This window comes from Buteo buteo, chromosome Z (assembly GCF_964188355.1).
Source record: "Buteo buteo chromosome Z, bButBut1.hap1.1, whole genome shotgun sequence".
Taxonomy (NCBI): domain Eukaryota; kingdom Metazoa; phylum Chordata; class Aves; order Accipitriformes; family Accipitridae; genus Buteo; species Buteo buteo.
Genome location: NC_134204.1, coordinates 57688793 through 57815040, shown reverse-complemented (window position 1 = coordinate 57815040; position 126248 = coordinate 57688793). Strand labels below are relative to the sequence as shown.

The following is a 126248-nucleotide window of genomic DNA, read 5'->3' as shown; positions in this document are numbered from 1 at the left end:
GATGGAAAAACTTGACATGCAAGGCATTCTCAAAGGACAAGAAACTATGAAGTCAAACATACGTATGACTGCTTTATGGAATCAGGACTTCTGTGTTTTCTTTCACTAGTGAAGAATTCAAAAGGTTTTTCTGTGAACTTGAACTTTTTCTTGAAGATATGAAGAACAATTACTCTCTTCCAGTCTCAAGGAACTCTCCCAATTGCCATGACCCTTCAAAGATGATTGAGTGGCCTCAAAATGACGTCAGTCATCTTCCTTGCTAACAGGGCTGCCAGAGAAGAATAGGTTAAACAAATTTAATAGGTGAGGGATAAGGGGCTTCTTACAGGCTTCAGCTGTTCTACATGGTAAGACTTTTTTTCCTCCTGGTAATGAGCCTTGAACCTTGACACAGTTTAAGCCCAGTCGGTAACAAAGCACCATGAAGCCACTCGCTCACTCCTCCTCCCCAGCCCTGGTGGGATGAGGAGGAGAAAATATAAAGAAAAGCTTGTGGGTCGAGACAAGGACAGGGAGGGATCACTCACCACTTATGTTCATGGGCAAAAACCAGACTCAACTTGGGGAAAAAACAAAATCCATTTCATTTACTACCAAGCAAATCAAAACAAGGATAATGGGAAGTATACCCAAATGTTAAAACATCTTCCCTCCACCCCTCCCTCCTTCCCAGGCTCAACTCCACTCCTGCTTTTCTCCACCTCCTCCCCTTGCAGCGGTGCAGAGGGACAGGGAATGGGGGTTGGGGTCAGTTCATCACACATTGTCTCTGCTGCTCCTTCCTCCTCAGGGGAAGGACTCCTCACTCTTCCCTTGCTCCCACGGGAGACAGTCCTCCATGAACTTCTCCAACATTGGTGCTTTCCACAGGCTGCAGTTCTTCACAAACTGCTCCAGTGTTCTAGGGTTCTTTCTGTGGGCTGCAGTCCTTCAGGCACAGACTGCTCCAGTGCGGGCTTTCCCATGGAGTCACAGCCATCTTTGGGAGCAGCCACCTGCTCCAGCGTGGGCTCCTCCATGGGCTGCAGGTGGGCATCTGCTCCCCCACTCACCTCCATGGGCTAGGGGGGGACAGCCTGCTGTCTCACCATGGGCTGTAGGGGCATCCCCTCCTTCAGCACACCTCCTCCCTCTCCTTCTTCACTGACCTTGCTGTCTGCAGAGGGGTTTCTCTCACATCCCACTCCCCTCTCTGCTGCAAGTTCCCCTTCTTAAATCTGTTCTCCCAGAGGCGCTGCCACCGTCACTGATGGGCTCGACCTTGGCCAGAGGCGGGTCCAACTTGGAGCCAGCAAAGCTTCTGGCAGCTTCTCACAGCAGCCACCTGTGGAGCCCCTTCCCCGCTACCAAAACGCTGCCACGCAAAGCCAAAACAAACCTGAATCAGCTGACTTGCAAATGTGTTCCAGAAATAAGTAATTTTTTCTTCTGTCTCTACATATTGCTTCTTCTTCCTGATAATTAATGGGGTTTGTACCAAGAGCAAAAATAGACCCTTTAAGCACATTCTCTCTTGTTATTTATTTCATATAGCTCTCTAATAACAGCACAAAAATGTTGACCTTCACAATCTTTATGGAAATGGAACATGCTATAGGAGTAGCTTTTCTCTGTGCATTCCTCTGATTTTGCCTCTTCCTTTCAGAAAAACAGATGCTGTCAAGAAAACAAATAGTAATGGCATCAAAAAGCCAGTCCTAGTTTTCCTTGTGCTTCTAAGGAAATATGACCCATGGGGAGCCACATGCTATTGTTTCACTATCAGAAAGACACCTATTGCTATACTGAATTTGTATGTACCTAAATCAGACACTTCACCTCGCATTACAAATAAATTTGGAGCACCTTATTAGGTCTGCTGTAAGCAAATGATTGTACCCTTCAGGAATCCTAAGGCTCTGCAACCAAAAAAAAGTCTGGAGCAAGGAAGACTTACTCTGGGTGGAGGAAGACCAGTTAGAGAGCACTTAAACAAATGACATACATAAGTCCCTGGGTTGCACCCATGAGTGCTGAGAAAGCTGACTGATGTCATTGGGAGGCCACTCTTGATAATCTTTGAAAGGCCGTGGCAATTGGGAGTGTTCTTCAAGACTAGAAGAGAGCAAGTGTCACACCTATCTTCCAGGAAGGCAAAAAAGAAGATCAATGGAACAACAGGACAACCAGCTTCATGCGCATCCCTGGGAAGGCGATGAAGCAACTAATCCTGGACACGAATCTCAGGAAGGACAAGAAAATGATCAGGAGTAGTCAGAGTGGATTTACAAAGGGGAAGTCATGCTTAACCAACCTGATAACCTTCCACAGTGAGCTGGCCAGCTTATTGGATGAATGGAGAGGATGTTGTTTACCTTGGCTTTAGTAGGGCTTTTAACACTGTCTTCCACAACATCCTAATAGACAAGCTGACGAAGTATGGGTTAAATAAATGACACTGAGGTGAATTGAAAACTGGCTGAACAACCAGGCCCAGAGGTTATGATAAGTGGCACAAAGTCAAGTTGGAAGCAAGTCACTAGTGGTATACCTCAGGGACTGACACTGGGGCCAATACTGTTTAACTTCATTAATGACCTGGATGATGGGGCAGGTGCTGCTTCAGCAAGTTCACAGATGATACAAAACCAGGAAGAGTGGCTGTTACACCAGGGGGTTGTGCTGCCACTCAGAGAGGCCTTGGTAAGCTGGAGAATTGGGCAAAGAGGAATCTCATGAAGTTCAACAATGGGAAATGCAATCTTACACTGGGGTAAGAATAACTCCATTATGGTAAGAATAACTCTTCAGTACATGCTGGGGACTGAGAAGCTGGAGAGTAGCTCTGCAAAGAAGGACCTTGGGGTCCTTGGGAGCAAGAAGCTGACCATCCACCAGCAATATGCCCTCACAATGAAGAAGGCCAACAGCATCCTGGGCTGCATTAGGAAGACCATAGCTAGCATGTCAAGGAAAGTGATCCTTCCTCTGTACTCAGCACATCTGGAGTGCTGAATCCAGTTTTGGGCCCACAGAACAAGAAAGACATGGACATACTGGAGCAAGTCCAGGGCAGGACCACAAAGATGATTAAGGGACTGAAGCAAGCTTCATATGAGGAGAGGCAGAGAGCTGGGACTATTTAGCTTGGAGAAGTGATGGCTCAGGGGAATCTTATCAGTGTATATAAATACCTGATAGGAGAAAATGGAGAAGAGGGCAATAGTGTCCAGTGACAGGAGAGCAGCCAATGGACACAAATTAAAATTAAAAAAAAAATATATAAAATAGGACATTCAGTCTGAACACAAGAAAACCTTTTTTACTGTGAGGGTGGTCAAACACTGGAACAGGTTGTCCAGAGAGATTGTACAGTCTTCATCTGTGGAGAATACTTAAAACCAGACAGGTGACAGTCCTGGGAAGCCTGCTATTGCTGACCCTGCTTGAACAAGCAGGTTGGACTAATCAGCCTAAGCAATTCTGTGACTTACCTGCCACTTCTTTTGATAAAAAAATCCACCCTTAATGTCTAATTCCTTATAAAAAATCCTACATTGCGTTCTATTCTCTGGGTTCTTTAGCCTAACTCAATCCATTAAAAATATGGTTTCACAATCTCACGTTCCCAAGACCTTATCTTTATGGTATTGCTGCTTCTGTCATTCATATTATTTTAAGTATCTTGTCCCCATATTTGCAAGCCTGCCTCTTCATACCACTCCTCCCTGATCTCTTGTAATATTATTTCCTACTGTTCTGCTCTGACAGTCTGTCCCTCTGCTTTGTTCATCTTTGTGCAGCTCTCTGCTTCCCTTAGGCATGGGACAATGTCTATCCTCTGCTTATTCAGATTCTACTTGAATACCAGCACTGCTGTGATGATTAGAGATAAAGCCGTAACAGTGACAAGAAGTAGTAGGACTGCACCACATGTCTATTAGCTGTAAGTACATTTCTTACTTTACCTTCTACTTCTGGGTGTCCTTTGGAAAGCAGATGCACCTCCTACATTGGGACGTTTGTGTTTAAAATAGCAGACATTATCAGCAGTGTCTCCTCTTTACTCCATCCAGTTGAATTCTCATGGCAACTAATCAGCATGGTAAACTGAAAGCAGTGTTGGCTTGCTGTGATACTGGAGGCCTTGCAGCAGAAGACACATGTTTGTCAATATGCATATGAAGTAAGGGTGAGACCCTTCAAGCCCTCTCACCTAAGTGGTGAGTCAGTGCTACCCAAGGAGTCTCTGTCATGAAACAACTGCCTTCCTTCTGGAGGTGAGAATTACATATGTTTAAAGGCTAGCCTCTCTTGGGTGTTCTAGCAATAAACTTATGTCTGCAGTTTGATTGTCTGAATGTGTGAATTGCTCTCTGCTCTTCCAAAGTAAACAGAGTGGGCAGCTGGCTTATTCAAGCTGTTAATGTCAATATGAGTTATAGTCCCTGGCTTTGCTTTAATTCCAGCCCTGTCAAAAGAAGGTGAACAGCTGCAGGCATGCGTCTGTGGTGCAGATGGACTTAAATTGAAGAACAGTGGAGTGTAGGCATGTTTTCTTTGTGGGCTTTAGTCTTCATAAGCCTATTTAGTAGAACTGTTAATTGTAGCTGTAACTGCCCAAGTCAGTGTATGTGCAGTGATGTCTACAAATGCGCTTTGAGGGAGCATCCAGATTGATGTTAAGTGATGTGCAGGGTAGCTGCTGTGAAGCAGACAGAAGTTGTTAGCTTTACGTGCCTCTCAAACCAGTTCTTTCTAGCTCCTGTAACTTGCAGAGGAGTAGCAATTAAACAAAGTAGCTACAACCTTTCAGATATAGGAGTCTAGTTATAAAATATGAGGTTCTCATAACTGAAAAGCTAGTTTTTGCTAACTTCTGTCTATAGCTTGAAAGTCCCTAGCCATCAGCAGCTCGGGGGAACCTCTGAATTGATTTCAGTGGACCTGGACCAGACCCTAGTCATTATGTGCTATCGCCTTCTAATTGCTGTTAACTGTTGGCTTTTGTGCAATGAGGTTCTAGTCAGGGAGATTTCCTGAGATGTGGTTCATGTCCAGATGTCAGTTGTATAATGCCTTTCTCATCTGCATGCTTCCGGAGAGTTGGAAAGACTTGCATTTAAATTTTCTCCTCTGGAAACATCTGTTCTACTAAATATTTAATTTCTTAAATCAAAAACATTCTGAAGGAGTCAGTAAAAATCCCACTACTCTGTTGCAATGATTTCCCTAATGTTGGAAGTGCAGAACTGCAATCCCATATTTTTGTAAATGTTTGAAAACATCTTTTTAAACTACTTTTAAAACAGATCTCCATACATTTAGAAATTGGAATTATATGTCATCCTCTTTCAAAGAATGGAGAGAAACAGAACCACCCTGAAAGTCTCCTCTAGTCTGATTGCCCTTTAGTCTTTCCATGAAGGTTTATTCACGTAATATTCCTGTAATAAACTCTTCTCCTCAATGTGACACATCAACAAGCCACTGTATATGAATTATGAGGGCTACTACTCTTATGTTTTGTAGTGGTCTCTAAGCAGTGACATCTGCCTTTAGAAAAGGAGCACAGATGACTGTGGAGAGATGGAACACAGATGACAATTTTCTTGGGCCATTTGCAAGTTTGTAATTCTGCTTATATTTCATATGCCTTTGTCCCTATTCTGCAAGTTTAAGACATGCATTTAACCAGATTTGCTTTTCATTTTAAATCACAATATTCTATTTGTGTTTGTGGCATTAAGTCATCAGAAATCCCCCACAGGGCTGAGGCAGTAGAAGAGCAAAAGCGGAAGTTACTAGGTTGTCTTCCAAAATTCACTATTCACAGTTAAAGGGAAGCAGTGAGATACTCCACTTTTGTTTACATGAAGGAAAGAAGAGCGCTGAAAATGCACACAGGAGTTGTTAGAAGAAATTCTGGGACAAAGTCATTGAGTTTCTGTGAGAGCATGGCATACACTTCATGATAATGTTTCATTTTTATAGTCTCCTCTTGTGAATTATGGGTCTGCTTACTGCTGTTTTTCTTAATTCTTTAGTTTTCCTGTGGCTGCTGGAGTTTATCTAAAATAAATAACCTTGCTGTGTTTCTCCTAGAAGACAAAATTCAGGGAAGTCTAGCCTCCTGCTGTGCCAGATTCTGAGTTTTCACAGGAGAAACCAGGCACATGAGGTGAAGTCAGCTTTCTGTCACCTGTCATGAGTTTGCTTGCTCTTTTTTCCTTAGCAAATGATGTTAACAGTAGGGAAGAATGTGTAACTCACCATGTGTTTTATCTCGCACTATTAAATTCACATAGGGAACAACTGACTTGCAGAGTTACACTTTCCTCTGAATTTGGTCACCTTCTGAAAGAGGCTTGAAAGGATTATAAGGTAAGCCTGGATGGCATACCTCTAACATACCATGAAACATACACACAGACTTATAGGCAACATGTAAGTGGAGTTTAACAAGTACCTCCTGCAGCAACTGCGCTAACTTAAGAGCTGCTAGCATAATTTTTTCTTTTCTGCATCATTTTTCCCTCCCCTTACTCTCCACTGTGCCAATAAACGATTTGCAGCTCTGTATGATAAACCAGATGCAGAAACTGATGGAATAACTTTGTAAAAAAACCTGCATGTTATCAGAAGTCACTGCCCTTCAAATAAACTTTTGCCAATATATGGTACTTGAAATTACAGTAATTTAAGCTTCCCATTACCAGAGAGAAACCCCCCAAAATCGGAACAGAACACAGCTGAAGTTTTTACTGACTTATTCTGCAGGTTGAGATTTGCCTCCAAGAGGCCGATGGCGCAACGTTGGGCTGGCACTGCCCTTTACACCGGGTCAGTATCTCGTCTGCACTAGATTCAAGAGCCGTGCACGCCCTTTGGCAGGAAGCCAGCACGCCTTCACTTAACCGGGTGGCGACAGAAAGGCGACGGACAGTCAGTCCCTGCCGCTGGGCAAATGCTGCTCGCTGCCCGAGGCGGGAGCACGGGCCTGTCGGTACCGAACGGGCCCGCCGAGCCGACCGCTGCGTGCGCAAGAGGCGGGGGCCCAGGCCGGGCCCCACGGCGTGGTCGCCCACTGGCGCCCGCCGCCACCCAACTGCTCCACGCGCCAACGTCTGTGGGGACGTGAAAGGGGCTGGACTGCCGGCCCGCCGCCCCGCCCCGCCCCGCCGCCGGCGCCCCGCCTTCTCCCGCTCCCCACCGCGCTCTTGGCGCTGGTGGGCTCGAGGCCAAGGCATCACGCGGAGAGTCCCGTTAGCCCCGCCGCCGCTCGCTGAGTGGCTGTACGGCTGGGCGGTGCTCGACTCTCATTGGCATAGGCTGGGCGCCCTCCCCTTCCGCGCTGTTTTCTGGCGTAGGCGCAGGTGCGGAAGCTGCAGCTGCTCACGACCCGCCGCCTCCGCCGCCTCCGCCGCCTCCGCCGCCTCCGCCGCCTCCGCCGCCTCCGCCGCCTCCGCCGCCTCCGCCGCCTCCGCCGCCTCCGCCGCCTCCGCCGCCTCCCGTCCCTATGGCCGACCTGGAGCTCTTCGGTAGTCAGCAGCAGCCGATGGCGGCCGTCGATAACGGGGCGCTGGACGGCGCCGAGGAGGATCCTGCCGCCGCTTTCCTGGCGCAGCAGGAGAACGAGATCGCGGGCATCGAGAACGACGAGGGCTACAGTATCCTGGACAGCGGCGAGGTGCCGTCGGCGCTGCAGGCTCCGGAGGGCCCCGACTCGGGTACGCGCGGAGGGGTGGCGGGCCCCGCTCCGCCGTCCCTCCCCGGGCAGGGGGGCCCCGCGAGGGGAGGCGCGGCGCCCGGCGGGTGGGGCGGGGAGGAGAGCGGTCTCGGCCTGGCGGGGCTTCGCTGCTTCCCTTCTCCCTCGGAGGCCCCGTGACCGGGAGGTGGCAGTGCTGGCGGGGCCCCCGCCTCGGCTTTCTGTCCGGAGCACATGCTGCCTGTGAGCCGGGCCTGCCTGCCCGGGGATGGTCCCGGGGTCAGGTCCGGGCCGTGCAGGCATGCTGCCTAGGTCGTCCTGGGTGTGTTCTGCCTCGTGTAAGTTATCTCTCTGCTCCCTCAGATGGGGTGGTGTTTATATCTCCTAAAGACGCCTGGGTGCCCAGGCTTGCCGAAGCGTAGCCTGTCGAGAACACTGCTGAGGAACACTGATCCCTTTCTAATCCAGGAGCCAGCCTGAAACGAAGATCCACTGAAACCAGAATAAGTCAGTATGTTGTGTCCTGCCACTTGTGTTTCTGTCTTCAGTGGCAGCGATCCTAGTCTTAAAGTATGCTAGCAGTTGAGCTAATGTTTACTTTTACTAAGCCTCTAGCCTTTGTTCCTTGGTCACCTTTGTACTGAATGTGAGAAAACTGGCACTGCAGAACCCCGTTAGATTTAGAGGAGGGTGGCTATGTATGTTGGGAACTGGAGTTTAGTGTGTTTTCAGTTAGTCTAACAGTAGCTAAAGCAGCTCTGAATGAACGCTTCTGCTTACAAAAGGTTTAGGTTTTTTAGTGGAAGTCTAAGTGGAAAGGAGTTGTGAATGTAGGATGGTGCTGCACTTAACTGAAGTTTCAAAGCTCTTGGAAGACTTTACTTATACTTGTCACTGGGTCCATAGGAATATATTTGCTCTCATGTGACATTCCTTTGTCACTTCAGGAAGATGCCACTCTTCAGGCTAAGTTGAATAACTTTGCTCCCCAGTTCAGTCTTGGAACATCTTTAGAATTAAGTCTTCACCATGTAACCTGATTTCTGAAATTACTGGCATATCTTATGTATGAGTGTGCAGGATCATAGTATCTCTTGGAATAAAGCCAAACTAGATAAACTGAGTAATGGAGACCTGCTGCTTCCAATGCTTATTTAGTGGTAGTGCAGCCCTTAGAGTCAGCTCATTCATGAAGTTCAAAACATACAGACTACATACTTCCTGTAAAAATGGTGTTTACAGTGGAGTAACTTGCTCAGGCACTAGAAATGAGGCTAATCGTTATCAGAACACTATCCTGTTTTGATATCAGATGTAACTTGACTTCCGTATTCTATGTATAGTGCAGAAACAGACACAGTGGACACTTCCCCTCTTACTTTCTGAAGCCTCAGACAAGCATTATGCCTTATATGGTCTTTACATTCCAAACAGACTCTGGAACATTAAAGTAGCTCTTTGAGGACTAATTTCTTTGGAGAAAGTTCTGACATCAGCCTTTCTCACAAGGTGCTAGAACCAACTAGATCTGTACCATCTCTACATGCATGCAATGTGGCTGTTGCAGAGTGATTCCTTGTCAAAAAGTCAACTTGTTAAATACTTCTGGATTGGCTTGATATGTAAAAGTAGTTCTTCAGCTGCTTTTCAAGAGTTTTTTTTTCTCAAGACACGCAAGTTGACTTATGGAATGCAAGACTGTTATTGGAGAATTTTCTCTAGAAGGAAGGTCATAAAATAATGAATATGGTAATATGATTAAGGATCTGGGAAGTCTAGAAGTGATCTGTATGTCATCTGCCTTGCTTGTATGCACTGGGATTGCATTTATTCTCTGGCCTGTTAAATAGGCATAGCAGGTTGTGCTTGTGGACTTCTGGTAGTCCCATTTTTTAGCAGAACATCCATTTGTTGACTGTCAGAGCCTGTACTTGCTCCCTCCTTGTTAAAAAGTGCGGACTGCAATAGTGCAAAATGTAGTGGTTCAGGCATGATGACAAATGATCTAATGACTTCTGTTGCCATTTGTGTTTGAGATTTCTTATCTCATTGGTATCCTAACAAATAGCAGACAGCTCTAGTCCATATTAGTTCATTAAACTGTTATGTAATTATGTTAATTATGTAATTATGTTAAATAGGTGGATGCAAATTTATTCTTGAAATAATACAAATTCTTATGTAAATCTGTAAGCATTGTGATTAGGGATTTGTGGATTTACTTTTTTTAACTGTAACCTTTTTGAACTCCTTATTTACAGGTCTGTTGGATAAGTTTTCTTTCTAAAGACTGGGCCAAAAGTCATAACTCAGGTAGCTCTCAACTGAAGTTTGAGGATCTTAACTTCAAATATTGTGAGGAGGAGTCACCAAGTTCCTGAAATACATTTGTAAGAAACATGGTGTCTCACACAACAAACAGTTTTTAAATTGCAGCCTCTTAAAAAAAAGATTAGACAAATACATGGACAGTAGTGAACTCCATGAACTATTAATATCAATATCAAAAACCTGATATTAGTGTATATTTCTGTTAATTGTAGTCATGGTGGATACTGGGTGAGTGTGGGGGGAATGGTAGAATGTCATCAAGCTCATGTGTCTCACTCAGAAAACAGGAGGGACTGTATAAATCAAGTAATACAGTGCTGTTGCCTAGTTATTAGTAACTTGGTCTTTTATGAGATTTTGGTGATAAATCAATGCCTGCATTTGTTCACACTCAAAATTCTTCAATTCTCTCCAGTCTGACTGTACTAGGTCTTCAGGTTATAGCAGTTGACTTGCTATGTCCTCTGAGCAGGAGAGAGTGAATTCAGGTTGAAGTGTGTGGCTTCTAGAACCTCTATGTCAATACAAAAACCTTGTGACAGCTTGTCAGGTAGCTTCTTATGGAGAATTACATTCAAAGACAAGCAGTTTTATATGTTAACAATCATGGAAATACGCACAGATTTAATGTAGGCTGTCTAGTCTCAAACACTGCCTTCACAGTTTCAAGCTCTGTCATTTTTATATGAACTTGAATGAATGAGGTTTCTCCAACTTCTGAAGAGGCTCAGGAGCCTTTCTAGCAATTAAGAAACTTAACTGTGCTTGGTAGTTTGTCCATAAACCACATTTAATAGCCTTTCAGGGACTGATTATCAACTTACTTGAAAATTATTTAGGAAAGAATTGTTTTCTTCCTGTCTGCTCTAGTTAGCACCACAGACAAAAAGAGTTAACTTGTTTGTGACTATTGATATTTTTTCTTAATCATTTGAATGGCTATGGTTCTGGGTTTTGCTATGCAATCAGTATCTTGAGGCTTCAGAACACCATAAGGTAGGACTAAGAAAGGTATAATAAAGGGATGGTATCTATTTAACTTGTATGTGCTGTCTTGTGGTGGTATTGCATTATTATAAAGCTCATGGCAGAAAAAACTATTTTTCTGTTTACAAGAGAATACTATATCTATTGGGAAATTACAGAAGCTTTTATGGCACAGCATTATTGCAGAGAGAGGAAGATGTGCTCTAGTACTAGCCTATTTAATATATTAAAAATAAGGGAATTCTAATGAGTTTTGGTATGACAGCAGGTTAGAACTAAAACACAGGAAAGAAGCACTCTTCCTGACCTGCTTGCCTTTATTTTGCACACAGGTGTGAGAATGAGTTATAGCTAGAAACCTATTTCTGCCTCAGTTTCTTGCATAACTATCTAAACAAAAACTTTGGAGAAGATTTCTTCTTTCTCATCCTCTTGTGGATGAGACATAGGTGAAGTGGAAGCATGATCTGTGCCCAAGGGAAAAAGGATAGGAAACTAGGCCTTGAGTGATGAAGTTACTTAACCTTATGCCAGAATATATTAAACTTCGTTATGTTCTTCTGTTGCTTTAACTATTGCTACAGGTTCACTCAAAGTAGCAATGAAGAAGTAGAGTACTTATTGTTTAAAAGAGATGTTGAAAGTAGGTCATAAAAGTACTTTTATGAATGGTCATATTGAAGTTCATTTCTCCATTTCTCCTGCATAAGGATATTTTCCAAAGCATAGCTGGGTAGGAAGACCTGAGGAGAAACTAATCCATGTGTTAAACTGTTGGACTTGTGTTAGAAGAGCTACCTCTTCAAAAAGAGAGCTCCCTCTGACTGTTCTGATAGCTGTTGTCTTTTGCATTGAGGTAAGACTTTCAGAGAGGCTAGTGACCAAGGTTAAGCAAACTTCCTTTTATGCCAAGTAGTACTGAGTCTAGTATTAATGCAGGTAGTTGCCCTGAGAGTAGTTGATCATCATTGTGATATGCCTCTGAAGCTATATGTTGACTTGTAGGACTGAAGTGACAAAACTGTTGTATTTATCTTCAAGCTACCCAGCCCTTTCTTTTGTAAGCTGTAGTATATGTGGAGGGCACTGATTCTAGCTGTCTGTTTCTGCCAAGCTTGGCTGTTATTTCTCTCCTGTGAATGCAAGGTAGCTGATAGGGCTTATCTTCTCTGAACCCTTCCAGACTCTAAAAACTATATGGGTTGCTGGGTGGAAGTTCATTATTACTTATTGTCAGGTTGTGTTACAGAAATGTAGATGTTTGGATGTGTTCTTTCTAACAGTATCCTTAGAAATAAAGCTCTACCTTAAGTTCAGAAGCAAACACCAAGGAATATGGATCATTACTAACTAGAATCGTTCTAAGTGTGCAGTGTTAACTTCAGGACCTTCAAGGTGCAATACTGTGATAGAATTGGATGGATTCTGAAGCCAGTAGAGAGCTCTTATTGTTCATGGCCAATAAAAACATGATGATAGATAGCAGTAACAGTATTTAGGCTTTTTCTGTGGGAAGTTGGGCATTAAATTACATGTATCTGTGGACAAAGAAATCTGATACACAACTAGCATTGATTACTGATATGAAGGCTGGCAAGCAGATAGTTTTTCTAGACTTCATACTGAATTACACAAACACTGAGACTGGAGAGCTGAAATGAAAGAATGTTTGACTATTGGTCTTGTTCTGGTTAGCATACTTCCTTCCATATGACAGCATACTGGTACAGTGCCATTTCCTTTTCTACTTGCAATATGCTCAGTCAGCATGCTGACTGCATCTTAAACACAGTTCCAGGGAGCTCAAAACAGATGGGAAGTTTGTTTTAACATCTTTAATGCTTCTGATGTGGGTGCCCTCTGGAAACACCTATCTCTGTGCCAGTTAGTGGCTGTCTCTATGCAGAAGAAAAGCATCCCTAAGACAAACACATCTGTTTTATCTCGGCTGCAGCCCTCAGCAATGGTGGTGTTCCTTTTACCTCAGCAGACTACCAGCCTGAGTAGTGAAGACCTTAATGAATGTTTTTTGGTGTAACAAAAAAACTTAATCATATTATCACAGTTCTTGGAAGAATATTCAAGACTTACTAGCCCTCTCACCTAAGTGGTGAGTCAGTGCTACCCAAGGAGTCTCTGTCATGAAACAACTGCCTTCCTTCTGGAGGTGAGAATTACATATGTTTAAAGGCTAGCCTCTCTTGGGTGTTCTAGCAATAAACTTATGTCTGCAGTTTGATTGTCTGAATGTGTGAATTGCTCTCTGCTCTTCCAAAGTAAACAGAGTGGGCAGCTGGCTTATTCAAGCTGTTAATGTCAATATGAGTTATAGTCCCTGGCTTTGCTTTAATTCCAGCCCTGTCAAAAGAAGGTGAACAGCTGCAGGCATGCGTCTGTGGTGCAGATGGACTTAAATTGAAGAACAGTGGAGTGTAGGCATGTTTTCTTTGTGGGCTTTAGTCTTCATAAGCCTATTTAGTAGAACTGTTAATTGTAGCTGTAACTGCCCAAGTCAGTGTATGTGCAGTGATGTCTACAAATGCGCTTTGAGGGAGCATCCAGATTGATGTTAAGTGATGTGCAGGGTAGCTGCTGTGAAGCAGACAGAAGTTGTTAGCTTTACGTGCCTCTCAAACCAGTTCTTTCTAGCTCCTGTAACTTGCAGAGGAGTAGCAATTAAACAAAGTAGCTACAACCTTTCAGATATAGGAGTCTAGTTATAAAATATGAGGTTCTCATAACTGAAAAGCTAGTTTTTGTTAACTTGAGTCTTCCCCTACTGAAGTTAGTAACAATATTCTTGGAGACTAGTATCTTCCAACTTAACTACCACGTTTGAACTGATGACTTTACAGTCCTCTACCTAATACAGTTAATGATTGCTATTCAGAGCTCAGTGATACGGACTTAATACTTGCCTAGTTCCCTGATAAAGGAGTATGAAGAGCTTCCTGTGTGCCATTAACACTGCTTGTGTGAAACTGGGGCATACATAGCCACGAAGAAATAGCGGATACCACAGCACAGTGCTCTTGGTTTTAGGTGAATTATCTATCTTATTTAAGAAGGTGGTGCAAAATAACTTGATTTTCTGCTTACTATTGTGTGACTTTGGTACAGTATCTTCTTTCATTGAAGAGCATATTAACATGGTGGAAACACTTCTGTGTGATAAGTTTATCCATGGTGGCATTATGGGTGAGACAAAGGTAGTAACATGACTTGTTATATCACACAGGCAGATGTTACTTAGCACTGTTCCAGAGAGATGCCTTGCTGAGATTTAGAAGTTCTGGAAAATCTTTGTATGTTTTGCATAGTCTGGAGATCTAAATAGTTTCACAAACTCAAATGTTTGTCTCACAACTGACATATGTTCCCTATGGCTGTGTTTCAATAAGGTGAAATTTTAGGGTTCTGTGGCAAAGATTCCTAGATGATCCTGTTCCTGAGGCTCTATTGCCAGTGTCACTTCAGTGGGAGTAAGGCTGCAGCTGAAGTGGGAAGCTATCAAACATGTCATCACAGAAGGTAGCAGAAAGGTGACTTTGCTAGGAATGTTAGCTATATCTTTTGAGCTGATTAGGAATTAGGAGGTAACCAAACTAGGATAAGAATTACTAAGTGTTAGCTGCAGGATTGTTAATCTTTCAGGTAGAGACTAAAACTGTGAAAGTCATGCTTCTTAACTTCTGAACGGTTATTGAGTAGTCACCTTCTAAGACAGGGAGGAGAAAGTGGCAGTAACTTTAGAACACTGTCTGTAGCAGCTTCTCAGCAGTATCAGCTCTGCTGTTTGTGTAGTCTGAAGCATGATCTCAAGATGAAGAAATGAACTTATATTACTGGTTCTGCAGAATAATGGCTCACTTGCTTTCTTGTGCCTATCTGGTAAAGTGCAGACATAAGGAGGTGACCCTGCAGGGTATCAAGTAACACTCTTTGCATAACTCCACATTAGATACTCTAGTAAAGCTTTCCATACAATTTACTGAAATCAGTAAATCTGGCTGTTCTGTCTTTTCTCAAATGGCTAAACTACAGTCACTTCTTTACAGGTGCTGTTGGAGTGGTTAATGGAGACGTCTATCAGGTAAGACAGAAGTATTCCATACTTAGAATGTGCTGTTCTACTCTGAGAACTTTACCTTAATCTAGACTAATACTTCCCATTTCTTGTCTCTAATGTACTTTTATCTCACCTCTGAGGAGGAACTTCTATTCTGGTAGCTTATCTCATAAAGCTGTTAATGCTCTTAATATGCCCCTCCTCTGAACTTAGAGGCAGCTTAAAGCAGCAGTCCATTTTGAATTATGACTTAATAGGACATAACCACTGTAAGCAGACTGACAGGCTCTGTTGTATGACTTAGTGTTGACTTGCCACTGGCTAATAAGCTGAAAGCATCCTCTGACTACCTAGTTTAAAGCCAAGTTTTCTGAATTACTTATTCTTTAAGGATAATTCTTGCATCCTGGTTGTCTTACCAGGATTGGTCTTACAAGGAGCTGACTGAAAACATTATACACTACTTAGGGATATAAAAGTTGCATGAAATTAAGCTGCTGGCTAAATAGCTCGATCATAGTATGAAACCATGTTACGTCAGCCATGGTAATGAAGGAAGGAGGAGATACTTGCTTTATTAGTGTCAGAGAGGAATGAGGCATGAGGCAATCCCTGTGTTGTAACTGAATTTCACACCAGCTTGGTTAAGGCATTTGTCATGGCCTGGTATCATATTTGGCTGGATAGCCCTGATTAAATGAATGCTTGGGAACGGGGCAGCATATGAGCTACTTCTCCATAGAGTTTTAAGTGAACAGTGAGCTTTGTGGAGACACAAACAGCTTTCACTGCTGCTAAAATTTTTATATTCTCACCATTGCTGTGAGATTGATGGGAAAAGGTGTCTTACTGGCCCTTTTTCCTTCCTTATACAACAGAAGGTAGATGAAATATCTTGATTTTCTGTTTGCAATTCTAAGTGACCAGCTGCTTTGGTTGATAGAACCTCATCTTAATAAGGAAGAATAGACTGAATGGACTATATATAACTGTTGTTTTAGCTACCTGTAACTAGTTTGGCCCTGCAATTGGCCAATTCATTTTGGGTTCAATTGAAAGTGAAACCTGGTGCTGTTGCACCATCCTAGCTCCTTTTCTTTGCATTATTCCTTCATTGAGGGCTACAGGAGGTCCAAAGAGGGGCAAGATGCAGCTGAATCTGTTGTCAGCTGCAATCTATGTGGTACTGTCAGGAGTGGTATTTCTTAGGTCTGTTAATAGTAGGGTGAATCAATAAAAGTTGTTGGACTTGGAGTATCCTCTGTAGTAAATAGCACAATATTCATTAGCTTTGCGAATCTGGTGTATTGTCATAGCCTTTTTCATTGCAAGTCTTTAAGCTATTGTATAGTAAAAAGTATGCTAGTACTCACACTGTTTTGATGCTTAAATGGTGAAATACCCCTTGTGTTCTAAGCTGCACACAGCAACCCAAATTCTGTAATATCTTTAAAGGACATTGGCTTTTAGTATCAGTTCAGTTTGCAAATGTCTCTGAAGTAGACAAATAAGTTACAGAGAATGTTTTAAACTCCTATGCACGAAATGGTAAAAAAATAAAAATACTTTCACAGCAAATATTAAGGTGAAATTAACTGGATGTTCTCTAGGCCTACAACTGCATAGTGAGGTGCTAGGCATTGTCTTCTGCCTTCTTCAGGCATAGAGCTCTGGCACAGTTTGACTTCCCAGTCAGCTTGAATTTGTGTTTGATCATTGATTGCTAAGGCAGTCCTGAATTAATTTGCTTCAATCCTGCTGTAGTTTGGGGCAAGACGTTTTTCATGGTAATGGTGGAAGTGTGTTATGTGCTTAGTTCAAATAGTCTAATTTTATGTAGCTTGCAGGCAGTTATCTGAAATATTCAGTTGTCATGTATAAATGACATTACTGTTCCTTCCCTTTAAGGAGAGTAATGGTCCAATAGACTCCTATGCTGCCATATCCCAAGCAGATCGACTGCAGTCAGAACCGGAGAGTATTCGTAAGTGGAGAGAGGAACAAAAGGAGCGTCTGGAGCAACTTGGTAAGGGGGGGTGTTTGTTGCTGTAGTGTTCTTTCTTGTGAGTAACTTGGTGGCAGCTTCTTAAGCAGCAGAATTCTCAACCATGGCTTCTGGCTCTTGGGAATCTAACATGCTTCTTGAGTTTGAGCAGCAAGTCTGGATTAGTCTTCCAGTAAGCAGACTTAATACTGGTGTAGGAATTGGCAAGCAAGTGGCTTTCTGAACCTTAAGAGTATTCATATGGCCTGCCCTTTACTTGCAAATAAGCTGACAGAAAATGAACAGCTTTTATCAGTAGAAAAGAGTGAATAAATACCGTGGTCATCAGCACTTTTTTCAAAGGATAAAGATTGCTCATTTTGTAATTGCTGAGGCTGTCTGTCACATGGATCTTAATCTAATAGCTAAATTAAGTAATGTACTAGTAACTAAAATAAATACTGTTGTCAAATGCAGTGATGCCTACCTGTGGACAGCTTCTAAGAGCCTACAAACTGGTATGCTTTCCACTTACATTAGGGAGGAGGCTTTGCTTGAAACTGTTAGGACAGAATCTTCTGTACAATGTGAATCTGGATAGAGCTGAGCCTGTTGCTCCTCTTCTGGGCTAGTTACAGCAGATACATGTCGAGTACCAGGCTAACTTTGTCTAAGCACAGAGGCTTTACTGAGCTTTGTTCTAGCACTAGCATAGCAAGATGACTGTTTCTGTTTCTGAACAGTTTGCAGGCCAACCTACCCTAAACTGAAGTGGACTGTCCCAGTTATGCAGCACAGGCATTCTGTTTAGCTAATCCTCTGAATGTTCATGATATTTAAGAGTTCTCATGGCCTAAATCAGGAAAACTCCTAACCCTTACCTGAGTAGATCAAGCAACTGTCTTGTACTAGAGTGCACCCTGAGCCATCAGCTGAAATGTTAGCAAGATCCAGCTGCAACAAACATGACTGACAGATCAATTCTTAAATCTTCAGATGCCAACTCACGGAAGCAGGAAGCAGAATGGAAGGAGAAAGCAATAAAGGAGTTGGAGGAGTGGTATGCAAGGCAAGATGAAAAGCTCCAGAAAACAAAAGCCAGCAACAGGTAAGGTTTCTCCAAGCATCTGAAGAGTTGTGGTACTGGATATGAAAGTAATGGGGGAGGGAGGTTAGAATACTTCTAGTATGTCCTAAGGCACTAGTCCTTCAGATCATTAGAGTAACCTCTCCTACTAAGAAATGGGTCTCCAGTGGTAGACTATCTTTTTAAATTTTTTTAGAATCTAGATTAAATGTCCAAGAATAGCAACAGAAAGCATTAAGATAAGGAACCAGAATTGCTGAAGATTCCTTAAGACACAAAGTTTGAATGTGGCCAGAAAAAGTTTTAATCTACCCACTTGTTTGCATGCTTCTACTGCACAGGTCTTCAGTGACTGTAATTACCTACCTTGAGACTAGCAATCTTACTTGCTGTCTTTGGAACACATGGAAGTGGCCTTCTAGTTAGTCTTTGCTAAAAGTTATTTCATTAGATATCTTAAAAACTTTGGCTGCTGCTTTTGGAAGTGTTTGAGAAATAACCTGGCTCAGTTCTGCTAGAGAACTAAATGATGACTTGTGTCTATGTTGGGTTTGAATTCACTAATTATGGGCCCTGGGGCAGAAACTAATGACTAGGCTGCTGGTTTAGTAAGCTCTTACACTTTCTTAGAGGTTCCCTTTGGAATTTTGACTACAAGCTACATAAAGGTAAATGTGATAGTACTGACTTAATACTACTTAGATCTCTACTTCTGACCTAGGGTTGCCAGTGTAATTCTGTCCAGGTTATCGTCAGGGCTGCTTTATACTTTGGGAACCCACAGACTTTGAGATGAGTTGTTTTTTTGAAACACCAGTTTTCTTATCAAAATGGCCAGCAGGTTCGTCTTGAGTAAGTAGAGTCCTAGGTAGACTCTACTTCTTACTAAAGGAAGAAAGGAGCCTATACTTCCTACAGAATTACAGATTTGACACTTCCTTTACTGAGGTACAGTCTTTTGGTTGGGCCAAGAAAGGGAAACAGGATTGGCACTCTTCTAGTTGGGGGCCAGAGCTCATGATAAACCCCCTAGCTTTTTATTGTGGCCAGTGTTGGAGTGCAGGGTATGCATTCTGGAGCAGGGTGCATTTCACAACTGTTGTGCAGAAGGAGTGTTTGGCATTCTCATCAGCCTGGTGAGATCTCTCTCCTAATGGTAGTTTCTGTCCACTGGAAGTAGCCTAATGCTAACACTGGGAATCCAGTCCTAAACTAGCTGGTCCAAACTTCTAGGATGTAGCAGAGCTTTTGTGTTGCCCCTCTGAGGCAGTGGCTTAATTGATACATTCCATGTGGTAGCTGCTTTCCTGTTACAGTAAGCCTAGGTGATACAAGGCTAATGTGCTTGTTAAAACTGCCTTCAGCTGTGTTCCATACTTCTCATCCTTATCTCTTTTCTCCTGCCTGCTTGCCTGCCTGTTGGACTACTTGCTACCTAGGGTGGCAGATGAAGCTTTCTACAAACAACCCTTCGCTGATGTGATTGGTTATGTGTATGTTGCTTAACTACTAATTCTGTTTGCTAGTCACCTAGGTAATGAGGAGGATCAGAAATAGTGCTGAATGCCTGAAGGTAACTTCTGAATATTTCAGGGCAGTATAAGCTAATAAAAGTGAATAGCTTTTACTTTTTAGACTGACTCTGATCTGCAGTATTAAGTACAGTTTTCCTGTAAGGATCCCATACACTGCACAACGTCCAGCACTTTCAGATTAAGTCATGTAGTATACATCGCACTAGAATTTTGGTAATGACTTCAGTATCCTTTAGGTGTAGGGGTTTACAGTTGTTTTCAGGCCAGTGAACACTGCTTAGCAAGATGCTTTGCTGGGTATGGGGGTTAGCGTCTGCAGTCTCACATGGGTGCTGTATTTAGTCCTAGTCACTTCTACAGAGAAGCACAATGTCTAACTGTGCATTCTCTGTAGTATGCATTGAGCTCCTGATTGATGTTCATTTGCCTACATAATCAGAAAAATATTCAAGCAAAGCTTGCACATAAAGCTCCACAAGCCAAGGAAGGTAGAAGGGAATCACCTGCTATAAAACAGGGTAGAAGAGGTGTGTGCATATAGAATTAGGATGCTGTTAGAGAACAGATGAAAAGTACAAGAGGGTGGTATTGGAAAATCAGCATTAGCTGCTGGGAGAACATTTAGGAGGAGCTCTGTGTAGACATTTTGCCAGCCTAATAGATCAACGAGAATATAGCCATGACTTTCAAGCCCCAAAGAGTATGCTAGGTTCTGTGGGGTGGAAGGATTGCAGTGTTCATTGGCTTGTTCTTGTTTCTTAATTTCTTTCCTTAATTTGTAGACTTGAATTGAGTGTGGCCATGTCACATATTCTGAGGTGACACCTTTAGAAGGTGTATTGGTGAGCCATGGCGTGGCTTTGAGTGTATTAATATTGAAGGTCCAGTGTGGAATTTTACCTAACTGTAGATGGATGTAAACAAAGACTTGTGAAATGATGGATTTACAGGTGGTGGTTGACTTTTCTGAAGTCTTTTGGAGTTGATTTTGATAGATTTTTTTTTTTCAAATAAACCCCTTATTTTCATATATCCAATGCAAATGTGCAGTTTAAGTGCTGCAGAATGAAACTGGCAGCCTGTTTCCTGAATGTAGGCTAAGCTACTAGTGCATGCTCAGCTAGCTGATCATCTGCATTAAACTCATTCTCATTTTCTGTATCTGACTTAAACTTTCTCTCCTTGTTTCTTTTCTTCTCTTCACCTTTAAGCACAAACATAAATCATCCTTGCTACAGCCTAGAACAGTTAAGTAAAAAAATCTTCACTGCCCCTTAAAAGCGTCATGTTGCATAAAGTAGCAGTGTTGTAGTGACCCTTGTCTTCAGTGGTGTCTGTAACTTTACCATCCCTGTGAACAGTGCTGAACCCTCATGGGAGAGTCATCTTCACTGCTTTTTCTGTACTGCTTGTTGGAGTAGATGGATTTGGTTTGATCTCTTGATGCTTACTGCTCTTGCACTCAGGCGGCTCCCAAAGCCCCACAGTTCATGTAAACCAGATGCTGCAGTGTTATCCCTCTATTAAAGCAATGCTGTTGGCAGCATAGCAATGCCAAAATGATACAGCTGGGAAGCCACTGGCACTAACCTGTACATCATATACAAAGCCTCCTTAGAGTCTCCTCAGGGGAGAGCAGGGGAAATGTGTTTATCCTGTGAGCTGACCTCAAACAAGTCATCTCCTCTGCCAAGACATGCTTTAGTCTATAGCACCCACAAGCATGTGATTAATGACTTAAATTCCTTTTGATTCATGCTGCTTCACTACTGCATTGGGAATCATCAGCAGATAGTTTTATGATGGCCTGTAGGCCTTCGGGCTGATTTAAATCCTCAAATGGAATCTGTTTTAAGACATGCTTGCAGGGAGTTGTAAATTTCCAGTTGGCAAGTGTCCAACAGAAGCCATGAAGTGGCAGAGGCTAGTTAAGACTTGGGCATTTCTCCATAAATAAAATGCCTATGTAGGAGTATTTGACTTCCTAGAAGTTTGTGTGGTGACTCCTTAGGCAAAGACTCAATAACTATTCTTAAAACCAAACACCTGTATTCCAACATTTTACAGAGCAATCCTCTACACTGCTTGTGCATAGCATACTACTGCAACCTACTTTCATCTCCAGGGTTGGGGCAGTGGGAGCTTAAGTAGCCATAATGTTCACAAGCAGCTGTCAAGTCACATTTATGAAACATGCTGAAAGAAACTGCATCCTGTAAGAGGGAGGAAGTGCCTTATATGTTGGGCATTAACGCAAGGTGCATTGCATTGCTTTTAGGGCAGCTGAAGAAGCCTTTGTGAATGATGCAGAAGACATTTTTCCAGGCACTGAGTGGGAACGTGTGGCTCAGCTCTGTGACTTTAATCCCAAGTCTAGTAAGCAGGCAAAAGATGTGTCCCGCATGCGTTCAGTTCTCATCTCACTCAAGCAGGTTCCTCTGGTTCGCTGAAGGAGAGCGCAATGGAAACACTACAAATGCAATATCTTAACCTTACTCAGAGAAGCTATGTTTGCAGTAATTGGATTAATTGTTTCAATGTTTTTTTTTGGACCAAACCTCATGATGTATCTAGAGCTGATCATTGTTTGATTGCATGTTCTTCCTCATGTTTCCTTTCTGTGTCTGAAATGGGAGAACCTCCAAAACTGTAGTCTCTGTGCTATGTGCACTGAGATGTCACTTCCGACATTACTGATATTAAAGATCTGTTAAACAGAAAAATGTGTTGACTTTGGATTAATTAAGAAAGTCTCCTTCTCCCTTTTGACAAGGGGTGTTTGAATTCAGTGTGAGCAAACATTTCTCTTAATTGCTAATGATTTCACCTTGCTAGTGACTGACCAGCCAGCAATGTTCCTGGTCTCTTGAGAGGCTGTCCTGTTTGTCTCTATAAGCTCTTGAGACCTTTAGTTTCAAAACTGCTTCCCTATCCAATTTATCACACAAGATAGAAGCTCTAGGAAACTGGAACAGCAGGCTTAAGGAGCTTACCTCACTTCCAGTGGAACTGAGGACACTGCCTTCTGAAGGTAAGCAGTTCTCTGGTTTTCTGCTGTCACTCCAGCTGCAGATCTTAGGCTAGAAATACATTACAGGGCACTGAGTAGTTAAAGCCTTTGATATTCTGCTGCATATTCTATTTGCCATGTAGTCAACGCTGGCTTCATATGCAAAGTCCTGTTGTGCAGAGGCTTTCTGGGTGTGTTTGATCTGCATCCTTGTCCTTACTAAGTCTTGCAGATGCTTTCTTCCACCAGCGTGGTGGACTGGAGATTTGGAAAGAAGGGAAGACTTGCTCTTACTGCTGCTCATCTACTGGGTTGGAGCTCTGTCTGCCAAGGTGGTTGAATTTGAAACAAACTGATCCAGAAAATCTCTGTTCTGCTGCCTCCTTGGCTCTCTAATCTCACCCAGCATTCAAAGGGGCTGTATTCTAGCCTTGCTTTGGTAAGACTTACCTTAACTGTCTTTCTTGTAAGAATAGTCTGTTCAGTCTCATACATTATTTTACCATTTTATCAAAGATACAGTGGCTTAACTAGTGTGTAGCAGAATTGCTTTAATACCTTTTGTGTACAAGCTGGAAGGTTAGTCCAAGCAGCTTGAAGAGGGCTGCCGATGCAGATTAAAACTTACTAATGCTCATGAAGTTGTTGCATGGCAACTGTCTTACTAGCAGCTGTGTCCCATTGGTGAATAAGATATTGAACAAATGGTTGCCAGTTGGGCTTCAATAGTTAAGGTGTACTTTACTGTTGTCTGTAGTGATTGGAGCTATTCCCATGTTTGCAAGTGTATTCACAAGCTACTGATACATGGTGATGAAAATGAAAGTAGACTACAGGTCTGGAAGCTTAATTCCATGGAAGATTAAAGCAGGAAAATATTTTCTGAACTGCACAGGGATACCACAGGTGAGTTTAATAGGACTGAAGCACAAAGCAAGTCCATAGAATAGTGATACTCAATGGTAGCCTTGCCCAATTAGGCATGCACTTTGACTGGAAACTTCCTTTCTTCTAGTCATCCCAAAGCTCTGCAAACAAAGGCTTCTAAAATGGTTTGATAATTCAATAAAGAAAACTCCACTGCATTAAATACACAATGTTTAAAATGTTAATTTCAATTTTCTGGAATTTGAAAGATCAGATTAGAGGGGTTCCTGCACACTGAGTTATGGAACTGATTAATCAAGACACTGTCCTATCTCATAGGACATTTTATCTGTGCTAAGGGCATGGTTTTGAGCTGCAATCCAAGAAAATGGGCAAAGACTCTCAAATTCAAGGTGAAAGCAATGTTACAAAAGTTAAAGCAGTGTTTTATAAGCTGGGTTTGCAGGGGCTAACCGTGTGTCTCCAGTTCTCTTGTGTATACCATCTAGCTGGAACACTTAAGCAGCTCTTTGGGTTTTGGTTACCTCCTAGATCTTGTGCTGAGATTTTGTAGATTCTGTCTTCTGCCTTAATTTTATATTCAAGCATGCTAGCTCACTGGCTCCCTCCTACCTCCTGTATCAGTGCTGTTGCAGAATCACAGAAAGGCTGAGGTCGGAAGGGACCTCTGGAGGTCATCTGGTCCAATCACCCCTGCTCAAGCAGGGCCAATTAGAGCTGGTTTTCCAGGACCACATCCAGTCAGCTTTTGAATGTCTCCAAGGAGAGAGACTACCATCTCTTTGGGCAACCAGTGCCAGTGCTCAGTCACCTTCATGGTTAAGAAGTGTTTCCTGATGTTCGGGAGGAACCTCCTGTGTTTCAGTTTATGCCTGCTGCCTCTGGTCCTGTCACTGGGCACCACTTAATAGAGCCTGGCTCTGTCTTCTTTGCACCCTCCCTTCTATATACATTGATAAGATCCCTCTGAGCCTTTTCTTTTCCAGGCTGAACAATCCCAGCTCTCCCAGCCTGTCCTCATAGAAGAGATGCTCTAGTTGCTTAATGATCTTTGTGGCCCTTTGTTGGACTCTCTCCAGCATGTCCATGTCTTTCTTGTACTGGGGAGCCCAGAACTGAACCCAGCACTCCAGGTGTGGCCTCACTGGTGCTCAGACTTTGTGTCTGAGAATTATTTTAGATATTTAGACCTTGTGGCACTGAGCAAAAGAATCCTCAGCTTTATCTGGGCCAGTTGGAGCCCTTGTCTGTGCTTCTGAACACTGACTTGCTTCCTTCAGAGTCAGCATCTGTCAGTTTTGTGACTTCATGTGACAATTCTCTGCTTCTGGCCTAGTTGAGCATACTCATTCCTGTCTACTGGCCTTAACTTCCCACTGATGCTGCTTATCTCCATAACATGTAGCTGATGCAGAAAACTGAGTTAGTGCAATCTGGAAAAAACCCTGGACACTTCTTATCCTTCAAACAAAACTCCAGGTGCATATGCACAAAGATCTCATGCAGCATTGAGAGAAGCTGCAGACTCCTGCTGAATACATCCTGGTATAGAACTTAATTTGTTTAGCTTGTGATTAGGTGGCAGCCAGCACCCAGCCAGTCTGAAATGATAATAGTGTTGAGAAGGGGGGTGGAGAGAAGATCATGGGTTCCTTAGAAAATTACAGTGTTGCACCTTCATCCTCTAAGCCTGAGGAATGTGGGTAACAGTTTTAAGTAGCCATAAACCAACATGCTATGGCTTGCTTGTTTCTTGCTGATTTATTTTTTTCTGAGCAGCTGGTAAAGATGGAACATACAGTTTACTGGCTTGTGTTTTAGAATGGACAAGATGGGTGTCATCTTTGCCAGAAAAGAATTCCTCCAGCAGAAACTGTCATGTGGGCAAGCTTGTTCCTCTGCAGAACTGTTGTGCTGCAGCAGCATGCTGTGGCACTGGGTCATGGTGTGCCTGGGGCTGCAGGGTATCTGCAGGATCCTCAGATGTTACAAGGTTACTGACAACCCAGGCCTTTGTGGTCTGACTTTGTAGGGGATGGTCCATGTGGTATGTTCTGGTCCCACAAAGGGTGGGCTACTCAACACTGTTGAACTGGGGAGTGTTTAATTAGTCTTGCATCAGTAATGCAAGTTTCACTGACAATTATGTATGATTACAGTGTTGCAATGCCTTTGGCTACAGTCACAAGCACACATTTAATCTCTTGCTTCACCTGGCTGTTTACTGGTTGCAGCTGGTTACCATGTGTAGGAAATTTACCTGGCCTAAGACATAAGGTATGGATAAGGTAAAATCCTACTAGCTTTTTAAAAAGTGCTGTATCCATACTTATCACATGGTTGTGAAATTGAAATTAAAAATAAAGGAACCTTTGGAAAAAAATCAGGAGATTTCTTCAAAATTTCTCTTTCAATGCTGTCTTCATACACTTTAATTAAACACAAATTTGGCACTTTATTTGCATTTAGAATTTCTGTGTAATGTGCTTCATGCAAAAAAAGCTGGAAGTATTTGGAACACCTGCAGACACAGAGTTACAGCAATGGTGGTCTAATAGTACAAGCAAGGCAAAAGTGGTGTGGAGGTGTGTTCTCTTTTTGGACTAATGGAGAAAAATGTGTGCTTTCAAGCATGCAAAGCTTTTTTTGGCTAGCAGTAACAGCCTAATGGTAATTTGTGATTTGTTAAGGATATAATCGATGTCTGTTTGAGGTTAGAAGGACAGCTGTGAACCCAAAAGCTTCCCTCAGTTATGACAGAAGCTGTATTACTTGTCTTCTCATTGCTTTGCTCAATTTGAGAAAGCAGTTGTCTTTGATTTTATACCAAATTGCAATGTACAAGCAGTAGGTGGTTTGGGCACTGCAGCAGAGTATATGGTTTGATCTTGTTTTGTGTGAACTTACCAAATGAACCAACTGAGAAGTGCTACAACTGTATGTACAAACTTAAGCCAGGCTTAAGAAAAATTTGGCTGTCTCTGTCTTCTTCAGAATCTCACAGGCATTTTCAGTTGTTACTAAAATATATTATATGCCCACAGTGCAAAGCATCTGCCTTCAGCTTAAGCAAACAAACATAGCTTTGTGCCAGACTAAAACAAATGTACTAAATACATGGCTTTAGCACCTATACTTCAGCTGCCAAAGCACTAGTTCTAATATGCCTTTAGAAAATGGTTTATCAAACACAATTATCTGGAATAGTCCAAGGGCTGTACAGTCCAGGTGTTTTACCCTAATGCCTGTAAACTCTCCACACCATTTGAAAGGGACACAGTGATCAGATTTCACTGATGGAGATCAAATTATAAACTCTGTCTGCACCTTCCTGTCTGAGATGTGTTTCTGTGATAAAAACTTGACATTGCTTCCATTGGTGGTATGTCCAAGTTTCTGACGATTTTGATACACTTAAATGAAGGAAGGACAGGCCTGAGGCATTTTTAATTCTGAGCGTCTGGATGGCAGATCAAAGACTCAAAATAGTGAATAACTAAACTTGCTGCTCAGAAGACCAAAAAGAAATTCCAAACCTTGATGCTGTACCGATTAGCTATGTGGCTTGCAAAGCATCAGCAATGATCTGTAAAAAGATAGCTAGCAAAACTCAGCTGGCTGCCTCACAGTCCCAAGTCCTGGCTGCTTGGGTTCCTAAGCTTAGGCAGAGCAGGCTTTTTCCACCAGATGCGAGGATGAGGAGCAATACAATATAGTGACTGGCAGAGGTCTTACATTGGTTATGTGAATTACAAGCTACAGCACTAAGAACTCCAGTTTTAAGTCACTTTCCAACCTTTTGGTACTCTGCTGTTTAAGTACTGCTGGTGGTTGCTCATGCAATGCTGATTATACACAGGCATGTGCATGAGCGGTCTCCTCCTGCCCAAGCTCTTGAGTGTCATATGCAGTTCTGCTTAGAGGGAGGACAGTGCCATTCTTGCTAAGGCTTCAGCAGTTACGATGCTGCATGCACTTACCAGGCCCACTGCAAAACCAAACCTCCTCCTACAACAGATAGTATTAGTTGATGCTGCGAATGCAGGTAATGAGAATGCACTGCTTCTTTAGGCTCTGAAATGCTGATAATAGCTGGGGAAAGAGTTCAGCTGTTGGTGTGTGTTTTTACTCCCTTTGTTCCCTCCCAGTAATGGATTTATAACCATTATAAATATCCAGTGAAGCTGGTTTCCCCTCACTTTCATGGTATGGGCTACTCTAAAGGACATAGGGCCAGCATCAAGTAACGAGATAGCACAGCACTGCAGATATTCTGTGAATATCTGATGTTTGCTCCCCTCAGATTGGATACAATTGGGAGCTAGTATCTATAAAACCTCTGGTCTGCAATGAAGTGCCTGAAGTGCAAGGCAGGTTTCTGAACAGGGGAGGAAGGAAAAACAAACAATATCACTATTATGCTATTAAATTTGCTTTTTATTCTTTATGATTTTATAAGCCCACAAACTTCTTGGAAAACTGCAAGGACTTCGGCACCATTTGCACATATGCAGCAGGTTCTCGTCTGGTTGACAGAAAAAAACATTTTCAAAAGCATCTGAAGAACCATTTTCTTAACAAGACTAGATGTTAAGCGTTAGAGTAAAACTTTTCAAATGTGTTTTAGTCTTCATGTTTTCTCTATGTCTGTACCCTCCTTTCGGCTGCTAGGGAAAAATGTATCTGGAGTCTGAGATGATATAAAAAATACAGAGCTTCAGGAGGTCTGGAAAGCAAAAGCCTGGTCTCACTTTTAGTCAGGCATTCCCTGTGATGCTATGGGATGGAAAGATCAAATGACAGGGCTCCTCTCTGTTAGAACCTCAATACTGTTGCTTCTGACCTGAGCTACTATCACCATAAAGCAAAGTCCATTTCTCCTTGACCTGCTCATGAAGCTACTGCTAAACTTAGTGGGAATCACCAAGGAAACAGACACATGGGAAAAGGAACTAAGAACCCCTGGTGACATAAAGCCCCCTACAACTTTGCAAATGGTTAAGAGCTAGTATTTGCTGATTCTGAGAAAAACTGCGGTATAGAGGCTGGAGACATCAAGAAGGAGATCTGGTGGTGGTTGTAAAATTTGCTATGAAGATGCGAGTTCTCAGTAAGCATTCCATGCAGAAGAGAGGATGACGTGAAGGCAACTTGTGTAGATTATAGCCCAGAATTAGCCAGTAGTGTGGTTCACTATACTAACAGCTATTCAGTCCAAGATTATTGTACAGCAGAGGGCAGTGATTGCAGAAGGCCATTTCATTTTGGTTGGAAAAGGTTGAGTGTGGAAATAGCCCCTTTTGTTCCCCTGTACTAGTACTTTACTGGGCTTCTGCAAATATTATCAATGGCCGAGTTAGTTAGATGTCAAAATAGGCCATTAAAAGCGGGACAGAGGATGGCCTTGTGACTGTTCTTCCACAGGTATCTTCTTTCTGAGATAGCTGATCAGTTAGGTGGGTCTGTTTGGTTTTCCCATTTTTCCTTGTGTCAAATAGTTATTACTACAGTATCTTGGAAGTATGCTAAAAAGCAGCTGGATAAAAAGACAGAGCTATATATCAAGAAGGACTAGTTAAAGAAACATAAATCATGGTTTACCTAGGCAAGCCTTCATTGGTATGTGACATACTTTGCTCCCAGGCTTCTGAATGTCTTGAAGGTGAGGATGAGGCTCAGATTTGACTTTTCATCCTGCGAGCTGACGGTGAATGCAGGACAAGAACAATGTACCTGCAGCTACCAAAACTGCTGAGGAGATGCATTATCTCACTCTGCAGTGGAAAAGTTTTCTTCAGAGGTAAGAGTCTTTATGATCAGGTGTGCCACATCTGACTACCAAAGAATAAACAGTCCCCTCTGCTAATCTGGCAGATGAAGTCCCTTGAGAAAACCCCAAACAATAAAATTCAAGTAATTTACTGTTGGCCGTAGCCAGAAGACAAAGATGCTCACTGCTACACTTGTCAGTTTGTTTGGACTGCTCTGCAGGCTCTAAGCTCACTAGACCACAGTCTTTCTCCTTCATATGCAAAGCTTCTAAAAAATGGGACTCTGCTCTCTAAAGGTGATGTAATAAAAAACTGCCTCCACCAAGTCCTTCACAAACCACAATTTCTAGATGCAGCCTTTTTATTGTAGAAGCAACTTCCCTCATTTCCACCCACTGAAATTACTACCTGGTGATTACATCATATTTACTTTGTGGGTAGAAGCCTGGAAACTGAAAAGCTGGTCACATTATAGACTTCTCATTTCACATAGATGCAAAATGAGATACAGATCCCCAAGTGTTAGCTATAATTTGACACACCATACACATATTCCCTACCATACATCAAGATATGCTCATAAATAATTCAGCCACACTTAAAACAACATATGGACTTACCAACAGAGGTGATTAAACACAACAGAATTGCACATTAGTTCCTATGAAGTCAGATGAAATTTAGGAAAAAGTACAAAAAGATAATACCTCAATTAGGAAATGCTGAAGTAGTCACTAACTATTCAGAACACTATTCTGATTAAACAGCTGCTCTCATCAAAGGAAGATTTGGGGCAAAGTATTTCCTCCGCCCATTTGGAATTTGAATAGTCCTTTTCTATAATTCTTCCAGGTACCTAGTATATTCTACGTGTAGTATAATCCAGTACCAGGCTAGCAGCTCCAAGAAGAGCAGGATCTGCTAGATTTGAGACCACCACATCCACAGTTTTAACAGAGGACAGAGCCTGTCGATTTATCACATCTTTGACAGCATTAACATAGTGGCTAGCTAGAACTCCAGAAAGGATAACAAGAGAGGGGTTCATGGTGTGCAGAATGTTCACAACTCCAAGGCCTAATGCTGTCCCAGCTGAAAAGGTAAAGTAAAAGGAAATTAAGTAGAATACTCAAAGCAGTCCAGGCATCAGTAGTTGAAATAGGTCTGTTAGCAGCAAATGACAGTCAGAAAAGCATTCTATTCCATATGGCAGACAGTTTGGAGTTTACGTTATCAGTCAATATGAGTTTGCCATTAATTTTTCTTTCAAAAGTAGAAGACAAAAAAGGCAATTTTATTGCACTATAATGCATCATCCCATGATATGGCTGTGAAAGACAAAGCAATGCATTACCACACTTGTAAGCTAAGAGAAAATAGGAAAGCATTACTTTACCATCTTAGTGCTATCAGCTATGTACGAGGAAGAGGACTGAATTTAAAGCTAGTAAAACTGTAAAATATCCCATGTAAAGTAATAGGTAAGTTGCCTTTGCTTGCTCAGACTAGCCATTCACTTGCCTACAGAGAAACGTCCCCAAATTTTCCAATATGAGAATGTTGAGACCTCACTGTTTTTAAACTGATCTTTGCAGAAGCTTTTCCTCCTCATTTATTGGAACAGAGACTTTTAATACACACTTCTGCTCACATTTCCTCCAACATTTATATTTAAAATTTCATTACCATTAATAATTTTTACATAGAGAGGTCCTCAACATGTAGAGTTGTGTTTGTAGTGTTATAGTGCATTACCATTTCTGTATACCCGAAAATAGAATCACGGGAAGGTTCCACCTTTTGGGCTGTGTTCTCACCTGTTCTGAGAATGCTGTCTGCTTTTGTGTTCCCAAGTTTAGCTGCTTGAATGAGATGTGCAGCGCTAACAACCTCCTCCTTCTTCATTGACATTCCTTCTACTAAAAGCAGATCCTCTGTTTGAAGAGGAGGAAAGAAAGCAAAGAGAAAAACATGGTGATGGCATAAGTCAAGAAATGGAGGGTGACAAACAGGCAGCTAAGATCTTTACATCTCTTTTACTTTCATACTGAAGCCTGAAACCTGAGCAATCTGTCCAACCCTCAGTTTAGCCAAAGTGGTCATATCCATATTATTCAGTGAACTGTAGAGGCAGGGCATCAAACTCAAACAGTTACAGTATGGTAATTCACTAGCCTTTCAGCCCCAAAAGTTAATAAAATAAAATATGTGTTCTCAGACTTATCTGAGACTGAGAAATTATTGCTGAAAGACAATCACTGTGAAACCAAACTTCACAGAATGCCCATCAGATTACCTTACAGCACACTTTTTAAGGAGAGACTAAACTGTACTACATGTTTCCAGTAATTTTGAGACCCGTGGTTCCAAATGTGGCTTGCCTGGGTATTGCCATCACTGAAAAAGAATTGTACTATGCAGGTTGTGGCGGCTCCTGGGTTGGCCATACACAGGAATCCCATCTAGCTGCCTGCACACCTGTTCTTGTCTCCTCCTAGAAAAAGATGGCAGGTCTATTTTTCTTAATATAATTTTGCAAATTTCTTCTTATACTGCAATTAGCAATCATGTTTTCAAAAATAAAGTACATAGATACCATCATGCAGTTTCTTAGCTTCTCTCTGTAATGCTATTCCAGAGGCATATGCTTCTATACATCCTTGGCTACCACACAGGCACTCTGGTCCATCTAAAGATACAACAATATGCCCAAGCTCAGCAGCACAGAAAGAACTGCCATGGATCAATTCGTGTTGATGAATGATTCCACCTCCAATTCCTGCAAAGATATGAAAACTTCTATGATTAAACCCCCCCCAAAACAAAACCAAACATAAAATACAGTTTTTAGAGGCCACAATTCTGCAGCACATTGACATTTGCTTATTCTAATACAGACAAGAAAAATATGTGCATCAGTGGTCTTCTATACTGGAAACCAAAAATTACTGGTTATTGAAGAACTCTTCTCTGTTCAACACACCTAATAAGCAAGTTCATTGCTCCCTCCTATTCACTCATGTATCAAAACGGTATGTAATGCTTCTCCTTTCTAAAAAAGCCTACAGATGGTACTGAACTACTATGACAGATTTTTTAAGCTCCTGAGTCATGCTCTTTATGCACAAAGCTAACCTTTCAAGAGGCCTTAAAATTTTACATTTCAGAGGAGATGTTTTAATGCTGTGTTTAAACGGCTAAACCTGTGTGCTAAAGAGCCAGGACACTTAAATCTGCAACCCTCTGCTGCCCCTTCCCAAACCCTGGGTGGAGTTATTACTGCCACCATTCTAAAGGACTACAAACTTAACAAATAAGAAAAATTACCCCACATTTGCATTTGAGATGTAATAAGCATCATGTCTCATAGTCAGTTGCTTATCTTCTAGATACGTATCCTGATCTGACTTGTATTTCTGCAGCTGGAAGAGAATTAAGCTATAAAGCTGAAAAAAGCAAAATTATTCCAGCTAAAGTTGCTCAGATTTTCCTTATTTTGAAAAAAATGGTTTGCCTGCATATCTGTATCAGCAGAACTTCTTTTATCAAGAAGCTTATACTATGCAAAACGTTTCATTTGCCTGAATAAATTAAAAAGCACCCTAAAAGAAACAAATAGAGTGGCAAAAGGATTTTTGGTTTAAGAACCTAATATATTAGGGTTTTCCAAGCACAGTGGTGGTGTTTATGCTTTCAAGATCAGCTGAGCTTCTGACTGATGGTGCTGGTATTTTGAGTTTGGGTTTCATTGAACTATAATATACCCACCTGTACCAGTAATGAGTGTCACAAAATTTTCTATTCCTTTTCCATGACCAAATTTCCTCTCTGCTAGTGCAGCACAGTTTCCATCATTGTCCACCCAGACTGGCAGGTGCAGAGCATCAGATATTGGAGTTCTGAGATCCACAGAGCTCCACTCCTGAATGAGTTTTGTAGAGTGAAGCACAATTCCTTCTCGGGGATTTACCCGTCCACCTGTGGAAATACCTAAGTCCCAGAAATACAGGAGAGAAAAAATCAAAACTAAGTCTGTGTAATACTTTAAGATCTATTTTTATCTTTGCAATGACAAGTATTTTTATTTCTAATTCTAGGCTTTGAAGCAGAGCGTGAAAGTAACAATTTCTAAGTATTACTGGCAGTGCAATTTCTGACATGTAACAATAATTCATAGAACTCAATTGCTCTAATCACAATGCACCCAGTATCTTAAGACTAACTAGACGGGTAATGGTTAGTGTTAGAGAGTTAATGTTTCTACTTCAGGCAAGATTGCAGCAAATCAGTTAATACTTGTGTTTCTTTTTAGTCATCTAGGAAAGACATAGAATAGCAAACTGTACAAAATAAATTGTTCAAACCCTGGAACAGTAGAAGTGTCCTGAAATTTTCTGTAACTCTCAAGATTTAGAATGACTAAAAATAATCACTGAACTTTGAGTAGTGATTTCTACTTAAAAATACACTATTTTCCAGAAAAATCAAGACTCTGTTCAGAGATTTGTCTGCTGAACAGAATAATGGCTAATAATAGGCACTATTAGCCAAACCAGTTTCCTCTAGCTGGAGAGGCTTCCAAAGTTGATGGACTCTGTCAGGACCTTTGAAAAGTAGGCCACTCTATTATGGAGGTATTTAGCTGTAGACAACAAAATTTGAACATTTTATCTATTATTGTTGTACAGAGAGTATGTAATTGTGTCACTTGTCTAAAGACATTCAGAAAAAAAAAAAAAGAGTCCTAGGGTTACCATTATAATAGAAAGCAGCCGCAAAAGCTACAAGACAAGCAGCTGAATTTGAACATTAAAGCTGTAAGACCCGCAAAAAATCTCACTTTGTAAAGACCAAATCATCTGAGAACCTGTCAGCATGTATCTAATGGAAGTGACATTCCCAATGTCAATCTGAAGGTCTCCCTAGGATTTTAATAACCAAATGTTTATTACAACAAAACCTGATTTAATACTTAGTTGCTAACTCAACAATAGCTGATTAACATGTCTCCTTTTTCTAAATGCCATAATTCTGTAACTGATGTAAACGACTATGGGAATTAGCAGAAGCTATCTCTTCATCCTCTTTTCTCTACTGTCAGCTCCAGAAAGGTAACATAAATACTGCCTAATAGCAGTAAATAGATAGCATTCACAAGTACCTCTACACAACATTTCTGTATAGATCTGGGTCTCCTTTGGCTTAAAATCTGTGTTTTGTAAAAGTAAAAAAAAAAAAAAATTCAGTAACATTGGGCCTGATACTTTCCCCTCATTTTCAGAAAGCTGTTTTTAATATAAATGCTTTGAGTAAAAAAAAAAACCACAACAAAAATAACAAAATTGAAACTAACTGCAGAGCTGTTGCAATCTAGACTTATTTGGTGAAGACAAAAAGATGTTGAAAATTATTTTTTTCAGTCCTACTTTTTAATCACCCCGCAAACCTGTTTTGTATTAGTGGGAGTTCTTCAATCAGTTATGTTCATGTAGCTAGTATGTTGTGTGCTGACAGCAGTTTGCAGGACTAAAAGGAGGAAAACACTTATTCATTGCTCTCTGTTAGTAGCTCTTTCTCCTCATTCATTTCCAATGGTTACTACTTTTACCCTTACCTATGATAGCTGGAAAAAGGCCAGTGTTACTGATAAAAGGTCCAGGATTAAATCTAGCCCTTCTGCTCAGTCTTGCAAAAACTTCTCCAATGTTATGATTATTAGCCTTAAGAAAATGACTAGAATCTAATACATTAATTATTCCCATAGGAATTATATGTCATTGTCTAAAGAGAACTTTAAATTTCAGGTAGTATTCTGATTCAAACTACGGGTCTGAATGAGGCAAAGAGCAGCTAACAGAAATAGCCAGGTAAAGAAATTTCTTATTCTGTAGCACAACTTTTCACCTCATGACTCAGTAATTGAACAGTAAGCAATCAGTCACAGAAGGGAGGGGGCTGAAGAAAAACAGGAATGTAATTCTTGTAAAATGACAAACAAAAGGGAAGTTTTTTTCCCCATATATAAACTTCTGTAAACCAGTTTATCGTTTCATTATCCTAATAAATGTAGCTGACTAAACTGTTCTGAGATACTTGCAATAGTGACTACTGCAGAATTTACCATCTTTTCTACAGGAACTATGAGGCTTTCAAGATTTAGCGTTTTGACACAATAAAATAATTTGGGTGGTTAAGTCATGTGTATTACCGAACAGATAGTCTAAAAGATTTGATCTGAGGGTCTGACATATTTCTTCTTATGGCTTTGTGTATTTAACATTGTTTTGAAAAATACTTTTAAAGAAAGTTCAAATTAACTTTTCTTTGTACTGTGTGATTCAAGTAAGTTTTGGTCTGGAGCAAACTACTTTTCTTTTGGAGCACTTCTCAGCTAAAATGAGGATTTTATGTCCTCCTTAAAAATCTGGGACACATTAATTGACAACTTCATAAATAACTGTAATATCTAAGACCAAACCTCCCAGTCATCATTAAACTGACGAATTCCTGTCTGGTAGAAACACACAGTTTAACTTGGAACTCTACTACAGTGTAAGTAAGCCAGAAGTCAACAAAAAGGCTGCTTTTGTCTCTGTTAACTGCATATTTAATCTAACATTTTAGCCTTTTCAGTCTGCCCCAGTGTAATTGAGAATGCTGCTCCACAGTTGATCCTGGCTGTAAAGAAAGGCTTACAAACAGTAGAGGAAACCTGACTCAGCTGCAGTTGTGAGACTTCAGGGAGCTTCAAAATCCACAAAATCTATATACCACACATTTTAGATATAGTTTAGATATAACTTAGCAGACTGCTTTTATGGCTGTTATGGCCTGGGGCAACTTCAGTCTTTATAGTCAGCTTCTCATTTTCACATTTAAAAATGTTTTTGTGTTAAGAATGTAATTTAAGACCTTAAAAGGCACAAGATCTGTTTTAGAAAGCTATTTTAAATTAATCAGTAGTGATTTCATGTTGAAAAACTTAGATGAAAAGACAAAGTTAGTATTTGTTAACTTACCTACTCCCAAAATTCTGCAGTTCACATTTACTGCCTCTGATGCAGCCTCTACACACATCTTTAGAATTAATTCTAGTCTGTCTTCGTAAGTTTTAGGGTTGAGCTGGGTATACTTCTTAACTATTTCACCCTAGAAATTAAAAACAACAAAGCATGCCCCAGAGAAATGTACTACATGATGAAATTTCTCTTCAATTTAAAGTACAGGTCAACTTGAAAACAGAGAGTTGTAACTTCTCTCTTCAAAAGAAAATACAGATGCATGCCTTAGATCTTGGTCCTACAGGCTGTTCTGTGCAAGATTCCTGACAACTCTGGGGGACAAGTTTGCAAGATCAGGCATTACATTCTGCTTCTGTAATCAACCTCCCTTGTCTGAAATAAAATATGTATTTTAAGGAACACATGGATTGTGTAAGGAAATATCACAGGAGCTACTGGAACTGTTGTTAGGAGTAAACCATGATACCACAATGCACTTATTAAGCTCAATACTAAAGTGTTAAAAAACCTCGGAGAGTACCAATTGCTAAAAAGGACAGAAAACCCATAGTGCTTTAAGAATAAAATGTTTCTAATTTGACTACATGAAAGTTTTGCCTGGTGTCACAGATACTGCTATTTTACCAGCAGGAGGAGAGTCAGCCAGAGAGAAATGGTAGAAATTTCCATGCAAAATTTACTGTCCTTTCAGAAATCACTTTTTTCCTAAGCAATTATACTGCTGAGTCAATTAAGTATTTCTGACCATCCACTGTGATGTATGTTGTATGTGGAAGGGACAGTCCAGGAGGAAGGGATTATTTTCAACCCTAGGAATCGTGCAGTGGTAATGAAAGCATTCATTATGCATGCCTGAATCTGTGGGTACTAAGGAACTAATCTTAATGTAATGTTAATATTGCAGGATTAGGCCAGGAAACTTCTTAGCAATGTTATTCTCCCTATTATATTCCCTGTACTCTACAAGGTATCTAGGAGAACAGCATTGTATTAATACAACTAAGCAAAGAGGAGTAACAAAGACAGTCTATATGCAACATGGCTGAGTCATTGTTGCCAAAATAACATAGAAAATTCCAAGACATCAATGGTTTGAGTATTAGATCCCAGTACCTCAGCATCACATCAGCAATAGGATTCGGGGATTTTTATGTTTAGTTTCCTCTTTCCTTTTGGTTTGGAGGGGGAGGAGAATCAGAGGAAGTTATTTTGGAAGACAAGGCTGCAGCAAACATTATCAGAAGACGCAACAGCTTTTAGAAGGAGCTTTTGAAAACTCAACTTACTTTCTTCATGAAAAGAAAAACTCTGCAAAATGGGACAGGATTTTTTAAAATTAATTTTTTTTCCAGGCTGTGTTGGCAGAAAATGTGGTGCCAATTTTACTTTGAAAAAAGCTGTACTTCTAAATGAATGCAAAAATATCAGGTCAATTTACATAGCGCTTCATCTCTCTATCGTCAACTTACTTTTCTTTCTGGGTAACTATGTCTAACTGATCCAGTTACCTGGAAGTATGCAGTGTAATGTTAGAAGTAATTGTCCAATGCAGTTGAGAATAAAAGCCAAGGACTTCTCAACATGAGATTTGTTCACATCTTTAAAGTGCTGCAGAGTTCAGGATTTTTATGGGTTTTTTCCCCCCAGACAGGAGGACGGGTATCTAAACAAGTTAAAATTCTTCAGTCCTAACTGCCCTTTCATTTATCAACCTGGATAAGAATTATTTCAAATATTTTTATACCATCACCAAATAATTTTCATCCCATAACCTTGAAGCTCACAAGTTTAATCAGAAATTTTGTGGGTTTTTTGTTGATCTGAATAATCAGCTGATAGTCATGGATGTATTTACTTGTTCCACGATAAGATGCCTTTGCAAGTGATCTGGCATCAGATTGATACTGATGCCATTTTGGTAGCCTTACCTGCTGTTTTTTAAGACTTCAGTTTTTGTTATGTTTGCCAAACATGAACTTTCATCTTTCTAAGTTAGCTGTCAAATATTTGTAATATGTTACCTATGACTGGCAGAGCTATGCAAGCAATGCATACTTATTAATGCTATGACACAGGCAAAGGAAAGCTTCCTACTGTGCCATTACCAGAGAAATGGGTTGAAGAACTACTAAGCATGGAGAACATTAAATCACGCAGTATTCCTAAACCTGAACATCTCTCCATACAGCCTTTACAAGGCTGTAACCTCAAGCCTATTTCAAATGGGTTACTTTTACAGGAAGAGAGGCACTTCAGACTCAAAACTCTAAAGTCTCTATGAATTCTAGTGTATGTATCAAATTCTACTTATTCTGATGATGTATTAAACCATCAAGCACCTCCTTCATACATGAAAGGACACAGTCAACACAATTAAAACAAAACAAAACAAAACAAAACAAAAACCCTGATAGGAATTTTAGAAGATCATCATAAAACTCAAATCCACTACCCTTTTCCAATGCAAGATTAACAAATGATAATTCAGCTAGTTTTAAGAGACCTTTTTAAACCCGTTCCTACCATTTGGGCAATGAAGACACCATACCCTTCCAGACTATCTATTCTAGCCTTCTCTTGTATTGACAGCTAAGCTGGATAGTAAGAAAAACTTTAAAATAATTTTCCCTTCCACTGTTTTAACACTTTACTACTTGTTCATGCACAAGGGAATCTGATTTTTCTCTTCATGGAAAAGGCTTCTACATATCTGAAGGCTCCTCCCCCCCGACAGTTTCCTCCTCTCTAGTCTAAACAATTCTAGTTTCTTCAACTTTTCCCTGTTTTCCATGTCTGTAATAATTATTGTTTCTCCTCCTGATTCTCTCTCCAATTGGTCTACATCTCTGTGGTGTGATGCATTACTGTGAACACTGTTCCAGCTAAGGCTCAGTACTGTCTTACTGATTATGCTTCTATGCAGGAAGGTACTGAGAATTTTTATTACTGTCTGTTCTTCTTTTGGTAGAAGAGATGCAAAATTCTGTCCCCTGAACCCACCTACCATGAACCCACCACTCTCCCTCAGTAAATTGCTATGCTAGATGCGGGTTGTTGCTCAAAATGGTTGTGGCTGTCCATAACATGGCTGCGTAAGGCAGCAGGGAAGTAAAAAAAGTGCTCTTGAAGCCTTTCCCTTTTTTGCTTGACATATAAAAAGCTGCAGGGTGAACTGAGTCACCTTTTACAGGGAACCAACACATCTGAAAGTTGTCCTGTTCTTTGAGGTCTGTATGACTTCCCACAGACAAGGAGCAGCAAGGACCATGGACCAGCAAATGGGCTTTGCTAGTTTAACAGCAGCAAGACAGCAGGCAAGTTGTATCAAAACTGTATGAGAGGTGCAACAAATGAGGGAAAATCTACTTTACCCCTCAACAGCAAAAGCCAGTAAGACTGCTTTGTTTTGGAGCTCTTTTGCATCATAAGCCCATATCTCCACTGTAGGAACAGAACCATAAAGCCCAATGGAGTTTGCAGAGTATCTAAAAGCACAATAGAATATTTACCTTCATACTGACAATTGCTACTCGGAGATTTGTTCCACCTAGATCCACAGCCAGAGCACTCTGTGTCTCTAGAATATGGTCAATATCTTGAGAAATATTATCTTTGACAGGAGGAAAACAGAATTTCTTTTGCAATGGCTCTTTGAGGTCAATAGATTTAAGGAACTTCAAAATCCTTGGAACAGCATTACCATCTCCATATATTTTTGAGCTATAATATGAAAAAAAAATCAATTAAATTGGAAATAACACTGCAATCTACAAAGTTCTTTATATGACAGAAGGCTGTAACACTGTGTCATTACAAAATGATGATATGGCTACTGTAACAATACTGCAGCTAGCAGTACTTGAGTCTGTCATGGGATAGGGTAGATAGCGTCACTAGTTTGAAGATCACACAACAGACAGTGCAATTTTGGCATTAGCTCCATTTTGGAATATGAAACATGGAATGTAGAAACCTGGAAAGCTACTGATGCCAAAAAAAAAAAAAAAAATATTTAAGAGTTTAACGAAAGGACCCACATAATAAAGCTCCAAAATTATGGAAAGTTTATGTATGTGCTACAAGTCCAGACAAGATGTACTTACCACACTGATAGCAACTATGTAATAATAAACTGTACATTCCTATCAGTTTTCAACATACATGTCGGTTTTATAATACCATCATACATGGTATCAGACATTTGGTATTACTGAATTCAGTTTTATTACTCTGTTGAGGTTCTTAAGAAATACACTTTTGATTCTTGACTTTAATTAGACAAATACTATCTCTTGAAGTTTATTAAGAACTTATACATTAAAGAATCGAGGGTCAATACTGTATGGCTGAAGAATAACTAAAAGCATCATGCTATAATCCTGCAGCTCCCCTGGAAGCTTGCACTCAGAACTCTCTACATATCATGCCTGAGGTCAATCCAGCTATGAAGTAGTGTGTCCCTTCAGGCACAAGTCAGAGGTAGGCAGACAGGATGTCCTCCCCAGTGCTGCTCCTATAGAACAAGCTCTCTTAATCATGCTAGTCTAAGCTAGCATATGAATTTTGTCTTCTTGACTTTCTGTTGGATGTTAAAGTAGTAGTTATATCAAAACATTACTAGTAACATTTTGCTCTGCAAATACTAATCTGCATACCAGGCACTGCACTATGATTCTGAATGAGATACGGGAAATGAAAACAAAATCTGTAACCTCATATTAGTGCACTAAAGGCAGTCCAATCAAATATGATGAACCACCTTAGGACTAAATGCCTTTTACTCTACTGCTCTAACATCCCCTCCAATGAAGCAATATGAATGTACTTACCATGGATACTGTTTACCAAACTGCAGCTGCAGAGCATGCAGAATCTTGTCCTGTGTATCAGCATCACGAACATGAAGAACATTTTCACCTAGATGACAAAATTTAACATAATAGGACAGGTCAGCTCCTCAAAATACATTAGAGGATAAGAACTGCTTTAGAAATAAAGAAATAATTATTTTTTTTTTAACTCTGAGCAGGACTCCAGCCAGATCGCCATCACTCTTCATCAGTTATGTGCCTCCCCTTACCCCCAATAAAGCAATGGCGACTCCTACGAGATGCTTTCATGCATTACAAAACACTAGAGAGTAGAATATTAGCCTTCAACAGAATTCTATTATTAAATAAAAAATGCACGAAAGAAACCAGGGGGTAAATGGCTATTTGTGTCCTATCTGCCTATCTGTGAAATACCACAATACAGTTACTACCCGAAGTGGTGAAGAGTTCGTATTTTTTAAAGTGAAATTTTAATACATGTCAAACATCAAACTAGGTATAAAGGAAGACAATTAGTTGCCTATTCTGCTAAATGGAATCCACTGCAAATGGAGATACATTTGAACTTGTCTATAGATAAAAGCCTCATTATCTTATGTAAAACACACAAGCAGCACTAACAGAATAAAGGAACAGCCAGTGAAGCTTTAAAATGGGTCAAAAATTATGATGCACTGATACTGCAAGACGGCCTCTGTCAAGCCTTCATTTGACTTTATCTTGTGGAAGAAAAAAACCTCAGAACCATGAGGAAATTAAAGTAGTTAAACAAACACGTACCTGTTTCTCTTCCTGTCTGACGTGTCCCCAGGTTAATGACAGGTGTACCAAATGCTCCCACCTCTCTGACACCACAACTGCTGTTACCAATCATACAGCCAGCATGAGCAACTAGCTGAATGAACTGGTCAAATGGGACATGCTTTACTGCCCGAAAATTGGGATGATGTTCAATGCCCTTCTTCCTCATCACCCGAACCATCTCTTTGCTTCCTACAGAAAAACAAGAAGTAGAATAAATGATTCAAGTTCTGTTGTTAAACTGAAAGTCCAAGCCTGCAAAGGAGCTAACAGCTGTTCATTGAGTTGGCAGCTCTGAGTTGTTTTCGTTCTCTTTTTCTCCTCACACTGTAAGTTGCAGATCTGGGCACATAAGCCCAAGTTTTATCCCAAAATCCACTGCAAAAATATTTTTGTAGTTTTTAGTTAATTTAAGAGGCACTAATATTGCTTCTAGATGTCACATGGTTTCCCTCCATCTTCCTCCCCACACTAAAAAGCTGAAATGTCCTCCATCAACGTGAACATGGAGCTGCAGGAGATGCACGTGTGATGCTGAGACCATCCAGCTATTGCCATCTGGCTGGAGGTTCTGGGATAAAAGCACTCCATAAGAACTATGTATGCTTCAAAGACAATCTATTATGTGTCCCTCTGTCATGAAAGTATTTTACTCACCTGCATCCACATTAGGGAATAGAACAAGTGTTCTCTTGTTGAAGGAGATGAGTGCATCTAGCGTCAGCTCAAACATCTTTATGGAATGTTTAATATCTGTGGTTACAGGATGTTGAAGAGCAACTATATAATCCCTGGTTTTGACATCTTCACCTGTCCAAACGAAGCCCAGGAAAAAATTTTTATTGGCATAGAATAGTAAGAGGAAGGGAGGACATTCTTTTGAAACTACTGATGTGAAAGCCTGAACAGTCAAGGCACTGAAAGGCATATATCCAACACATGAATTTCAATGCTACAACAAAACTTGAGGGAGTAACAGGAGGATCTAGCTTGTTATTTGCCTCTCCAAGCAAGTCTCATAACTTTAGAGACCACTACCTAAACCCCAATAAACACTTAACTTGCAGGGCTACATCTAAAGCTTTGCAAAACTATACTAGGGTCAAGAGCCTGTTCTCACACCAGTGTGAATCTGGAGTAACATGAAACTCCTGAAGCCGCTTAAGTTTTCTGTCAGTTGTCCATCCTCAAGCAAAGACTTCATTCCCATTGCTTTAAAAAAGTTGGTCATACTTGGTTTAGTACATTTGATAAAAAACTTTATCTGCAAAATATTCACCTACTGATCTAAGAAGATTGCAGCTTCTAACTACACAGGTTAATATGCCATATAGGAGATTGCTTTGTCAAAGATAAAAAGCAATACAAAACCCCATTGTTACATGAATTATTTGTAAGTCAATGAATATGAAACACCAAAAGACTTTGGCGCATGTTGCCCTGTTGCAGTGCATTCCTCAAAAGAATGTTCTCATGAATTACCTTTGATTTTTTTTTAGATTAGCCCTGAACAGCTTTGATTCCATTTAAATACATCCTTTACACCAAAATAACTTCATATAAGACTGTTCTGTTTTCGAATTGTTCAGCTCAGAGAAATTATGCATTTAAGGAGTTATTTTTTTGATTTGGCCAAAGGACCAAATGTTTTTACTAGGACAGCTTTGTAGCTTTCCAGCTATACATGGTAGAACACAGAACAGAAGAAAAAGAAAATGTAGAAAGAAAGAAATGCTAGATACAACTACCAAATATACTAGTTTTTTGAGAAGAAGCAGGTTGATGCTGGAAAATAATCTCCAGTTAAGTGAACTTAAACTCACTAGCAAGAAGGCTGTCTCTTTCTTTCCTGTACTTTTCTCAGAGCCAATGATCAACAGATCCCACAGACTGATAACCTAGTTACTGAGTTTGTCTAGTGTTGAAAGTCATATGAAAAACATAAGAAGTGGACTGCTCACCTAGCCACATGCGTATAATACTCATGTAGTCCTTATTTTTGGCAGAGAGAAGCTTGTCATATGAGGGACAGCCTGCTAGAAGGATGCGGTCATGGTCTTCACACATGGCTATCAAATGCTGCTCTGCACTCCTCGTGCAGCACACATGGTAATGGGCCAGTTTGGTTATAGCATGTCTGATAGAGTCATCAATGGTCCCACTGACTTCTCCACCTTCAATGTGAAGAATGCGAATATTCATCAGGGCTGCAGATGTGGCCAGGGCCAAAGCGTCAAATCTGTCCCCATGAACTATCATTATGTCAGGTTTCAGGCGGTTCAGGACATCTGGTAACTTGACTAATGCAAGGCCTACTGACTCCACCATAGCTGCCTCATCCTCCCCTCTCACAATGGTGTGCAATCTTGTATGAATATCGAAATCATCTTGTTCAATCATACGATAGGTATTACTGAAAGTAAGAAGAAAAGGGTTAGAGTAAATACAACTTGGTTTTACAGCAACATAGCTTGACAAAATAACGGCATATTGGAGTAGCTGGGTTTGAACAAACGTCTGTTTATCACACCTCCTTCACTGAGGAAACTAGTTTTTAACAATTTAACAATGTTCCCATCCACATGAAGATCTTCCCTCATATTCCAAGCATCAAGTTTTTCTAGACACCTTTAATGAGGAGCTTTGCTGAACGTGTTCTGGAAATCCTCAGAAATCAAACTCTTTGTTCATGTGTTTGTAGAGCCTTTCAGGGAACAGATACAGCATGATGTCTTTTCAGGAAAGGTATGTTAACTCCTCACCAATATATCGGCTTTGCTGGACAAATGTACAAATAAAACAGATATAATGCAAAGCTGAGGCCTGTAAGTTCAAGGAAAACATCCTGCAGCTAGCATCCTTTTTTCAGATTCTGTATTTGAGCTGTGTCAAGACTTATATACTCATAGACTTAAGAAATCACTGCACAAAGAGGCCTTAAGTTCAAAGGAAACAGGCTTTTGCACTAAAAAGGTTTTCCACACATACTACCAGCTTCATTTCAAAATGAGAAAATTAAAACATTCCTTGAATACTGAGAATTGTAATTGTTTACAGTTACATATTTGAAATACAAAAGATGACCCATCTGTGTAAGATTACCTGTCTTCCACATTCACTAAACGTGACCTAAGAAGTCTGCATGCTCTGTCTGGAGTAAGAGACAAAACTCAGAAGTTTTCCAATTTTGTCTTCAACCCATCTCACATATTCACTGTCTTATTCAAAGGATTACACTTCTGAACTGATTTAAATCAGATTTAATTTTCATTAAACCCACTCTGCTACTCATGTTCTGCAAATGAAAATCTCACAATCTGCAAGCTGAGCAAAGACAGCAAAGACTATAAAGTGCTCCAGCTCAAGTAAAAAAGCAATCTCCATTCTGCGTAACTAAAGAAAACCCTATCTATGTATTCAATTCCACTCACTGCTGTAACACACATAGGATATATTCCTACAAGTAGCTTCTCAGGTAATTTGTTTTTTTTTAAAAGGCAAATTCTTTTCATGTGACTGAAGTGGCCCAGATTTTTATAGCATAAACTGCACTACATTTTGAACTCCGTTTACAATTATTCTTCATAGACCCTTTTCCCTACTATGTGCATTTATCTTTAAAAACTTTCATCTCTTTTTTTTCCTACATTCTTTTCCTTCTGAAAGGTCAAAATCTAGGGAACAAACAAGACTGTGCATTTTTGGTGTTCTGTTTCTTCTACTATCCTCCAAACATTTCAGTAAGAGACATTTTGCGGGATCACTATACTTTGAATACTGTTACTGTTTATTACCCTACTCAAATCACTAGAACACATATGTTTTGAGGACCCACTAATTCTCTAGGATCCCCGAGATTAAGGAGTCCAGGGCTGGGTCCCCAAAAAAACCCCAAGCAGTACCAAGGTTCAAGAATACTTACCACAAAGCAACTAACAGCACCAACATTTGTCAGATCAAAATCTCTACTGCTTTGTGCATTACAAATTATTTGTATCATAGAGACAGGTGTTAAAACACCTTGGAATTGGAAAAAGTACTATTTCATATCACTTCGCACAAGTCAGCAAAGGGTTCAGGACTATAGAAAAATCAGGGCCATGTTTCTCCTCTTCAGCAAATGAAATGGGATTACCTTATTTCTCCAATCAGACAGGATGTAATTCAACAAGCTAACCTGGCAAGAAGTTTGATTGGTTTTTTTGTTTGTTTTTTTTTAAATCAGGTTAATTTTGTGGTGTTGAATTCACCTTGCAATACTAGTAGATGGAAACAATGTCCAGTACAAAGCAAGGAAGAGAGCACTACACTGAAAATGGGCAGCAGTGGAACTTCCTATCTCAGTAGTTTGAGATGATATAACTTCCTCATACCCTAACTTGTAAAGTGCCAAAACTTCTCACTGGGAAGTCCAAAAAGTGTCTTTAACTGAAGATATGCATAACATTTCTAAAAGTTCAACAATGCTAATATGCTGCAAGCCTTATGCTAAAGTCCAATTTTGACTTGCAAAGTAAGCGTTTTCCTACCTATGTCACTAACTGGGCCCAATCTGGTAAATGCAGCCTGAGTAAACCAACCAAACAACAACCAGCAAGAATATGCATGCTGTTTCCTTCTGTCTTTTCCCCAGCAAATAGGAAAATACTCACCCTGGATGTGGGAAGTCCTTTGAAAGGAAGGGATTTGGAGCAAGACATTCCATCCTCCCAGGCAAATGATCTGACTGCTTACTTATAGGGTGTTACGGAGGGTACCCTAATCTCTCCTGCCAAATCATACCTAATATATCTATCAGTTATTCATTTTGTCAGAAAGAGACAACAACCCTTTCCTTCCTCCACAATCCTGGAAGTAAGAACTAACAGTATTCCCCTGGGATATGGAATATGCAAGTACTTTCTCCAATAACTATGCAAAGTAGAAGAACTGCAACTTAAAATGACTGAAGATCTTTTCTCTGTGAAATTTAAAAACTGTAGCACATTTTCACTCGATAATCACCAGATTCTTATGGTTATCCCAGTGAATTGAGTTTCTCACTTCATATAGTCTGTGATCCTGTTGAAGATCGCAATTACAGCATTTACATAAAACTTTCCAAAATTCCAAGACTGGTTGCAAAAAATCCCAGAAATATGCAATCTCAGAAGCAGCTTCAAAATGCACTAAAATCTGATAAAATAAATTAAAAATTTTTTTGTGTACACTCACCACGACAAGGATTTTGTTACCTAACATCCATGATGTTATTGCTAACACCCCAGAAACAGATTGGCAGAGACAGAAAAATTCACCTTACCCATAATCATCGATCAGGTGGGAACCAAGTACTACGACATCAAGCTCAAAGAACTGTGGTTCTGCCTTAATACCAAACATAATGGGAGCTAATTTTGAATAATCAGCACGGTTGCAAGTAGCAACACAAACACGAAGTTTGTGGTTGTTTCCATTCTTCTCCATGACTTCCTTTTGTTTCTGTTTTGAAAGATTCTTGAAATACACTTCCTGAAATAATAGGGGGGGAAAAAAAAAACCCAGCAGCATTAAAAATAACCTTTATAGCAAGTAAATGGTACACTTCATGAACAGCATATACAAGCGCATCCCAGAATTGTGGACACATACTAAGTCAACCATTGATAACAGTTAACTAATACCTTACAGTACCTACCATGAGAAGATTTAGAAAAGGACAGATTTTTTTAAATTTTTTTTTAGTTAAAGCTCACTTAATCTTAATACCTCTATTTCTATAAATAATACATACAAATTCTATATAAACAATATTTAAGTATTATGAAGTTCAACTGTAATTAAACAGTAAAATGACTTTTTCCTGTTCAGATGGAAACTTGTATATTTTCTGAAAAAATTATTGGTGCCTTAGTCAATGAAAGAAAAAAAAATCTCATATTCCAAAACCACAGAATGGAACAAACTGCTAAAAGATACATCCACTGACAGACTGTGAACAAAAAGAGAAAGTTTTTGCCCGAGTCAGTTTACATATCTGTTAAACACACTTTGGTGAGGTAAAGTGAGTTAAACATTGACTTCTAAACCTTTCCATACTGTTTCGCAGACCAAAGTACATCAAGATATTCAATAATACAATATTAGGTTACAATAAGACAACAAATTTTGGAGACAAGTACACAAATAAGGATGATGATTATCATCGGGCAGTCTGGAGGCTACTAAAAAAATAAAGGGTTTCTCACAATTGAAATGCCATAGAAATTCAGTATTTTTACAAGCGACATCACTAGTTACTGTAACAAGATATTTTCTCTAATCCAATTTTGCAGCTTGTTTAGTAGCCAATTAAACTATGTAATAATTTTTCAAGTTTACCTATCCTCTGTTTACTATTTTGCCTTGCTGGTTTTGTTGTGGTTTTGTTTGTTTGTTTGTTTTTAATTTATCAATTGGAAAAAAAATTTGAGAGATAAAGAAAAGCCTATTAAAAAAGTATACAGCAATAACTCCCTGAAAATAACCCAAATTTCCTCTCCCTCCAAACAAAAGCTACTAGGTTGGTAGCAGAGGGTATCAGACCAGCTATTATAAGTTTTTTGTTGTTCTCCTTCTGAAAATAACTGTATTTTAAGTAAGTACCACCCTTTTGGTATTAAATCTAATGTTATGTCAGATTTTTTTAGTCCAGTTTAATGGCAAGTAAACTTTTCCCAGATCAACGCACAAGGATTGCTCATTTCTGACTCAGAGCAGTATAAATCTCTCTACTGCCTTTGACAGCTAGGGAAGCTCTTTCTGAGCAGCTGCTATGCAAGCATGACAATATTGACATACAGTTTCATGCTCTGTTTATATTACGTTTAATTGTTTTCAGTAAATTTTTAGAAGAAAGGCTATTGTGACATCCCACTCTTATGAAAATTCAGCAACTTTTCAAAGTTTTTTACAAAACACTGATTAGTTTAGGTTTTATCACACATAATGAAACAATGTTTTGGTATAATAGTAATGCTAGGGTGATCAGGAACCTATCCCACGTGGTCAAAGGTAAGAGTTCTATTCTCCACTTGCAATCTCTTATAGCTCTGCAAAACTATGACTGGCAGTGATGTTTCTTCTAGTTTAACTCCAACAACCATGATTCCTGACAGAGCAGTTTACACTACCTTTCAGAATAAAACTGAAGTGGCAAAAGGCAAAGACGGGTGCCATGGCTAAGCTCATAAGAAATGGCATTTTTCACTTACTCGAGCAAAGCAGCTATGGCTATGCCAACCAACTTCAGTAGAATAGACACAGCCTGGAATTTCAGCATTTCATTACTGTAATGACAAATTAAGCTGAGTTCTATGGATTCAGCCATAAAGTAATAGATATTATTTGGTTTACATTGAGCCCCTTCATTTGAACCTTACTTCAAAAGTAGCATGTTAATTAATTACCATTTTACACTTTCAAAGGGTCAAATGATAATCCTTCAGGCAAAGTAATTATTTCATGCTGAAAACATCTGCAGTTATGTGACTATATGATGGCTTTCTAAATTTAATCTTGTCTTTCTTTTTGTCCAACAGGCTTGAAATATTTTAAATGCATGTAAGAAATTCAGTACCTCATGTTGAAAACGTAGAGAGTACTTTGCAGGATTTTAGATGCTGTATAAAGGTAGGTCAGAGAGCACGTTATCCTGTATCACTGAGTGAAACCTGAAACCACATTAGCTAGACACAGGTCTAACAGAACCGCTGCTTTCTCATTTCTAAAACAACCTCTTTTTGGAGACAGTTCTGAGCAGTTCTGACATCCTGTCACTGCATATGTAAAAAGAGCTACTAATTCAAATAAAATCATGTTCAAGATGTGGAGGCCACTTCTGACATACCTATAAGCTTGTCTTTGAAACTGCTTGAATAATGTTAGTATAATCAGAAGCAAATCTCTCACAAGACGCTTCAAGTCAGCCACTGCTGCATACATATTCTATCCTATATAAACTAAGAAGCCAAAGTAAAAGGGCACAGAATAAGTAAGTGACAAAGTGAGCTTACACAAAGTCTGCTTACTCCCAAGTTACCTGTCTGAGCTAGAACCATCACTTCCCCTTTGACTAAGCAGTTATCTTTTCATTTATGCAAAGCAGGCTTTTAGGAAGCAGAATAGTTTTCTGTCCTCCTTGATCTTCAAGCAGTGTCTAAAATTCTAGAACCCTTCAATCCAAATCCTGAAAATACCATCCCCTAAAATAGTAAGTTGTAAAAAAAATAAAAACTCATGATTCACCACAACTACAGATCTACCAGAATTTAATTACTAGATCACACATCTTTCTGGCCACACAGATCACATTTAATTACAGTTGCTATTGGCTGCAATAATGGTCTCCTGAAATAATTTGGAGATAGATGTGGAGATACTTCAAAGGCATATGAACTGACCAGGATCAAAAGCAATTTGTGCTATTTGTGCATTTCAACTTCTGTTAACATTAGGTTTCAGTAACCCCCAAAGCAGAATTATTTTGAGTACTGCCTTAAACCTCTGTAACACAACAGTTCCAAAAAGTTGTAAGCCAGCCACACACAGGCCTTGGTCCAGACACAGTTTTTCTATGGCTGTCAGTTTTAACACGTTTTTCTGAAGAACTAAAATATTTACCCTAGTTAAAGGACTGATAACAATCCAATGTAAGTGTTAACTACATGGGGAAATTTACTCCTAATTAAACCAGTTTATTGTTCTTCAGCTTAAGTTCTATGGTAATTTCTAAAGAAACATGTGAGGTATCACTACATCAGTTTAAAACCAGACAGAATTCTATCTTGACTCCGACCTATTCTGAGCCTGTAATGCAAAAATAATTCTGTATTTTCAGATAGCATTCACTGTCAACAAGTAATGGCAAAGTCCCTTCAACCATTAACAGTACATTCCTTCAAGCAGAGCTGTAATGTCCTAGCAACACTTGAAGTTTGTTACCACTGTCTTTTTAGAATTTATTAACAGGTTTTTCTGAAAAGAGATGATTAGACTGCAACTGTTCACTGAAATTCTTTTAAATAATTAATCACTAACAGTTGCCTCTTAGTTTCTAGGTGTTTGATGATATACTGTGTTTGATCTACACAGCCTTCTCTAGTCTGGGATCTTCCTGTTCCAAGGTCCACCTCTTCCACCTTGCTGGGACTAATAATCTTCAGCAGAAAGGAAAAGAAATAGAACAGTGCTCCATGAAGGACTACTTGAAATAATTAATCTTTACTTGTTTTGGTCTCCTGCTTCTCCGTATCCCATCATAAGGCTTTTAGACTATTAGAGGGTGAAGGACTGCTTAAGAGTGGGGAATTCTGGGCCAGATTTTACAGCAACCAAGTAGCTACCATTTCTGTTAGCAGTCTCAAGTGCGTGAGACACCCCTTTACCAGTGTTTCACAGAAAAATGATACCATCTGGGTAGTCTACATTCACATTTCTAACGCAATGATTTTCAAAATCAGAGCCTCGAACGCTCCTCTCTACAATCTCTACACTTTGCATATGCCCGCGTGCTTGTGGAATCATTCAATCTTCCCCGGAAAAGACACGCGCGCCTTTCCGTTTGCGGGCATCACGGAGCCCTGCAGCCCCCCAAGACACACACGTGCACTCGTGCCCTGGCGAGGCCATTCCCGCCGAACTCCGTAACCGACCCCTGCGCGCACCCCCGGCGCGGGCCCACCCGCCTCATACCCCGTCGCCGCCGCCGCCGCCGCCGCCGCCACCGCCACACGAGTGTGCACGCGCCCCGCCCGCTGCGCCCAGCACCCACCCTCGCAGCAGCGCCCCGGGCGCATGCGCGCGCGCGCGCCCACCCCCGCCCTACGCGGCCCGCGGCGCACGACACAGCCCACCCACAGCCGGCGCGGCTCTTCCCGCCCGACGACGCCCTAGCGCGGCCACTGGCGCTTCCGCAGAGCTCCCGCCACCACACGCCCTGGGCTGTCAGCCGATGCCGCGCGCCCCGCCCCGCCCCGGCAGCACGGCCTGAGCGGCCCCGGTCACTCCGGCCGCCCAGACACCCCGCGTAAGCCGGGCCAGGCCGGCGCGGCGCGGCCCCGCCCCGCGGTCACCTCGCCCCGCGGTCACCTCGCCCCGCGGTCGCCTCGCCCCGCGGTCGCCTCGCCCCGCGGTCGCCTCGCCCCGCGGTCGCCTCGCCCCGCGGTCGCCTCGCCTCGCCCCGCGCCGAGGCCGCAGCGCCGACGCTGGCGCCGAGCGGCTCCACGGCCGAGCCGGCACGAAGGCCCCGCCCCCAGCAGGGCGGTCCCGCTCTGCCGAGGGCTGGGGGAGGGGCGGCCGGGCTCCGCTGAGGAGCGGGCCTCCCCCCGCGCCGCGCACCGCCCCGCCGGCCCCGCGCCCTTCTCTCCTGACCTGGCACGCACCGCGCACCTCCTGCCGTGGGTGTCTGCAGAGTGACGGAGCAGGAGCTGTGAGCAGCGTCGAGCTGGACGCCATCCTAACGAAGGGCTGAGTTTGGGGCTGTCCGTGGTGGTGGTTGTAGGGTCATACGCTGGCTTGTCTTTGTAACAAGGAACCACCGTATCCTTGCGTCAGGACAGCCTCTTACTGTCCATTTATATATGGAATAACCTGATGCAACACACATCAGAGCAACCCAGTTAAAACTGCTGAATGATCTTACAGCTTCAGTGGGGATCACCATCCTGTTAAGAGCTTTTAAAATGAGGGATGTCTGAAAACTATGAACTGTGAGGTTGCTGGTAGAAGATGCAAAGCAGGAACAGACACAGCCCACAGCAATGCATGGAAGAATACGGAGGTTGCCTGATCTTGGACGCTGTGAGGAACTATAGCCCTCTGCAGTTAGAGCACCTGCCTGTAGGTCATGCAGAGTTTCTGTTTGTGCTGCAGAGTTCTATGACTTTGGTGTTAATTCAGCCAAGAATGCCCGCATTTCCTTAAATCCTGTGGAGTTCATTGGCATGTGACAAAATCAAGAAAGCTGTTAAATCAGCTGTCAAGTATTGTTGATCATCTGCATGTTTCAGTTCATTGTAAAAGAGATGTGTCTTGTTTTCTCACAGTGGATGTGTTTTGGGGTCAAAGTGGTCTCTTATTAGTGAGATTACTGCGACTTGGATCCCAGTTCAATACCCTAGGCATGATGTGCAACAACAGCAACCTATGCCCACTATATTTTGCTGTGGAAGCAGCTAAATAAAACATTTTGGTAGCAGGTGTCACACAATCCAAGTAAAATGAGAATTCTTCACCCATTTTTCTCTCTCTGATAGATCGCGTATTTGTGTGGCTGAAACCTGACAGTCTAATGTGGTAGGGCCGTCCATCTCATCAAGCCTGTGCCACATTCAGCTGTTTGGTACCTGCACTCTGACACAGTTTTTCAGTCCAAATTGTATCTTTGTTCATCATATAATAACTGAAGTGTCTCAAATCCCTTCTGCTTTTGCCCTCTATTTCTCAGAAAAATTAGTCTTAATAGTGATTCCTATGTCTGACATACCTAAAAGAAAATAGATGCAAGGTATGCGAATGGTTGCATTCCTGTCCTTTACTAGGGAGAGGAAGTTGACTTTTCTAGCCGTTACACATACTTGTTTAGAAAGGCTTTGAGGAACAAATACTGAAGTCTTCAACTAAAAAAAGATCTTAAATAGGAATTATGGCAATGTAATTTAAAAAGTAAAGTAAAAAACCTTTAAGACACCCTTGGGAATTTAAAATTCTGAATTGACTGTTTCCCAAAAGAGACAGAAAGAACATCTTACGGTGACATTCAGAGTCCTCAGGCAGCTGTGGTCCAATGAGTCATAGCTCCCTAAAGCCTCAGTGTTTTGAGAACATTGCAGCACACACACTTCTCAAATTACCAGGGATCTTAACTTGAAATACTGACCAGAGGTACTAATAGCAACTGGAAGGCACCTTAGGCTAAACTCATGTCTCACTTATTTTCATTGTTCTCTGCATCACTAGATTTTCTTTATGCATATTGCACATTGCTTAAAAACCTATGTGCATTCTGGAAATGTCGTTGTAAGTAAGTTTGAATTGTCTCTTGTAAATGCTTTCCAGTTATGATAAGCTCATCAGTATATCTACAGCTGGTTTCACTGAAAAAAAATGCTGAGGAAGAGGCTGAATCATATTTGAGCATAAGTGTATGTATGAGTGTGTATATATTTACAAATTCTGAATTATGCTAGTACTTATACAGCTAGAAGCAACTGCATTGAGAGTTAATTATTCTTACAACAGCATCAGTGCATCTCTTGATGCGGGTTTTTTCCAGAAATGTTCTAACGGTGTTTCAGCATCTTGCAGCACAAGCTGCAGAAGAAGGGGGAAAGTTTATGCTTCTTTTGGCTATTTCTCCTCCATAGACCTCACATACTACATAAATAGGATGAAATTTATCTTGTGTTACTGAGTCCTGCCCCAAGTCTCTCCAGCAGAGAGACAAATGCTATCCAGAAAGATGAGATGGGAGGAGAAGCCTCAGGCCATAATCTGCCTGCTCCAGTCAGCCTTACCCTTTGCTGCTCAAAAGCTCTAATGACACGGTGAAGATGGCCTCTTGTCCTTGCCAAGCCCTGAAGCAGTACTGGGGCTTATTAGAAGAGTAGGGTCTCAGTGTTTACAATTATTTCACTGGCCCTCTCCTCATCAAAAAGCTATGCAGAAAAGGTAGCAGCAGTGCAGGGACTAAACAGACATTAATACACAAAGGGTTGGGAAATGCTCCAGATGAGGGGCTTATTTTCTAGAGAGGTCATGCTGCTTAACATTTGAACAGAAGGACCAAGATCATCTGGTTTGGTTTGCAGCTGGCTCAAAGATCAGACTCTTTGGAAACCCATCCTGAATGAGGTGAAAGGTGCTAAACTGTGGTCTGACAAGGGGTTTGTCAGTGCATGACTATGTCCAGGAGATGGATAGTGTGGACAGTCAGTAGCACTGTGATCTTCTGCACTAGGGCTATGCACCGTGTTACTCCTTCCCACCTGAAAGCAAGGGAATATGTCTTTTTAAACCAACATCTACATGAGGGGGAGCTTTAACTACTTCTTTCCCTAAGTCTTCATTTACATCCATTTTATTTATGTCAAAACCAGCTGCTGAGTGTAAGAAAGTGAAAACTTGGGCCAAGATTTTCAGAAGCAACTAGAAGCAGCTGTCTATGTCAGTTCTGTACTGTCCAGCCTAAACCACTTGAAAGCAATGTGAATTTTAAAGGTAAGAATCATAGAGCTTTCAGAAGAGCAGGTCCTTCTGACACTGCCACACTAATAACTTCTGAAGATTCTGGGAGAGCAGTGCTCAACTCCTGTGAATGCATTCCATTATTAATATATATTCTTACAGGAAAAGACCAAGTAACACATACTACATGATATAAGTATAATATAAACAGACACACAGAGTAGGGAAAACATAACAAGTTATTACCTTCCTGCATTTTCCTGTTTGTTATTCCCAGTTAAAACTACCAGGTGAGCTGTGCAGTTAACAGTAACTGTAAGCAACCACAGCAGTGTGTTAGCTAGGCCAGTATCACATCGTGGGCTTGCAGCTTATATCTGATGTTTAAGAGAAAGAGATGGAGGATAAGACAATAACATACATGCTATACAGAGGGAAATTTGGGGGTTTATTCTCTCCTCACCACAACATAGATCTCTCACATCTTTGCTCGGTGTCTTACGCTAACACAAAAAGAGGACCTGTATGTAGGTAAGATTTTTAGGCACAGAATTCCCAGCCAAGGGAGAGGAAATCCAAAACTATGTGAAAACTTGTTCCCTGTCTCCAGGAGGATATGTGTCCAAAGAAGAGCAATGAAACTCGTGAAGGGAGCTGTCTTATGAGGAGCAGCTGAGAGAACTGGGGTTGTTTAGCCCCAAGAAAAGTAGGCTGAGGGGAGACCTTATTGCACTCTACAACTACCTGAAAGGATGTTGTAGTGAGGTGGGTGTCAGTCTCTTCTCCCAAGTAGCAAGTGATACGACAAAAGGAAATGGCCTCAAGTTGCGCCAGGGGAGGGTTAGATTGGGTATTAGGAAAAATTTCTTCACCAAAAGGGTTATCAAGCGTTGGAACAGGCTGCCCAGGGAAGTGGTTGAATCACCAACCCTGGAGGTATTTAAAAGATGTGTAGACATGGTGCTTAGGGACGTGGTTTAGTGGTGGACTTGGCAGTGTTAGGTTAGTGGTTGGGCTCAATGCTCTTAAGGGACTTTTCCAGCCTAAATGATTCTATGATTCTATGTTAAAATCAGGTGCATCAAAACCCCAGGTAACAAGCAGAGTTATGAATCTCATTGAAATAACTAGGAATTAGCTAAAAAATATCACAGTATTTTTTTTTTAGAGCTACAAATGTTCCATAACAGATTAACAGCCTCTTCTTTCTTATTGGAAAGATGGTATATGCTGATGTCTGGTGTATTACGATATAATTGCATTTGCTTATATCCTATAAAATTTGATTCAAGTTTCCAGTAACTAGCTAGAGTTGTAGGATGTGATGGAGGCACGGTATGAAAACTAACCTCCATTATAGGGGATTCCTTGCTCAGGGTTGGGGGGTGAGATACTATCCATCTGAAACCCATGCAAAGCACTGGAAAGAGTGCTGGCAACCTCAGTAGGATTTTTTGCAGTTTGTTCAATCTCTAACAATGTGAGCCTTTATCTTAATTTCAGCTGGAAAAAAACACAAACCTTTTCTTTCCAACTCCCTCTCTCTAAAAATAAAATAGTGGAACTGACCCACTTTTTTTGCTGGCATCATGTGATTCCCTCTGCTTGTGTGATCTGTTTAATCCTTCAGAAGGATCTGTTTTCTTTACTTGGATTAGAAGCTTTTAAGGTTATGGTTTGTCTGTCTCTTCTGAAAATCCACTCCTGTTCAGTCCTGCTGGAATAAATCTGATTGCTATTGCTGATTGTTGACACACATCAAACATCCACTGGGGAATATGACACAGTTCAACATACCCAAGCTGGCTTCAAACCAGTTGGTCTTGAACAACAATGGCAGCCTAGGCTGGGGTGATTCTTGTGGTGGAATTCTTCTTACTGTGCTGATGCCTGTGCTATGCTTCTAAACCCCTTGCAGACAACATGGTTTACTTAAAACAGCTTGGGGTATGTTCAAACAGGAATGAATAGAGCTGCTGTACATACTCAGAGTCTCTATTTGGACAAAAGACAGCGAGGAATCAACTTGATTGGAAGCTGTCATCACTAGGTAAGAACAGTGAGTAAGTCTGCCAAATACCAGATCGCAGTTTCCACCTTAGCTGCAGGTGGGAGAGTTTTTTGTTATGCATGCTTGGTCGAGGAAACCATGCAGCAGAAACAGCCAAGTTATATGGATGAAAATGGCTCTCATGTGAAAGACCAGAAAGCAAGTTCTGTTAAGCTTTCTCACTTTGGGCTTTTATCACAAGTGATAAAAAAAGAGGCAAGTTTGCAAGACTGAGCTTAATTCTCTATCCAGCTTTCAGTGGAAGCTAAACCTACGTTGTTTCTGCTTCATTCCTCTCTATTATTGCAATTTTAAAGATGGAAGATACCAAAATCACCATGTTCCAGTAGTGCTGTGGTTCTAATCTTGTGTTCTGCTGTGTACCATGCAGCCCTCTGCCCTCAATCCAATCTTCCTTTCAGTGGGTGCAAAGAGACTAAGGGTGGATTGTGTTGTCTGTCCAGACAGGAGCAGCTGTGCGTGTGGGTCTGTGGAGGCTTGCGAGCTTTAGCAAAGGTGCAAGAGCTGTACTGTCTTGGAGCAGGAGGTCAAACAGGCCAGAAGCTGGGAGAAAAGGAGGGGAGGAGCCAGAAACAATCATCTGGTGATAAGACTGCCTAATTTTTCCACTGAAAATTGACATACTGTGTTGAAAAGAAAGTTAAATGGCTGGCAATATTAATATGCCAAAAAATGTCTGGCCACTATTAATAAATAACTCCTGTGTTGTCAACAGGTCTAGAGTTCCTATTTCTCTTCTTGTCCAACTAGTATCTCTTTTTTACATCTTTCTTATCCCTTCTGAGGCTCCATGGCATCCTACTTGCATGCAGCTGTGTTTTCAATGTGACTGTTGGCTGACAAATATTTGAAATATTATGTCTTAACTGGTAATTTCTACTTTCTCATTTTAAGGGGTACTAATGCTACTAAATACTTAACAAAAAAATATCTGTTAAGCAGAGATCTAACGTCAGGACTAAAGAATGATAATAGTAAACATGTATTTCCACCTTTTTACGTATTAAAAGAATTTGTTTTGTGTGTAGTTTATGGACTTCTACTTTGGCTATTAACTGCACTAAGACAAAAAATGTGGTGAAAGAAGAAAATGTAATTGCAAAGATGGTTATCGTACAAAGCATATAGTCAGTTTACAGTTTCAAAGAGAGATGAGGAAATTTTGAGAGACAGAGAATATAAAATGGGCAAAGAAGTGTAGCTGTAGCTGTTCATTAAGCAAAGGGCAAATCCTCCTGTCTTGGAAGCTTATAACACATGAGGTATCATTAGCTGAGTTATTCAAATGTCTTCTTTAATAATGTGACTTTTAGAGCAATCTTAAGGCCTAAACTATTATAATTTCCTGAAACAATTTCAGATTTTTCATTTGAAGAAGCTTGCAGAGATGTCATGGAAGGCACAAATGCCAGTCAAAAGCACAGTGTTTTCTATGTCAGGCATTACATGAAAGTATGTCTTTGTTTTGAATTCTTGGTCAAGAATAAAATGTCCTCATTTTTTGTTTGGAGTATCTACAGCTCTTACTTTCATTACCCGCAATCTCCAGAAAGAGTTTTGTTTTTCCAAGCAAGAAACAAAACTCAAGGAAAAGTAAAAACAAACACACAATTTTAAAAGACGTACTATCTCTAAAGAGTGCATAGAAAGCCTTCAACCAACAAACCTTCTGTAAACGTGCTTTACTTGGACAGGAAGCCAGGACCTTGTATATGATGAAGAGCAAATCTTTAGAGTTCAGGATGACATTCAGGAAAAGAAAAAAAACCCCACATGTTAAATGGCCATTTATTTCTTTCCTTCCTTCTTTTTGATACTTATCTGGAAAAAAAGTCATATGAAGACCACCTGAGTCAGCTGTTATTCTGACTTAACTTTCAGGATAGTCTAATTTTCTCAGCTGGATTTGCTATCCATGGTTTTTTATTAAAGCTTTGATTTAGTACTGGATGTTTTAATGAAAGATGGTCCAGAATTACAAAGAAATAAAAGCAACTGCTAAATTATTCCCTGATTTTGCAGGAAGGGAAACTCTCCCTATAGATGTTCTAACTTCAACACACATGTCCGTAGGCTATGCTGAGTCCCTCTGGGAAAGACCATACACCATTGAGAGACTAGCAGTCTATTTTCCTAAGGCCTTCTATGTGCCAGGATGTAGGAGGTTACTCAAAATCATGTGGTTACAGATCACTTTCTGACTGGCCTGGCTGCCTGAGGCAGTATTTATTAGAAACTCAGCCAGAATATCCCTGCCATTTGGCTAGTGAGACTCCATGTTGTGAGAGGCCCTCCCTCTTACTTTTCTTGTGCTTTCTGAAACCTCTTGTGAATCTCTGAAAGGCAGTTATGAAATACTGACATTGTGTAGCATGCTCTCATGCCTGTATTTTCTTATACAATGTTCTATGATCCATCTCAATTTTTTACAATTAAACTGTAAGAAAAAGCATCTAATTTGAACAGGATCTTCAAAGGACGTTTTATATTTTCAAAGCTAAGTACTTAGTGGGAAATTCACTGTGAGTGGCTTCTACCACATGAAATCATTCTGCTTTATGGAAAAGATTACAGGGATCCTTGACTCTGCCCTAGTCTCAGTTTTACATAACCCAAAAAAGCCACCCTTTCCCTGAGCAGCACAGCGTTGATGGGAATCTCCCTTCCTTAATTATTCCCTTAGTGTGGGCTGCCAACCTTCTTACTAGCTGAAGTTCTCCAGGCTGCAGGCAGACTTGTTAAGTATGATATGCTAAACGAGCAATGCAGCAGTGAGAAATCTTCTAGTCGAAGAGTCCTCCCAAGTAAAAATGCCCATTTAGTTTTTGTGTACTAACATTCTAATTTAAAGCCTTGGGGGACATGCAAACATTCTATAGTTTCCATCAGTGTCCTTGATTTCCTTAATATGAATGGGGACCTTTGTTAATTTTCACTTCTGTCCCTAAGTTGGTTTACTCTTTAGCATCTGATGCACAGACAGAGGGGTGTCACATTTGGACTTAGAGCCCGTAAAGAAATATTGCTACAAGAGGGCAAAAAATGTTGTTACTTAATTTCTTACTTAAAAATAAGGAAAACAGACATATTTTCAGTGCTTGTTGGAAATCCATTTCTTTAAAGCCTAAATCTGAGTCCTAGAAGGACGCCTTCATTGGATAATATCCAAGGCAATGGTATTTCTCAGCACCTCCAGATCTCATGGAAACCTGCAGCCAAATCTGAACTCAAAGCTGGCTGGGAGGCAAGAGGAAAGGGACGATATGTAAAGAAACACTTCAGAGAAAGAGGCATTTCCAGTTGACGTGGTAAGACATTCAGATTTAAATGGGGCAAGTCTTCTTTGCATAATAGGCACACACCTTTCATTTCGTATTTTGGCAGACTTCACCTCCAATGCCTTTTCCACACTAATCCTGCATGCAGAGAGCCATATCCCCCGGTAGCTTAAAACAGCTGACAGGCAGCCACAAAACCTGCTTTGCAGGTGGCAAAGTGAACAGCCTGGGGCAACAGCATCAGCAGAACTACTCTCTGCAGCGGGAGCGCTGGCCAAGGGGCAAGGAATCAGGACCACCCTGTGGGGGCTTGGCTGGCTCTTCGGCCCTCTCTCCAGTGCCACCTTCCCAACTCTTCTGGACTTGCTGTCCTTCTCCCTGCTGTATGCCTCTCCTCTGCCTTTCCCTCAGTGTTGTGCTCACTTGTTAGCTGAATGCCTTCTGAGAAAACCTACTCCACAGTGCTCAAGCCCCCGTGTTACCCTGCCTGCATTCATGTCTTTTCTCCCAACCCCTGTCCATATCCTGCTTGGATGTGAATCCTTTGAGGGTCCATGCCTTTCCTCCCACTCTGCCTGTACAGCACATGGCATGGTGGGGCCATTCCACATTACCACTGGTACATTAGCAAAATAAAACTGATTAATAATCCTAAACCCCTGCTGAGACCACCCTCCAGGTAGTACCCCAACACGGGTGAATCCAAACCTAATCTCTCATCTGCCAAATAATAGACAAGGAAGTCACAGTGACAAGGGATAGAGTGGTAGCTTTGGGGAGGTCACCAGTTCCCCGAAGCTTGCTATGGACTGAATAATGAAAAGAGAATACAGAGAGAATGGGCGCAAACGGGCAACCATTTAGCACCGTTCTCCAGAGAACTTCTAAATGCCCAGCACATGAGCCAGCACGGCCGCAAATCCCACAAGCCAGAAGGAGAAACGGAGGTACGGAGACCGGTCCCGCGTCGGCCCTGGAGACGGCACCTGCCGCGACACCCTCGCCAAGCGGGCAGGGGAGCTCCCTCCCGGGGATCACGACACGCCGGGCGCCGGCTCGCCCTCCCCCGCAGGGCTGCCCTCGCTCGGGCCGCCTGCAGGCACGGGCTCGGCGGAACGCTGCCTCCCCCGGGGCGGGCAAGAGCCGCCGGGCCGCTGCCCGCGGCCCCGGCTCGCTCACCCGCCTGGGGGACAGCCGCCGACGAAGGGCGGCTCCCGCAGTCCCCTACACGGCGAGCGCGCCCGGAGGCGGTCCCCCGCCCGCACCGCCGGGCCTTCCCCCCTCGGGACCCCCGCCGGCGGCGAGCGAAACCGCGGACTTACGTGGGGGCCGCGGGCGAGCGGCTCCCGGCGCGGCGGCGCGTTGGTCCCCATGGCGGCCGGCGGGTACACGGCGCTGAGCCGCTTCCCCGGCGGCTCTGCCGCTACCAACCCGGGGCCGCCGGGCCGCCGCGGGAGCGGCACCCGGTGCCGGGGCCACGCCGGGACCGCCCCGCGCCGCAAGCACCGCCTCTGCCCGCCGAGGGGCGTGGGCCGCGGTCGGCGGTGGAAGGCGCTGGAGGGGCGCGGGGTGCTGGGCTTCTGCCGGGACTGCCGGCTGTTATGGGACTAGCCCGCACCGAGTCGCGCTTGCAGTCGCCAGGCGTGCTGGGGGCCGCGGCGGTAGCGTTGATTTCGCAAAGGCCCTGCCGGGCAACGTGGGAAGCGGGCGTCTGAACTTAGGGTGCCCCGCGTTAAAACCGAAAAGGCGGTATTGCGTCCCAGTGTGCTACTGTGTCTCAGGGAGCCATCTCCCTGCTGGGTAGCGCCTGTGCACGCACAGCAGTTAGGAGAGGCAGGCAGCCTTACTGCTGCTAAGCCTACTCTGTGGATATTACCAGCTAGTATCAATGACACCTTGTGTTTTTAACATTGCCAAGACTACCCAGATCCATTCAGAACAACAGGAACCTGCTGCAGCTGTCCCCAAGGCAAGGAGCTTGGGAAGCTCGTATGGCACCTGCATCAAGCAAGCAAGTCTTCCAAGCACAGGTCTGGAAGACAGCTGCAGCCGGAACTTCAGAAGCCTGATTCCAGCTTCTTGCCTTCACATACACCATTTCAAGGCTGTGTCTTCCTATGGCTTATTTGCAGCTGTACCTCTGACCCCTTTCAGGTCCTGAGGCCTGCATGTTTGCCCTGTCCCAAGGGAGCCCTGCAGTCGCCCTTCTCACACAGGGCCCTGAGATGCTGTAGGCACCTGTGTGACCCCTGACTTTCAGGGTCAACCTTGGGGTACTTGCAGTTCTTTCCTAACCGGCTTTTGATTTCCGATATGTGGGCCTTAGTGTTTGCAGAGAAATTACTTGTCTCTAGCCATTATGTCCTTTCTTGCTTATTTTTCCTGAAACATACACATTCAATCTAACACAAAAATTTATAGCACCTCAGTAAGCAGGTCATTGCACAGCACCTGCAAATTTTACTGATTGGCTCTTCCTCTGTGACCAGTTTTACACCTATACACAAATGATTCAACAGTAGTGACCATGACTTATTGCTGGGAGTTTTTCTTAACTTGGGATCAACATGCTATGCTGATATCTGTTTTAATTCATCCCTCTATAGCCATGGCAGTTTATAATTTTTTGCATTCTGTTAGCACAGTGTGTTTCTAGCTGCCCATTTTATCCTGTTATATGTCTACAAGGCAGGCTGCTAAATAAAGCATCAGAAGAAAAGGAAACACAATAAAGCAGCAACAAAAGACTTCAAAAGAGTGGGCACTTGCAGAATCAGAGAACAAGGACATACTTTGTTAGTTTGCTGTGAACTGTATGTTGCAATATTTTTCCCCTGTTTTCCACATATTTACATATCTGTGTGAGTTTTCTTTCACAATGTATTTTAACTGAATTCTTTTGCTGTTCTGTGCTTTGTCTCAGAAAAATCTCATTTTTTCTGTCTGCAATGTAGTCTGAAACCCACAAGTGTTACACTGTTCTAGTGAAGTCACATCCTCCACACAGGTGTTTGCAGCTCTTACTGCTTCTCAGCATTGAAACATTCACTTAACAGATTTTTGTCTCCCAGGGCTGCATTATGCATGTGTATATGTGTTTGCACACACATAAACATACATGCAGGTACCTGTTTTTTAAACATGTTTGCCAGTTGTGAGAGATTTCAGAAAACAAGCTGTATTCAATTTCCTGTATCAGATACCTGGCTTCTAAAATTTCTCCATTCTTGACAAAAAAGGACGTTAGAGTTGGAGCTTGTTTTTTTTCCTGGGACTACATAGAAAGAAAAGCCCCAATTCCCTTGGGCTTCCCCAAGCCCAATTCCCTTCTTTCTGTACTCTTCCACTTTAGCAGATATTTGCCACCCAGCTTCTCCAAATCTTACTGGTCATTCATTTGTCTGGCATGGGACCTTTACTTCCTACTCTCCTGATGATTAATCCACTTCTAGAATGATGGACCTTTGTTTTGGATTAATGCTAATGTAAGTGCATTTATTTAACTCAGTTGTTCCTTTAGTACTCTATCATGTAGCACTGTGGAAAATTTAAGTCTGCCAGGAACTGTGTCTGCTGGGCCACTTCCGTGTTAGCTTTACCTTCCAGCATAAGGTCTCTGTCTTTTGCTTTTCCCAAAACTCTGCAAAAGCAGGAGCCCCAGAGTACGGGATGTCAGTCTGAGACATTCTTGAGTATGCTCTGAAAACTAACCTAACACCTTCAGACAAATGAGCACACTTGAGTGCTTGTAGGGACAGTCAAGTGTTCTTGTCCTGGTCACTTGTACTGTATGAGCTGTACTGGTACTTTCCCCAGCCTGCAGCAAAACGTGACCAGGCTTTGGAGGTGCAGTAAAGTACCCTCAAGTGTTTAAGGCTCTGCACCAAACTTGTATGAACAGCTCAGTGTTACGTGCCTTTGTCTTGGCTTCCCTAGCTGAAAGGTCACTGTTACTCTCAGCAGGCTCTACAGACATACCGAAGTGTAAGGCTATGCAGGAAGGGTGGCTGGGGGATGCATAAAGTGAACCTTCGACAAAGTCTTCCCTCACTATCCCTTGGATCAGAGCAGCAACAGGTCATTTCTGTGATATGTCCACCACTCCTTCTCTGCATAAATGACACACATAGTAGAGGGCTGTATTCTCCCTAATCTTGACTGGGCTTGTGAGTTACTTAAGGATGTACAAGTTATTTGGGTCTAACTGAGTGCCTATCTTCTCACACAAAAAGAGACCTTCAGATGCCACATCTGGCCTTGATTTTCTGGCCTCTCCTTTAGGGAACAAGTCTTGGTAAAACGTTGTTGCCCAATGTCCACTCAGTCTACAGTCTAAAAAATTATTACATTTTTAATAGCATTTTGATAAATTTTTATCAATTTTGCAGAAGTTTCAATTCCTCCCCCTCTTCCCTACATTTGATCAGACCAGTGGCTTGGGGATGGAGATAACCCCAGTGAACAGGGGTGTTCTTCTGAGGGACAGGCTGCATGGTGAACTCAAACTGTGTTGCTTGCATTGCTGGCCAGGTTGGGCAGCTGGCACACAGCTGACAGCAGCCTGGCTGTCTGGCAATGAGAAAGGAGAAAAAAAAGGTTTGCCTCTGCACAGTATGGAATATTAAAATGAGGGATAGTATAGTGATGTATAGAATATACACTGATGGCTTCAAACATCCATGCCTGTTCTCCACACTGCTCCACCGGCTTTTCCTATTGGAAGGCAGGTAGCACCAATCTTTCCCTGCTAATTTTGCCTGGACTTTCAACAACATCTTACAGGTTCACTTGACCTCCATTTTGCAGTTTATATAGTCTGGAGTCCTCTGCCCTGCCGAAGTGAGGAGGCATTGGCCATGGAGGAAACTGAAATGTGGACCTACCTGGAAGTTTTGCAGAAGGTGTTTTCTGCTCCTGTGTGGGAATTCAGAGCCATGAGCTGGTGTTGCAGGAAGTTGAGAGTAAATGTTAACTCCTCTGACCCCTTGTAGGATATACTTAACTTCTCTCTGCTTTGGGGCAAGGCGGGATAGAAGGCACTCTTCAAGCAATGTCTGATTAAACAATTAACCTTGCTATACTAGCTTTTCTTGTTCTACCCTCCTATTTGTCCCTTTATTTGCCTCCAGGCTGTTCCTGCGAAAATGGCATGTGAACAAAATCCACTCAGAAAAGAGCAGACACTCTTATGTAGTTCATGCGGGCTCAGTTACAAAAATGTCACTATAAACACTACACGAATTCAGTATAACAATTAGGACAGTGAAGTTACCAAAGGAGAAAGGAAGGGTCTGAACTTCCAGAATGACAGAAAAAGAGGTGGTTTCTACCAATCACTGCAGTGAGGGGCTGCGGACTCCTTAGGCTAGCTGGGGCCTTCTACTGGCCCTTCTCATCCCCTATGCAAGAGGCGGGCTAGACTGTCTGACAGGAGTGGAAAGGGGATCCTGGGCCCACAACAGTAGTGACTCTGCGTTGAGCGGGAGGTGAATGGGAAAACTCTGTTTGGAAAATTCCTAGGCTTGCAGGCTTAATAAGACACAGTATTCTGTTCAGATTCAAACAGATTATGAATATTATCTCTCTCATATTTAAAAAACCATCAAAGCTCCATCCAAAAGTCCAAGAGTGTTAACATGGTAAAGGCACTTGAGTTTCGATAGCTAGTGGCATACAGTGTGTTGAATAGTTAATACATTTAGTTAGCCACAACTCATTAAAAGTAAAATCAATAGCATCTGAAATATGATAGCATCTCTCTGCTACCAGGAGCAAAACATCACATTAATTTACATGTCCACAGAGTGTTCCAACACTCAGTGAAATCAGATCTTACTCATGAGTTAGGTTTTGGCTAAAAGTCCTCTGTTGTGACCCCAATAATGTGGCTATATGTAATAAGGTTCTGAGAGTAATTAATGGTTTAGTACATAATCTTGGCAGTACCAGAAGAAAGCATGTTTACTCCTGCTTTTCTAATTTCAAAAGTTTCAAGCTCTGCTGGGCCTGCAGGATCCTGCATAGGTGGAGTTCAAGGAAGTATTTGTAATAGTGGTTATCTTCTGACTGTTCAGACAGCATTGAACTACAATCCCTGCTATATTTTTGTGAAGCAGGAGTCTGGGAACACTAGGTTTGTATAGCTAAATATGTATGGAAGCAGGCTGGAGCTAGGTATCATTGGAGATGGCATGGGATGTTTACCCAGAAAACAAGGATGGCCCAACTGGTGTCCTGTACTAAAAAAGGGTCACATTTTGCTTACAGGTTTTTACCTGGGAAAATTGCAGATCCCCATATACCTGGTGACTCAGATTGACTCTTGCCCTGGTCCTAGAAAAGGCAAATGAGAGCAACAAATATTTTGAGGTAGTTGAGTGATTAGCTTAAGGAAAGCCATGTGGATTTCAAAGTTCTCTGAGGAGGCCTGTGACCATATGCAGGAGTCATGAGTTCTAATTAATCTTTCAGGAAACAGATCCATGTGACTGTTAGGCCAGCTTGCCCATGATTTTTGGTGAGAAAAAGCATGCAGAAAAGAGCACTTGGTTGTTACAGAGAGAACACCACTGTTAGAGGATGGTAGTCAGACACCTCTGCCCTTAACCAAACTTGGGGAAGATACCTTTACCTGCCTTCTACCTCACTGCTGTGATGGGGTTTAGCAGGGGAACCAGCTAAGATCCAGTACTTTCCAGTAAAACCCGGTTCTTCACAGAGTTGGCTGTTTATGAAAGGGGCAACATGGTCAGGTATCTGAGCATGACAGAGTTCTGGCTGGTGGTCTCAGAGCTACCTGTCAGGTCTTCCCTGACAGAGCAGTGAGAGGCACTGAGCATTCCTGTCACAAGTCTGAGAGAGGTGCCTGCTCTGAAGGTGGCTCACCCCTGTGGCAGCGTATGTCTAGGCTTGAAAGTTGCCCTGGGAAGATTTAGCCAGCTGCTCTGGTATGACCCTGTCCTTGGCCAGAGCAGGGGAAATGTGAGGTTTTCTTCCACAGCTGAAAATACCGGAACAGCAGAGGACAGCTAAGGATCAAGGTGTGCAGTTTTTTTGGTTCAGAGCAGATAGGCAAGAGAAAAAACATGATCCTGTCAGATAAAAACAGTGATCCAAATTCACATGGGTGTTTTCTCTGAAGAATGATGGTCGCTCCACAGTTAGCAACGAGCCTCCTCCCAGCCCTATCTGGAAAGTGTCATCCTGAGTAAACGCAGGCATAGACAGGAAACAGCCCTCCCTAGTCTCCTAATCTAGCTGTTTAACATTAAGTCCTTATTTCTTCTATGTGCATACACAGAAGGGTCCAAGTTATTGACGCCAGTGGATTTGTGCAGCTCCCAGCACTTGGGAACAATCAAAACACTTTTGCTTTGGTCCCAAATAGCAAACCAAGGAGCCCAAAGTTGGTCACAGGAGACTGAAAATGCGTTTCATGCATTACCAACAGTCAGAAAGCAGGCCTGTGGCTTCAACCCCCTGGTCTGTTGTCACTAAACAATGACTTCCTCATTGTTTGCAAGGAATGGTTTGGCCTCAGTTTGGCTGTTTGCTTATCAAGCACCATAGGAATGGATTTGTTTAAATGTCCAGGAGACTGGGGGAAAATCTGAAGGAAGGAGGACTTGGTTCTCTTCTTGTTAGAAGATATTCAGATTTACTTAAGTAAATTGGACATACCTAAGGCCATGAGCCTTGATGAGATGCACCCATGAGTGCTGAGGGAGCTGACAGATGTCATTGTGAGGCCACTCTTGATTATCTTTGAATGGTTGTGGTAATTGAGAGAGGTTCCTGAGGACTGGAGGAAAGCAAATGTCACTCCTGTCTTCAAAGAAGGCAAGGAGTACCCAGGGAACTACAGGCCAGTTAGCCTCATCTTGACTCCTGAGAGGGTGGAGAAACAACTAATCCTGGAAACTATTCATTCCTGGAAAGAAGGGATTAGGCAACATGGATTTACAAAGAGGAAGTCTTGCTTAATGAAGAAGCTGATAACCTTCTATAATGAAATGACTGGTTTGGTCGATGAGGGGAGAGCAGGTTGCCTACTTTGACTTTGGTAAGGCTTTTGACACTGTCTCCCATATGTCTCAGAGAAGCTGATGACGTGTGATGAGCAGACAGTGAGGTGGATTGAAACCTGGCTGAATGGCCAGGCCCAGAAGGTAGTGATCAGTGGCACGAAGTTTGAGGCCAATAGCTAGTGGTGCACCCTGGGGGTCAATGCTGGGTCCAATACTGTTTCAGCATCTTCCTTAATGATGATGGAATAGAGTGGACCCTCAGCAAGTTTCCTGATGACATCAAACTTGGAGGAGTGTCTGATACACCAGAGGGTCGTGCTGCTGTTTAGCAGTTCCTTGACCTCATACAGTTCAGCAAAGGGAAGTGCAAAGTCTTGCATCTGGGGAGGAATAACCCCATGCACCAATATATGCTTGAGGCCAACTGACTGGAAAGGAGCTTTGCAGAAAAGGATGGGGGTTCCTGGTGGACATCAAGTTGAACATGAAACAGCAATGTGCCCTTGTGGCAAAGTAGGAAGATGGTATCCTTGAGCTACATTAGGAATAGTGTTGCCAGCAGGCTGAGAGAGTGATCTTTCCCCTCTATTCAGCACTGGTAAGGTCACACCTGGAGCACTGTGTCAAGATCTGGGCTCCCCAGTACAAGAGAGATATGGAGCTACTGGAGAGAGTCCAGTGAAGGACCACAAAGATCATTAAGGGTCTGGACCATCTTTCATATGAAGAAAGGCTGAGAGAGCTGGTACTCTCTCAGAGAAGGCCCAGGGGCGATCTCATCAAAGTACACCAATATCTAATGGGAGTGTGTAAAGAAGAGGGAGTCAGGCTTTTTTCAGTGGTGCCCAGTGACTGGCAACGAGCACAAATTGAGACACAGGAGCTTCCCTCCAAACATCAGGAAACACTTTTTTACTGTAGGGGTGACTGAGCATTGCCACATGTTGGCCAGAGAGGTGGTGGAGTCTCCCTCCTTCAAGATTTTCAAAAGCCACCTGGACACGGTCCTGGCAACCAGCTTTAGGTGGCCCTGATCAAACAGGGGGGTTGGACCAGATGACCTCCAGAGATTTCTTCCAACCTCAGCCATTCTATAATTCTCTGATGTTGTAAAGTATTGAAGACATGCAAAAGATCCTACAGGTCAGGCACTGGCAGTTGAAAGCCATGAGGGATACTTAAAGGTCTCTAAAATGATATCAGACCTGTGTTTAAATGCCTGAACTATTCCTTGAGTGTGTCTTGGCAGTAACTTCTCCACAGAGCAAACCTGTTCCACTCAGAGCTGTACCTGTGGAAGGGCAGGGCCAGGATGTGGATCCTGTTGAAGAGGAAGAAGATATTTGACTTATACGTGTTGGCTCATTTGGTGTGTCAAATGACACATTGCAGAAATTCCTGCAGTTTTTTTCCCAAGCATGAACTTTTTACAGCATTGTTTATTTTATTATTTTTTTTTCTTGGTCAGGTTTTGATTCTATTGTTTGGCAGTTTGGATCCTTGTAGGGCCAGATATGTTTTTAGCTTTTATGGTGGCAAGGGACAATTTGAAACATATGGCCTCAAGTATCAAGGTAGAACATTTCTGGGAGCCTAAATTCCTTTATAGATCTGGGCCTTGCTGCTTGATACTTCAAAGGTGAAGATTACAGTCTTGGCAGCTCTGAGCCAAGTGCCTGGGACTTCGTGCTTTTGGAAAGAAGGTCTGGGCCAGGAGACTTTGACAGAAAAAGTTGAAATCAGGGCTGGTCACTGGTGTCTTTAAGCTGAGGGTCTAGGCCTGGAGTCCATTTGGGATTTGGGGTTGTCATGGTTTAACCCCAGCTGGCAACTAAGCACCACACAGCTGCTCGCTCACTCCCCCCCGTGGGATGGGAGACAGAATCAGAAGGGTAAAAAAGTGAGAAAACTCAGACATTGAGATAAGGACAGTTTAGGCAAAAGCCATGTGCTTAAGCAAAGCAGAACAAGGAACTCATTCACCACTTCCCATCAGCAGGCAGGTGTTCAGCCATCTCCAGGAAATCAGGGCTCCATCACACGTAATGGTCACTTGGGAAGAAAAATGCCATAACTCCAAATGTTCCGCCCTTCCTTCTTCTTCCCCCAGCTTTATATACTGGGTGTGATGTCATGGAATACCCCTTTGGCCAGTTGGGGTCAGCTGTCCTGGCTGAGTCCCCTCCCAACTCCTTGTGCCCCTCCAGCCTTCTTGCTGGCTGGGCATGAGAAGCTGAAAAATCCTTGAAGTAGTCTAAACGCTACTTAGAAACAACTAAAAACATCAGTATGTTATCAACATTATTCTCATACTAAATCCAAAACATAATGCTATACCAGCTACTAGAAACAAAATTAACTCTATCCCAGCCAAACCAGGACAGGGATGTGCTGAAAAAAACCCTTCACTGATGAGAGGAAATTTTCAGGATTGTGCTACTGTTGCCTACAGACACACAATCTTTCCATCCTAGATCACCTGCCATCTCATCCTGCCTGTTTCTGACTATAAGCTAGACTAATATGGAAAGCTACTGGAACAAATACCATTGTACTGGATTCTTCTCTGTGGAGAAATTTAGATCTTTTATTTGGGCTTTTTCCTGGTGCAGACTACGATTGACAGGACAGCCTTGCTTTCATGACCATTTTTTACTGTTGGATCAGTCCCCAAAACAGAAGGCCTAATTCTCCCATCAGAGTTTAAGTGAGGATCTGAAATGTGTGGGATCTGAAATGTACTGGATCTACACCTCCAACAGATCTTTGAGAATCTATGGGTGAGAAAACAAGCCCTAGATGATGCAGATTTCCTGTATATAATGGATAGAGTAGGCATATTTGTTGGCATCATGCAGAAGGGGGACATATAATAGAGCCAAACTCAAAGGAGTATTTGTTAAGCAAGTTTTCCTTTAAAGACAGAAAGGCAGAGCCATCTTCTTGCATTAAGTGCAAGGGGAGCAACACTGATTATACTGTGTGAGAGCAGCCCTGAAGGTGAGTTCATACTTTAAGTTTGAGATAAACAGGGGACAGAGCAGGTCTTTCAGTTCTTGGCAAAAGCATTTGCAATGAGCTGTGTGGCTGACACTCTTCTACAAAGAAAAGACAAAACTTGCATACATATTAAGGGTAACTTGCATACATATTAAGTTTTTTGAGTTCATCTCAAGAAAAAGTGAGGTCTCTGCTTACTTCAGCACTTTTGCTCATCCAAGGTTACAGGATGCTGTACCAGCAAAGTGCTTTGGCAACAGTGCAGCTCTGTGAGTAAACTTGTCATACACTCATATCACTTTTGCTGCAAGGGCAAGATGTGGTATCCCAATAAAAGCCCAGGCCTGTGAGACAGCTGAACCCCTCCGGTGGTATTTGTGAGCGCTGCTTTGTTAATACTGTTCTTTGGCACACTCCTGCCCTTCAGAGCTCTGTTGATAGAGGTGGTGGTCTGAAGCTTCCTTCTGGGTCCTTCCTGTGCAGGCCTATGTCAGAAACTGACAGTACAGCTCCTCACTGCAGCATTTCAGTCCAGTGTTTTCATTGTCCTCTCCAGAACCTCTGCTGAAACCTGTTCCTGAGGCAGAATTGAAGAAACCCTAGCTCTGCAGCTGAGATGCTCTGTGGTTATGCGCTGCTGAGCTGAGGGAGATCTTATGCATCTGTGCTACAGAGAGACAGGAAGGGTCTAAAGGACATTCTGGTTTATGTTCTGTCCTCACTGGATTTTTAGTCCAAGCGAGGACCCTAGAAAACGCCTTTCTTCAGGTGAGGCCAGCAGGCCTCGTGTAGATGGAGGGTTTAGGAAGCAGAGATGTAGGGTATGTGACACCTCTTCACAAATTCTGCAGTGAAGGCCTACCTCATTGATTTCACCAAGCTTTTCTGACATTCATTTCTGTACAGACCCAAACACAGAGACTCCTGAGGTAAATCTGGCTCTAAGCCTTCAGAAGAGACTCTTTTCCCAGTGCCCCAGGGTGTCCATCTTCATAATTATCATGCATACTTCTAGAAAGGATAAGAAAGCATGTGTAGAGTGCAAAAGTTTCAAGCATTCCTGGCACTAAACCTATTGAAAAGTTTTAGTGCTTCATATGTTTTGCAATTACTCATGTATGGGCTTTCTGGTATCTGAAAAGTTTTTGAAAATGTTTTATTCTTTGTATTTCAATGACCCCAAAACAGCCAAACTGAAATACATCATAATGGAGGAAAATAAATCACCTTTGAGAGAGTAGTCTAGAACATTTCAGACTGAAAGAAGTTTTGTTTGAGCAAGTTATGCACAGTGAAGAAAGCCAGAGGTGCTGAAACACATAGTAGGCCTAGCTGAATTCTTCTCAGCCTAGTTTTGAAAGCCTTTTTTAACAGTTAGGTCTTGCTGAATTTTAGTTGAGGGAGGGCAACTTTTTAAAGCTACTTTGGCACTTAAAATATAGAAAGACACCACTGGGTTTTTTGAATATGCATTGGAAGGTATTGAGATTCAGAACTCCCCTTCCCTCTAGTACCTAGCCAATTGGGATCTAACTCAACCAAAACCTTCCTCCATCCATAGACACTGCAGTGTATTTGAGAAGCTGACTGTGTGATGTCCAGCTTTGTCCTGAAGCAGAGAGCTCTGAGGCTGTTAAACTGACAGTACAGTCATTCTGGACTTCAGCCCTGGCTGAAGGTAGGGAAAGTATTAACAAATCTGCAGGAGGGCTGGGAGGACTCTGGGACTTGGCACCATCTGTGTGCACTGTTGCCTCTTCCTCTGTGTCAGAGGACTTTCAGGTGTGGCATGTCATGGCACAGCAGGAAGTAGAGCATGGTGAGCAGCACTTCTTTTGCTTCCTTCTCCCCTTTAGGTCACACAGTTGTTTTAACAAAGGGGTACAGTTCTGATACCAAACCCCAACTCCACCCTCTTGGGTGTGTAGTCCCACAGCAGCACTGTGCTTAGCAAACTGCTGCTATATATTTTGTAGCCAGTCTAATGGCATAGAGAAAAAGGCAGGGGGTGGTGTTGTGCTTGTACTCCTTGCATATGACTGGCTTTTTTTAGGGCTCTGTTTAAGCTGCAAAACTTAAGGGGCCATAGTTCTGTCAATGAAGGAGCAGCAAAGGATAAGCACAGCTTTGCTCTATGGCAAAAATCTGCAGTCAGGGAGAAAAAGCTGTAATACTTGTGTGAGAATGGCATGCCTAGCACCCAAACAATGCAAGATTGTCAGTATTTGGCTAAAATCTGTAGCACATAATAGCTGACACAGACCAGTCTTTCCCTTCTTGAAAAATACAGATGAGAACAAGTCAAAAATAGCTCACAGAACTTGCCTCAAACATTCAGGAGTGAGCAGGTCAAAGGGCAGGGCTGTGATCAGATGTCCTGCTTTGGCTGCTGGTGATCAGGTAACTTCCAGCCACTTCTCCATCAGACCTGGTATGTCCACCACCACTACGTAAGTGGCTGTTCTTTGGCATAGCCAATCCATATGACCCAGTTAAGACACATTTAAGCTAACCCTAGATCACTGTGACACCCATCTGTAGGCATTTGCACATGCAAGTTGTGCTGGCCAGATGGAATGAGTAGAAGTCTTTTGAATTTAACTACTTGAATTTAAGCATATACTTATTCCCTACTGAAATCAGTGTGGAGTGAACCCACATCTTGCTATTTTGCTGACTGTTGTTGCTCACTCATCTTCATTCTAGTTATACTGTTAAGCCTCTCTTATTTGAGAGAGCTTTGAAAAGCTACAGTGTGTGAACACCTTACAAATTTAATTCTGTATGCCTTTCTCAGTCCTTAGGAGTTCTTCTCCTAAGGCCATTTGATGACTGTAGGATGTGGCTTTTGAAAACCACAGACAAGAAAGTATGGGCATAACATTCCTTTATTCATGCAATTTTATCAGTGTGTTCACAGGGAAGAATGTATTGGTAGATGATATCACTCATGTCAGAATTAATAGCAGTATTTTATACCTATAGACACTTTTATAAACATAGAACATTTAATACTTAAGCCCAAGATTCTCAGTTGTTGAAGCTAATGGAACATCTGTTGAATAAATCTCCCAGGTGACTCAACACAAAGAACTGTTCCACACACTTCTATAGGTGATGCTGTACTCTTCTCCCTGCAACACCCCACTCCAAGTCCTGAAAGTCCCTTTCCATTTCAAATGGAAAAATAATTCACTCCTGAACCCAAATTTGCTTAAGTAATTAATCATGACCATGTGAGCAGGATATACTAGCTTTTTGTTGGAAAGAAATGAATGCTACTTCTTCAAGACAGGTGAAAAGGAGTCATTTCATTCCCTTCCACCTCCTAGATCCACTGACACTAGAAACTTCCTTCTATTTATATTTTATTTACCTAGTCTCCAGGGACTTAAGTTTTATTTTCCCCAAAGATGTCAACAGAAAATTACTTACTTTTCCTTTTCAGCAGAGACCCAGCTGATCTGTACCTGAATGTTTGTTGTTAGTCATTCAATACCTTAATCAAGGTAGGCTGTGTTTGTTCTTTAACCTGTGTCTCTTTCAGTACATCTTTCAGAAGCAGTCAGGAGAGTATTACATCCTCTAACAGAGATCAGGAGGGATTTTCCCTCTAGAAATTAAGAAAATCTAAAATACATGTGTCAAAATCCTCTATTACCTTTTTGGGGAATAAGAGAATAAAAATAAAGTATCTGGGGTTCTCTCTGCTTTTCCTTGCTCTCTTTCAGTTAATTTGAGCCCAGTTTCTTTTTGGGAGGAGAAACACAAATACATTTCCTGAGACTGCAAGGACCCTATGATCTAAGGAGACTGTCAGAGAAAACCTGTGCTGTATCCTGAAAGTCTGCATACCTACATTTGCAAGAACAAGGGAGTCTTTCAGTGATTCTATAATGGACTGAGCTTAGGGACGGTTAGGAAGGCCATGAACATCTTACTATGGCCTTTTGCGGGGAAAGATTGCCTCTGTGAAATGCTGTGTGACAGGATAAGGTGGGGACATCTCTGTCAGTACGAAGTGCTCTGTAACTAGTCACAACAGCTGGTTTAGTGCAGTAAAACTGGTGCAAAGCAACAGGGGAAGTACTCACATGCGTCAGCTGTGTTGTCTCACTCTGTGAAGCTTCATGGTGTGTTTTATTCAGGTCTTGCCAAATAGACTGTGCTAGGATGTGAGAAGTCAAAGTGGAGCTGAGTTGTGAAAGGACCAAGAAGAGCTGTAGACAGATGTCCAGAATTCATCTGCAGCAGCAATGAAGAGACCAGGAAGAAGCGATTTTAATTAGAGAAAGCCAAGTCCCCCTTATATTGGCTAGCTCTGGCACTGTTACCTCTTTCTTGACATGGCTGAACACAGCTCAGCGTAGGCTAATGGGGTCTTCCTGGGAGAGGTCACCATATCTCTTTGTCTCACTGCTATGGGTACAGCATTTGAAGCCAACGTAGGTATTATGACACATCAAGGTAAACATGGCCTCCCCAGAAGATCAAAGGACAGGTTATGGACAGGAAGGCCAGGTATCAAGGGAAGCTGTAGGCAAGTTCACCTAAATCAAGCTGAGTCTTTCACATTGGGGAAATTTGGGTTGGGCTTGGGAGGGGCTGCTTCCAAGGATAGTCACCAAGAAGCACAGTGTTGTCAGTGTTAGAAGTCTAAGTGCCAGTCTCATGGTACTTGGTGTCTGAATTTGGACTTTAAAGAAGCAGCAAAATGAATTTGTAGCTCTTGGAACTGGGATATGAGAAATGTTCTTTGAAGGTAAGGGGAAAGATGAGACCTAAAAGGACTCAAAACAATAATAATAATAATAAAAAAATCTGACTGGGATTGGCATTTCTGTGATCCTATTCTGTTTGTGTCCCTGGGTGACTAATCCTCATTTCCTATCCATATGTTCCAGGCTTGAATGAAGCAAATGTTAACCTGAAAGAGAAAATAACAATCCACATGCTGGACCTTTGGACCTCTGACACATATACTTTTGATATGGAAGAAACATCATGCAGTCTAGGTGGACAACAGCTCTGTTCATTGGCAGAATGATGAGGCTCAGAGCCTAGTATGCTGAGAGGTGCAGCTTGCTATGGGACTTGCATACTGACAGTGGACTAACTCAAGCATTTTTCTAATGCTGCTTCTTTGGTCTGCCAGTCCAAGGTTTTGTTCCAACTCCAGCTGCAAGCACTGCACAACAGGAAAGCTGCAGTGATACTGGTTCAGGGTTTGGACGATGTTTCTCTGTGGAACAATGTGTGCTTGGAGGTGATGGTCTGTAAGGCCTTGGGTTTTTTCCTCAGCACCTTCCTACTGTTTCCAGGACAGTTAATGAGCAAAGCAGTGATGGAACTGTGGAGATATGTGATAAATTCAGCTCTCCTGAGGAACTGGGACTGGCAAAAAAGAACTGTCACTTTATCTTTTAGTAAAGCAGAGTGCTTCATGAAAAAACCCTGCATTCAAGCCTGTGGAGGCATTTGCTTGCTTAGCATGTGCTAAAAACTGTAATACATTGATGCAATAAATGGTTTCCTCCTCCATAAAATTTCTTTTCCTTGACGTTTTTCAGATGGGTACTTACCTCTATCTTTTTCACATTGATTAGTCAGTCCCACTTGCAAATGTAGAGCTATATTTGTTTTCCATTCTGGGTTTTACTGGTCTTATATTTCTGAAGGTGATGATGGTGTCCTGTGGTGCAAGGTATACATAGGAAATTCAGGGCAGAGCTCCTACCTCAGACAGCAAACAGACTCAATATCAGAGCCACTGTCATGTGGATAGGCCAGAGAGTGAGGACAAGAGAATAAGATAACATATGGACCTTGGCAGGAGAAGTCTTAGCTCTTCTGCAGGAGGCAATGGGGACAATGACTAATTGTCTAGAAATAGTGTGAAAGGGTCCCAAAATGCTACATTTTATACAGTTCATTTCCACCTCCAAGCAATGTTCAACTGTTACAAAGATGATCTAGGTCAGAGTCACAGCTGTCTGAAGAGCAGATGCTACAGTACTTGCTGTATTCAGCAGGCTATGCTGCTCCAGTCTCTGGAATGTTTAATAAATAGTCCTGATTGCTACTGTTAATGAAGGGAAGCTTTCCACTCTTCTAACCACCAGCTCAGACCAGTCAATTATTGAACGCTGTGAGTTAAAAATAAACACAATGCAGTAGTTCTGAGAACACCATCTGTTTTACACAAGGTAACTAAAGGTGTTTCTCAAATTGATGGTGGTCATGCATGCAAATTTCTATGCAAGCCCATCTTAACAGGTCTTTAAGGGTCATTATTTCTGTGCAAATATTTGTTTAAAGGTTTAAGTGTAATTTCTGTCTCTGAATCTGGCTCTTTGTCAGCTTTTTCCTGGCTGTGCAGAAAGGTGAGATGGTGTTCAGGCCTTTGTTAGACAGACAGCAGAACCTCAGCTGTCAGCCTGCCTGTGCCAGCCTACAAGCAAGAGTCCCCTCTTACATCTTGTGCCTGTGCTGGGGGTAGGAGGGCAGGAGTGTGACAGGTCCTCTCTCATACCAATCAGAGTAGAGCAAAGGGCCATATGCAGCAGCAGGCTGCCTGTGCCTGGGAAACACCCAGGTTGGCATGTCCTGACTGAAGACGGAAGTGTTGCATGTTGCTTGTTTCCCATGTTGGCTGGATTACACCTTGATGGGGTATTCAGAGCTGGCTAAGACTATGTCATTAAAGCTCCAGGGCATGTATTTTCCCTTTTCATCTATTATTTCATCAATTCTTGTATGGCTGGTTTGCCATTTGATGAGATTTTTTTATTTGGACTGTCTTCAGTTCACACTTGGATCCTCACTGTAATCGCTCCAGCTCCTTTGAGGTCCTCATAATATTTCTGGGAGTTAGCAGAATAGAGTTCCTGAGCAAATAATTTATTTTTAGCTTGCAGACTTGTATACGACCAACCACAGTGGACCTGGGATTGGTGTACATTACTAGAAACAGAGTATTTCATAGCAAAATGACTACTCATCCTTGCAAATCAACAGAGATTTTTATTTTAATATACCAGCAAAGCTGAAAAATGTTTTCATTTTAGGTTGACTGAAAGTTCAATAACCAAAGAAAAACTTCTGTCTTGCTGAGCATGCAAAGCCCTTGAGAGTTTTGTTCAGGGACAAAAAGTTTCAGTCAAAAGCAAAACACGCCTCTCGTTGTTTAAGATTCAGCTGAACTAAAGTAATGAATTCTTGTTACAGGTTAAAAATCGAAACTTTTTTTTTGTTTTGAATGATGAATATCTGATATTTGGGGAGAAAAATTGCTAACCAGGTAGATTTGCAATTGAACAAATCAATTGTTTCACTGAAATATTTTCCTTTCTCTGCAAAAAAATGCCAGTTGAATTTTTTTTGTTCCATTCCACTTCTCAGCTGGGGCTTAAGAAAACATTCATGAGCTCCTTCTGGGAACAGCTGCTAAAATCCTGCCTGGCATGGCACATCTGGCTTCTAGAGCTATATTCTAGTCTCTGTAAATTCAAGGAGGGTGATGTCATATAAAAAGCTCCCTCTCAACAGTGAGAAGAACCATGTGTGATTAACTAAACCAAACCAAACCTATGCAGTCATCTCATAGGATTTGCTGTCCAGGAGACAAAGCTACAGAGTGAGGCAGTGGGAGGTCCAAGAAAATTCCAGTGGCTGAGACTGGAAAAATGATAGAGGGTTCATAGTACACAGCCAGGATACTCCCACAGGTCTTTCCTTCCTCTTCCTGTAGTCAAATCCTGGCTAAATGCTGGTTACACTTTCACAGCTAGCAACCAGGAACTGTTGAAGGGAAACAGATGTCTGAAACATTGTGCGTTTTTGCACCAAGTGCTGGTAAGTTTTACAGGTGAAACAGATGAACTTGGCTCTTTGTGATTGCTCCATTGAGGGAGTGGTCCTGGAGTAGTAGCTCTGCTGGTGAATCAAAGGAGCAGGTAACGTGGTAAGAGAGACAGTACAAAGTGTCATGTAGGAGCTGTAATGAGCTCCACTGTCATTGCTGGATCTGGCAAAAGGTACATCAAGCACCCTGGTATTCCTTCAAGAAATGCCGCATGCTCCTGCAGTGGAAATTCTGCAGGAGGTTTGCAACCTTGCTGCGGTCTCAGAAGCCAGCTGTTGTCCTGCAAGTGCTGGCAAAGAATCACACTGTTGTAATCTCAAGCACTTGAGATTACAGTCAGTAACACCATTCTCCAAGTTCTCATTTCTTCAAGTCCAGTAGGAAGCCTGTCTTAGAGTTTTTTACCTTCTCGTGGGACAAGGAATAATTTAACTCATAGTTTCAGTGTAGTTTATGCTTCTTTAGTGTTCGGATTGGTTTATACATCAGATGCTCCAAGAATATTCACTACTGATAATTAACCCAGAGAGCATGTGCCATAAAATACTGTATTGCTGAAAGCTTGTGAGTGGGTTGTATAGTCTGTCATTCAGCAGAGTACAGACTTTTCAAGCACTCTGAAAAGGGCATCTAAACTGTGCTTCATTCTCATATTCTGTTCAAAGCGTGTCACTAAATTCAGCATAGAAACCATTATCTATAAACTGAGAGTCAGTTTACAAAGTTTCCTGGTAGAATTTAACATTCAGTTCCTACTAAGAAGAAACTGGGCAAAACTGGGCAGCTCTAATCCCCAAGAGTTCAGAAAACTTCAGTTATTTTGGAAAGTAATTTTAAATTCTTTGCTTTGAAAATTATTTTCAGTCCTCTGCACTCAAAAATACTGATATTTACTTGAAATCGTAAAGCAATATATTTTGCCATCTTACTGTCTTCTTTGGATCTTTGAGTCTTTTGGGTGCCATTTTTTTCAAGTTTTTTTTCTGCAACTGTGAAGGTCAGAACCTTCATTTTTGGATAAAAAGGAGCAAGTAAGATGATGTGACTTCAGGAGCTGAGACTTTGGGCAAAACCACTGTTTACAAGTATAGTTAGTTGGGTCTTCTGTCTTTAAATAGTACTGACTTATCTAAGCAAGTAGAGGGATAAAAATTGATGAAGAATTTAGTGAAGTTAGTTTTTGCACATACTAACAAAACCAAATATGTACACAATGTATCAGGATGACCATCCCTGAGGTTGTTAGAAGTGATGAGTTAGAGAACTTCTAATCAGGAGTTGGCTATCTTTGAAGAAGAAACATCCTGGAAAATACATCAACTATACATATTCTTATTATCATGTTCATACTTACTTTTGGATAGTTAGCTAAACTGTATCGTTAAGTGAACTACCCTTATTATAATACTAAAAATCACACCCACTATGCAGGAGACCCTGGCCCAGACAGAGACCCTTACTCATAGAGCATGTGTAGTAAGAATAAAGATTGTGTAACTGTATGCAAATTACTAACCAATTGGTATTAGAGAGAAGTCTGTGGAAACCTACCAACTGATAAGAATGTATATAAAAGGAACTTTGGAGAATACTGAGGTGTGCTAGCTTTATGGAGTTACCACCTGGCACCCAAACTTGCACAACTTTGTAATAAACAATATCTTGTCTCTGTGTGGGAGATTGGCTCATTGCACACCGGGCACCGAAACACACTATTGGGACAACACAACAGTGTATTTGAGGCTCCACATCAGGCTCCTGGAACAGCTTGAGTTATCTGCTCAGTGGGCAATGTGCCTGTTCTGGTAATATATATGTCGCTTGCCAGGGAAGGTGGCATTGACAAGGCAATTGGAAAAGGGACACAAGCCATCAGCCTCTGGAGGCGACTCCTGTCAAGTGTGAAGGAAAGGTACCCCTTTAAGGAAGATGTTCTATGTCAATCAAGCAAGTGGACCACCATGGAGAGAGGTATCCAACATCTGAGGGAATTAGTGGCACTAGAGACAATTCATTATGACCCGAACAACCCACAATTATGCAAAGATCCAGATGAAGTCCAATGCACACAACCCATGTAGCGGAAGTTGTAAGGAGCGCACCATCGTCCTATGCCAACACATTGGCAATAATGACTTGGAAAGACAAAGAGGCACCAACAGTGGATGCAGTGGCTCGCCAACTCCATCAATACGAAGAAAATGTCTCCTCCTCCCTACAAGCCTGCATTTCCTCTGTGGAGAAGCTGTCCCAGGATGTCCAACAAATCAAAGAGGATATGTCCTACTCCACACTTGTAAGGACCAATGTCTCAGCTATTAGGAGTGAGCGTTCCTCTGCCCAAGAGAGAGAATATAGAAGGTATACACCGCGAGGTGCCCTGTGGTCTTACCTATGTGATCATGGAGAGGACATGAGGAAATGGGACGGAAAGCCTACCTCAGTCCTAAATGCAAGGGTACGTGAGCTGCGAGGAAAAACCACCACAAAAGGGAATTCTACCAGGAAAAATGCCACTCCAGTTTCCAAACAGAGTAGAAAGGCTGATTTTATTTCCGATCCTCTTGAAGGGAATTCTGAGCCAATTTTACGAGAAGTGAATACTGAATACTCTGACCAGAATTAGAGGGGCCCTGCCTCCAGCCAGGTGGAGGAAAGGGATAACCAGGTCTATCGGACTGTGTGGATTCGATGGCCTGGCACGTCAGATCCACAGGAGTATAAGGCTCTAGTAGACACCGGCGCACAGTGCACTCTAATGCCATCAAGTCATAAAGGGGCAGAACCCAATTGTATTTCTGGTGTGACAGGGGGATCCCAAGAGTTAACTGTATTGGAAGCTGAAGTAAGCCTAACTGGAAAGGAATGGCAGAAACACCCCATTGTGACTGGTCCAGAGGCTCCGTGTATCCTTGGCATAGACTATCTCAGGAGGGGGTATTTTAAGGACCCGAAGGGGTATCGATGGGCTTTCGGTATAGCTGCCTTGGAGACGGAGGGCACTGAACAGCTGTCTACCCTGCCTGGTCTCTCTCAAGACCCTTCGATTGTGGGGTTGCTGAAGGTTGAAGAACAACAAGTGCCAAGTGCTACCACGACGGTGCACCAGCGGCAATATCGCACCAACCGAGACTCTCTGATTCCCATCCACAAGTTGATTCGCCAACTGGAGAGCCAAGGAGTGATCAGCAAAACTCGCTCACCCTTTAATAGTCCCATATGGCCAGTGCGGAAGTCTAACGGGGAGTGGAGACTAACAGCTGACTATTGCGGCCTGAATGAAGTTACGCCACCACTGAGTGCTGCCGTTCCAGATATGCTAGAACTTCAATATGACTAGAGTCAAAGGCAGCCATGTGGTATGTCACAACTGACATTGCTAATGCATTTTTCTCAATCCCTCTGGCAGCAGAGTGTCGTCCACAATTTGCCTTTACTTGGAGGGGTGTCCAGTACACTTGGAATCAATTGCCCCAGGGGTGGAAACACAGCCCCACCATTTGCCATGGACTAATCCAGACTGCACTGGAAAAAGGTGAAGCTCCGGAACACCTGCAATACATCGATGACATCATCGTATGGGGCAACACGGCAGAAGAAGTCTTTGAGAAAGGGAAGAAAACAATCCAAATCCTTCTGAATGCCGGTTTTGCCATAAAAGAAAGTAAGGTCAAGGGACCTGCACAGGATATCCAGTTTCTGGGAATAAAATGGCAAGATGGATGTCGTCAGATCCCAATGGATGTGATTAACAAAATAGCAGCTATGTCTCCCCCGACTAATAAAAAGGACACACAGGCCTTCTTAGGTGTCGTGGGCTTTTGGAGAATGCATATTCCAAATTACAGTTTGATTGTAAGCCCTCTCTATCAAGTGACCCAGAAGAAGAATGATTTTAAATGGGGCCCTGAACAACAACAAGCCTTTGAACAAATTAAACGGGAGATTGTTCATGCCGTAGCCCTTGGACCAGTCCGGACAGGACAAGATGTTAAAAATGTGCTCTACACTGCAGCTGGGGAGAATGGCCCTACCTGGAGCCTCTGGCAGAAAGCACCTGGGGAAACCTGAGGCCGACCCCTGGGGTTCTGGGGTCAAGGATATCAAGGATCCGAGGCTCACTATACTCCAACTGAAAAAGAGATATTGGTATCATATGAAGGAGTTCGAGCTACCTCAGAAGTGGTTGGTACTGAGACACAGCTCCTCTTAGCACCCTGACTGCCAGTGCTGGGCTGGATGTTCAAAGGGAGGGTCTCCTCTACACATCACGTGACTGATGCCACATGGAGTAAGTGGATCGCGCTGATCACACAATGGGCTTTCATAGGAAACCCCAGTCGCCCAGGAATTTTAGAAGTGATCATGGACTGGCCAGAAGGCAAAGATTTTGGAATGTCACCAGAGGAGGAGGTGGCACATGCTGAAGAGGCCCTGCTGCATAATAAACTGCCAGAAAATGAGAGGCAATATGGTCTGTTCACTGATGGATCCTCTCGCATTGTGGGAAAGCATCGAAGGTGGAAAGCTGCTGTATGGAGTCCTACACGACAAGTTGCAGAAACTGCTGAAGGAGAAGGTGAATCGAGTCAGTTTGCAGAGGTGAAAGCCATCCAGCTAGCGTTAGACACTGCTGAAAGAGAAAAGTGGCCAGTGCTCTATCTCTATACTGACTCATGGATGGTGGCAAATGCCCTGTGGGGGTGGTTACAGCAATGGAAGCAGAGCAACTGGCAGCGCAGAGGTAAACCCATTTGGGCTGCTGCACTGTGGCAAGATATTGCGTCCTGGCTAGAGAATCTGGTTGTAAAAGTACGTCATGTAGATGCTCACGTACCCAAGGGTCGGGCCACTGAAGAACATCGAAACAACCAACAGGTGGATCAGGCCACCAAGACTGAAGTGGCTCAGGTGGACCAGGACTGGCAACATAAGGGTGAGCTATTTATGGCTTGGTGGGCCCATGATACTTCAGGCCATCAGGAAAGAGATGCAACATATAGATGGGCTGGAGATCAAGGGGTGGACCTGACCATGGACACTATCGCACAGGTTATCCATGAATGTGAAACATGTGCTGCAATTAAGCAAGCCAAGCGGTTAAAGCCCCTGTGATATGGAGGGTGATGGCTGAAATATAAATATGGGGAAGCCTGGCAGATTGACTATCTTACACTCCCACGAACTTGCCAAGGCAAGCGCTATGTGCTTACAATGGTGGAAGCAACGACCAGATGTCTGGAAACATATCCTGTATCCCTTGCCACTGCCCAGAACACTATCCTGGGCCTTGAGAAGCAGGTCTTGTGGCGACATGGCACCCCAGAAAGAATTGAGTCAGACAATGGGACTCATTTCCGAAACAACCTCACAGACACCTGGGCCAAAGAGCATGGCATTGAGTGGGTGCATCATATCCCCTATCATGCACCAGCCTCTGGAAAAATTGAGCGATACAATGGACTGTTAAAGACTACATTGAAAGCAATGGGGGGGTGGAACTTTCAAACATTGGGATACACATTTAGCAAAAGCCACCTGGTTAGTCAACACCAGAGGATCTGCCAATCGGAGTGGCCCTGCCCAGTCAGAATTTTTACATACTGTAGAAGGGGATAAAGTCCCTGTAGTGCACATGAAAAATATGTTAGGGAAAACAGTCTGGGTTACTCCTGCCTCAGGCAAAGGTAAACCCATTCGTGGGATTGCTTTTGCTCAAGGGCCTGGGTGCACTTGGTGGGTGTTGCGAAAAGATGGAGAAGTCCGATGTGTGCCTCAAGGGGATTTGATTTTAGGTGAAAATAGCCAAAATTAAACTGTATGATATTAGTTACTATATAACCCTGCTACTGTATGTTATCATTACTATAATTGTTATATGCTATATCCATAGTACTATAGTAAGAATCACTTGGATCAAGCAAGAAAGAACTGTGATAAAACTGAGCAAAGCACAGTAGTGATGGAACCAGAACTGACTCCAGCATGCAACAATCCAACAGTGCACACCATCCTCCTGCTCCTGCTGCATCAAACGTCATCTGCTTGTCACACCGCACTGAAGCCCAACTCTGCTTTACCGACTGAGAGGACTTTGCACCATCCCTCCTGCCCAGACAGACTGGTATGACAGATGGAGCCCAGAGTCGGAAACTAAATGAACTCAACAAATGTTTCATGAACTTAACCCATGAACTAAAGGAATGATATCTCTGTGTGTGTATACATATATATATATATATAATTGTTCATATGTCTCAAAGGGATGGAAAGGTGATGATGATTGATCAGGATGTAACTAAAGGTATGGGAACTGAGCATGACATCAATGGTATAGAATAAGGGGTGGATACTGTCCTGCTTTCAACTGGGATAGAGTTAACTGTCTTCCTAGTAGCTGGTACAGTGCTATGTTTTGAGTTCAGTATGTGAAGAATGTTGATAACACTGATGTTTTCAGTTGTTGCTCAGTAGTGTTGAGACTATAGTCAAGGATTTTTCAGCTTCTCATGCCCAGCCAGGGCACAAGAAGTTGGCACAGGACACAACCAGGGCACCTGACCCAAACTGGCCAACGGTGTATTCCATACCATGGGATGTCCCATCTAGTATAGGAATTGGGAAGTGGGGGCAGGGAATCGCCACTCGGGGTCTAGCTGGGTGTCGGTCGGTGGGTGGTGAGCGATTGCCCTGTGCATCATTTGTACATTCCAATCCTTTTATTACTACTGTTGTCATTTTATTAGTGTTATCATTATCATTATTAGTTTCTTCTTTTCTGTTCTATTAAACCGTTCTTATCTCAACCCACGAGTTTTACTTCTTTTTCCTGATTATCTGCCCCATCCCACTGGATGGAGGGGAGTGAGTGAGCGGCTGCGTGGTGCTTAGTTGCTGGCTGAGGTTAAAGCACGACAGTGCCTCAGAGGCTGGCTGTGTAAACCACAAATCAAGTGACTGCACAAAGCATTCCTTTTTATATATAGGGCAGAAATTCCACATTTGCAGCATTCACTGAACAGAACGCTGAGGTAACCCTGCTGTTAGTCTGTAGTGGAATTTGAGAATAGTGTCAGCTTTCTCTTGTACATTTCACATCAGCTGAGACAGGAATCCACTCCTCTAAGTCAAGCCTAGGGATGGTGGGCAGAGGCTAGCAGGGGTATCGAAGAAGGACTAGACTCTTTGACCTTTTGCTCCTGTCCTCCATTCCTCCTACATTCTTCAGCGACAACCCTATTCATGTTTCAGTCTAGAAGGAGTAGAAATGGGCTTTTTCCCAGGAAGAAAAGTGGGATTCCCTTCAAAATTTTGCCCAGTGTGTATGTGGGAAATTTTAGGTCTCTCTGTTGTAGGTTAAGACCAAGACTCCGGTTATCACAGAACCTGGAATGTGGATGGAAGAATCTTTATTGCCAGAGTTGAACCTCCCTGCTGGAGCCTGTGGACTGTTTCTTTGTGACCCTTGTCTTGGACAGCTCTCCTTGGGAAGGGAGAAGTCTAGCAAAGGCCTCCCTGACAAGCAGGAGACTCCAGCTGAAAGACCGCCTGTCTCCCTGCCTTTCTGCAGTCAAACAACAGGCAATGGGAAATATCTGGAAATAGTTTTCCCTCCTGTAATGGCAAACCCATCCTGCACTAGCAATCCAAGCATTGTAACAGGGGACAAAGCAACCTTTCTATCACAGTAGGTTGTGATTGGATCCAGTCTACCAGAACATGTTGGGATTGGATACTGCAGTAAGAAAAACAGTAAAGTTTTTGAATTTGCAGGGAATAAACAGTGATCCAAGAAGTCTGTCTCCAAAATCAATTGTGCATTTTGTATGGTTTCACCAAACCAGATTAGCAATCAAATCGGGAGTTCTCCAGGAACACACCTATCTAGCCAAGTCCAGCAAATCATTTATGAGATCTTATGAACATCTCCCATGCTACAGTATATTTTTCTGAAAGCCTGCAACAGTAGTCTGTCATTGTTGTACTAGATGCTATAAATATGCATAACCAGCTTTTTCATAAAATGCTTCACTTCAAAAGAGAGAGAGAAAAAAAAAGAGGAATAGTAGGAGGGGCATCAAGCCATAGAGAGATTAAACCATTTGCCCCAAAAGTTAGTGAATGCACCAGGAGCATGTCCTGCATTTCTAGACTTCAGTTATCACCCTCTCTGTTGAACTATGCTTCCCCATGGTTTTGTCTTAAGGCTGTGTCTGAAGCCACTGTAATCATATCCACTCTAAGAAATCAGTTATATTGCTGAATCAAATCAGTATGTTTGGTGGCTTAGGTTTCCAGCTGAATGTCACTGTGTGTTGACTAGGCAGGAAGAGAGATACCTTTGCTTGTGGCTTTTTTTTCTACTGATAGACCACTGATCAGAGCTGGATAGAACATTTCCATCTGAGTAATACCCTCTGGGAAATAAAATTTTTAAAGAATCAAAGTGATCCACTAAATTGTTATAGTTTCAACAATATTTAGTTTAAGAAAACCAAATCTGAATAAAAATTGACCCTAAAAGCTGTGACCTTCCATTTGAATCAGTTTTATTTGACTGGGTCCATTTGAAGAAATAAGACTAAGCAGATCAGTATCACAGGAAAGTGTTTAGAATCCACAGAAACTAAAAAACCCAACAAAAACTGGCTTCCAAAATGATGGTTTCCATCTCAAGCTGGGATGAATATATGAATATGAAATATGAAATGTCAAGCGTTTCTCATAGCTTTTCTTCCTATTGTAGGTCTGAGTCAGTACAGCAGGGTACCCTGAAAATCTACCTGCCTTCCTAGGATTGAAGGTCCAGTGAAACACTTCATCATACAGCACTCAGAAGTAGAGCAACAGCATGTTTGCCACAAATGCTGCATGTTGCAAGAAATACTTAATGCTGATTTCAGTTTTACACCCTGAAAGGCTGAAGTCCTTTGAAAGAGACAAAAACTCAAGCAAGGCTTGCTGTTCCTTTTTTCTCAGTCTTCTATGCTGTGTCCACAGCATTGAATATTTCCTTCCTTGCCAAAATCCATTCCCAATATTGTGCAATAGCAGGCAGCATGAAATTTCCAGCTAACTACTCAGGTAGAAAATGAGGCTGTCATTGGTTACCTTGCTCTGCTGAAAGCAGACACGCTAGACAGTGATGGCAATGGTGCAAACATGTTGGGTCTGTGCTGCTGGTAGAGCCTGGGTAGTATTTCTCAAGTGACACTGGGGTGATCTCTCTAGGGTGATCCTGACAACCGTGACTCCTGGAGTGCTGGTTTCACACTTCACCCTCACAGAGATGTTTCTGGTGTTTGGCTTCTGTACTTTGAAGCTAGAGCTTGTAGGCTTCTTCAAGTGATTACAAGTCCAAAGGTGGAAGATTAAATTAAACTCAGCAGAGATAATATCACAGCATGGGGATGAGACCTCCTGCTATGCAAGGGGAATGATTAAGTAATCTGTTGTTAGTGTTCTCTGGGGAATGGCAGTGAATCACCACAGGTAACCCATACCTTTTTATGCATAAATAGTTTTCTGAGACACAGAAACTGAACGGGTCCTCCACAGCCAAAAAATGTTTATTTTCCTCTTTTTGCAAGGAAAGCACCATATTTCTCATATGTCTAATCAAACCAGACATTGCAAGGGGAAATGTTTGGTTATGTGGAACAGGGCCAGAGGAAAAGCTAACCTTTGTAGGCAGGCTGCCAGTGTTTAAAGAGATGGACCCGTGACAAAAACAGACAAGGCTGGTTTCACCATTTGATGGACAGTTATCTTGTCACTTGACAGTTTCAGCCTACTCAGTGGGTATTGCCTTTAGTCATTGAAGGCATCCTGAGAGCTAAGTATCTACATTTTCATGAGATTTTCTCCCATTAAGTGGAGTAGTGGGATTCTTTCTAAACATCTGATCTCCTTGGCATCCTAAACCTTTCTGTTGGAAACTGGATTCTGCAATGAAAAACCCCACATTTTAAAAAGAAAAATGTTGTCCAAGTTAGATAATGTTTTTATCTTTCTTTGTCTTGTTTTCAGTGATACTTTCTTCTTCTTCTCTTCTTGCAGTTTATTTCTCTTACTAAGTTAGCAGACAACTGTGTTTGCTATGATAGGTTTCCATGATAAAAGTGGCTGAAACTTGGGGTGTTCTTTAGGCCAGAGATGGCATGCAATTGTGCTCAATATTGCAGAAAATGCCTTGAGTAATTCATGCATACCTTAACACGGATGAAAGAATGAGGTATGTGCAGCGCATATGGCAGTATCACATGCATTGTGCTGTCATTGTAATTAAACTGGCTCAACTGGTCTATGATAGCCTGGTGTAAGTTTTAGACATTATTGATAGCATAAACCGCCTCCTAATTTAATCAAAATAAAACAATAACCGTAAGGAAGTAGACCTGTGGAAGCATGCATCCTGTCTGAATGTCCCCACACAAGGAGAGAGGAAAAACCAATGATGTTTCCCACAAAACAGTTTCTTACTGTGTAAATCTATGAACCCAGTGTCAATCTTTTTTGACCTTGCAGGTACCATTAGGGATGGCCATTACTGCCCACATGGCAGCACATACATTTATTTCTCTACACACGCAGGGGATGTGGTGGTGGGAAAGAATCTAACAGAGTTTGGTTTGGCAAGCATGGGGAAACTGCACACACTCCTGAATGCTGCTCTGGTTTTCAGATGGTGGGGTGTGGTTTAGAGGGAGTGAAGCTCATTTGGGCCACATTGCCGTCATGGGGACATGAAGAAATCCCTGCCATGGGGGCAGGTGAGGGATAGAAACCAGCTGTGTTCAGTGCAAAAGACCCCAAATGTTGTGGGGAGTCATCAATTCACTGTGGTTTTGACCTGAGAAATGCTAGAACTATGGGGAGATGCAGTCAGCAAACCTCTGTACTGTAAACTAGTGGAAAAGAGAGCATTTTCAGAGATTTCTCAGCTGCCTTCTTTGAGATTAAATGTGCATAAATTGAATTTAAAATAATTTTAATTTGTAATTCTAGAAAAATGACACAGTTTGACTGCAAATCTGCTTTTGGCCTTTTCAGTTTGTTGCTAGGAGTCAAGACAGGTTTTGTTTTTGATGAAGTTGAAACTTCGTTTTGGGAAAGCTGACTTCCTGCCCAGCAAGCACATAGCTCCTCCCTCTTCAGGCTTTCAAAAAACCATGAAGAGTACTCAAAAAAGGCATTCAGCCTACCTGATTCTGATCCCTCAGAAACTTATTCTCCATTGCTAGCTGTGAGAAATCTTGTCTTTTTTTTTTTTTTTTTTTCCTAAGGAAGCAGAGTTGTTATCCAAACCAGACCTGGGATTTTCTTACAAATTCACACTACATGTGATACTAATTGCAGACAGCTGAAGGTTGTTGTGTTAGGGGACGAGGCAGGATCTGAGCATGTGTCCCACAGTCGCACAGAGTGGTCTTCCTACTTTCACTAAAAAGCCTTTCTGGGATGTTTTACTTATCAGAAAGAGGAGGGAACTTATAGCCACTTTTGCAGAGGCTAAGTTCAGGACTGAACTTTGCTTTTCTGGTTGATTTTCCTTGCTGCCATACCCATGGGACTGGATTTCTGCTTAGAAACTGCCATGTCTGGCAAATGCAAGAAGTACAAGACTTTCACAACCCACCTCCTCTTATTTCTGCAGCTCCACAGTACAGCAGCCTTTTCTGCTTCTGGACCCTGTGCACTAGGGGCAGGTGGCTGGTATGGTCTGTGTGCAGCCAGGCTGATGCATACAGTTCATGTTGCCACAGAGCCAAGGGGAGAAGGGAGCACATGCAACAGCTCTGCATTCACCTTGCAGGAACTCAGTGCTCCCTGTAGCCGTTACCAAGCTCCACCTCTCAGCACTGCCTAGAACAGGATCTTGTCTACTCTTTGTGCCTCCAGGAGACACTTGCCAGAGTGCAAAAAGGAGAGAAAACAGAAAGGAGACATCTTACCTCCTATTGTGGGAGGGAGGGGTCCTGTTGGAGGTAAAGTGCCAGTCCTTTTTGCAGCATAGAGAAGTCCTCCCTTAGCGGAAAAAACAGAAGAGCCATGTGTGCTCAGAACTTGCCATCACAGTTACAACCTGTCAAGAGAGAAGAGAAAGCACAGGTCAGCCCAAGTGGTGCTGCATGTCTTAGTTCTGTGCTTGGGAAAGGTAGTTCTGATCCCTCCAAGTTTTAGCAAACTTTGAGTGCATCCAACAACATGTGGATTACAGAGCCAGGGTGGGGAGGCAGGGGAAATGTCAGGGAGAGAAGCTTGTAAATCAGAGAAGAGACTCCTGGATGGGGACAGAGCAGCAAATGGGACACTGGGAGATGTATTGTGCACTTGTGACAGCCAAGGAAAAATAAGAGTCTCTGTGTTGCTGCCAGCTGGAAGCCTCCCTTGGCACACTGAGCCTGGGGATGGCTCATTTGGCTTGCAGCAAGAAGGAGCAAGCAAGCAATCCTCATTTCTGCAGCCAAGAGGAGCAGGAAGGTTCAGCTTACACCGAGTCTGGGGAAGTGCAACCAGACAGTGCACAAAGTCAAAGTGGGTACAGAAACCTGACAGCTCCGCCCAGTGGAGAGCCCGTTCTTTCCCTGGGCTGCGTGCTGTGGTGGACGACCGGGAGGGAGGTGAGAGTCTAGACAGTAGACCTTCACCCACCAATCGTCCTGGAGGGCTCCCTGGCCTGGATGTTACTTGGAACGTCGCTCTTAGCAAACCATCTGATAGCTAGGCTGGGCGTCAGGACAGTTCTGGTCACCACCCTTGTCTGATGGCCTCACACTCCCTGATGAAGTCAGAAAACTGGAACAAAAGGGGCATCCACCCCAGACAGGGACACATTCCCACCCATAGCTCAGGCAGCACTTTCAGGGAAAGGCAGAGCTGTGCATAGAGTCCTGGCCTGTGGGGGAAGGCAAGAAGCTGAGAAATTATGGTCCAAGTGCTGGCTGAGGTGAGGGATTTGGGTTAACATTCCCAATTCTTACCTCCTGTTGTAGTCTAGGATAGGTATACTTTGTGCCTCCCTTAAAATGGAATCACAGAATTACCTTTCTTCCCATGTCCTCTTTTTTTCTAATTGAAATACTTGGCAAGGCCTTAGGTTTTTGATAGCCACTCCAGTCAGAGAAGACAAACAGATACTGACAGAGGCTCTACATAAATAAAACTCAAAAGGTGCTGGAATGAAAGGCCGAGGTGACCTGAACTAGTGAAACTGAAGCTATGCTGGCTCCTGTTGGGTGACAATTGGGCCCTCTGTGTTCCATCAATAATTTTATAGTCTTACATTTTGGGTTCTTCTGCCTCCTTATGCTTTGATACTTAGTACAGTAGTGACCTCTGACACCAAGATCTCCCATAGCCTTTGTCCTCCAAAAAACGTTTTACAGATGTGGAGCTAAACCATTGGCAGGAAGAGAGTTTCTGCTGTATATGTCAGTGTCAGCCACCTTGGGCTTCTCACATTTCCAGAAATAGCACTTAGGCTTGGCTTCATTCACCACCTAGGTAAATTCCACCCTCTCCCTCTAAATGAATGCTATTTTGAGATTTGCATTGATACAACTAAACAATTTGATTGTGGGAATGCTGTCCAGCATCCCATTACACTTAATTTGTCAGAGTGTCACTCTGTCATCTGAGCGATGGGCATCTCTAGACTGTTGCAACCCCTTGGCTGTCAAGAACATAGCAGGGCCCTGGGCATCCCTGGTATCATGCTTGGCATAAGAAGGGGATGTTTTGCAGTTGAGGAAGGATGCACTGAAAGAAGGTGGCAGATCATGGGCAAGAAATGGGGAAGTGACAATGTCTTGTGAGGCCTTCAGTAGCAGTCACTTGAAATGGCAGGACTCTGCTCCATGGCTTAGGCAGGCTGGTACAGTGGTTAGAGTTGGGCCTGAAGAGACCCAGGCTGCTTCCCACCAGTGAAGAGGCCAACCAGAGCTGCAGTCGGTATGGGTGAGATCTTGCACAGCTTGTGCTGTTATGGAATATGCAAGCACATACACTGCACTGCGTAACGCTAACAGCAAAGCTACAAACCCCTAAACTGTGTCTCTTCAGGACTGCCCTTCTTTCCACTGAAGATAGTGATCTTTTCTGTTGATGACCTGCTTGAAACCCCCACTCTCTAAACTATGGTTAACATTTACCCCCACCCCCCGCCTTGAACTCCAGTGTTCTGTGGGAATCCCCCTAGTCCATTCCTACTTCCTAAGGAGCTCCGTTTCTTTGGAAGGCCTTACTGTTCCAACTCACCTTCACGCCTCATCAAGCTGTCACAGCCCTTTTAAAAAAGGTATCTGCTTTGAGCAGGTGCAGGAGTCCTTGAACTGCCTGGTCCCTGTTGTCTTTGTCACTGACAACAGAAGCGCACTTGAATTTCAGACTGAAATCACCGGCCCTCGTTACTGTGTAGGCGATCACCTCTTGTGGAGTAGCAGTGACACCCGGTGGCCATTAAATAAATTGGGACAGTCACTTTCACCTGAATTCCACCGTTCTCCCCTCCCTGCCCATCCTCGGTGCATTTGCAGGGACATTAAATACAGGGTGCAGTAACATGATACTCACAAGCTCCGCAGACAGCCTCATTCAGCTCCTTCGTACCTCTCAGCGATCCAAGATAAACGGTGAGCAACAGATTTCTTTCATCTCCTGAGAATTGTGGAATCAAGTGCCAGCTGTATTTGTTGCACTACATAAGAATAAAACATCTCTGGGAGATGAAAGATCAGATCTTAAGAACAAGATGTGTGCTAAAGAAATTACTCCCCTAAATTAGCTGTACCCAGTTTATAATCCCGAGCAAATAGCAGAAGATTGAAATGATGGTGATTTGTAACAATGTACCCCAGAGCTGCCTGGAACATCTTTGCAAACCTTGAGGATTTGCAAAACAGGAGTGAGACTGTGCTGTACACAAGCCAGTTTATCCTTGCAGTAGCAGGCAAGTACTTGACCAGAGTTAGTCTGATCATCTGTAGATTTTATCCCTTTTCCTTTTCATTTTGAGAAAATTGTGAGTTATGTGCAAGCAGGAGAACACCTTTCTACAAATTTACAGTCAAAACTAGCAGATTCTGTGCAGCTTCGCTGGCCTACAACTGTCCACAGAAGTGTTGAGGCTGGCAGACACCACCTGAGATCATCCAGTCCAACTGCTCTGCCCAAGCAGGGTCAGCTAAAGCAGGTTGCCCAGGACTGTGTCCAGTCAGATTTTGAAAAGCTGCAAGGGTTGAGACTCCACAATGTCTCTGGGCAACCTGTCCCAGTGTTTGACCACACTCACAGTAGAGAAGTCTGCTCTTCTATGCATATGGAATGTCACATATTTTAATTTGTGTCCATTGCCTTTTGTCCTGTCACTTGGCACCACTGAAAAGAGCCTGGCTCTGTCTTCTGTAGTCCCCTCATGAGGTCTTTATATAAATTGATAAGATCCCCAAACCTGCTCCAGGCTGAACAGTCCCAGCTCACTCAGCCTTTCCTCACATGACTGATGCCTCAGTCCCTTAATCATCTTAGTGGCCCTTTATTGGACTCTTTCCAATATGACCATGTCTCTCTTGTACTGAGGAGCCCAGAACAGGACACAGTACTCCAGGTGTAGCCTCACCACTGCTGAGAAGATGGGAAGAATCACCTCCCTCAACCTGCTCAGGTGCTTGGGCTTACTCTTTCCCAGATGCAGAACTTCACATTTCCCTCTGTTGAACTTCATGAGACTCTTGTTGTCCCATTTCTCCAGTCTATCAATGTGTTTCTGAATGGCAGCATAGCCATCTGGTGTAGTAGCTACTTCTCCCACTTTTGTGTCTTCTGCAAACTTGCTGCAGGTGCACTGTATGTAATTGTCCAGAGCATTAATGAAGATGTTAAACAGTATTGGCCTTGGTGAGACCCTAGGGGGTACATTACTGGTCACCAGCCTACAGCTGGACTTTGTGCCACTGTTCACAACCCTCTGGGCCAGCTATTTGGCTGGTTTTTAATCCATCTCAGTGCCCACTTACCTAACCTGGTTTTTTTCCATTCTCTTTTAGGATGTTATGGAAGACAGTGTCAAAAGCCAACCTAAGGCAATGTAAACAATGTTCACTGCTCTCCCCTCATCCACCAAGCTAGTCAACTTGTTGAAGAAAGCTATCAAATCAGTTAAGCATGACTTCCCCTTTGTAAATTCATGCTGACTACTCCTGAGCTTCTTCCTGTCCTTCATGTGCCTAGAAATAGTTTCCAGGATTAGTTGTTCCATCACCTTCCAGGGACTGAGGAGGGCTGGACTGGCCTGTGCTTCCCTGGCTTTTTCTTCTTGCCCTTCTTGAAGGCAGGGTTGACATTTGTTCTCTTCCAATCCTCAGAACCGCTCCCTGTTACCTTTCAAAGATAATCAAGAGTGGCCTCCCAATGATATCTGCTAGCTTCCCTTAGCACTTGTGAGTGCAAGCTGTCAGGTCCCATTGACTTCTGCATGTCCAATTTGTCTAAGTATTTCCTAACCTGACCTTCCTCCATGAGGAATAAGTCTTCCCTGCTCCAAATTTTCTTTTTGGTCTCAGGAGCCTAGGATTCCTGAATGCTAGTCTTACCAGTAAAGGCTGAGGCAAGGAAGGCATTGAGTGCCTTGGCCATTTCATTTGGCACCATGTTCCCTGCTCCATTTAGTGGCAAGCCCACATTTTTCTAACTTTCTTTCATTTATGTTCTTGTAGAATCCCTTCTTGTTGCCCTTCACATCCTTCACCAGATTCAACTCCAGATGGTCTTTTGCTTTTCTAATCCCATTTCTGCATGATCATACATCATCTGTATCTTCTTCCTTTGTCACAGTTCCTCCTGTTCATAGTCATCCTCACAGAAGATCTTTCCCATGCTTAGGAGGAAGCCAAAACTAATACATTCGATGCTGATCAAGCTGGTTGTGTACTGAGATCACAGCCGTTGACATTGACTACCTAAAAACATTTTGTTCCTTCCCCAGGCTGCTTCCTGCCTCATGCTTAGACATTAAGCTCTTTAGGGCTAGGATGACTTTTTTTTCTGATTTTGTATGACAGCTAGCATAGCATTCAAGGAAGAGTAGCCATAAGAGTATAATACTGCAATAGGTAGCATGAGCTGCACTGGTAACACTAAATAGTTTTTCACTTATTGGTGTAGAGAAACAACATGCAAACTTGCTCCTTTATTCATGTTTTCACTTCAGTCATAAGGAAAGGGGTATATGTTCATCTGTATTTCTGCCATAGACCCACAAAGTCATGAGCTGGGTCTTAGGTGCAATGAATAGTAGGCAAATAAGCAGAAAGGCCTGAAGTGATGGGGTGTGCTTTTGGCAAAAGCCCTCCCTGGGAGCAATTCTCTTCTGTCCTGGGTAGACATGGTCCATTGGGATTCCAGATGGTTCCCTGTGTGCTGCAAGTCAGACACTTCCCTGTCAGAGAGGGAAAGGAAACTGCAGCTTTAAAAAGAAATCAGATGACAAATTTTCCCAAAACTCCTGCTAGAAGATACACTCTATAACCACTTAAGAGGATCTCAAGAACTTTACTCTTAAATCACCCAAAGGTACCCAGTGGAGACAGTTTTCCAAATGCAAAAAGAAATTCCCTATAATATTTACTAGGAAAGTTAGGAGAGATTTGTCTTACCTATGGTTGCACTAGTCGTGAGGTACTCTAGGAAACTAGACTTTTTTCTTTCACATTAATAGCTGGATGCTTCTCCTCTGCCGTGAGTGGATCTCTACCCCATTAAAAAAAGCCAATGGGATCATTGCTGCTCTGAGTGACATACGCTTCCATCCAGTGATTTTATGAATTAGCTCAAAACCCAATTCATCATTTTTGTAGCTCAAAACCCAATTCACATCACTCAACTCCAACAGAATTATATCAAGCAAAGACAGAGGGATCAATCTATAATCCAGCTAATGAATGCTGCTGAGAAAGGTCATTGCTTATGTGAACTCAATTTTAGCAAATAATTTTGTTTAGGTCAACTCTAACTGCTTAGATCAGGTTTGTATTAGTAATTTTTACCAACTATGGTCTTCTCAAGCTTTTTCTAATTAGATTTGGTCCTCATAAAACTGCTGATGAAACTGGAGTTTCAAGTTTATCACGTGTTACTAAAATGCATTTTTAAGTTATATATAAAATTCAGCTCTGCTGTGACCACACATTGGTGTTGTGGTGATGCTGTTGGCTGATCATGATACTCTGAACAGCATGGCTTGTAGCTTTTCTTTATAGTCAAAGTTAGGATAAAAGGACATATGTTTCTGAAGTAGGCATGTGAAGTAAAGTGTTGCTTTTTTAGGCAGATAGATACACCCAAAGACTTGGCAACCCCATGGCTCACTTTGAATAGCTCTGGCAACTTGACTGCCTTAGACTTAGTTGACCTGGGCCTTACTCATTTCTTAGCCCTGCTTCTTTCTCTTCTCTGTGCTACAGCCTAATGCTGCTGTACAAAGGATAAGCATGATATGCCAAGGCCTTACTGCAGTTTTGGTGAGGACATTTAAGGAAAGGGTTTTTCCTGAGGGCTGGGCTAATCAGGACTGACCCTAAATACCAGTGTGGGTCTAGCCAAAATGGTTTTTTCTCAGTAAAGGGAATTCAGCTCAGACCTTATCTGCAAGACTTGTCTGCATCTGTTCTAATGGCCAATCTGGTCACATACTCACAGAATAACTTAGGTTGAGAGGGACCTCCAGCGGTCATGTAGTCCAACTGCCTATTCCCATCAGCTCTAAACGGATCAGGATGTTTAGGGCTGTGTTGCCTTCAAGGCTGTGTGACTACCTTCAAGGATGGAGATCCTTCAAATTCTGTGGGCAACATCATCCGATATTTGACCACCCCTAGGGTAACTCTTTTTTTCCTAATATCTGATCAGAATTTCCTATGTTCCAACTTGTGCTCATTACTGTTTGTCCTATCAGCATGCACCTCTGAGAAGAGTCTGGATCCACCTTCTCTGTACCCTCTGACCTTGTAGTTGCAGACAGCAATGAAGCCTCCCCTTCACCTTCTCTTCTGTAGGCTAAACAGACCCAGTTCCTTTAGCCTCTCCTGATATGCTATGTCATTCAGGTCCCTGACAATCTTAATGGCCTATACTGGACTGGCTCAAGAATGCAAAATCTTTCTTGTAATGGGGAATGAAGGTGATAGAGAGCTGCCTTGCAATGACATCTGCATCCTGCTGGATGCATTCCGTATGAACCCATGGACTTGTGTATGCCTAAGTGATACCTAGCCCGATCTTCCTTTTCTGTGGGTACTGCTTCACTCCCACAGACTCTGCTGGGAAGCTTAGGGACCTGAGAGGTGTGAGGACAAGCCTTACCAGGCAAAAGTGAGGCAAAATGGCACTGAATATTTCAGCACTTCCTGTATGCCTTTTCATTAGATCTCCTGCCCTAAGCAACGGGCCCACACTCTCCTTAATCTTCCTTTTGCTGCCCATTTTCTTATACAAACCTTTCTTGTTGACCTTCAAACTCCAGATGAGCTTTGACTTTCCTGATCCCATACCTATTTTAGTGGGCAATGTCTCTGTAGTCCCCCCAGGTAGCCTTGCTTCTACCTGCTGTGTACTTCCTTTCTGTGTTTGAGGTCAGTCAGGTTCTCTATGTTTATCCATACTAGCACTCTGCCATGCTTGCTTGACTTTCTGTATATTGGGATGGATTGCTCTTGTGCTCTGAGGAGGCTGGCTGTGAAGATTAAACAGTTGTCCCAGGCCCCTCTAACCTCCAGGGCAATTTCTCTTGGGATTCTTCCAAGCAGGTCCCTGAACAGTTCAAATTCTGGTCTTCTGATGTCCAGGGTTGTAATTCTGCTCTTTGTCTTGTTCATTCCCCTCAGGATCTTGTACTCCACAGTCCTATGTTTGCTGCAGCCAAGAATGCCCTCAAACTTCTCATCTGTAACTAGTTCATCCTCGTTTGGAAGTCACAGGTTGAACACAAGGTCTTTCCACATCAGTTCATCAGTCACCTGCATCAGAAATTGCCTTCAGCACATTCCAGATATATTGCTTCTTGCCACTAGCTGTATTGCTTTTCCAACACACATCAAGGTGGTAAAGTTATCTATAAGTATCAAAGCCTGTGGTGGTGGAGCTTTCTGCAGCTGCCTAAATAAGGTTTCATCTGTATCCCTTTCCCGAGCAGGTGGTGTGTAACAGACACATCATATTAGCTGGTTTGTCCTCTAATCCTTACCCACAAGCTCTATACTGCTTTGTCACCTGTCCAAAGGCAAACTAATAAGCATTCAAGCTACTCCTTCATGTCCAGTACAATCCCTTCTCCTCACCTTCCCACCCTATCTTTCCTGAGAAGCCCATATCCCTCCATTGCAGCACCCCACCATTGCAGCTTATCTTACCTCTCCCACCTTGTCTCTGTAATCCCAGTGAGGTCATAGATCTGCAACTGTGCATGGACATGTAATTGCTCTTGCTGGTTCCTCATGCTTCATGCATTGGTGTACAAGCATTTGAGATAGGCTGGAAGTCATACCGCTTTTACAGTGGAAGTGTGAGACCTTCCCTGTCATGCTATCCCCCACATTTGCCCAGCCCCATGTGCCCTCATTTCCCTTCAGGTTACAGTAGACCTCCTAGGCATAGCTAGTTTAAAGCACTCCTCATTAGGTCGGCAAATCTGCTTACAAAGACAAGTCTCGCCCCACTTCATCGGACTATCAACTCCTTGCTAAATACTCCTCATTTCTTACAGAAAGTCAATGGTCATAGAAGCCACAATCCTGCCTTTAACATTTGCTATGCAGCCAGGTGTTCGCCCACTCAATGACACCACTTCTGCTTGAGCCTTTCCTCTTTACTGGTGGGATTGAGGAGACACCACCTGGGCACCTATACCCTTCACCTTCACCCTTGCCCCAGAGGTCTGTAGTTACTCTTGACATGCTTTAGGTCACCCTGGTAGACTAAAATATTTCTCAAAAGTATCATAAAAAATATTTTTGAAAAAAACCCCCAAACCCTCTGTTTTCTGTGGAAAAGGGAAAAGAAGAAAAATTCCAGGTCTAAAAAGCCCTCTCCATTGCTGGGCTAGATGGGCAGAATTTGGCTTTAACTGTAATTGACTGTGAGCTGTTCAAGGCAATTTGCAAGCAGAAAAGAAATAAAGTTCATAATCTGTAATTTTACTTTGAATTATTTGCTAAGCTCCATAGAGGGAGCTGGTATTCCTTCTAAAGCTCTTTAAAATTTGGTTATTATTTCTCCCTGCCAGACTTGTATCTTCCAGATATGAGTAAATAATGATTTACAGTGTAAAATTTATATAACAAAGTACACTCATTTCCCCCCCTCTAGTTCATGAATTGTCTGTGAAGTAATAATGAAATCCTCAGTATTTTGGCAAGTGTTTGTGAATTTTCTGTAGCTAATCTTGATTCACTATAGATATTCACAGCCCTCTGATCAGTTCTAAAGGCCCTATAGGAATATTTGAGTTTCTTCCTTGGGTGGCTGAGATAATGAATAGAGTTCATGAGAATTTCAGATGACACACTTGATTTCTGAAAAGAAAAAAGGCACTAAAAATAGTTCCTTACACGTAAAAGTAAAAATTAAGCTCCTTAAATGGAGTTTGAAGGCTGAACAGGAGTATTCATGGAAAAAGAGGTTGAACTTTAATAGCTTTCCACAAAATTTATTGTAGAAGAATGCTGAAATACAGAGAAATAATTAGAATAACAAATAAACTCTCAGGCATTTATGGTAAAATGTGGGCAAATGCTAGCTATGACAGCATTTGGAAAAAGGGAACACCAAAGTATTTGCTGTGGCAGATTTATGCCACCCTCTCACCCTCTCTCCCTCTCTGAATATCCCTCTGCTGTCTGCCTTTCTCTCTCTCTCCCCCCTGCCCACAGCCTGTCTTGTCTTTCTCCCTTCACTCTTTCTAAATCTGTGTTTCTCTGTTCCTTCCATCAGTCCCTCTCAGACTCTTTGTCCCTCCATCTTCCCTCCTTCTTTCTCCTCTCACTCACCTGCCCCCAGACCTCTCTCCTTTTCCTGTCTCTTTCACTGTCTCTGTCTCTCGAAATGACTGCCCAAATGTGAAGGAGGACTTCTCCCTAAAACTTCCCTGTTTTTTCCTGCGCTATTGGGTGGCCTAATTAAAGATACTTTTTTCTCCTTGCACACTCTGCCTGGTTAAGTACAGTGTAATGCAATCACATAGTCATGGATATTTTAAACCTACAGGAAAGCCAGAAACAACTGTTTCGGTTGAACTACCTGCATTAAAGACACAATCCCCAGCAAGAAAGGGGTACTCAGGAGCAAGACACTGCAGCTGTATTAAATTGTTTGATGAAAACTGGCAAAGTCAAAATGGACTTTGAGAAGCAAAAGATCTCTTTCTCCTAGTACAGAACACTTGATAAAGCTAAGAAGCAGTTTACTGAAAAGTGATATACTTAACTCACTTATGGCATAAGGCTAAATCATCTGGAGAGGCTAGGCTGCATGGTTGGGACTGCTGCATGCAGTTTACATGACTGAAAACTTATCAAAATTTGTGAGGTCCCAGGCTAGTGGAGAAAGGGTTTATCAAAACCTTTACTGTTGATCAGATTTTGACTGTAGTGAAGACCTTGAACTAAGCTTATCTGTTCTCTCTGCAATGTCTTGTGATGGTTAGTTTGTCAGCTCTTAGATAGTGTGATCATGGCTGAGAAAATGGTGAAAGACAACATAAGACTTATTTCCCTTCTGTAGATTTACAGAAGGGATTTGCGGAGAGTTTTCGAGCAGGGAAGAAACAGAACACTCAATATGAGATCCTGCAAGCGTCTTCAAACTTTATTTCTAACAGGGTTCTTTTATATGATTTCTATAACATATGCCTACTAGTCATTCTCTTATTGGTTATATGATAAAAAGTTACATTTACATATTTCATAGACTTGTGGTTACAGACTACTTATTTTTACATTTCTTCAACCACAACTTCTCTTCACAAAGTTCCTTCTTTTCCTCAAGGACACTGTGTCCTTGAGTGTCATTGGTCGCTGGTGACATATTCCAGCTAAAACTGTCCTGTCTCAGCACAAACCTTCTTGTCTCAGCACATATCTTCTTGTCTCAGCACATATCTTCTTGCTCACATAACATCTCCATAGACTCGTGACCTTGCTCCATTAACCATTCCTCCACAGGGATTCAGTGGTATGTTTGCCTGTGATAGCAGGATTGGTTTTGATGATCAGAAAAGTTCCCTTCTGTCTCTTCTTTCTGCAGCCTTGAAAAGTACACTTGCAGAGATCTGGCCTCATCTTAGTTTACTAGTTTGTAAAACTAGAATCTGTTGAATACTGGTCACTGCTGAACTCCTACTGAATTAGGAGCTGGGTTCTTAAACAAGCCCTTCCGGAGTGTTATTTCCTCCTATGGGGTCTTGCTTCCTCCTCCTGCTGAGGCTGATTTCCTAATCTGTCTTCTACTTTATCTTCTATTTTAGTTTTTGATAAGACAGCCACCTGTCTGAGAAATTGTTCCAGGTAATTTCTCTCCTTTCCACATGCCCATGCCTTGACAGGGGAAGCAGCAATTTTCCAGCTAATACTTCTGAGATATTTTCTAGTGCATTTCTCAAAGAAACTTTTACCTTCTGTATTTTGGCACCCACCCCTTTGGCTTTTATCTTCTTGGGCTGGTTTTTTTTTGCTTTTGCTCTTTCTGTTCCAGAATCATTGCTTCCTGACCTTGTCTTAATTCTTTTCCTCGAGGATAGTTCAGGCTTAGTTCTGTAGGAAATGTTCACAAACCCATTTAGTTAGCCCCAGCTTTCTTCTCTGCTTTGGCACTATGGGTAATTACAGGGCTGTGGAGATGGGACCTATATGGCAGGTTCATTTTGTCAGGTGAAACACCTCTATTAGATGTCATGGTGCTGGGCAGGAGGTAGTACTATGCTATTTGGGCAGTTGTCCTGCACAGTATTTCCCCAAATCTCCTAAACTGGCTGTTCAAGTATTACACAACTCTTTCCCCTCCTGTTTGCTGCAGTGGTGGTCCTGTGAACTCTGACTGAGACTTCCCTGGCAAGCCTGTGCACCCACTGCCTCTTACTTCTCCAGACGCTAGCCAGAGCAAAGTGCTGGACCTAGCAAATCACTCCTTGAGTAAGTATAATCCTGACACCAATTTCTGACTCAGTTATTGGTGAAACAGGCAGGGCACTGATCTAGTGCCCAAAACAGGATGCCAGTATGGAAACTGTTGGGTGATCTCATTTCCTTCTATCTGACTCTCTGGTGTGAGACACTTGTTTATGGGAGGGTAATTCCCTTAGCTTTCCCTTTGCAATGGGATGGGCTTATCCCACCTTCCTGCAAGGAGCCTGAAAAATCTCTCTGCATCTTGACAAGTCAACTACCAAGGTAACTTAAGAGTCAATGTTTCAGTTTAGGGATGTTTTGGGAAACAGCTGCTCCCACACATGCCGACAACCTCTTGTACATCTCTGAGTGCTTCTCAGCCAGGAAAGCACATGGGTATTGAAGATGGCTTCAGGAACACAACAATGACTCTGTGAAAGACTGAGCTTATCATTCCTTTCACCTCTGCATTGGTCACCCAAGACTGGGTGAAAACAGCAGAACAAGGTGAGGGTGTTCTTTTCCCACTCATCACATCTTTGACATAGCAACTTCAAAGATTATGGGATATGCAGGGGCTGCATGTGCTGGGGATGTTTGCTAGAGGAAAGCAAGTGCTACTCGGAGGAGCACCACAGGAGAGTTACCTGTTCATGCAGAGTTGTTGGGACATAAAGTACCAGTTTGTCACTGAGCTGCAAATAGTGACCCTAATTCCTATGTTTGGTGAGAGACTCTTATGCTCTGTTTGTGTTCCTGATAGCAGCACCCTGCTGCAGGACAAGGCAAAAGCAGTGGTCTGCTCATCTAGATGGATCATATCTTCAGCCATGTTGGCAAATGTCAGAGAAATATGCAGCTGTTATGGTTATAGCCATGCAAATTTGCATTTGGCAGGAGCCTCTTCATGCATGCAGCTTACTACATTAGCTCTGGTCATCCTTGTGGCCAGTCAGGAAGCAAAGCTGCACCTTGGAAAGCCCCAGTAACACAGAAGTATATATGTCTTTAATGAAATGGTTTAGAGGGCATCTAACAACATGGTGAATTTTGAAAGGAGATACATCTTCACACAAGTGATGAAGGGTGACCAGGTCACCCTTATAGTACAGTTATCACTGTTACAATTGATTTCTGTTATCATTATACATGAATCCCATCTTTTCTCTGAAGGGAAATAGTAGTTTGTCCTCATGGTCCCTCTTCCTTTTCAAAGTTAAAAAATCCTGATGATCCTTTCAAAAGGAACTGTTATTTATTATTCTTTATTGTTCTTCAAGTGAACTATGCATAAAAGTTTTATGTCATGCCCAAGGACAGATATATCTGAAGTCTTTCCATGGGATAAACTTTCTGAAAGCTCATAGACTCAGGAAGATGAGGTCTGTTGGCAGAAATATGAAGGGGGGGATTTTCTTCTTCACGAATAAGGGATTGAAGTACATTCAGTCTATTTTTTTAAGCTGCCATGGTAAATCAAAAGAGACAATATGAAAAAAAGAATTTATTTAACACAGAGAAAAAGTGACTTTTAAAAATACATCCCTCTGAAACAGCACCTTGTATTTCAACTTCTGAATCATTATTCTCAGGTATCTGCTAGTGCCCAGTGTGATGGAAATTCACCATGACAACCACCACACCTTATTGTATTTTTATATCCAGAGCATTAACATCCTGCTATGGTTGTGATTTCTGATACCTTGGTTGATATGTGAAATTCCTTTGGATACAAACCACCTCATTCATGAACTGTATCAAGCTGCCTGTGTAAGAACTAAAAGTTGCCTTCCTCACGGGATACAGTTTCTTGCCTGAGGACAAAAGACACTCAGGTCATTTGTGATTTCAGTTACAGGGAGGTTCCTTCTCAAAGTGAATTTTGCAACACTGAATTTTCTATCTGTTATAGTTATGTTCTTTCTCCAAAAAAGCAAAGAGGACATTGGGACTTCGGCAACTTGGGACTCACACAGCCTATATTCCTGCTTCATGTATTTCAGTAGAGAAATCCAAATAGGGATCAGTGGTAGGGGCAGACATGGTTTAAAGAAGCAAAGAGCAATATGTGTATGAAAGATGGTCCCTTAACCTCAGGTCAAATTCAGGTGCTGCGGTGAGTCTGGCATAATACTCCTGCTTGAAATGCAGGTCTTTGTTAGAGAGAGAGAAAGACTTTGGGTGTCCTGCCTGCAAACACCTGCAGATGAGCAGCAAAATACACACCCTGGCTATTTCTGCCTGTGTCCTCTGCTGACCTGTTGCTGCCTGTTGGGAGCACTCTGTCCTCAAAGTGCACATGGGTTAAATCCAGCCAAAAGCCTGTGTGTAGCTATTGGCACTGCTTAGATATAAAAACAGCAGTAGAAGAACTCCAAACAGGTCCTCTTTTGATGACCTTCCTGACACAGGAAAGTGATACACAGCTCCTATTATCTCCGCCCCGCCCCCCCCCCCCCCAAAAAAAAAAGAAATGCAAGTACTAAATTGAAGACTGATCCTTAGCTTTCTTCTTCCCTCCATTAAAACTGGAAGCTTAATGTTCATGCCAGTAGCCTTGGGACATTTAGATTTTATTGAAAATTGCTGGAAGCCCCGACACATTTTTTTGGAGGCTGGAAGTATATTCTGAGGAAGGATCACTCCTTGCTTCCCCTGTTTTTGAACTGTCCTGCAGATACCCACTTCTGGCCCTTATATGAGATGAGACCCTGGGCCAGATGACCTTCTGATCAAGAGGTATATTGGGGTATTGTGTTGTACTCTGTTACTATGTGGTCATATAACACGGTATTGCCATTGCTAGTAACAGGCCATAACCTTTGTAATCTTTGGTAGTAAGGTGCTACCAGGCTTGCTTTACCTGAACTTAACAAGATGTGGCTGCAGCTTGTTTCACCCGATTTAGCTGTAACAACAATTTTTCTGATTGACCAGGTGCTAATTTGTTTTACTTTTCCTTAGCTTTGTAATGTTATATCACTCTAACATAATGATGTAGTGTAGAGAAATACAGGTTTGGTATGACAGCAGAGGCCCTGAGAAGTGGAGACAGAGGATGTTGTGTAGAGGACTACAGGCATGGTATGATAAGAGGCAGGGTACAGGGTACACGGTGGAGATGCCACAGCTGTGTGCTCTGCCCCCAAGGTCCATACTGGCAGTCCCAGAGGCAAGGGAAGCATGGTGGGGGGAGCCTGAGAGTGTCTGGCTTGATGCTGGCAGTGCAAATCAAATAGCTGCAGTCCCATAGTGCCACAAGATGAGGCTGTGTCAGAGCATTATCATGTAGGCTGATCTGCTGTGAAAGCACTTAACTTGTGCACGTGTGTACACAGGAAAGGCTGACAGCTACTAAGATCTCATAAGACAACCACCCCAGAGAGAAAGGTGGCTCCTATAACCCTGTTAAAACTCCAGGGCAACTGCATTGTCTACCCTATGGTGTCAAAACTCATGGCTTGGGCATGTGGATGGGATGCAGAATTGATTCTTTCTAAAGCATTCCTGACAGTTGTGTGTCTAATGTTCTCTTTCTACCTCCTGTAATGGGGATCCTTCTTTCCCAGGCAGGCATTGTTTGGGTCTCATTGTTGCCTTTAGAAAATATTTCCTCTTGTCTAATAAAGCTCTACCATGATGCAGTTTCAGCACACAGGATTTGTCCTGGTTTTTTTTTTTTTCCCTACTCTGAAACATTTAGGGCTTTTGTTTCTCCTGGCTTTCCATCTCAACCATGAGCACCAGAAAATATCTTTATTGAAAGAAAGATGAAGTTGTTACATTAATATCAGGGGATAAGGCCTTATGGAAACAGCTCCTTGCAGTGCTGTGGTCAAGGCCACTCACAGGTAATTCAGAATCCTTATTTGGCAAAGACAATCTCTTTGTGGCTGGAACCAGGCTTTTGAGTTGTATTGTTTCTGCCCCTATTTAGTAAAGCACATGTTTCTCTAGGCTACTGTTTGAAAAGAGAACAAGGCCAGTAAGAAATAGGCCTATAAACACTGAGGTCTCTGTATTTAGGAGTTTAGCTCCTGTTCAGATGCCAGCTCCTACTAGAGAAAGAAGCTTGGAGAAAGTGCTGGGTAGAAAGATGCTCCCAAGTGCCATTGCCTGACAATGCTGCAAGGGCCATTGCCATATGACAATACTGTGTTGGAGCCCATAGTGAAGGGGTAACAGATGGAAAAGTCTGAGGGCAGGTTAAGTCAGTGACAAACTGCATCAATATGGATCAGCTTTCTTGACCCCAGTGTTGGAAGCACATGGAATGATCCTATTGATAGTTAGCTCCAGCCCTGCTTTTAGCACCGTATGTCAAGATCTTCCTTCTTTTCTGCTCCTGATAGGTTTCTGATCTTCTTCCGGTCTTGCAGTGAGGTGCTGTATCCAGAACCCAGTGTTGGTGATGGGTGTCCTAACTGGGAAGTGAATAAAGGACTGAAAACTATCTGCACCCCTAGTGAAGCATATGGACAGCTAGCACAGAGGTTGGTTATAATCATGGATTTATATTGCTGAACTGTCCATCCTGTCCCTTTCTGACTGGCTTCCCGGGTCCTGCAGGAAGGAAAAGGCAATGTTGCAGTATGAGGATGGCATGTAAAATAAAGTTTTTAAAGGCCATTTGGAGTTGATGAAGCTGCAGGGTATTTATGCCTAGCCCCAAATGAGGTACAGGAGAATAACACAAGTGTTTGTACACTTACACAGTCACCATTCCCAGGCTGCTGTCCTGAAAGCCTCCATGAGATAGTCTATCACCCAAACTGTGACAGTAAGCATACATCTCTAATTAAAGAGGCTGCTTCAGAGAGAGCAAGGAAGAACCCCTTTTGGAAGGAAGCTTTAGCCTTATCCTTTTGGTAGTGATGTCTTCTCCTTCTGGCTCTCAAGAGAAGTTTTCTGGTTAGTTCATCTTCATAGTGGGTTGTTTGGTGAACAAGGGAGGAAAGAGCATTTAATCTGAAGGGACTGTTTAGACTGCCATCTTCCTAAGTGAGAATCTACAAGATGGTACAATTTTTAAGGGCTCAGCCCATATGAGGCTCTGATACAAAGTTTCCACTTAAGAAATTAGCATAGTGGAAATCCATCAAGAACAGTGATAGGCCATTGCAGATGTGACCAGAAGACATACATTCTGTTTAAGTAGAAAATACAGGGTTGTGAGATCTGTTTTCACGATTCTGCTGAACAGAACCGAGGACTTTCTAAGTCTCACATGTGTTGTGGTTTAAGCCCAGACAGCAACTAAGCACCACGAAGCTGCGTACTTACTCCGCCCCCACCCAGTGGGATGGGGGAGAGAATCAGAAAAAAAAGTAAAACTCATGGGTTGAGATAAGAACAGTTTAACAGAACAGAAAGAAACTAATAATGATAATAATAATAAAAAAATTACAATAATAATAATAAAAGGATTGGAATATACAGGTGATGCACAATGCAATTGCTCACCACCCACCGACCGACACCCAGTTAATTCCTGAGCAGTGATCCTCCCCAGCCTTAATCCCCCCAGTCTATATACTAAACGTGACATCACATGGTATGGAATACCCCATTGGCCAGTCTGGGTCAGGTGCTCTGGCTGTGTCCCCTCCCAACTTCTTGTGCCCCTCCATCCTTCTTGCTGGCTGAACATCAGAAGCTGAAAAATCCTTGACTTAGTATAAATATTACTTAGCAACAACTGAAAACAGCAGTGTGTTATCAACATTCTTCTCATCCTGAATCCAGAACATAGCACTATACCAGCTACTAGCAAGGCAATTAACTCTATCCCAGCTGAAACCAGGGCAACATGGTGATATTAAGACCTTGAGACCTCCCTTTAGTATGACCCAAACCCTCTTGACATACCTGCATTTATGTCTGTTCTGTACTGTTGCTCACACTTGTCTGAAGTGGGTATAAAATACTAATTAATAGACAATATGTAATGTGGAAATTTTTACTCTCTGCTGGAAAGAGTCAGAAGGCTCTTCAGTATGTGGAATAAGGCTATCATCAGGGAGAAAGGTAGGTGTCTAACTTTTGCCAATCATTACAGGCCTGCCAAAATATTGAGCATTAGAAAGAAAGAACGAACGAAAGAACGATCACCAAGAATATTGTCGTGGTTTCAGCCCAGCCGGTAACAAAGAACCAGGCAGCCGCTCGCTCACTCCTCCCGCCCCCTCCGGTGGGGTAGGGGGAGACGGAGGGGAGAAAAGAAAAAAAACCTGGAACCTCGAGGGTTGAGATAAACGCAGTTTACTGGGACAACACAAAGAAATTACAACAACAACAACGGTACTAATGAAAGAATATACAAAAGGAGTGATGCACAGTGCAACTGCTCACCACCCGGGACCCGACGCTCCGCCACTTCCCCCACCGAAAGAAAGTCGAGAGAGCTCCCCCCAGCCCGCTCCCCATTTATATACTGAGCATGATGTCACATGGTATGGAATAGCTCCTTGGCTAGTTCAGGTCAGCTGCCCCGGCTATGCCCCCCACCTCCCAGGTTCCTGTAAAAATTAACTCTATCCCAGCTGAACCCAGGACAAATATCTTGGACTCTAATATCCTATCAGGAAATAAGAACCCTGGAAAATGGTTTTGCCTTCATCTGAGATTAGAAATCAAGATTTTTCAGGAGTTTTAAAGCAGAACAACTGAATGAGCTTTATGTCTCTATGGAAATGGAAAATGAGGATATGCCTAATAAGCAAGAGATACAGCAATGTGACTGTACTTGATATTGGGCAGGTAGGCTTGATTAGAGCAAGGAACATGAATGCAATATTGCAATTTAATTGTGGCACCATCATTCATGGACTGTAAGTCCGAAAGTGCATAAGAGTCAGAAGACAGTCAGGTGAACCTGGAGAGCTGATCTCAGGCGTTGGATGCTATATTGGGAACCCTGCAGAAGGCATTTATGTTTGAGGAGTTAGTGATCTTGAACAGGCCATGTCTGCCCTCTTGGGCCTTGTACTTAAGGCTTGAGCAGCCTGTACACTAGCTTGAGTAGCTGCTGTATGGCAACCTGAAGCAATACTCTGTGCTGGGCTCTGCCATGCATGGGTGGGTTCTATGAGAGAGGTAACATCCCAGCCTGTCAGGAAACTTTCTATTAGCTGAACAGCTTACTAATATAATCTGTAAATTATAAAACTTTTGAGAAAGGTAAACTGTATGTGGATCAAGGGGTGGAATATATTGATCCTGACCAGATGATCATTGTACGTCCAGGAGTTAGTGATCTACAGTACAGTTAACCTGAGCACACCCAGGCCTATGCTGTGCTCTGCTGCATTATGCTGCACATACAGCTTGGCCTGCATGCTTGTGTTGTGCTGCACAATCCCTTGGCTGCAGGATAAACTCAGCCAACTCATTGTAACTGCAGTCAGCATCCACTTGGCATCAGTAATTACTACACCTGCATGGCCTTGCCTTCATCTAACAGAGCAGCAAGAAGTTCTCATGAAAACATCCTTTTACAGATCGAATTTTTTTCATGGTAGGAATAATATAATATCTCAAATGACCAAAAAGATAAAAACTTCTCTCCATAGATGGGATCTGCACAGTGTGCTGTGGGAAAATCCATCTAGAGTCCATTCAATGCTGCACGAATGTGGGGGCTCTCAAAACATGAAAGAATATAAGATTTACTTATTATCTTTATTCCTCTTTTTATTCTATCTTATTGAAACAGCTATTTTATTACATCATTTGTTGTTGGGCATTTCTTACTGAGATCCAGAAAAAGTCCTGCACCACCTTTGCCTCTCTCATCCCTGGCCCCACTGGCGCAGAACAGATAGCATTGCACAGGCAGCTGTAAGCTCCCTACTGGTGCCCTAAGTGAGCAACACATGGGAAAAGAAGTACAGGTGAGTTTGGGAGTTAGGGTTCATGGTACACACAGCTCACTCCTTGGCTACACAAGGATTGCCTCAAGATGGAAGCATCAAAGTATTTCTGTTCCTTCAGTGCATAAGTGGCAAGCAGGCTTCCTGGGGCAACAGACAGTACTTTTTAGAAGAGTTTTAGCATACACTAAGGGCAAGGCAGAAGATTTACTTTCATGCTGATAAGAAATAGTTAAGTAGGGAAAGTGCTGTGGAAGGAGTGGTTTCAAGCTGAACAGCTCTGACAAAGCCTTTCTCCTATTTTTTTGCAAAAGTATCTGGGACTTGGGGTGGTAAGAAAACATCTTTCCTCTGAAAATTTACCTCAGGTGTATGTGCTGATAAGTCAGCTGAGCATCTGACCAGCCATCTACCACATCTTGTGCTCTTGCATCTTTTCAGTTAGGTGTGCATATATGTATGTGTTGTTATGTGGTATGTGGTATGTGGATGTTACCTCTCTCATATGCACACACACACACACACACACACGTGCTGCTTTCTGAAAAGAAAAATTTGGAAAGTGAAGTCATTCAGCTGGCTGAGTGCAAGTGAGTGCAACTGTTCTTGGTATGGAAATTGCATCTCTGCTCCTTTGTCCTCCACATGAAAATAAACCTGCGTAGTAACCAAACAAGAGCCATCCATCAGAAAGCTGTTCCCCATGACAAAGTGAGTGTCATGCCTTAGTCTGCAGCAGAGAGAGGATCTCTATACAGTCTTAGACAATGAGCAGCAAGAGTTAGTTATTAGTCCTGCAGTTTGGGAATACTGTGGACAATTTTCTTCTTTTTCTCTCAGTGACATAGAAGTTGATACTGTGATTTCCCTTATTCCCATACTCATTTTTTGAGGATGTTTATGCTGTTATCATAGCAGACAGAGTCCCTGCTGGGAATCCTACATGGTAACAGGTATTAACTCCTCAACCTTTACATTCTGCTTTGTAGTCTTGCTACGCGCCTCAAATCATTTAATCTTGCTTTGTGCCTGCTTCTTCCAGGGAACTAAGGCTCATGCCATTTCACTGCAATTGAAATCATGTTGCCAGCCAAAGCTAGGCTGGGTGCTGTGTTCTTTCTAATATTGTCTGGAGTCAGCAAAGCAGAACAGATTTTGGGGACAGGGATAAGGCAGAGTGGATAGAAAAAGGAAATGCCACCATGGGATCTGTTTCCCAGCTTGACCTGGACATGATGTAGATGGTATGGAAAAGGGGTGGATATTGTCCTGGTTTCGGCTGGCATAAAGTTAATTTTCTTCCCCGTAGTTGATATAGTGTTGTGTTTTGGATTTAGGTTGAGAATAATGTTGATAACACACTGATGTTTTAGTTGTTGCTAAGCGGTGTTTATACTAAGTCAAGGACTTTTCAGCTTTTCATACTGCTCTGCCAGTGGAGGCTGGGAGTGCACAAAAAACTGGGAGGGGACACAGCAAGGACAGCTAACCCAGACAAGCCAAAGGGGTATTCCATACCATATTACATCATGTCTAGTATATAAACTGGGGGAAGTTGGCTGGGGGGCACCATGGCTCAGGGATTGGCTGGGCATTGGCCCAGCAAATGGGATTGTATGGGCATTGGTCCATTGGGAAGTGACTTTGAAGCAGGGCCAGAAATAGAATTGTTGCATAACAGGACAGAGCAGAGCTCAGTGTTGAGGAGCAACACTTGTGTCCCTCTTCCACAGTGACTTCAAACAGAAAACGACCCATTAAACCTTTATCTCTGCCCTTGGACAGTTACGGACCCAGCAGATCTTGAGAAATGCCAGCATCAGGTATTTTAACCATAAGAAGTGGGGCTCTGAGACATACTCCATATGTTTCTGGAGCAAGTGGCAAGGGATGAGTGATGTTATGCTGGCACTGTAATTGCCTGTTGTTTCTGGGGAAGCTGGATTTATGATCGTCTCTGGCCTGTACTTCCTCCCTGCGCATGGTCTTGCCTTCCAAGACAGAATATTCAGGCCCCATTCTGCTAGCATTTCAAGTGAGTGAAGAATTGAGCCACTGACAAAAAGGAGGCAGAGAAAAACACAGGCTTTCCATATGCTGATCATTCTCAGGGCTGTGCCTTTGGGAGGCACTATGAGATGTTCAGTCACTCAGCTGGGAGCTGGTACCTTGTCCAGGATTAGCACTAACTCAGGAATTCCTAGTGGGATAATGTGCTGTAATGCTCTGCTGCTAAGGAAAGGCATGATAAACCCACATGGGAACATCCCAAATAATTATGTGATCACTGTGTTGCACCACAAGCTGTTGTTAGTGGGATACATTAGAAATGAAGCTCAGTTGTGGAAATGGGATATTACCTGACAGCTGAAGGCTGGATTCTCATTCCTTTGAGGCTGCATATTGCTTTTAAGTCCAGGTGCTTATTAGATGCACAGACAGCAGGGAGCCATGATTTAGGAGCCTCAGTCCTACACTAGGCCTGCAATGGCCTATTCAGTTTGGCAGTGATGAGGGAGAACTGATACCCTGCCTTCTAGTCTGTGGTTACTAATTTTACACGATTTTCAGTTTAATAGGAATTACTCCCTTCCTAGGAGGGACAATGGGGTATTCCCATAACAATTTATGTAATTTAACGATGACTAATACCTTGGTCATACATACTCTATCATCCTCACAGGGAAGCTGGAAGACAAGCACTTCGATCACAGCTGCTAAGCTGTGGTTGCCATCTGCTGATGCATGTCTTCGAGCTGTTATGAATGGTCAGAATTTTTCCACTGGAATACCGGTTTAGCACAAACACTGTTTTTTTTTTTTTTTTTTTTTTTTTTGACTGTAACTGAGTTAGTTTTGCTAGATATGTCTATTCTCTGCAGACCAATCCAATTTCTCCATTGCAAGTCTAAGCATAAAAATATAGAAGTGTATCACTGCTACATCAGATGAAGGACCTCCTAGCTGAGCAGTCTGTTTCTAATCACATACAAAGCACATGCTGAGAGAAGAATAAGATCAGGGCATGTATGCCTGATACTTCCCTTGAGGATTCATTAGCTTCCTGCTATTTTTAGCTCAGGAAACTCCATGAGCATGATGTGCTTTTTCCATTTTGTAAGTCTCATGCAAATACCTACTCATTTTTCCTTTAAATATATGCCAACTTTTTTGCACTCAGAGCATCCTTCAGCAATGAATTCCACTAACACCCAAATTGCAATTTCAGCTGTAAGCATCATGAAAGCAGTAGTTTTTTCTCCATTGTATTCTGTATTCCTATGTATGTTAAGGTTTTCTAAAGTGAATAAATTTTCTACAGTGTAAACACAAGAAGGCTAGTGTGCTTCAGGGAATTGTTGTGAAAACCAGGGAGACTGAAGTCAGGAGGGTGTGAGACACATTTCCAGCTTTCATAAGTCACTAAAGTTCATTGGTAAAATGAAACTATAAATCAGGTGGAAAGGTGAAATTTTCAGGATGCTTCTTTCTCTCTTGCTGTCCACAAAGCAGTAAGAGTGGGGCTGCTTCACAGGGGAGGTGAATTGAGGAGCTAAGGGTGAGCCTAGCACAGGCAGGGACACTGGTCTCCCTGACAGTGCACCGTCACACAGCACCTGAAGAAGGAGAGCAGTAGCCAGAGTTAGACAAGAATCCAGTGCTGGCCAGACAAATCCACAGTGTTGAGGCAGGTCTCAAGTCAAGTCTGGTACATGGTCAGGGTCAGGCACAACCATACCTACAGAGTAGCTCAGGCAGGGATCAATGCAGCTCCCAAGCCAAGGGGTGAAGAGTGTGTGGGTGGAAGTCCCAGATGAAGCTTTTCACAGCCCTTTTTATCTAGCTTTTTCCCAGCAGTTCCAGGTTACAAGGCTGTACCATGTCAAAGCTGGACTTGTACACAGGCAGCCAAACCCTTGGAGACTAAGAGATTGCATAGTCTATTGGTGCACTCAGGGTCCTGACTCTCATTTTCCAGCTGGCTGCACATCCTTCTTTTCCTGATAGGTCTCTAACACAAGAGACATCTAACCTTCTGTGCCCATTTGATTTACTGTTTTTACTGAAAAGCAAGAATGAGCTTTTCTGTCCAGCAGGGACAGTGGCAGCTCCTGTTGATGTGTATACTGGCTGGCTGGCAAACCCATACAGGTTGATGGGCTGGCTCATTGAACAACGATAATTGTTAGAATTATGCCTCTGGTTTTATGGCAAAGGGGACCCTGATTTGCAAACCCTTATCAAGATACTTATTTTCAAGAAACGTGTTGAAATTTTGTATCTTGCATTTGCCCATGGCTGAAATAAGTTGAGATAGATAGTTAAATCCTTATCTGCTTAAGGAATCAGGGCCTCTGCCTCTTATGCATACCCTTAGGTGTCTGTTTTAGTGGGCTGAAGCTTGCTGAGAAGATGAAAACAAGAAATTGCAATAGGGAAGAAAGAGTGGCTCAACTTCTACCTCTTAACGCAAGCTTCTGTCAGTGTGGAAACCACTAGAGAGCTACGCACTTTAGGGAATTCCCTTCTTTAAACATATAGTAATTGGGCGTGTGAGGAACGGTGAATAAACTGGTGCTGACCGTCAGTTATGCAGTCTGTAAAGATGCCAGGTTTTGTTAGCACTTTGGCAGCTTCACACAAAACCCCAGCATAGAATTAACCTGAGTGCTAGGGAAGTAGTACTTTATTAGCAGCTACCAGTCTCATGTGGCTTCCTCTATACCTGCAAGCTCAAATCATCACCCTGACTTTGCAAGCCTGCATCAGGACTAGGTTTTCTTCTGTCTACATGTCTGAACCTGTTTCTCCAGGTCAGAGACAAAAGAAGTCAGCTAAATTTCTGAATGAGTTTGGTGGCTCCCAGGTCAGTGGAAGACCCTAAATGCTGGCTCACAAACACAGGAGCGCTACAATGATCAAAACATTTAGCTTGTACAGGTCTTCATCTCCCATCACTCCCCGAAATTACTGGGAGTAGCCAGTGAAACACCTCTTGAGCTGCTGAGCATTACATCATGATAGGTGCTGATTTAGGATTACGAATACCATTCACTGGGCTTCTTTCAGCCTCTCCAAGCTCCTGCCTCTGGGTACCCTTCCTTGCCCTCCCATTCCCACTTAATATTAAACCTCTCCTTTCTGGAAAGGTCTGGGCAGATTTGTCTTCAGCTGAGACTCGCAGCTTGCTCACTGAAAAATCCTTTTCTTGCTCTCTCCTTCATGGCTGTGAGTAGGCAATTTCTAGTGTGAAATCAAACCTAAGACAAATAATAATTTTATACTTTTGTATTTTGCCGTGAGCCTGGGGGGTTGATGGACATGTGATACTTGCTTATAGTAAAAGTAGGTTTTATCTCTGTTTCAGTAGAGCACATTCACATACACTGCAAATATATAAAGTGGGGGAAAAAAAAAGAAGAAAGTTTTCCAATTAAGCTGCAGCCTCTCTTTTTACAGATGGCTAAAAATGACCAAGTTATATTAGGAATAACCTGAATTATGCACAAGTTTAATTTTATAATTCCTATTAATTTTGACACTGAATAAAAATGACAGTATTTTCTCAGCTTTGAATGGTTTTCCATAACTACATGCAGTGCCTCTTTGGTAACTATTAATAGCTTGAAGAACATCATTGTAATGAGGATATTAACAGTATCTTCTGGTTGGAAATTTCATTTAAGCAATCTCCTAAGCAGTGTATTAAAATTACTAGTCTGGGACCTTAGTGGGAGTTGGAACTTAAATCCTATACATGACTTCAAAAATAGTTTAGAGGGTGACCACCACAGCCTTTCACTTTTCTCATGAAACCCAGTGCATATGTAGGGAAAATTCCATTTTCCTAGAGTGTAGGAAATCTGTTTAAGTATTCTGGCTGCTCCCATGCTAAACAAGCCCTCTTGAGGCAAATTTTTGGGGAACTGAAAGTGCGTTGCTTTCCATGCCTCATGCTTTCTCCCTACTTCAGAGGATTTCTCAGCAACTTCCATTTTTTTGTTTCACTAGTATTGTTTCTAGTGTGGCAAGCAGAAACCCATTTCCTCTGGAAAGCAACACAGATGAATTAGGAGTTTTCTCCTCACTGGATCGCAATGCTTTCCTGTCATACCAGTGTTACCAAACACTGTGGGCACAGGCAGATTCTTCAGGGATCCTCAGTAGAATGATGATGCAACAAATTTGGTGTTACAATCAGAACTTTATTTTACCTGGGGTCTCTGAAGATTGGGTTGTTTTAACACATCAATCATAACTTGAGCTCAAAGTACACATAGAATAAGTCACTCAGTCCTTGGATGAAGTAGTTGATGGTGGAGGTGACCCTGACCACTGGGGGATCACAGGCCTGCTGCCCAGCAGCAGCTCCAGTCCTATTCCCACCTGGGACTTGCAGCTGTGCATTTTTATAAGCAGTGCTCATGTGATGCTATGCTTCCTTTTTCCCCTACATATGTCACCCTGACTGGTCCAGCACCTGGGACGCTTTTAAAGGAGGGGTGCATATGTGACCAGCTCTTTTATGGCTAATGGCCAATTGCTTCACCAGATGGCACTAGTCATGCAAATCATAACACCAGGGGTTAGGAGCAGGGGACACCAGTCACAACCAGAGACAAACATTTGGCAGAAGGTAGGTATGTTCTTCATCTTCTTTAGAAGTTTTTGTCAGAGGCCTTTAAAGATATCTGAACCCACTACAGCTTATTACTTTTGAGTTAAGGTTGGGAAAAGCCTGAAGTTCCCCAGAGAGGCAAAGGCCAACGATTCTTAGGGTGATTCTTAGGGCTTGGCCTCTTGGTCATGAGTTGTAGTCAGCCGTAGATCTGGTGAACTTCCTGAGGTCTCCTAAAGGCATTGCAAATACATACCTTACAGTCCTCTGAAGGCATTCTTAGTAGTTTTGTGCCTTCCAAGGCATATTTATGTTTACCACTGTATTTTCCTCTTCAGTGGGGCCTCTGTGTACATATGGCTGACACCACGTCTCCTGTTTACTGCCATGCCCACTGGAGTCTGCTTTCAGTGTATGTTCATAGCAAACACTGCATTTGTGTGTCCACACAAATGCTGAAGGCCTGTAACTATCGTTGCCCTGTATTCCTCTACTGGATATATGGCAAAATCAAGAGAAGGAAAGCCACCTGAAGAAAGCGCAGCTATTCTGTATGTACCAATGCCCAGGCAGAATTTTAGTACAGGGACAGGAAGGATCATTTGAACTAGCTTTGCAGATTCTCGGAAGATAAGAAATAGCCCAAGATGCTCACTGGAGCAAGCTGATGTCTGGTCTATACTCATTCCTCCTTCCCTCAAAAGGCTAGGGTTGAACTACCTATTGACAGTGGTAAGAATGAGGAAAGACGAGGGTACCCTCTACCACCTTGCAGTGTCCCCACTGCTATTGATCATTTCTTGCCCCCTTCTCTTTCTGTCTGAAAAGGGCAGTATTACTTGTCCCTTGCCACTGCTGCTAACCAGCTCTCTGATTTCCTGCAGTACTCTATGCCAGCATGTGAGGAGATACAGTGCATTCAGAATTCTGAATTCAATACTGGCTTTGCAACAGCTGATTTGGAAGTAATAGGAGGATCTCTTAACTTCCTATGGCCTCACAGTGATTCAGAAGAAGGAGAGCAGACCTACTGAACAGGAGCATGGGCACCCTTTAGAAACACCAGTAGCCAGAAAAGACTCACTGTACTACCAGATACTGTAGTACATACTGGTTATGGCCCACACATTCTGCACACTGGCACACAGGAACACTTCTAGAACAGCAGCGCACTGGGGATCTACAACACAGCAAAGACCTTTTGTTTACTGCAGTATACTCCCTTCTTAAACACTTGACTGAATTGCTAACCATGCTGCAAACTGTGGTCTTTTAATGTATGGATCATATTCCTGGCAATTTCAGAGTGGATGATCATATATGTCTGAGGGCAGAATGTGACCCTGTGATCTAGGAAAAGGATGAAACCAGCCTGCTGCCTGTGGGATAGCTCAAGGCCAGCTATTCTTCATTATGAACTGATCACATGCACTTTGGATTGTCCTTTGTGAAAGGACTTAGAGGGGAATCTAAGAAATTTTCCTTAGCTCTTAATCTCATACAAATCTTAGCCATGACTCCAAAGGCACCAAATCAGAACAGCAACATGTAATGTCTGCTTGGTATTGCAGTCAGTGACTGTCCAGAAAATGGGGCTGTTGCTAAATTGAACTTATTGCAAAACTCTCACCAAAACCAGTAGAAAAAAATAGGTCAAAATGAAGTGTTTCTGACTACAGAGATGAATGAAGCATTCTAACTTGCAGTTTGCCAAAGAACTCACCTTTTCTAGTGCTCCATAGCCTCATAAGATGCTTAGGGATATAGGCACAAACATGCTTCAAGCATGATCATTTCCAGCAGTAGGTGGGGGCTGGCCCCAGTTCTGATACTATCAATAGATGACATGTAGTATTTATCACAGGGGACTGAGATTCGAGAGCATGTGACTGTCCACCCACAGCCTGGAACAGTTGTGCAGAAAGGAAATTCCTAACATTCTCTGTCCCTTTTTGCACATGCAACATTTCATGCTGAAGACCACATTTATATATTAACATGGTTTAAGTTGTTGGCAACAATTCTATGGTATTAATTTTCCCTTTTTGCTTTGATTCTGTGGATTCTGCTTCATGTGTACTTCACAGCTTATGCCAAGAAGTAGAAAAATAATAATAAAACCAGAGAAGCTGATATGACACAAGAAAAATGAAAATTGCACTGTGATTTTCCTGAAATACTGAATGGAATTAGAAGAAAATAATAAATGGTTTCATGCCATAGAAGATGAATCAGAGTTGACTGCTTACTGTGTTTTCTAGTGCAGAACCCAGGGTAATGATATGAAACTAGTTGCTAGCAGCTTTAATACAAATAGAGCAGATGGTTCTTCATTTAGTTTGCAGTTAGGTGTGGAACTCCATGCTGTAGGATGTTGAGGAAGCTGGAAATTTATGTGGTTTCAAGAAGGATATTGCACAAGTCAAGGAAGACAAACTCTTAGAGGGTTATTAAATAGACACTCATCAGCTGTTGTTTATGATTTGCTTGGCCCATAAACTGTTGCAGACTGGGAGGGCAGTAAACTATACTGGAGGGCAGTAAACTATGGCGCTTGATCTATTCTTCTATTCTTACTTAGTCACTTGCTTTTGCTACTGTGAAGGACAGGACACAGGCATATTGCAATTGACAGTGTGGTCTAGTGTAGCCTTTCTTAGGTTCTTCTGAACAACAGTGCACAAGAGATGCAGGAGAGCAAAAAAGACAGGAATTATTTGAGATGTCTGTAACCAGTGTGGTGAAAAGGGACACTTAGCTTGACGATGAGAAGAAAATGCTGGGAATTAAAAAGATTGAAATTCTGTCAGAAAAAAATGAGGGAAGTCAAGTAGCATAATGTGTGACAGTATTTGAATAGAACTTGAAGAAACCAAGTACCAAAAAGGTGTGATCATGAGGTGCAGCAGGGAATGTTCTGTAACTGGGAGCTGCTGCAGCTGCTATTAATAGACACCAAGGCAGGTGCAAAGAGGCAGCAGGGATACCAGGAAGGTCTGTTCAGAAGTGATTGACATGGGAGTTCTCATGGTTTAGTGATTGAAGGGAGACAGGACAGGATTTTGTCTTGCTCAGGGGACGAGAAGAGGCCGCAGTAGAGCATTCTTGGCTAATTGAGATTCTAGCACACAAGGTTGGGACTTGAGTCACACCTCTACTTGCCAGTAAACAAACAGGGCTTTGGATCTGGGTGGATAGCATTCTGTCCCCCCAAAACAGGCATCTAGTGCTGCTTTAGAGGTGCTTGTGTATCCCACCTGTCCTCCAAGATCTAGAAAGACAGGTGTCTCCCTTAGCCCTTTGTCATGTCTCCGAGGCCTTTGTGCGTGACTTAAAGACACCCAAGGTGTCTGAAGATTGACATTATATGATATATTATTGCCATCATGTACTGTACACTGTACAATATATTTAGGTAACTGCGTCCCAGCAGGTAGCACACAGAAGCATGGCTTTTTAGCAAAACCATGTAACTGACTGTTGTGGTTTAAGCCCAGCCAGCAACAAAGCACCATGAAGCTGCTCACTCACTCCTCCCCCCCCACCCCAGTGGGATGAGGAGGAGAAAATATGAAGAAACGCTTGTGGATCGAGACAAGGACAGGGAGGAATCACTCACTGATTATGGTCACAGGCAAAAACCAGACTCAAACTAGGGGAAAAAAAAATCAATTTAATTTACTACCAATCAAATCAAATCAAAACAAGGATAATGAGAAGTAACCCCAAATCTTAAAACACCTTCCCCCTCTACTCCCTCCTTCCTGGCTCAACTCCACTCCTTGTTTTCTCTACTTCCTCCCCTCAGCGGCGCAGGAGGATGGGAATGGGGGTTGTGGTCAAGTTCATCACACATTGTCTCTGCCGTTCCTTCTTCCTCAGGGGGAGGACTCCTCACTCTTCCCTTGCTCCAGTGTGAGGTCCCTCCATGGGAGACAGTCCTCCACAAACTTCTCCAGGATGGGTCCTTCCCACGGGCTGCAGTCCTTCAGGCACAGGCTGCTCCAGCATAGGCTTTCCCATGGAATCATGGCTATCTTTGGGGGCATCCACCTGCTCTGGCATGGGCTCCTGCATGGGCTGTAGGTGGGCATCTGCTCCACTGCTCACCTCCGTGGGCTTCAGTGGGTCAGCCTGCCGTCTCACCACGGGCTGCAGGGGCATCCCCTCCTCTGGTGCACCTCTTCCCCTTCTTCTTCACTGACCTTGCTGTCTGCAGAGGTGTTCCTCTTGCACTCCAATCTCCTCCCCCACTGCAGGTTCTCCTTTCTTAAATATGTTATCCCAGAGGTGCTACCACTGCTGCTGATTGGGTTGGCTTTGGCCAGAGGTTGGTCTGACTTGGAGCCGGGGAAGCTGCTGGCAACTTCTCACAGGAGCCACCACTGCAGCCCCTCCCCTGCTATCAAAACTGTGCCACACAACTCCAAAACAATAACTATTTGACATTTTAATATGTACCTAAATCTCCCAGGTTTTGGAACTCCACTGGGATGCTGAGTTGCTGTGGTAAAGAGAACCCTGTGGTTCAATATGGTTGTGGAAGCGCAATATTAACAAAAGAGCAGCAACAACCAGAAGAAACAGTGTTAAAACTTCTATAACTATGCAGAAAAGTCAAGCTCTGCAGGTGACCCACGTAGTGAGAGCTTCACACCATGTTTGGCCCACTGAGCTCACTTAGAAAATATATTACCAGAAGCTTTCCCAATATGCAAAGGCAGAAGGGAGTAATTTGGATTCCTCAGACCTGTTGTAATAAAAGAGAGAGCAATACAAGGGAATAGGAATGGGAATAAAACTACTCTGATACCAGCACTTATGAAATTTGGGAAGGGTTAAAAGCATTGTGAATGTTCCACAGTAAAATGTCTTCCATGTCTTCAATGCAGATGCACCACTTGGATTCCAAAACAGGGAGAGGGCAAAGATTTCAAGGCTTTGGTACCAGGTGATTCCAAAGGAGGAGTCATGACAAAATTGGATCTCAAAGTCTCTACTGCTGTGAGCAGAGTAAAGTAGAAAGAGAAGTGGTGCCAGCACCAGAGAACAGTTTGGCAGGGAACAAGTAAGCTGCACGGGATAATGTGATTCCAAGTCTGGAAAGAAATGGTGGGAGCAGAGATCCTGATGTGGAGGATAGCAGCAAACAGCACTCCAGAGTGATTCCTAGTGACATTGTGTGGAAAGGGCTGACCACCTGGCCAGTGAAGCTCTGATATGGGATGTCTTGCCTGCAAAACAAGGTGGAAGTACAGAATCATGTACCATAGTGTCCCCTGCAGCCCCATGGTGTCTCCCTGAGGAGGATGGTCGAGCCCTCTGCTTCTCATGCCTGACACTGGCACATGAGTGAGAGGAAATTGTTTCCAATGTATGGCCTATTACCACCCTGATAAGTGATGTTAAAGATCAGGGCTTGGGACAAAGATGGCATTCAAGGACTGTTTTTCCTCTAGCTTGTATTTTGATTTGGTAATTTCATTAACCTTTTCATTACATAGATTACCCTGGCAGCTTCCTGAAATTAACTGAGAGATGCTTAGCAGGCTCTGAGGATGTTTCAGGGCTGCTTTGAAGGGCAATTTAGACCAATTTTTGTCTAGCTTTTCTGAAGCCGTGAGACAGAACTCTGTCTCTGGTCATTAAAAGAATTATGCTGGCAGCTAGTAATACTTTATTAAAATCTCCGGTTTATAAAAAGAGGTTGTATTTAAAATACTTTTGGCAAAGTTGGGAGGGTTGATTAAATCCAAAACAAAAATTAAAGTAATGTATGTTTCATTTTCTATTTTAATAAGAATAACAAATGGCTTTAAATAATTTAAATAACATATGGGTTATTTAAATAGCAGATTACTTTTTAGAATTCAAATAACTATTGACCTTGGTCATCTATTGGATGAATAAAGTCTTAAAGTTCTGTTGCAAGTACAGATTCATCATTTTGGAAGAGAAATGGAAGTTGCTGGAAAGAGTGATTTCTTTTGCTCTTCCTCTGGTTTCACCATCATGATCCTAGACAAAGAAGCTAGTTAAGGTACTGGACTGTGAATCTCGAGAACTGTGTTTCCACGTCCATAAACAACTCCCTGAATTCCATGGGCAGATTGCTTCTTCAACCCAAAGAGTACAAAATAATACATGTAGAAAAACCTGCTGGAATAGCATGATGCACTTGACAGATACTGGTCTTCAGTGGCCAGTAGTGGGAGTGAGGTGTTCAAGGGTCTTGGGTCTTTGAAACACAGCCTGTGAAAATGGTGAATGCTTGTCTTTTTACAATTACCTTTTTTCTTCTGTGTGCTTGGAAGATGAGATGGCCTTTGGGAGAATTTTCAGGAAAGAATCAGCCCCTGGTTTATTTATGTCCTCTCCACAGCTGAAGAAACTGGTAAGAAGTGGGATGAGACTTGAGTGCCTTACCCTAAGCAGGAAGAGATTGCTCTTGTATTTCCAGGACTACATGGGAGAGCTCTAGGTCTCCCAGTGCTCATCTGTCTTCTACCCTTTTGGCTGCTCAACCACAGATCAGTGCCCATTGCTCTCATGATACCTTCCCAGACAAATGGTCTGTAAGCTTTGCCTGGCAGTATGGTCTGCTTTCTTCTCCTTAGCAGATGGGGAAACTGAAAGAGTTAGGGATTACATCATCACCTCATCTTCTCCTCACCGCCATCTGAAGGGATGACTCACAGTTGCAGAATAAGAACAGTTTGTTTCAGGCTGCTGCAGAGGATAGAGCTGGTAATAATCATGTCTGTCTTTTTCTAGTAGGTAAGCTTAGAACATTTTGGAGAGGAGACCAGGTGGCCAGGCTGTTTCTCTCCAGTATGGATGCAGGGCCATGTCACAGGTTGCCCAGGAACTGAGTCAGAGCAGAATTCAGATGTCAGGGGTCCTAGTCCAGCACAACATTGGCAAGGGGGCAGGCATCATGCCTATCTGTGCAGACTACCTGGGCATGGTGGGAACTGGGGGTTCTCTGGGGCTGTGGGATTGGGACCTGAGGGGAATGACACCACCAGCAGTTCAAGGCCTGGCAGCCAGGCCCATCCCACTGCCCCAGGAGCGGGGTGGCTGGGGGGACTGGGGCAGCTCCAGCTGCAGGCATCAAGAACCTCCCAGGGGACAGAAACGGGGACAGGCCCAGGCTAGGCTGGGATATGGGCCCATGGCAGGGCCTGGCTCAGTGGAGCCCATGGCCAGGCAGGGCAGGTCTGTGAGGAGCTCGAGATGGGCCCTGCTGCAGTGTCACTGGGGCAGGGGCTGGTGGCTCCGGGGGCTGGCATGGGGTCCTGCGCCATGGGCAGGTAGGAGGAGCTCCGGGGAGCCAGGCAGCATCAGGCAGGACCACTGGTGCCCTTCATAGCCCTGACACAGACACTAACATGCTGAACTACTCCCTTGGGTGACAGGATCAGTGTTACATGCCTCAAATGTCAATGTAGATGTGAATATCAGTAGTGTGAAGCTTGTTGTCTTCTAAGTCCTGTTTTGTGCCTGCTGCTGTGTTAACTAGAAGCTGCGTGAAGCTGAGTTTCCTTTGTGATCACACAGATCCAGGTGACGAGGCTTTACGAACTCTTGATGAGCTTGACATTTCCAAGACAGCAGAACTATAAACATACTAACTGCACATAGTGCAGAAGCTGAGGGTTTAGAAGGCAGCAGAGTGCGGGTTTCTTTCCTGGTACCAGGAGGAACACAGTACATCTTTCACGTTGATTAACCCTCCCCCAACGGTGAAGCTCCCACTGACTGCAGCAAGCGTTGTTTGCTTTCTCAGCTATACTCCTGGAAAGCATCAGTATTTAAGCTTTCTGTCTGTCATCCAGTGGGAGGATGCAGGTGGTCTGGCAAGATCAGATGAAGTTGGGAGGGTCTATGCTGCAGTCCAAACCTTCAGCACAACTACAGGAAACTACTTCCCCTCCCACTTGACCTATTTTACTTTTCTGCCTGAGGAAGCTGTTGCTGTAGAGTTGTAGCCTTCACACCTTCCATTGTACAACATGGTGGAGGATTCTAATACAAAACAAGGAAGGAAATCTGCAATAAATGAAGATGTTCCAATGATAGGTCTGTCAAAGTAATTAGTCATATCTATTTGAATAATACAAACAGCAGAAGTGAATCCTAAAGTAAAGAAA

General features: G+C 42.7%; 2 protein-coding genes across 10 annotated transcripts; one reads left to right on the top strand and one right to left on the bottom strand.

Annotated features, from left to right (window-relative positions):
- Positions 1 to 7342: 7342 nt before the first annotated feature.
- On the top strand, positions 7343 to 76858 carry CLTA (clathrin light chain A). Of its 4 annotated transcripts, XM_075020968.1 has the most exons (7): positions 7343 to 7712; positions 15067 to 15101; positions 16986 to 17103; positions 18058 to 18169; positions 19588 to 19641; positions 20895 to 20930; positions 21962 to 22421. In XM_075020968.1, the coding sequence occupies exons 1-7, from the start codon at positions 7502 to 7504 to the stop codon at positions 22131 to 22133; spliced, it is 738 nt and encodes a 245-aa protein (XP_074877069.1). In that variant the 5' UTR covers positions 7343 to 7501; the 3' UTR covers positions 22134 to 22421. The 4 variants fall into 4 exon arrangements, with proteins under 4 accessions (XP_074877069.1, XP_074877070.1, XP_074877073.1 ...); XM_075020969.1 differs by lacking the exon at positions 19588 to 19641; XM_075020972.1 differs by lacking the exons at positions 19588 to 19641; positions 20895 to 20930; positions 21962 to 22421 and adding an exon at positions 76491 to 76858.
- GNE (glucosamine (UDP-N-acetyl)-2-epimerase/N-acetylmannosamine kinase) lies at positions 27132 to 62006 on the bottom strand. 6 transcript variants are annotated; one of them, XM_075020957.1, is made up of 13 exons: positions 52195 to 52339; positions 52099 to 52130; positions 47310 to 47518; positions 43969 to 44420; positions 42665 to 42817; positions 41987 to 42199; positions 41204 to 41291; positions 39884 to 40094; positions 36372 to 36501; positions 33121 to 33342; positions 31949 to 32131; positions 31170 to 31286; positions 27132 to 30444 (listed from the first exon to the last, which is right to left on the bottom strand). In XM_075020957.1, the coding sequence occupies exons 3-13, from the start codon at positions 47471 to 47473 to the stop codon at positions 30209 to 30211; spliced, it is 2169 nt and encodes a 722-aa protein (XP_074877058.1). In that variant the 5' UTR covers positions 47474 to 47518; positions 52099 to 52130; positions 52195 to 52339; the 3' UTR covers positions 27132 to 30208. The 6 variants fall into 6 exon arrangements, with proteins under 6 accessions (XP_074877058.1, XP_074877057.1, XP_074877059.1 ...); XM_075020956.1 differs by lacking the exons at positions 52099 to 52130; positions 52195 to 52339 and adding an exon at positions 61882 to 62006; XM_075020958.1 differs by lacking the exon at positions 52195 to 52339 and having other exon boundaries at positions 52115 to 52163.
- Positions 76859 to 126248: the final 49390 nt, after the last annotated feature.

Coding starts and splice junctions, on each gene's coding strand:
- CLTA (XM_075020968.1), top strand. CDS start 7,502: ATGGCCGACCTGGAGCTCTTCGGTAGTCAGCAGCAGCCGATGGCGGCC. Junction 17,104..18,057: donor GGAGCGTCTGGAGCAACTTG/GTAAGGGGGGGT, acceptor TTAAATCTTCAG/ATGCCAACTCACGGAAGCAG. Junction 20,931..21,961: donor CCTTGCTACAGCCTAGAACA/GTTAAGTAAAAA, acceptor CATTGCTTTTAG/GGCAGCTGAAGAAGCCTTTG.
- GNE (XM_075020956.1), bottom strand. CDS start 61,932: ATGGGGACCAACGCGCCGCCGCGCCGGGAGCCGCTCGCCCGCGGCCCC. Junction 44,421..47,309: donor CACCTGATCGATGATTATGG/GTAAGGTGAATT, acceptor TCTTACTTTCAG/TAATACCTATCGTATGATTG. Junction 40,095..41,203: donor TTTGGTAAACAGTATCCATG/GTAAGTACATTC, acceptor TTCATATTATAG/CTCAAAAATATATGGAGATG.